Below are 144,179 nucleotides of genomic sequence, written 5' to 3'. Positions count from 1 at the left end.
TTCTTCCTGGCTACGCCGAGGCTCGGTCCCCCGCTTTCATCAGACATGTTGAAGCTCTCCTCCACCGACCTGTCCAGGACAAGGGGTTAATTTTAGAGCAGAGACCAATAGGATTCTGACAAGACAGATTCTAGAGGCTGCGACATGTTGGTAACTTCCATGCATTGACTTCACATAGAAACCTAAATCCTTGTAGTTTTTCTAGAACAAACCGATTTCATATCAAGTTATATCTATGCTCCCAGATTGCCTCACATCAAAAATTGTAAGAATACTGTTTAGGATCTCCTTTTCTAAGCCTGAAAGATTAAAGCACTCTAAAGCATTTATAGTGACAGGCCAACACAATATCCTGTGCAAAGTTGTGTGTGTGTGCGTGTGCGTGTGCGTGTGCGCGCGCGCTCACGCGCTCTTGTACAGCTATTTTTATGAGGGCCAGTTTGACCCTACAACCTACGGAGTGAGGACATTTTGGGAAAGTGAGGACCTTTTGGCCGGTCCTCACTTTGTGACCCCCCTTTAATGGACTGTTTGGGGGTTAAGACTTGGTTTTAGGGTTAGGGTTAGAATTAGGTTTAGGTTAGGTTAAGGGTAGGCATTTAGTTTGGATGGTTAGGGTTAGGGTAAGGTGCTAGGGAATGCATTATGCCAATGAATGTCCTCACTAAGATAGAAGTACAAACATGTGCGTGCGTGTGTGCGTGTGTCTGACCCGTTATTAGCACATAACAGCAGTGTATGTCACTTTCCGAGCTGCCTGCTAGATTCTGAGGACGTCCTAAGAGAACAAACTACAAATACCTGATGAAGCTGATTAATGTTTGTGTAGAGTCTCTGAGAGTGTTTGAGAAGGTGCTAAGAAGATCATATGTGAGTGTGCGTGTGGGTTAGAGTTGTATCTAATGATCGGTCAGTTGACTGAAATGAAATGTATCAGATAACTATTTCGTCACCTAACCCTTAAAGTAATAAATACAAAAAATAACTGTTCTAGTTGTTAGGATTTTTTGAAGAAAGAAAGAAAGAAAGAAAGAGCGATCCCTCTGTAATAAACCATGTTTCTTTTTTATTTGTGTTTAGGTTAATCTAGGTAAACACTGTTTTTGCATGGTTTTGTTGTGCACGTATGCTTGTATTTGTCTCACCATCGGGGAAAAACACCATTCTCCAGACTGGTGGTTTGGCTGCGGAGCCATCGGCGCTGGTAGCTGGACGCACAGCTGCTGGTCAGAGAGGAGCCAGGAGACGGGAAGGGGGTGATCAACAGGCTGCTCAGAGAAGCTAAAGAGACGGAGAAGAGAAAGAAGTAAATAAAAAAACAAGAGAGTGAATGCGAAAACAAGTTAAGTGTTTAGGGTTATTCATTCTGAATGACACACACCCACCCAGATGTAGCTCCTAATTACTGGAGCTTTAATATGAGATCTAATATCAGCTAGTGTGTCACACAGTCACATGCTTCAGTTATTTGACAAGCTGGCTTTACACCAACCTGGCATGGTAATGACAAAGCGCGCGCACGCGCACGCGCACGCACACGCACACACACACACACACACGAACCATTAAGACAGAATGTGTCCTTGTGTGTGTACGAGGAGTATGTGTGTATGTGTGAAGAGATAACGTCCTGAGGGCAAGTGTATGCGTACGTGTGTGTGAAAAAAACAAAAACTGTGCTAACAAGTTGAAGACGTAGCGAGAGGACTGTAGTAAGAGGAGAAGGAGGGAGGCGGGAAGAGAGGAGTGCTACAGGGGGACATGTGCGTACGTGTGTGTATCAGAGATAAATAAAGAGCTCTCCAGCCCAACCGCAGAGAGGGAGGAGATGAGAGGACGAGGCTTGAATTAGAAGCTTGTTTAAAACAGGTTTTCTGAAGCCACTATATTTAACTCTCTGCATGTGACCTGGGATAGATCAGAAAACATAATTCCGCTCGTGACGGTGGTGGTGTTTGTGGAGCGGGGAAAAGTGAGCAGAGCAGAGGTTAAGGGTTCAGTTTCCATTGCACAAGGTATTCTGGACCATACAGGCAGTGTAAACACACCCACTGTCTTTCACCCCTGCATCCTCTTCTTTCTCTCTGGTTTTTGGTTTAAATACTTTAGAATTGCAGGATTGACAGTCGAGAGGAAAACTTTTTCTCCGTCTTCTCTCATCCCTCACCTTTCTCCCTCTTTTTTCCATACACATCCCAATGAGTCATGACTGAGTGTCCACCTGTGGGTCCTTTATAATGAATGGAAAACTGAGTTCATGTGCATCTGCCTCTTGCATACCACATTAGGGAAGTCGCTACCGGTTAAAGTAACCAGTGTTGTGCAACTCTCCACACTCGTGACCTTAAGCAGTGGCGTTTAAGCACAAACTTTCTCAAGTGCAAGAGTTCAATAGTTTCCTGGCGCACACTTGATCTTCTCTACAAGAATAAATGTAAACCCCATTCAATGCTCGACAGGACAAGAGAGAGCTGTGTGTAGGTCAATCCAGGCTTTGGCTCCTAGTCTAATTAACCTACCTGACCGGGCGATGCCGCTGTCCCTCTCGTCGTACAGCCCTCGGCCAGGCATGTCCATGGGGTGACTGTGGCCTAGAGGAAGAGAGGGAGAGGGAGAGAGAGAGAGAGAGAGAAATAGGTTTGGTGATGGGAAGGTAGGAAATTGAACAAGGAGGAAATGAGAGGGATGAAAAGAAGAGACAAAAAAAAAAACTGTGAGAAACAGACCAATGTGATCAGCACAATGGAGCACGCGACATTCTGAGGATGCTCTTATCACCACAAGCACAAACAAATACAGAGGCTAAGTCTACAGCCATACTAACACGTTTTTTGTTTTAAAACAGCGTTTAAAACTAAAAACAATCTATTTCCACACAAGCTATCGTGTATCGTGCCGGTGTAAACAGGAATCAGACCGTCTACGCTGGAGTTGGTTGCTTACTTGCAGAAAATACACTGAACAAGAAACAGCATTGGGGAAAAGTAAGAGCAGGGATTTTATTTTTTTGGGAATGATGATGAAGTGGAGCAGTGTTTACCACACCTCACTGGTAGTCAAGTCATGACTGATGAGAACCAGGTCCAATCAGGAAGCGAGTGCCCGTCAATACTAAACGGCGGCCCAGGAGTTCTCAAACTAAAACACGGCCAGCAGCGATTGCAAAATTCAAATTTTTAGGCGATCGAAAAACTCCAGAGTAGCATTGACAGCAGAAATAAACAGAGATGTGGCCACTGACAACTTCATCATGTGTGACTGCTTATTAAGTACATATTGCAGCACGAAAAATGTAATTCCCACGGATGACAGCCTATTCTAAATAATTGTAACACTATTTGACTATGAATCACACAACTCCTATGTGAGGTCCACACATAAAGATGTTGGACGAGATTCTACATGGAAATGACTGTTGCTGACTAATTCTCATGCTGTTGGTGCACCCTTTGTTTAGTCAGACCAAAACACAGGAAGTGTCACAAATAGAAAGATAATGCAAAACCCACTACTGTTGTAATCTGCTGTTGCTCAGTTTCTACAGCAACTGCTGTAATGCAACTTTCTACAACAAGCACTACAATATAGATGTCACTGGGTCTGTTTCCTTATTCTCAAATGTCCTTCTCATCAACTCTTTGGGCTAAGCAGAGATGTGAAAACCACAAATGCAGCATTTGAATGTGCAGTCAACATGAGTTTTTTTTTGGCAAAGCTGTCAGAGTGTGTGTGTGTACACTCCTATTGCACACTTTGCTATACCAAAATTACATAACTAAGAGAACAACATGCCATGCCAAACTATGGTTGTGCTAAAATGAATAGTGCGTAGGCGGTGTGGGGAAGAGGATCTTTCTATAAAAGCACCAATTCACTAGAGTGAGGGCAGAGGGTGTACCCCAGTGACAGGGAGAGAGGAATAAACACTGAATACTTGTAATTTTTTTGAAGTTATTCTACTCTACTCAAAAATGCTATTTTAGAGTGTAATTGAAAGAACAGTATTTGTTTTCAAGACTTAATCTAGCTATGTGGTCTGTCTAGAAAATGCACACAGTGGAAAAAACTGAATCATTGCTACTTCATGTTGCTCGAAAACACCAAACCAATTTGTTTTTTTAATCACTGGGGGAAAATTCAGTTGATTTCTTTACAGCAATGATGCGTGGGCAAGGTTTGAAATAATATTGTTTGCAAAAGCAATGCAGTAAGTGTTCAATTATTAGTTTGAAAACAAATGCAAATCGTGTTCTGTAAAAAACAGGTACCTCTATTTTAAGCCTGTTTCACAGTCACTGGCAGAGACAGATGCAGGCTACCTTACCGTACACATTTTAGAAATATTACTGAATATAACTGGAATAGAATTGGTTTATAGAAAATAGAGTAGTAAGTATTAAGTAACTACTGCCGAGGCGCCCTTGGGCAGGACATTTCACCATCAGCTGGTGGAGCTCCTCAGTGTCCCACAACCTCTCTGTGGCAAACTGTATAACTGTGTTACGAAGATGTTTAACTTTAGTGGATGCGTTTATCCAGAAGTCTGCAATTGAGCCATTTAATTTAGTTTTGAAGTTTAAGTCCACTAAAGTTGAATATCTTTACTATTGTAAAGCCTAGACTAGTTGCCCAAGTATCACAGTCACTATCAGAGACAAAAGGATAGTTTAAGTATGAGAGTGAAGAACACGTGAAGAAAGGAACTACGAAAACTACAGCTACTGACACCAGTGAGCACCCATGCACATCATTTCTGCGTGTGTAACACCTACAGGCCTGGGTCAGAAAACAGTGGCAGATATATTAATGATATATTTGCGAACTCTTTATTGCTGATGGGCAAGGTTGTGTAATGACACAGCCACTAGCAAAACAAAGAAAAAGAGGCTGTTCAAAGCCATACATATTCCGAAAAGTGCATTTTTAAAAATTATTTGCCATCACCTGAATTTATTAACAAATGCCCAAATGAAAAACCAAACATAATGTCTGCAGCTATTATCTGACCCAAGTTATTTGCAAGTGTGCTGTTGCGCTGCATGCTTCGACTATTTCTACTAGTGCAAAAATCACCACACAGCCATGCAGCCATGCAGCCGCTGAGAATCTAGGCCTGCACAGCCACTACTACTGCAACTACAGCCTACACACATACACGTAACCAGCACACATCAGTCGTGGCCGGTTTTAAGCGCCAACCTGAAAAGAAAGACGCGCTCTTGATGAGGCGCAGAGGGCCCTGTTCAGAGAAGGCCCGGCGAGGGCTGCAGAGCTGCGAAAGTCCTGTGCAGCACAAACAAAAACATGGAAAAGAAGAGAAGGAAGAGGGGGGGAAGACAAAACAAAAAAAACATGAACCATGGTTAGTGAATAAGGGAGGAGGAAGACTAGCAACCTCCTGTCATCTTTACGGTACGTAGTTATGGGAGATCTTTAGTCTGGAATGAAATAATACCCATCGTGTAGCAGGTCAGTCAGCGAGGTTAACAGACAAACAGGAAGGCTGGTATCACTCACAGAAAACACAGGTAACCAAACAATAAATTATGGACTATACATTTTTGTCTTTTCTGTGAGGATGACAGAGAAAAGGCATAACAAAAGCATAGATTTTGCAGTTCAAGCTGTTATTTATACATTTCATACTGTAAACCAGTCAAGGGTCGTTTTGCTGAGAAACTTGTTCTTGCACGGCCAGTTTGAGGGTTTTTGGAGCCTCTCAAGAGCTTAATGAAGGGAAGCAGTACCAGAGAGTTGTTGGCAGTTTTTCCAGTCTGGTTTGTATTCAAATAAGAATGTTAAAGGGTAGGAAAGGAAAAACAAAATCTTCGGCCTCCTCACAGTTGTAGAAAGACACTCAAAACGAATGTGAAATTCAAGTTGCCCTTACAGTAAATTATTCCTGAAGTACTTTTTGTCATTCTCAAAGTGATGTGATGATGTTAGAAACTGAATCAGATTAACATTCAATTATTCAAAGTAAAATTATCTTTCCTTTAATCAGATGTGTATCAGACTTTAACTAAACTGAGTTGAGGCTGTGTTTTAAAGAAAAACATTTCACCTCCTCTCTACCTTCATTTCATACGTTAACTAAAAAGGAAAGAGGAGGACTTTGGGGCAGCACTGGGTTACTGTTACCTATGTTTCCTAATAGACTGTTGGGCCCCGTGTTTTGATCAGGCCTTAAGGTGTTGCCATCCTGTCCAATGAACTCCAGGCTGTCCTGTAACCTGCACAAGATGAAACAGAAAACAGGGAATAAAAGTTAGTATGTACCACCAACACTATACTGCACATATACAATTACAACATTCAGAAAAAAAAGGTGACTTCAATTATAACTTTTTAAAAAAAGCTATGCAATACATACAGAAGGACAGATTACAGACATTCAAAGACAGTAAGAAACACAGACAGTATTGATGTCTGATTTAAACACAGGGGACCTTGTGTGTCTGTGTGTGTGTCTGTGCTTACGTGTTGAGGCTGCCGTACACGCTGCCTCCAGTCCTGGCGGTGAAGACCTTACTCAGCATCAGCTGAGGTGGTGATCTGATATGATGATAGTACAGGGACAACGGTCATCGGCATATGTGAGCTAACTTCTTGTGCACTATTGTGTGCCTTTCATATCTAAATTTGTCTCCTTTTAATTTTTCTCTTGAATCTTTTTGTCCTTACTTCTTTTGTACAGTAATGTAAATTAAGAATTTGATACTCCACAATAGACCTTCATACTAAATGGCAAAATAAACCTGGTCAGAGGATGTGTTTACATTTTATTTCATGATCAGCTGCAAGATGAAAAGCCAGCTTCCCTGTTCTTCTTACCTGATCTGATGGATTTTTAGTGTGGAGCCTTTGTAACTCATGGCAACAGAGCCGAACATCATTTCCCCCAACATCACCACATCGGACGAACACCTCGAACCCTGGAGAAGAGAAAAGAAGTAGACATTTCTAGATATGTTGGGGTATCAAGCCTTCATTGATAGGACAGAGTTTAAGTGTGAGAGGTGGAGAGAGAGAGAATGGAAGACATATAGCAACCAGCCAAACAACCAGGTGAGCTAACGGGTGTCACCTTTCAATGTATATTGTTCATCTTAAAGATCAATGAACTCCAAAGTGAACAGACTGACAAAGTGAATCCTGCAGGACCTGGATATGCCTATGCACACATGGAATTTGCATGCATATACATTATGTGTGTATATCACCTTAAGCGTTTGTGAATGCTTAGGTATACATACTATATGAAAGCAGTAGAAGTTTACACCTTTTTGTCTTGGCTGATACTATTATAAGTGGGAATCTCTAAGCACACGTGTGAATGCACACAAGAAAAACTAAGGGCAACATTCGGAGGTGGAATGTGTCCCAAATTTAAGCACTTTCTTTTAGCAGTGTGTATAAAGATGTGTCCTTGGCCACAATGAAGTGCCGCCTACTCAACTGATGTTCCAGTTCGCAAACTAACACAAGAAGAACAAATTGTGTAAACTGGCTTTGTCCATGACATCTGAACTTTTCAGTTCACCCGAGACGCACGTTAAGGTGACAGGGCCTATGTGTTACCTGGAAGCGGAGACCCTGCTCTTTGGTGTCTTTGGTTTCAGAGGTGCACGAGGAGGAGCTGTCCAAGGAACTGCTGCTGCCACCTGTGGGTCGGAGCTGGCAGCATTTCCCGAACATCTTGACCTGGGCCTCAGTGGTCTGTGGAGTACAAAGGCCACACTATGTCAGTGAGTTTAAAAAATATATTTTGATCAAGTTCATTCTGCAGCAAGCTCTTAACCTTTCAAGTTGCTTTTTGGTTGGTATTAACTTCTACTGTTTTAAAAATTTACAAATAAGCTGCAGCTCTTTTACATGACATCATGAGGATAGATGCATGTTTCTGCATTTAGACAAATTATGTGGAAACCTATACACATGAGTAAACATCAATAAAATACAAAATTTCTGTATATTTCCCTTGATGCTCTGACATTTTAGGCAGTACCAAAATAAAAAATATCTCCCAATTATAAAGTTCACTTTTGGAAATCATAAAGTGAATTGAACTCATCATTTGATCAAGTTAAAAACCACAGAAGCATAATCCAGGGGCACTTGTGTAAACAGCAAACTAAATTGTGAGCTCAATCAGCCTGTGTCATGTGCCTTCTTAACTTGGCAGCCTATTGAAGAGGAATGCATTTGGGACTGTGGGAAGGGAAGGGGAGGGTGTGCGTCTCAGTTTGTGTGTGTGTGTGTGTGTGTGTGTGTGTGTGTGTGTGTGTGTGTGTGTGTGTGTGTGTGTGTGTGTGTGTGTGTGTGTGTGTGTGTGTGTGTGTGTTTTTTTAGCTGGACTCTGGTAATGGCTCACTTGAATTCACTGTTGCTGATAATGTTAAGAGAAATGAAAGGATAGAGAGAGAAGGACAAATGAGAGGACGAGAGGAAGGCAAAGAAAAACAAAGAATGAGATGGGGAGGGAAGGAAAACAGGAAAAGAGGGGGAAAGGCTATTGTTTTGCTTCATTGCTCTATATATATGTTTTTTTTTTTAAACTGCAGATATGTACATTTTCTGTTCACTCTCATCAATATGATGGCTGATTTCTTAATAAACACACAAAATAATAAAGCCACACTGATTCAGAGTGAGCTTGTGCTCAACTGTGTACATGGGTGTGTGTGTGTCCGCTGCAGTGCAGCATGAAGTGTGTACACAGGAGCCAGCAGCATGTGACTGCCAGTCATATGACTCTTTCTGGAACTCGTGAGCGAGCAGCACTGCAATCATTTCCTCCCTCCCTCTCTCTCTCCCCCTCTCTCTCTCCCTCCCTCCCTCTCTCCACCAGTAGAACTTCATCCCTCTAATTCCTGCAGCTGTTTTTCTTTCAGCAGATAATTTGTCTAGCTCTCTTTCTCTAGGTTTTATTCTTTTCCCTATGTTTCTTCACTCTAAGCTCTCACTACATGAACCTTGTTACGCTATTCGGCATTCTCTCTGACCCTCTGTGCTTCTCTCGCAATTCCTCTGACTTGACAAAAAATAAACAAACTAAACAAAAAAAAAAACAGCCATCATGTGATACAAGTCACACGGTAGCTGGCAAAGACCTAACGATGCAGAATGCACCAAAAATATTGGCATCGGACTAGGTAACACAGACACACACACAGCATTAACTGCTCTCATCCCTCTTACTGCATTTTGGGAGCTCACAAATTTCGCTGTGCAACACACACACACACACACACACACACACACACACACACACACACACACACACACACACACACACACACACACACACACACACACACACACACACACACACACACACACACACACACACACACACACACACACACACACATTGCAGTTCTATATCTGGCAACAGTCCTTTCTGAAAGTAGCACTTAAGTAAATCCATGTGTATGAGATGAGAAAGTTGTGCAAGCAGACCACCGGATTTCCAATGTCAGGGTCACATTCAGTTTGTCAGCATGAGCTGGGCATGTGTGTGTAGGTGGACTGAAAGTCAGGCAGGTTTAGAGACAGAAAGATCGAGAGTGATTTATAGAAGATAAGAGATAATGTTATAGAGAGCAAGATCGTCAAATAAATATATAGAGACAGAGGACAGTAATCAGGACATTAGCGATGGGCATATTTAGGAGACAGAAAGACAAAAGGGTTAGAGAAAAACAGACCGAAGAAGAGAGCAAATTTTGAAATGGTAGATAGAGAATGAGAGGAAATATTCAGACAATGCCAGAGTTAGATGAAGACAGATGAGAGAGAGGCAAAAAGGCAGACAGTCAGCGAGTGACGCTGCTGTCATGTGAGGATGAAAGAATGCTGCTTACACATGGGCTGTCAGCTGAGGCTATTATTATTGGAGATAAGAGAACCAGAACAAACCGCCCAGGGTTAGAGAGGAACACCCAGGAGTGGAATGAAATTATCAGGTGTATTATTCAAAAGTTTAAAAGAAGACAAGTGGTGACCATGTATCATCGTTTGGTGGAAATATCAGCCGGCAGGTGCTGTATGGAGGACACACACACACGCACGCACGCACGCACGCACGCACGCACGCACGCACGCACGCACGCACGCACACGATGGCTTGTTGTACACACCCTGATTAGACTGCAACACTGTGGTAAACAGTGTTTTTATCCTCACGTGTCACTGGGTGTGTTAGCAATTTATCAAGACCTGCACCCTTCTGCAATGCGCTACCTCCCATTTATAAATTAAGAAAGTAAACACCAAAATAAAAGTCTATTTCAGTAACAAAAATATCATACCAACAAGCAGGATTTGTGCATTGACATTCCCTGCCCTCCACTTTTGATCCCTAGGTCAAACACTTCAGTAAAATGTGCCATGTGGCGTCCTGCAGGATAAGGTGTTACTTGTGTCCTCTGAACAACATGACAGTCACATGACTGCAGTTGGACCTCATGCCTGTGTGACTATCTCTCTGTTTGTGCTCGCCTCGGGCTCCCTGCTCTTATCTTAGCTCATCTGTTCTGACTGACTGTCAGCCCTGTAAGTCAAAGGTTCGGCAGATGACATCAAATTAATGACTTCCACACCTTTCAAATGCTACCTGAGAAGGAATTGACAAAAAAAAATGGAATAATAGCATTGAAAATGTGAAAAAAATAGGAAAAGGAATTGTATCATCTAACCATGTTCTGCAATACATTTTACATTGTATCTACTATTAAGGACACTTGGTATACCTAAAGCAATAGGCTGACACTTGGAATAACAACAAAATCTGGAGCCATGTATTTAATTTTTTCAAATCTATTATAGAGAAACAACAAACAGACACACACACAAACACTCAGCAGACATGTGACTCACGGTGATGGGAGTTTCCTCCGTGCTCCTCTTTTTGGCGTTGGAGTCGAAGAGGACATTTCTGCCACGCCTCTCACAGTCCTGGTACACTATTAACCTGATCTGGCTGGGCTCCAGCTGGGGAAGTGGCCAGCTAGATGGACGGAAGAATAGATAGCAGACAGAGGGATACAAAGAGGGAGAGAGGGTGGAAGGTGGGAGAGAAAAACAATTTATTAGAGACAATATATTAAACTATAGTTATTCAATAAACCCTGCATAGGATTTTTATGGGGAAATTTCATTCAATAGTATATGTCCGAAAGCCGTACGAGAAGGAAACTGGCACTAAGCCAGGAAAAGGTCAAGTACTGATTTACAGTGTACCCACATAACATGTAGCCACTGCAGACAATCATCCTGCTATTTAGACCTTTTCTTTATCAATATAAGGAAAATGTTTTTCGGTGCTTAATATATATTATTTGTTGCTCCTCCGTGCTTTACATTCACACAGTTACACATGTGACAGTGACCTGGTAAAACCAGTCTGCAGCTCTACAAAAGAAAAAGAACTGCAGACTCGCCATTAATACTTTCCTTTCTTCCTTTAATACTGAAATTAGATTTGACTGGATTATGACTTGATGATGATATTCCTATTTATTCCCAGTAAGACGCAAGTCATTACACAATAAGAGATAAAATGTATTCCAATTCTTGGAGATTTAGGATATTAAAGCATCGTAGACTCTCATAGTGGTACATTGTCTGTAGCAGCAAATACTAGACAACAGTTAAGTAAGAGTTAAGCCATTTTCACTGCCAGCCTCCGCTCCATGCCTGTTGCTAGGTAACCTGTGGTTTCATACAGCTCATCTTATTCATCTCGAGTAATATTGTGAATGAACTGGTTGGAAAACTTCCCCTGCATCCAACTCACATCGGTACTTGCAGGTCCGCACAGGACTCTGGCAGTCCCCTGTGCTTTTGGAGAAACCCTGGTTGATTTAGGAGGAGACGACAGGGGACTGGACCCACAGATAAGATGGTCGAGGATTTCTGTCTGATCCAACCGATAGATGGGTCGGGCAGATAAACACATGCTAGGCCTAAATATAGCCTTTTATTGTGGAACAGGGAGGCTCCCTAAACACAAGAATTTATAGGAAGTGTGTTGGTTGAAATGAGTGGAAAAGGAACAGTTACATCCTTTTACATTCAAACAAAAGAGCTTTAAAGGAAGCGTTTCAGCTGTTGGTCAGTGGGCCTTGACAAGGCAAGGAATACAACTGAGAGAGAGAAGGTCTAGTCCTAAGTATCCAAGCTACTATTTACAAAAAACAGGTGTCAAAGTTTGACTAGCATTCTTGGAGACAAAACAATGCGGTCTTGAAGAGAGGAGGGAGTGGGGAGGGGAAGGGGAATCATGTGCATGAGCCCAAGTGTTAAATTGTCAAACTAAGGTCATTTTTCAAACAGGGCTGTAAGAGGAGGAAAAACAAGAAGAACTACGTGGGGCTCATATGAGTTGCCTCAACATTTCTGCACAGAAACATCTCCTGCTTTCACTCCTTTAGCGCAGTTTCTTTCTACTTGCCAGAAATTCTGCCGACCAATATGGACCAAAACCACCATCTGAATTTAAATTAGGTTTTGTGGGCAGTCAGCAGGAGGAGCCACATTTTACTGCATGCATGCTACTGCACAGTTTTTCCACACGGCTGTATGTGTGTGTGTGTGTGTGTGTGTGTGTGTGTGTGTGTGTGTGTGTGTGTGTGTACTGTAGCTCCTGTCTTATGTTCTCAATTTCCTCAAACATCTGTGCTGTTAATAAGATGAAACATCAGTCAGTGTAGTCAATGCAAAATCTTAATTATTGTCTTACTTAAATTAACTGTACCTACTGTAAGAGGAGGGCCATCGTACCCATATATTGTCTGAGATGGTTCTGGCTATGCAAAACATGTTGCTGCTGGAATGTGCAACTTTCATCCTGTGCAACCAGGCTACAGGCAATTATTTGATGACACGTCACTGACCTGACTGTGACTGCCATCTTCTACTGCTGTGGTGACTGATCTCATCACTCGACATGTATCGTCCCACCTGGGTTTGCAATCCTCCTCTGAACATTTATGGTATCGCACTCACACGTATTTACGGCTGTAATTCGTCTGTCAATGGTAACTGTTTATGCTGCTGGACCTTGTGAAATACAGATGAGCGGGGGAGTAAACAAAGCTTGGTATCACGTTACTAGCTTCGACTGAGTCATAAAATGTCATTATCTCTATGAGTCGCATGAAAAAGGTTGTGGATGTCTTTGAGATCAATTGTCAGATTGTCTACCCCTAGACTGAGCTGTAATGGAAGTTCATGTTCAATTGCTTTAGATAAAGGAAACAATATCTTGAGATTTTTCCCCTGGCTGCTTTCTGAAGGGAAGACCCACCCTCCTACCCAGTCCGTGTGCTATATGGTTGACGTAATGCCTGCCTGGCCTACATAATGAGCTGAAATTGCATTGTGCGGGGATGGGTCCATATTCACTTGTGCATGACTTGTGCATAAGATTACACATCCCTCCTTGCAATTGGACAAACTGCCTTTCAGTATTGTATCGAGTTAACCTTCGATAACTTCAAAGATTTAAAGTGTTTACAGTGTTTGCCCTTCTAATATATTTCTAATGGACAAAATCCTGTTCACTTTTTGGCAAAGTATGGGTGTTGTTGATCAGCCCAGAGGCAATCTGTATAATTTGACACCAAGCTCACTGCTCCCTTCATGTTCAACATAACAGAGATGCAAGGAATAACCACAGGAAAGGAAAAAGTGAAATAAAATACAAACACCATTTATAAGCAACAAAGATATTTCTAATGAGCAGAAACAGATGGGCCTCGCAAGAACAGCGGGAGTGAAATAACAGACAACCAAAGCTTTGTGCGATGCAGGAAAATAAGTATGATGAATGAGAAAATGCGGCTGTGGACGGCTTGGAGGATGGAGACAAAAGCAACGCTAAGCATAGATAATGAGAGTAAAGGTCGCAGAAAACAGAAACTCACGCAGAAAGCATCTGACAAAGACAGAAAAGCATCTGAGAGAATAGACGAGGCGGAGTGAGAGCGAAGGAGGAAGTGTCCCATCAGTGAGCTTGTGACAGTCACAGCGTTGACACAGGAGAGAGGGGAGTCATTCATAAAAGCAGCACATGACTTCATGACTGTTACATACTTGTACTGCTTTGACCTCAATTGTCCTAACCAAAAGTGACTCAAAAATTCTCACATGCACACACACACAAGGCAGGTATTCATTCCCTCGGACAACCTGTTGATCTCAAATCAGAAAGCATCAGCTAATGTTTTGTTTCGGTTGCATGTGTAAATTTAAAGACGACAACAAGCCCAGTCTAAAGTCTTTTGAAATTATTCACTTAACAAACGATATCTGATCGGAGATTAAAGATTTTTCAAATGGCAAATCTCTTTGACCTAAAACCCCACCCAAACATGTAATGCATTTGCCAAACGGTTTCTTTTTTTTGTCCAAAAACAAAAAAGGCATGCTTCACCACAAAATCTATTAATCCACATTACATAACATAACTCCCACAAATGACAAAAATCTATCTTGGTCATCAACGCACATACTTCAAACTGCCACATCGTCCAGCTGGAAACTGCCGCAGGTTGCCAACAATTAGCCTAAATTAAAAAGGAACCAACAACACTCACATTGTTCTCAAACCTCCTTTCAACTAGCAGCACCATGCCCACTTGGATGCATGTAAGCCTGGTACATGACCAGTTCCTACCTGGGCATCATTGCGAGTCTGCCAGTCTTTCCCCAGCCCTCTCTGTTCCTCTATCTATCTCTCTCTCCTCTCTCTCCTCTCTCTCCTCTCTCTTCCTATTCGTCTCTCTCCTCTCTTAGCCAAAGCAGGGTCTAAGAATAGCAGTGAACTAAATTCACACAACAACATGAGACTGTCAGGTGATCGCAGGAGCACTGCTGTGTGTGCCACACAGTACAGAGGCAGCGACAGCAGCGAGCCTGGACTGCCGACTGCCAGAGAGCGCTGTGATGAGAGAGAGTGACAGTGGGGATTTGTTTGTGGGTTTTTTTCTAAATCCTGCTCTCTTGTCCCGCTCTCCCTTGTGGTCCCTCTTGTCCTTCCTTCGGTCTTTCTTTCCTCAATACATTCAAAACACATACTGTAGGTGCAAATGTACAATTCATGGAACTTAACAAAGACATTTTTGGAAGAAGGAGCAGGAAAACAAATAGCTCAAAGAAGTCAGACTATTCTGAGTGAAAACTTCCCAGACTTTTATTGTTCTTTAAATCTTGCTTTACAGAAAAAGGGAGAGTGGATGGATTCGTTATTGAAGTCTGTAGAAAGGAGAGAAGTAACCTGTGGGTTAGTGGAGAGAACTGAAAGTATTGTCACCACAGTATCTGCCACAAAATGACACCTTAATAACATTCACTGATTTATCTTATAAAGTGGACATTCAAAAAAAGTTTAATTCTCTTTAGGGAAATTAAACCCCAAAAATTGGTTAATGGGAATACCAATTCCATACTAATGGGGGCTACATATCTTGGATAATAGTAAATAATTAGATAATAATATATAATTTTTTCTGACAGTTATACAAACATTGAATGAAGCAGAGAGTCATAGCCAAAGCCGTTCATGGCCAAAGTGAATACTTATAAAGGTCACAACAAAGCAATCAGATTTCCTTGACTACTGCGACTACACTGACATCAGCCTACTTACTGACCTCAAAGACATCTGGTACTCTCCCCACTGCTACTGAACTGCGTGTGTGTGTGTGTGTATGTTAGTGTTTGTTGGAGGCTGACAGACAGTTACATAAATATCCCCTCAGTCCATGCTGTGTGACGTTCTTCCGGCTGTGCGTGAAAGAGGTCTCCGTTAGCTCCGGCACCTTGGCCTTACAACTACGACACTATTTTTTTAACAAACGTTTCAGCGGCCTTTCTGCCACAGATAACACCTGATGTCCAATGCTGCCACAAAGCAAATTTTAGCTGATAACAAGTACATCAAAGTTTATCTAGGTTATATACATTCAGACATTTAACTTGTAAAGGCTTGAAGACGCTTAGGGTAGTAAGGACTTCACTAACGGCCTGTGAACACATCAATGTGTTGGAGACAGACAGATATGAAATGTGTTAACACTCAACAATCTAGATGTAGTGAGAGCAGTACATGTTTACTAAGCTCCGACACTAATGATCAGTAACAAAAACCATCAAGTAGTTCCAGCTGCAGCTTCTCAGTTCTACCTGTTACCGAGCTTTGCTCTGGTCGGTAAAACCAACAAACACGTTGCGTATCAGCTGTAACTAATTAACTTGATAGCAGGCCTAAATTAAACTTGGCTGTTGTCAGTTTGTGTGCACACGGCTGTCGATGCCGTGTGAGTGTCTCTGCAGCTCCAACAAATCCAACGGAGTGAGACATCTTTAGTGTTTCACTGGATCGGGGCCATAAAAGCTTTGATCATGTTGCCGGTGATGGAGCTTTAATATACCTGTATGGGGGATGATGTTATTGAAATCTGTTGCTCATTCTGTGCTGTGATGCTATTTTCCCATGAATCAGAGTAAGACAACTATGACTAAATATGTATCACTGGAGTGAAACGGACTCTCAGTACTCACATGTAATCTTTCAGATACCTTTGACATTACAAAGACTGTACGTGCAGATTGTTATCTTGAAATACACACCTTAATACTTCTACTACAGATTGGGGTATCTGTGTAATACCATGTGCTGAAAATTAACACCTAATAGATTGACCACACCTTTGATACTGGAGAGGCCACTTATGAGAAGGTGAGACTCAATGCGTCTTGTGACATTAACACAAGTGCTGCGCCTTGAACTAACAATTGTTCAGCTATGGCTACACTCTAGAAGGGAGAGACTCCCTCGAGGAGCGGGCCCTCATGGCCTGGAAGCACCTGACTACCTGCATAGCTGCTAGTTTCGATGCTGGTCGTGTTGCATTAAAGGACTTCTGCATTCCAGCAGTCACATGATGCTGACTGGGGTGAGGACGCGGCAATGGACATGACTGCACCCAGAGCTACAATCTGTTCGGCTGGTTGGCTCTGAGGACTCGGCTTGAATCAATCATCATTTTTAGAGTCAAAGGGAATCTTTGTGGTTGTAGATGACAGACAAAAACCCATTATTGCATCTTTATTTTTATTTTTACACTGTGTTCATGCCTGTGTGTGTTTGTGTGTGTGTGTCAACTTGTGACTATGTGCACACTAGGGCTGTTCCTGTGCTGTGTTACAACACAGGGAGGATCACAAAGGGAGTGATAAGAGTAATGAGTGCATGACTCTGTCGCACAGAATCACATGAACGAGTCATCAAGTTAAACAGGAGGGAGGGGTGGAAGCGAAGTGGAAGTCAGGGTCTATGGTCAATTTAGCTTTTGGGGTGAAAAGCAGATTACCCTTAATGTAATTAGAGCAACAAGTATTAAACAAGAACATTTTTCTTTGTTCCGTTTAGTAATTAGAGGGCTAAGAAGTGTCATGTGATATCCGTGATTAATTGCCCAGCTTTGACACAAAGTGATTAAACTGTCAGCAGCACGTGCTGCCTCCGTTTTAAAACACCCCCACTCCCCTCCCTGTCATTTCTCCCCGTCTCATTTAGAGACTGAACGTGGGCTAATAAGGTGATTTGACAGTCTTAACTTTTTGGTTTTACTTTCAGGATCACAGCAGATGTATTAATCACAATGTTATCTGTGAGCGTTCAATTCCATTGGGGCAAAAACTAAATCTGAAATCAGGCATTATCCTCACTAGTAAGATAACTGTAGGAAGATGCAATGTTCTACAATAAACCCATTTCTATTCAAAAATGTCAGGTAAAATAAAAAGGCCCATCTAGAAAAAGTTGCCTCTAAATGTTCCAAAAATCCCTGTGTGTATAAATGTCACTGCAGAAGCCAGGATAACCCATAAACACCACTTGATGAAGCAACAACTCATAATTAAAGAATTCAATAAATCAGCTTGAAAAAGAAAGACAATCTAGGCCTCAATCTAAAGTAAATAGTTGAAATGAAAAAAAATATTTAAAGTCAAGTACATCATGTATTGATCTATTTGTTTTTAAGAGCAGTCTACCAATGCAGTATGACCTAGAGTAAATAGTATTATCAAGACAAACACTGGACGCAGTAGGAAGGGGAACAAAATCTCCACTGGAAGTTGAATTTACAGTATATTGGATCTATTCCCCTGAAAACTATTTGAAAATGACTGAAATTAAATGTCCACATCACTTGTAGAGTAGTAACACAGTCTGCTGTCCGTGTTGCTCTGGATCTTTGAATTGTTTATGAGGCCCCTCCGCCCTTGTATCACGTATCAGCATATTAGCTGAGAGAGAGGAAACTCATCACAAACAAAACCAATAAAAACTGCTCCAAAAAGTCACTAAAATACAGAATTGACATTTAACTTGATTTCATTGCCAGTATTATCATTTGTCAGTAAGGTCATATATCAATTTACTATAAATCAGTTGACTATAAATCAACCAATAATCCATCATTTTATACACCTAAAAAAAAAAACTTATCCTACAGTGTGTGTAATGTGTGCAGCCTTTGTACAGATGTCCCCGCAATGTTATGAGGACACAGAGACCTAACTAGATGTTAAGCCGGAATACTAGCACTCACCAAAATGCTGGTGTTTGTGTGCGTGTGTGCATGTGTGTCAGATGTGTACATGGCTTTTACATAGTTAAGTTGCAGTTCTGAGAAGCCTGAGTGTGGCCACTTTAAATAGTCCTGATAGGAACCTGATGACAGCCGCTGTCTTTACGAAACCCTAGCAGGCCTGCAGCTCACAAAAACACGTGGAAAAAAGCAACTTTGCAATGCAAAGCTATAATATATATTAATTTGTGATGCCAAAATGCTTTTAATATGCACATTGATATGCAATAATCATGTATTTAAAAAGAGTGTGAGGCAAACACACACATACCCCTCTCCCTGCCATGTGATCAATCCACAAACATGACAGCGTGATTGATGAAAGCCTCACATGACACGCTGAGTTCTGAAAGTACACGGTACGCCGATCAGGAACCTGAGAAGCCACTTCTTCTGCAGACTACCAAGGAAAGAAGCCTCCCTGGGAATAAATACATCTGCTGGTGTAACATGTTGTTCTGCAACATACATGTACGTACAATGTTGTGCATTTTCAAAAGGTAGGAGGATTCTGGGAAAAGTCAATATTATATTTCAAATTCCACACAAGGTTGTAGTTTTATTCCGGCAGTCAAGGTGAATAAAGTAAATTCTAAGCGCTGGCTTATAAAAAGGCTTAATTATTACTGTTATTTCTGATTAAGACAGACATGATATTGTTCAAATGATTTGTATATTAAATGTTTATATTCAGATAATCAGCATCACCTCATTTGTATAGAACTTCAAAAAAATACTTTTCCACTTAAAAATTTAAAAATCTGATTTGTTTTTTGAGGACTGACAAAATAATGTGTATGATCCTCAGCACTCTGGGCTGAACGTGACCGAGGTCGAGAAGGAAGTTTCCTCAGTAGGCAGCAGTGAGAGGTCAACAGTCTGAGAGTGGGTGAGCAGGACAAAGCTATTGGCTGAGGATCAGTCCTCTGACTGGCCACAGGATGAGCCAGGGGCTCTCAGTGTAATGTACAGTATGCTGTTCCCCAGTCAGGTGCCACAGCCAGGGAAACAGGAGAGGCTTTTTGGGCTTTCCTCCTAGGGTCAGCCAACCTGCTGCCCTCTGTGGTATTCTCGAGGGCACTGTGACAGGGTGATCGGGTTGCAGAACAACAAATTGCTATTTTTTTTAATTTCAATTTGTTGTCTGCAAGGCTTTTGATTAGTACGATAGTCAGATAAATGAGAGTTTTATACAGTATGAGATCAAACTCTATATTTGGATGTTAAGAAACAACTATTTTTTATTTCTTACATTTTGTCATGTATAAAGAAAACTATAATAAAAGCTTCAGGGAGTTCTGATTCCAGTGCGCAGCTACTTTTTTCTATTTTTATCAACCTGCCAAAGGTGTTAAAGTGAGTGCCTTTAAAGTTTATGTTCGAAGGACTGCAACAACATACCAAGCCAAATCCATTCAAAATACCTGCTCTCTTACATAAGCATTCCAGAGCGAAAACAAATACAAAAACAGGAGGTCAAGCTGCAGTTTTAAAACATTAATTCTCACATGAAGATTTAGAGAATATTGTTAATGTGTTCTTCTCCACCTCTCTGTCAATTGTCTTCAGTCACAACTTATCCTCTTTTCTATCCATCCTCTAAGTTTATCTGCTCAGTTCTTGACATTCAAAATGCTGCGCTACGATTATTTAATTTACTTCCCCTCCCATCATCCATGGCCATAATGCCTTTCTTCCACTCTGCCTCTCTCATCCTTCACTTTCCAAAACATATTGAATGCTTTCCCCTTGTCTTTTAAACAAGGTACTCTTCTTTAGCTATTTTCCCTCATTCTCAATACCAAACTAACTCAATCTGTGTTTTAGCCTTCCCCTGCTACCAGAAAGTGTCCTCTCCATCAGTCTCTCCTTCCCCTTGCCTTCGTCCCCTCGCAGTTCTGCCCTCTCCAGAGCACTTCATGCCTGATGAATGCGGAGCTCATGCCAGAGGTATGAGGAGCGCAGCTGACCACTGAGTTAACAGAAACGCCTGCTGTCTGCCTGTTTGCTCTAGGCTTGAAGCCAGCTAGCCACACACACATTTATATCACTGGGCAGTGGGCACAGGGCACCTTTAAGGTCAGGGAACGCGCTCTGGCACAGACACGGGCCAAAGTGCAAGTGGCACCATAAGGAGGTGAGGTTTCAGTACAGTACTGGTGCGTATATTCACTGTGGGTGGCGACACCGGAGCAACATTTCCAATGCAAGGGTATTTAAAACTAATAGGATAACTTTCCCCCTGACCTGACCCTTACCCCTGACCTGAACCTTACCCACTATATATATGTAGGAACATCCACAGGGAAACTGCAAATCATCTCTGGGAGTATAGAGTATCCTGCAAGCCAGCTCAGCATTGCTCTGACTGAGCAATGCATTGCTCAGTCAGGTTGAATTTAACCCTGGGGTATTTCAATAACAAGCACTTAAACTGCTTCTGATGCCACTGTGTCATGCTTCAACTGCACGGATTTACTTTCTATCTCAAATCAAATGCAGTTCAAGACAAGTTTTGACATCACCTATTCATGATACACGTAGCACTCTCTGTTATGGATGCACAATATGGTGATAAGCATGTTTTAATTTGGCAAAAGCTGCTTTACATTACATCACTGCTACAGAGATGATAATCAAAAATTGACCTAATGCAACAATACAATGTATTTTGTAACATGATAGAGCACAGACATCTTCCTGTGTCTTTCATCCACTAAAAGAGGTTCAATTGGACATTAGTGCAGACATAATATCTTGCATCTTTTTCTAATTGTTTTCAATAATTTTTAGAGAATAACCTCTTAATAAAAGCAATATAACAAAGGCTCAATATATATCAATATAATCCAAAGAGAGGAGGTTTAACACATAATTGATCCACCTCAAATTTTTGTTATCTGCCCATAAACTTTAAACCCACAGCCTTCACTCTGGAGCAAAGATCTGCCTTTAAACTGACAAAAAAACATAATTATCATCGCTATAGGCAGATATGACTTTTATAATCTTGCTCAAATCCTCCAGCCACCGTGGCTCTGTGTGTCTGGTTTGCACCAATGCAGCAGTCTCCAATAGGACATGGTTCGGTTCGTGCGGTGTGTGCATCACTGGTGTAAACTAGACGTGCACACAAAAACACCCACATCCGTCGCTTAATGCGCAACAATCACCGTCGTCTCTACATTGTGCATCACCGGTCTGCAGCGTGTGTACTGAGCCTGGAGGAGGATTAGCCCCCGGGACCTTGTCTGTCATCAGTGACCGACCGAAGAGATCACATGTGCGCCTACACCCGAGCACACGGTGTCCTCCCGCTGGGGTCACACCGCCGTCGGGATGGAAGACACTTGTACCAAGTTATCAAGGGATGATGGTGGGGGAAAAAATATGGACCTGACTTGATCTCGTTAGCGCGCAGGTTTCAGCTGATACGACCCAGGAGACGCAAAGAGGGGAACGGGGAGAGGAGGGAGGGATGGGGGGGACAAAGGAGGAAGACAACAACACTTGCTTCTCCAACTTCTGAACCATAACACCCCCCCAGCTGTAGTTCCAATGGGAGAAAGACGCGTTTATTATCAACTTACTGCCGGTTTATTTTCAACACTACACGCTAAGCGGTGGATAAAAAACTGCGTCGGCCAGGCGAGTCCCACCAGGAGACGGCGGCGTGCTGCAGTTGCCCCGCTAACGTCTGGTGCTTAGCATTAGCCTGCTAGCTAACCCCCACCGACAGGACACAACACGTCCTCCCGCACGTTGCCTTCGTGAGAGCGGACCAGAGCCCCGCCGCGTTTCGCCTGCACACGCAGCCGGCGGGTTAAACGTGTCAACGAGGACACGCGGGACAAAAAACACACGCTGCACACACATGATGGCGAAAGTGTCAGAGAACGGTGAACACAAGCAGGACGTGGCTGACCTGAAAGCTGGGTCCTCCTTGCTGCATCTCGGAGGCGGCGACGAAAACGCGTTTCTCTTGTTGAAAAGTTTCTGGAAGAGAGTCGGGGGCATTTTGTATTTTTAAAAAAAACAACAACACCCGGCGCAGAAAGCCTCTCTCTCTTTTCAAACCCGAGAGCAAAGCTCGCTCCCTGAAACTGCCTCCATGGATGTCACAGTCATATGACAGGCATTAGTCACAGGGCTGCTTGGTAACCAGTTTCCCTTTTTTCCCATTGGCTGACGTTACATTACTACAAAATAGCCGATTGGTCGGTATTTTTGGCCGCTTTACCACGTGGTCAGTGGATTCGCTTGTGTTGATGTTTTGTCGGGGATCGTGACGGCGTGAAATTTATTCCCAGAAAAATCAGACAAGTGCTGCTGCAAAGATCCAGGAAAGACCCCACATCAGGAGAGAGTCCATTCATAAAGAACCAGCACACAAAGACAATACAGCAGGATCCGATGTTTACTTACGCTTTACACATCTTAAATACTTTTTTTTCTGACGCCCAAGAGTAAACTTCCATAAAAATATACAGGACTCACAAATCCAGAATACCACACGCACACAATAACCTTAAATAAACTCACATTTGAACTTTATTCACCTTAAATTAACCGTTCAATAGAAGCCTCGTTCGCACACAGTCGAAAGAATACATGAAGATACATTTAAATATTTGCAAACAACGTATATATTTTCACAACACATGTATAAAACAAAAACTGTCAGGACAATAAAGAAAGATGGTTATTTAACAGGATACAGGTCTGACATCTAGTGGTCACATGGCTCCACATAGTTAAAGTGGTTGTGTGAAAAAAAGTGCATTTTCATTAACAGATATAAATAAAATATCTGGTTATATATTCATTCTTGGCCCTAAACAGAGAGGCACATGGGAGCACAGTTTGTATGGTGCGCAGACACAAAGTTAAAGGCAGCTCTTTAAATAACACATTTGAATAATACATATTTTATAATTACATTTTATACATTAAGTCTCATATACGTTGTTTTGAAGCTCATTCTTCCAGAGGAAACTTCACTCACAGGCCTCCTTATGGGAGAAAGGTGATGTTTTTTCATAGAGTATCTTTGCTTCAAATGTCACAGGACACCAGTCTCTATGTTCTTAGCAGCCGTGAGAGGAGAACAAAGCAATACTCCTGAGTTTGACACACCTCTCTCTCGCCCTCTGAAAGAACAGATCCCTGTCACCGACACTGACAAAGTCAAAGAACCTGGCTTTCTCCGGGATCCTCTTCACAGGCCTTTTCAGCGTCACCCTCAGCTGTGGCGTGTCGTCTTCAGAGTTCATCTCACCCACTCCGGGCGCCTCTGCGTGGGGCTTCACCTGCTCGCCCTTGCTGGGCCTTCGAGCTGACTCACTGGTATTTGGAAAGGTTGTTCTGGCCACTGAGATGCGTTTCACTTCTCGCACGACGGGGGTTTTGAACGATACCTTCTTCTTGAACAGAATAGGTCTTCTGAGCTGAGGAAGCAAAACTATGTTTCACCTTCACCACAATCCATGTTACTTTTGATTTGAGCAAAATACATGAATGGTGATCATATTTCAAATTACTTCTGAAGGTGACTTTCTTACTTTCACTGGAGTTTTCCGCTTCAATGTTTCTGCCCGATCGAGGATTGAAAGACACAAGATTTAAATTACATTGATGTATGACTCACATTGAGATTATGTGGCTCATTATGAGTGTTGTGATTGGTGAACAAACAGTAAACCTTCTGCCTGAAATGAGACACTTTACCTGATTTGAATGAGTCTGTTTGTATTTGGGTCGCAGCTTCAGGGCCTCTGTGGTTACAAAAGACCAGTACTGATCATGTAAATCAACCTAGTCAGCACTCAGGGACTTTTCCAGAAAATAAAATGATCTGACAAACTTACCGGATCTCACGATTCGTCTGCACATGAGCTGTGGAGGCATCTGCAAACAGAGGTTTAATCCTCATCAGACAATAGAAGACTGTTTAAGAGACATACCCACACACAGACATCAAGTTAGGTCACATTCACATTTTCTGTTATGAGCTGTAAAACAAATTTTCCCTCGCAAAATTATAGTTTTTCATAAAGATTTTTATAGAGGTTATTAACCCTGTAGAAGGTCTAAGCCTCATGAAACTTTCCATTTTAAAAGATTATTTTACCATCTCAGAATAGCGCTCAGAAGATCACATACCTCTGCCAACAACCTCCTTAAATGAAATCAAGCTGCCCCAAAATGCACACAAATGTCAGAAAAGAAAAATCGCAATGTTATAGAAAGTGAAAATAAATATGATGGATCTGCCTCCTAATCTGCATCCGTGCCAAAATGTTATGAGTTTTTTTCCTGACTCATATACTGCATCATTCCACTAAATTCTGTGGTAATCTGTTCTGTAGTTTTAAACTAAATGATGTGAAATAACGTGTGGGGGGGTTTTCTCTCACTCACCACTGATGGTAGAAATGTTGGGGAGGTCGTGCATGTGGATGTTCTGGGCGTGGCTCACATCCAGCAAGGTGGAGTTCTTTATGTCAAGATGGAGATCCAGTGTCTCCTCCTTCATGGGGAAAGTCAACGTTTCCACTGGGAAGAGAAAAGAAGACAAGACGAGAAAGAAAGAAAGAAAAACATTACAACAGAATAAACTTGCAAATTTGGGAATGGTATCAATAAAAATGCACAAACACACACACATACCATAGTTTTCTCTCCTGAAGATCTCTGGTGAGGGAAGGCTGCTGGAGGATGAGGAGGCAGAGGAGTAACAGTCTTCCTCATCATCCTCATCAAAGCTGAACGTTGCATCTGTCCCCGAGCTGGAAGATGTGACGCCTTCGGGGGTCACTGCCAAGTTTTGCTCCTCTTCTTTAACTACACTTCCACCACATTTAACAGCCTCTGGGTCAGGGGTCATGTTTCCAGTATATGTAGGGCGGCTCGAGTAAAACACAGATTTGCACTGGACATGCTTGGTGCTAGTCTGTGTGTAGAGGATGAGCGTTGGGGAAGAAGGAGACACAAACGCAAACACACAAAAAAGTATGAGAAATATTGGTAAGTCCTTTGAAATAAAAATTCTAGTATTCTGCAAATCCTCCCATATAATATTTGTGAGTGTTTGGCTGCATTAACACTCAGTGACCTCAGGCTGCACTTATCAAAGCTGGATTACCAACCAGGCAAAAAGCAGCCAACTGACCAGCAGACCCCCAGGGGCCACAACATCCCAAGGTTGACTCTGTATGACTAGTGTCCACAGAATTTGACCAATTGCTAAATTTGTTGGAAATGTGAAACTATAACAGGACCACCATCAAGTAGCTTGTGGCGCTGTCTTGTAGCAAGACTCTATCTCAAAATGTAGATGTTAGACATTCATTTATTTAGGTCCTGCTCAGAACTGGTATAAACATCTGTCCTGAGATAACTAATCACAAGTGGACAGGTCTGAAATGAGGAGACATTTACACATGTACTGTCCACATGTGATCGGATCCAATTTGTTTTAAGTTGCATTTTGACAGTTGTTTTCTTTTTTTTCTGTTGCAAAACCCCCGGAAAAAATATTAGATTAATTCATATTAAAAATGCGTTCCAGTCAAAACACGTATAGGTTAAATTTACAATCAAGAGGAAAAAGTAGCTGATTTGCTGAACTGGTACCTATTGATTTTCTGTCAATGGACCAATCAACCAATAAATCAATCAACAAATGATTTAAACTCCTCAGTTGGTTTCTGGGGACCAGGGTGAAAACATAAAGCAACCACGTATAGTAGAAGTTTATAGGGGCTCGACAGCAATTTATTTGTAATCATAGATTATAAATATGGTTTACGTTGGACTTATTATTGTCTACTTTATAAATATTGAGTTTGTTATTCACATATGCAGTGAAATATCAACGTGTCCTCACCCTCACTGGATTGGATGGTTTGACCGGGTGGTCGATCACCTCCTGCTCTTCAGCCTCCTCTGGAAACGCCTCATGAAGCCTGTTGGTCAGAAGTCTCCTGGGCTCTGGACGTAGTGAGATTCAACAGGACATGAATATGTATGCCTTTAATTCATACGTTCAGCCTTAAGCACTGACTCCAGTTCAGTAGATTTAGTATAAATGTATTTTATAAAGTCAGTAGTTTATGTCAGGTATAATTATTTGTGGTTTTAAAGGCAAATGAGCACAGATGCTCAAAAACTGGTGTAGCGAGAGAGAGAGAGAGAGAGAGAGAGAGAGAGAGAGAGAGAGAGAGAGAGTGTGTGTGTGTGCTCTTACTGTATCGTCTGCTCATCGCTGGTGTGTCTGGTAATCCTCTGCCCATGTGACTAACTTCACGCTTCTTTCGCCCCATTTTCCCCAAAAACCAACCGTCAAACTGAGCTAAATGTGACGTGGTGCCAACACACTAACGGCCAGATAACGTTAGAAGTGATGTCTCGAACACTTTGACCAGGATATTATCGGTAAAAATAGAGTAAGCTTTTCGTTTCCGGTCTCTGAGACGGATCCTAGCAACCGAGCACACCTGTCAATCCCACCTGTCGATCAGCTGCTGTGTGATGAGGTGAAATTATTATTTTTAATATTATTACTTTGAAGGTCCTTACCGGAAGTGCTGGGTCTAATTGCAAAATAAGAGGTTTACAAATATTATTTAATCTCTAATTCCGGTATCCACTGTCATCTAGTGGTCACACCTACAATTACATTCATTAAACATAAAATGAAGAATTCATTTATTTGAAATCTGCTGATTATTAACTATTGTAGTCATCTGCATTGAAGATACAATTTAAAGAATACATGATACAACCTCAGCCATTCAATATTCATGTTATATTCACCATTCATTTTATTGATCTTTTTGATATATTGCTTTTTCTGTTTTTATCTCTGCCTTGTAATGTGACCTTGAGTGCTGTGAAGGCGCCTATAAATAAAATGTATTATTATTATTATTTTTATTATTATTATTATTATATTGGTGACATATTAACTTTCTGATTTTGGTCGAGAACAATTCTAGTCCACTACATTTAAGAAATAAATATTTAATATTTCATTTCATTAAATTCATTTGACAGCTCGAGTCTTGATTTCTATGGTAAGATTTTACAGCAAAAGTATATGATATCTTTATAAAATATAAGGCATTCTGACAGAATATGTGGTTCCAATGCTTTTGGGCTTTTGATCCTTAAAATGGGGTCTGAATACATGTTTCAGATACATGGCTAACTTGGGATGTAAGATGTACCAAGACCTTGTACCTGAGTAAAATACCATGGTATAGAAAAGCTTTGTCCTAACTCCTGAATTCAAAGTTGCATCAAGTATAAAAGCATTAATTTACTTTAAGTACCTAGTAAGTAAAATTACAGGAATAGAAGTCATTTAAAAAGTACTTACATTTTCATTTAGCTGATATTTCGCTGCAACTTTAAATCATTGTAAGAATAATTTAAATTGCATACATTTTAACAAAAAGGTAGATAAATATATACTAGTTGTTTGAAACTTTAAAAACAAAAGCTGTGTGTGAAAAGCTTTGAATAAACCAGGAAGAAAGAAATCAGACACCGGTTTAAAATCATTCCAGAATATCTTTTATTTCATTGCCCTTTTTCCTAGTCCCCGCCCTCCCTCATCCCTATTGCTGCACTCAATCATTACAAGGATATGGTGCTGATTCCATTTTACAGCAGAATAGATAAATAAATAATTACAATTCATCTCACTACACGCAAAAAGAGAGAAAAAAAAATCCATTCAAACCATTGATTTAATAAATATGCTTACATCTAGCTGTCCTCATTTATGTACATCCACATTGTTTATGCTTTGGGACGGTAATCAACTTAAAAAGCCTATACATTATCTCTATGTGTAAACCCCTTCAGAGAAAAATCATTTTCTTTACTTGTTTTAAAAGTTGATGTATGTTCTGTTCGCTTTCGGTGAGTGGAATTCATCGGCTTTGCCTACGTTACAAAGCCTTGCACTAGCAGCGGTGGCTGTGGGGCAGCTGTATACAAACCTGCTATTAATGGCCACAAAGAATAAGTTGCCCATTTTTCAAGTCAAATGCTAACGGTCCCAGCACTGCAGGGCAAACTGCATGCATTGCCCCGAGCCCTGCTTTTTGCATCGTGTTCTTTTTTTTTGTTTGTTTTCCTTTTACCTGTCATTCATACTCTCTGTGCAAAAGATGGACGGGACAAAAACTGAAAGATTCAAATGTGTCAAGTGTGCAGCGTGAACTTTGATGGTCGTTACAGTGGGGCAAGTCCTTCATATAAACGAGGAGCATGCATGCCAAACTGCTGATGACAGACGAGTGGAGACATGACACGAACTGTGATGCTCCACAGTGGAACAGTGTCGACAACAGTGATTCCTTACAATCGTAATCCTGCTCTCAAACAGGTGGATTTTGGTCTAATTGTGCAACATCGGGGGTTCAATATAACTTCAGATGTTGCTGAAGCTGATCAAGTGAAATGTGACCCACTGTTCCCCACTGGGGCTGCAGTTCACCCCGGTTGCACAGGGTGTCAGTATTCCCTCACATCTACACCTCTCCTCTGGCTACACTAGACACAGCTGTCAAAGCCCAGCAGTGGATTTTGGTTGAGTGTTCTGGCTGGTGGGTTGAAACTGATGGAGGAGCAGAGTTAGCTGGAAACAGGAGTTGGACTTCTCAACGTAAAAGTGCTGATGAGTGTGTGCTGCTGGGGACGGAGCATTTGATGGTTTGATTGGGTGGATCGCAGGTAGCGGTGTATGGAAGATTCATCGTGGCAAAATGAGAACAAGTCAAACAAAGAAAAACGATACACATTTATATGTGTGTTGAGCGTTTACACTGTGTCATAACGAAATTGAAAACTTCATATTTAATGGACAGTAACACAATTCATAATGTGACATCAATTTTCCAGGCCGCATTAAAAACAAATCATTACACAGGAAGCTAAGTTAAGAGGTGTATTACACAACAGTGCACACGAAGCACTGTCGTTACTCTGTTTGTGCCAACAATTTTAAACGAAATCCTCAATCACAGCTCAGCACAGGGACAATAAGCCAATTATTGCTGGCATGAGACTTAAGGATGGATGAATCTTGCAGTATATATATATATATCTTTACTACGGCTGATGACAGAAGAGAGAATATCTTCATGGTACAAAAGGTCCCTCACTATAAATTTCTTAAGTACAGTAATTTTCCTTTTTTCTGTTGGTAGAACAAAAGTAGTTACAAGATACACTGCAACATGTGTCCATCCTGTGCTCTCACATTCAGCCCATCAGGGGTTTTGTTGTGACGTTGAAAATTCATGTCATAATGAAAAGCAATTCATTCCATTATTAAGTCTAGAAGCTAAATAACTGTCTTTTTTAAAAACCTGTCATTCCATTTAATTATGACACAGTAAATGCATACATAACAAGGACATGCACATGACGTTGTGCACTACCTTTCACTTTATTTCTTTGTTTGATTTGTTTTTATTTAGCTGCTGTTAAATCTTACAAAGCAGAGCCACGTTTCACTTGCTTTCCCGAAGCACGTTAAACCCAAGGTGAAGCATCTCTGACCGCTGGCACGTCGACGGTCAAAGCAGATCTTAGTGTTAAGATGCTCGAGGGAAAAAACGTGGTCCCTCCAGCCTTCACATGGAGATGCTGTTGTAGAGCTGGTCGATCTTCCCCTTGAAGAACTCCTTCAGCTCGGATCTCTTGGCCTTGAGCGTCGGAGTCAGGAGGCCGTTCTCGATGGAGAACATCTGGTTGTGGATGTAGATGTTCTTCACCTGAATACAGGAAATACAAAAAGATGGTGAATGTTTGTGTAACTTCATGTGATATTGTGAGGCATTAGCTTAAGACATGGAATTAACCAAGGAAATAAACACCTAGTTAGTAACTGAATTTGTTATACTTGTTAAATTATTTGTTGTATATAATCTTTATTGGAAAATATCAATTTTCTAAAATATGGTCTGTAATATTTATAAAGATTTAACAAAATTAAGTATAACAACAGTATATATAAAATTTGCTTCAGAGTAAATATTTTTCTGTTATTTACAAAGCTGCGGTATCGAGGTCCTGTCGAGACATGTGCTCCACAGTGAGTCAGTCTCTAAAACCAAACTAACCAGGAATATCAACACTTGAACAAACACCAGTGTGACAAGAACTACCTGACAGAAACTATCTTTGAGAAAAAATGTATTTGTCGAGTACTTTGACTTTTTAGTTTGGTCCATGTCCCATTTGCTAACATGGAGGAAGCAGAGTTCATGACCTACACTGCAACCGTCTTTATACAGTCTTTGGTTAGACCACTGTATCTCCACTGGAGCAATTTGTGAAAACTCTAACCCGACAAAGATGTATTCATAAATCTTATGATAGCTTAAAGACTAAAGTTATTTAAAATATTTTTGCAAAGACACGAAGAAAATGATGCAGCAAACAAATATATCTTAACAGATTTTCCCCTGCTTACCTGCTCAAACGAGTGGAGGCCGCTGGCTTTGCCCAAACGCACTAAATCTTCAAGGATTGCCTTCTTTAGCTCCTGTTGCCAAAAAAAAGGAAGGTTTTCTTTCTTAAACTTCATCTTCTCAGCATCTGTCATTAACAACTTTATCTGAAGCTTGATCGTATCTCACAAAGGTCTGAGCCATGTGTCACCTACCGTGTTTTTACAGAGGTCCTTGTAGGTACCCAACATGCCTTTCTTCTTGGCCCATCCAGGCATTACTTCAGGGTCAGGAACCACAATCCCCACCAAACAGGACTGCAAAGGGCAAATGACCACAAGGAGAAAAAGTCAAAAGATTTTACACGTGAAGGTGAGCATGTATTTTATTTGTCCTGGTTTGATATGGTGTACAAACAACTAAGAGTCTGAGCAGGAGACAGACTCCATGTCAACAGAACATTAGAATACTGTGCATGTGTGTGTGTCTGACATTGTCCTTACCTGCAGACTGTCTCCATGAACATACAGCTGTGCCACAGGTTCACTCCTAATGTAGATGTTCTCGATCTTCTCCGGGGAGATGTACTCGCCCTGTGCCAACTTGAAGATATGCTTCTTCCTGTCGATGATCTTCAGCGTGCCGTTCTACACGAGACATGGGGTTGAGAACAGGGTGAAAATTCCTCGAACAAATACAAGGAGCAAAAATATTAGACTATAATAAGTAAATATTGGAGTCTTATGTAATCTGCAGGTTCTTACAGGTAACCATTTGCCGATGTCTCCGGTGTGGAGCCAGCCGTCTGTGTCCAGCGTCTCTGCCGACCTCTCTGGGTCTTTGAGGTAGCCCTTAAACACGTTTGGTCCCTTCACACAAACCTAGATGGAAGATTAGAAAAGGGTAGATATCATATCTTTTGTAATCCTTTCTGCTCTGGTAATAATAAACAACATTTTGTTTCACATCTTTATTGTGGCCCTGAAGTGCAAATCATAACGTCAAATCACAAACAACAAAGGACGAAGGACGAAACACATTAACGTGGCTAATTGGACGGACGCACTGTTGACATAGTGATTTGCTGTTGTGTTTTCTTATGTGTCATCATCTTTTCAGGTTAGGTTAGGTTTTCTAATTTGTGTTTATCGTGATTTTCCCTTCAGCGCCACATCTTGTGTCTTGGCCTTGTGTCTTCAAATCAAAGTGGCTTTGTCAAATTTCAAATGATCTTAAACTCTCACCGAACACACACATATACCCTCATTATACAGTTGATGTGCAATATGTACGTCTCTTTCTTTCACAAATCATGCTGCTCACCTCTCCCTCTCCCTTAGAGGCAAAGTAGTTCTTATCAGGAACGTCCACCAGTTTGATGAGGTTACATGGCAGCGGAGCTCCGACGTGACCTGTTGGTCAGGCAGAGAAAAAATAATTAGACAGGATAGGAAAAACTCAAAGAAAAGAGAGAAGAGAAGTAAGATGCATTTCCCCATAGATCCAGATATCTCATGCAATATGAGAACTGAGCAGTAGGGGGCAATGCTAGCCTGAATATAAATGCTAAGTGTTATCTAATTGTCCTAAATGACTGACCCTGCTGTAAGTGGCACAACAGGCAGGGGCACATACCAGCTGCCAGTCACTCGTGTTTGTGGTTCTTTTCTGATATGTGGTCAAACAACAAGTGTCGTGTCTGTGTCATTTTTGTTTCAGCCGTCTTTCCTTTAAAAAAATATGTGAACATGAAGAGCAAAGATTATATCAAAGGATCATAAAAAAAACGAATGGCACTTACTCCTGCCACTGTATCTGATGATCTTCTTAGTTTTCTTATACATTTTACATTTTACATTTAAATGTCAGTTTGTTTTGTTGTCAAGTGTTATAACATTGTTTGAAATCACATGTAGGCAACAGATTTTAAAGTCTCGTGTTTTGTGCAGTTGTTGAAACATTTACAGTAAATGAAGATGATGAAGAGAGAAATAATTTACTTTTTAAGTGGTTCTTTTTTTAGCAATGATGTTCCTTAAGAGGATAATTACACATCTACTAAAGTCCTGACTCATCACCATGTTCTCCAGGAGAATGGATGTGTTTAAAAAGCAATAGAGTTTTCAATGTGGTTTTCTTACTGAGTCACTTCAGTTCTGTCAATAGAGGGGAACTGAGCAGGTGTGGGCATGTTCATGAGGCCCTGAGGAAGAGCACTGGGCTGTGACGTAATGTTACAGTTGTTCTCTGCAGTTAGAAGACTTAAAAAAAAAAAATGTGTGGAGGCAAACAACTGTCACTGGAACGGACAGGACGCCATCTTAGAATTATCAAGTTCTCATGTATCCTTTGTTCACACTGACAAGTCGTTCTAAAACTGGTCCCTTCACCAATCCATAGTCTTACATGTCTTCTTACTGCAAAACTAATGTGGATCTCTCTTCACCAAACTGAGATCAAACTATTGTTGATTGACAAACATTTTGTATTTTGATATATACTGAAAAAAAGAAAGTTATTTACCAACAAATTTACTTAAGTTGGTAAATTAGGTTTTTTTTAATTAAAGTTATCAACTGTGATAATATAACTTGTTTTGTTGAATTTTTTTGTGTGTTTCAAACTGAAGTATCTTTTAAATGTTGGTAAACAATTTAGATTTTTCCGGGCAGACATTACATTTTTATTCAGAAACTATTTGAGGAAATAGTCTGTAGCAAATAAATAAACCCTGTAATTATTTTTTATTTTTATTTTCGAATACAAATATTTTGTAAACAAGTAAATCACATGACCTATTCCACATTTGTTATTACTTTTACATGATAATGATGATTATTTTCATTATTAAATATGATATAATCATATCATATACATTCAATAATAATTGCTATTTAGTTTTCGAGAAATACTACAGTTTTAAAATGCACTGCCTTATTGTGTTTTGACTTTGTCCATAAATGTATTTTTTAATGAGTGCCCTCATAAAGTGTAAACCTCATCGACATAGCATGGGAAATTCCAATCAATGCCAAAAGGCTGAACGCAACAATGCAGCAGCCAACAAGGTAAATAGAGGCAGTAATGACAGATAATGAGTGTCTTCTTTGCCCGCTTGTTGATGTTGGCATTGGCCTGAACTCTACTACTGCTACAGACTAATGTGGCCCAGCAGCTTCTCTCTCTCTCTCCATCTGTCTCACCCTCCCCTACTGTATACAACCCTCACGTCCTGCTTATTTTTCTCAGGGCAGTCTGTTAATCATTCATCAGGCTGATAAGACGTGCGGCCCCCCCACTGGCACAGTTTTGATGGCAGGCGGGTTCAGGCTGAGCAGCAGCAGTGATAACAGAATTCCTTTTTTTTCTTTTTACAGTTTATAGACAGTGACTTCATATATGTTTCAGTGTGGGAGTTAAATACCACTTTTAGACCTTTGAACCGAGCCTGTGGTTGAGTAAACAGGCCGAGTGAGTCGGGCAGAGATAAGGATATTTTCTCGGTCTGTTGCATAAACGCCGGCTCACCTGGGGTCCAGTCTCCGGGTGTGGTGAACGTGCAGCCAGCTGTGCACTCCGTCTGGCCGTACGCCTCGTACACCTACAGACAGACGACACTGTGTAAAGGACATGCATGAATCCACATACTGTATTCATATGTGAATGTGTGGTTTAGGAACACATGCATCAGTGTATGCTGGTGCTGCTTCTGTATCTATCTTTGTGATGTTTATCTGACACCTTCTTAAGAACAGGTCTGTTGTTGGTTCAGTCTTAGTTTGAGATTTGTTCATGGCCACATGGTGGCAGCAGAAATAGGTTATGTGCGCCTCATTCACTTATCAACTATTCAGTAGATATGAGGAACTTGTTTGCATAGAGCTGCATGTTTAGACGTCGTTCAGTTACAGAGCAAAATAAACATTCATTAAGAATCGTGTTTTGGTCTCTCTACCAACTCCTGAGGGAAACATTTGGCTCTTTATCTTGTAAATGTTAAACAATGTTCACCAGCTAGACGCTCACGGTGTCTGTCTGCCATGTGCAGCTGAGCAGGTGGTGTACAAAGTGGTTGGCTTGCTGCACACAGCTGTTTGCTGTCTTCTGTGCACTGTGTGTGTGTGTGTGTGTGTGTGTGTGTGTGTGTGTGTGTGTGTGTGTGTGTGTGTGTGTGTGTGTGTGTGTGTGTGTGTGTGTGTGTGTGTGTGTGTGTGTGTGTGTGTGTGTGTGTGTGTGTGTGTGTGTGTGTGTGTGTGTGTGTGTGTGTGTGTGTGTGTGTGTGTGTGTCTTTGACCTGGCATCCCAGAGCTGCTCTGAGGAATCCCAGGACACTGGGCGAGGTAGGAGCTGCCCCTGTTATAATCATCCTCAACCTTCCTCCCAGGCTGACCTATACAAAGAGAAAGGATATTATTATAAATATACACATACAACAATATACCCATTATTAATATTTACATATTGTTTTATTATAACAATAGTAGCAATCATGAAAAAAATGTCCAGGAATATATTAATGTTGACAATGGATTAGAACAAATGGAGTATTCAGCTTTAAAGGCCCTGAAAACTTTTCTGTTTCCTCAGTCAGTTTAATAAGAGTTGAGGTTAGAACTCTTTTGCTATTTTTGGACATATTTAAGTAACTTTTGTTCTCTGTGCTCTTCTCACAGTGGCTCAGCTGACAACATCTGAAGACCATTGTGTTCATTTGTCACTGGTATCTAAACAAACCACACCCCCACAGTCCTGATGAAGCCGATTAGCGGAGTTTAATTTAGCCGGAAATATTTATCACAGTGGGAAACTTGAGATTTGATTCTATGTTTTCACAGGTTTATCTAACTGCACAGGGGTCAGTTGAAAGATGTTTCAAACGACAGTGAAACAAACTAAAGAGTAAATACAGGTTATAAGTAAACTACTCGTCTTTTACAGCTGCTTTTTTTTATATATTGGATTTTAAGGAATGGGTGAAAATGAGATTATAGAACTCAAAAAGCCGTAAATTGAATTGTCTTTTGTTTTTGTAATTACTCAAAGGGACATTGTCTGAGCTGAGTTTTCATTGCAGCTGACCTGTCTGACTGTAAGTGACATTGAAAAGCGGCTCTTTGCAGGGTGTGAATATCTGTAGAAAAACAAATAAAACTGCCTTGATGCAGTCACTGAGTATCTAACAGGTGTGTCTCAACTCAACATAATTAGGATGGTTCAACATGCTACATCAATTATGAAAGACTGATGAAAGAATATGAAATCATTTGTTTTAGAAATGCACAGAAGTGAATGAGGAGCTTGGATCGACTCCAACTAGACTTTCCTGTGCAAACTATGTGTTAATGATGAGATTTTATCAGCAGCTAATGTAGCAAGTCTGATTATATGTCTTATTTTTATCTCTGGGGGAGAGGCAACGCCATTTACCTGAATCTTACTGAAGAAGATTTTGTCCCAGATGCTGTCGCTGCGAATGATCCCGCTGCTGACCTCAGCACCTTTTCTCTTTGCAGCGAAGTTGAGCAGCCAGCGCTTCAGTGGGCTGTTGGCCTGGCTGAAAATCTGCAAACGACAAAGCACTCAGATTCAGATTGGTTTGGGACAGTCCTGTCTATTATGTGAAACACACGTAAAATATATTAAACTACAGAAAGGTTGGTAAAACCTTGAGCGAGAGCAAAACTCTGATTTCTTTGTTTATTACACAACATTCGTTTCTGAACTCATTGTTCAAAACCACCACTTCATTATTCTATCCTGAAAATTTGCACGACTCCAAAAGTAACGGTAACCATATATAGAAATAGTTGTCGCCGTCATAGGTCAATAATTTCCATAGCCGGTGTTTTTAATGTATGGAGAAAACCAAATTGAACTGAATAATCCGAGATGCTCATCTCACCTTGTCGTACATGCGGTTGAGCAGTCGAGGCACCACAGGGAAAATGGTTGGCCGCAGGGCCTTCATGTCATCTGGCAGGAGACGGATGTCGCCCTGGTAGAAGCCGATCCGTCCTCCATGGCAGTAGACCACAGACTGCAGAGACAGACACATAACAAAGTCAGCTGTCTGGCATATAAGTACTGATAGACAGTACAATTAATTTACATTATACTTTTTTTTAAACAGTATGTCATAATTGCATTAGAGAGAACATTTTATAATTATGTTTATAACATTCTGTGCACAGTGCTGAGTGGCCGTAATAACACCTGACTCCACTAGATTGTGTCACACAGGATAAAACATACTAAATGGATTCAATAAACAGTTGTTGGGCCATCATGTGAAATACCAGTGTGTGTATCAGTCATCCTATTTGTCTACTCTCACACTTTCAAGTCCCATGTCACTTAGCCAAAAGAGGAACCTGACTTTTTATATTGAATACTTATTGTTTTTACTATGAATAAGACAAAAGTTTTAGTGTGTGGAAGACAGTCATTGTTACCATCAGTAACGATAATTACTCATCCTACTAAAGCAAACGAACCATGTAAAGTACAAGTAAAGCCAAGTATTCACAGATAAATGTAGTTTAAGTCTTAATGTAAATGTATTATTGCAGAGTCTAATTTATATATGACAGTATTTTACAGCTGTAACTGGTTCGAATGTGTCCTTTATTTAAAACTCCAAAGGGTCTGCCTGTCTGTTCTGAAACTGCATGAATATCACTAATATATTAAACACACAAAATTCTGTGGTAGAAGTATAAAAATAAATACTGTACAGTACAGTGAATATTCAGAGTGTGAGCGGAGATTCCCTAGAACAACAGTAAAACTTCCTTTTTTGTATCATTTAAAAAAACCAAACTAAGAAAAGCCCCAGCTGGTTTGGCTGATAGTGACCATGACCGATTTACAACAAACATCTGGAAGCACTCAGCCTCACACACAGATTATCTGACCCATGAAATACTCCCATGCTGGAAAGAGCTTAATACCACATACCACGAAATACTTTAACATACAGGCATATACTAACTATTAATAATATGAAACAAAACAAGGAACATTATAAAAGTTATAAACTCATAATAGACAACATTTTGTCATATTTTTTAGGATACATTCTTCAAATTTGCAACTTATATTCCAGAACATTACATAATTCTTAATTATAAAATACTTGCATAACACACCTTTGTTATCGACCAACTGCTTTTTTAGTCTTAAAAAAATGCATCTATTTGGTCAATTTTGAAATTTGAACTGTCGGATAAATGTAGCGATATTATATGGGGTGAAATATTAATTTCAAAAAGAGGAATAACACAAGTTATCAGCTAAACTAGTGACTCATTACTCAGCAAAGATCAACTAATCAGTAAGACCTCTAACTACTAATACTCAATATGAGCTGAAGTACTGATTACATGTTAACAACTCAGGGATTGCAAATGTTGCTGCAACTTGGACTTGGACACGAGAGGAGGTTTTAGTACAAACCGACAAGGAGGATACTTAAAGGTTCAGTGTGTAGAACTTAGAGACATCTAGAGGTGAAGTTGCATGTTACAGCTGAACACCCCTCACCTCACCCTCCCCTTCCAAACATGAAGGAGAACCTGTGGTAGCCTTCAGTTGTCATAAAAACCCAAAAGATGTTTAGTTTGTCCAGTTTGGGCTACTGTAAAAAAACATGGTGGTCTCCGTAGAGAGGACCCGCTCCCGATGTAAAAATAAAGTATTTAAATAAAAAGGGCCCATTCTAGGGTAAAGAAAACAACAATTTGTAGAATTGAGATAAAACACACTCGTGAAAACATCACTCAGATTATTTTATATTCAAATTGTGCCAATACATCCCTTTCACCTAAATCTTACACACTGAACCTTTGAATGAAAACGTCTGTATTTAAAATCGGAGCTATTGCAGATTGGGACACGTTTGTAGACTGAATAAGAATGATCCAAGCACACAGAAGCAGAAGGTCCACCCTCTTTTTCCACCATTTGATTGAGACATTTTCCATCTAGTGTGAGACAATAAGTGTGCTGTGTTTGTGTGTAAGCGTGAGACTCCTGTTGTGTAATCTGATGCGCTGCTTTATGGGGAACTAAGGTGGTTTCCTGGGACTGAGTCTTGCGTCGCTATCAACGCTGCAGTGTTTTGCAGGCACATGAACCACACTCGTTTGACCTGATGCAACCCGATTGGCGCCCACGCACACACAAACACACATGCACACATGCACACACACACACACACACATGCACACACAGACGCACTTCCCATGACTCCAGAGGATTTAAAGTGATACAGTGATGTCATTTTCTGGAGACTAAACTTAACTACAACTTGCGTAACCCAAAAAGTAACCCCTGACATTAACCTTGACTTACACCTAAACATAACCTAACTTTAAAACAAGTCTTCACCTTAAACTAATATTTTACAATATAGGGATTTGTTTTGTTGTCCCTGTACGGAAGACTATAGTCCTGATGTGTAAATAGATTGGGTCCCCACAAGTGAGTAATACCTGAACCACCCTCCCCCACCCCCCCACACACAAGTTTGTGCAGCTGTCCTGAATAGGACTTCCATTGACCTACATTCATTGAGGTCGGCCTATAACTAAAACCTTATCCCCAACCTTAAGCAGGCCCTTGGACATGATGTTTGGCCTCATTAGGCTACTGGTCCTGACAAGGTCAGTGTTTATGCTGAAAAAAGGTCCCAAAGGGGAAACAAAAATATGAACACACACATATAAAATGAAATATTGATATCCTAACATGTAAGGACTATGGAAAGGGTTCATTAAGGCTGAAGTTAATTTGGAGCAACAAAAGGTTCCACTACATTCTATTTGATCCTGAATCAGTAATCAAAAGTGGTAGAAGTTTGGCTTGACCAGTGGCTTCAGCTTCAGGGATTCTCGGTAAAAACAACATCCTCCTGCCATCAGTTAAGACGTCTGCCTCAGGTCTGGAAGCCAACTGTTCTATTTGTCGTCATCCACAAAGTTGGACGGACACAAAAAATACAAAATAAAATAAAATAAATGAATCACTTGAGATACATTTACATATGGTTGGATCTAAAGTGTGGTGGATTTACAGGAGAGGAGAAATGTGACTGTGACCAGCTGCAGATAAACCCATGGTTTTACAGTAAATAGCTCCCTGCCAGGATATTTAAATAGGTTCTCTGGTTTCCTGTGATAACATGACTTTTTTTTTCAATAACAGGGCATTTGGATGTGAATGTTATCAGACATCTGCTTGTGCGCGTGTGTGTGTGTGTGCGTGTGCGTATGAGGGTGGGTGCTTCTTTAGACTAGGAAATGATGCAACATGGCTCCACTGGGTGAAAAAGCCTGGCATGGCATTTATCCCCATGAGTTGGAAAACGAAACTTATAAAAGGAAAGGGAAAAGGAGTGTCTCTCTCTCTCTCTCTCTCTCTCTCTCCACCCACCTTCCATGTCATGCTGCTGATCCTTCCTCTGACCTGCTAGTATCCTAACAGCTTGACTATCATGAACACATTCTGATCTATAACTGCTGCATTCCTGTGGTGGCACATCTCTATTCAGCCCAATTACCTCAATGAGTCTCTCAAACATGTGAGCCAGTGGGAGGAAGGAAATGAGGCAATCGTCTTGGTTGGGGGAAATGACTTTCTGCAGGAGAAAAGAAAAGGAGACTCAATCAAATGGCCATAAAAAGGATTTCGCAACAAACTGTGAATTTAATGAAAACAGGACATGGAGCAGAACACACACACACACACACACACACACACACACACACACACACACACACACACACACACACACACACACACACACACACACACACACACACACACACACACACACATATATATATATATAAACTGGATGATATCAAATGACAAAAAAGAATCATGGGTCACTCACATCTGTGACTTTGAGGAAGCCTGAGAAATCAGCCACCACGTTCCCATGGGTTAGCATGACCCCCTTTGGGTTTCCTGTGTAAGCAGAGACAGAAGACACACATGACGGAAGTGAAACTCTGGTGAACAGGTGAACCGCTCTTTGGCTCTCTGGAGTCCTGCAGCAGGTCTTCAGTCGCCGCTCAATAACTGCAGGTCACTTTTACAGTTTCAGAGAGAAAAGCTGCAACCAGCATCGCCACAGGCCAAACACACAGGCCGGTCTAAACAGGCCGGTTTAGAAAAGGCAATGCAAGAGTTGCTTTAATGGACCAGAGCATTTGATATCTTTACCCACAAATACACATGATGTATAAATGCTGAGTTGATGCTACTATTTTCATTATTTCCAAAATCAAGCTGCAATAGTGTGAGATATTCAAATCTGCGAATATTGGTTTGTTTGCCTGTAAAACCTTTAAATACACATCTGAATAACGACTCAAATAAACTGAAGACTGAAGCCATGTGAAAGAAATCCCTGTAATACTGATTAGGCATTTCCTAATAAAGACCTTCTCATTTACTGTCATGTCATCGGATTCCTTGATGCCACAGACACAGACACAGACACACACACACACACAGTGATCTAAAAACTCTTACATAAACCAAGATCCTTTGTCTGAACCTGTTGTGTGACTCACACAGCTCTAAACAGTTTCTCGGGAAATGCATGTGTTGTGAGGAAACCTGGAGCTGATTAATGCAGCGGTGGCGGGCCGTTTCCCTCAGTGCCAGCAGGTGGCAGCGTTTGCAGCACACCAGTGGAACCCTGAGTCGTTTGTAAACTGACACCAGTGTGTCCTCACATGACCTGGCTTTGGTTCCCTTGTCTGCTGGTTGCAGGGGCTGGTTGCAGGGGAGGAGATAATGGCTCTACACGTCAGAACATGCCGGGGGGTCCAGATGTGTACGTTTATATGATAAATAGAGGGAGAGGGTCATTTATTCTGTTGATATCAATTTAATCTGCTAATGTGATGAAACTGGATTTGTTTTTTTGTACTTACTTTGTATGTAGGGAAATAGACATACAACCGAACATGTTGTTAACCGACACAAGAAATACAGGTCACTTTGTCTTTCCTGTCTTTCTCCCTGGACCAAACTGGATTGTATTAATAGTAATTGCTCATCTGCCAGTTCCTCCTCATCAAGTATTATTATTATTACTATTATCATTATAATTATTATAATTAGTATTATTGTTTCAAGGCATAATGGAGGAGCAAGAGCTGCCCTGTGGTTTGCTTTCATCTATAACCATATATTGGATTTAAAAACTGCAGCCTTAAGAAAACATATCTTAAAGCATTGATAATAGAATTGCTCTGCATAGTTTTCAGCTGTTATTAATCTTATTCAACTAAACAGTGGGGTTCCATAAACCCCTCTATGTGCCATTTTTGTGCATATTACCCGTCTTAAAATGCTTTTCAAATATACAATTTTGAACAGTGAACAACTTGATTTTATCGTTACCATTAATTACTGTAAATGTCTTTCATTCTCAGCAATCCCAGTCTGAACTGGCACGCTGCCTGGACCTGCCTGTGTTGACGGTGACACGCTTTATCCACTGAGCAAAGGGCAGGTGACGGATTCAGCAGCCACCTCCTTTCTGTTATTAGTGAGACATGTGTGCAACTCCCTGCGAGGCCAGCAGAGTGTTTACGCTTTGACTTTTTAACTCAGCAGACTGTGGTGAGAATACCGTCAGTCCACTGACCTGGAAAAGAATTTGACTAAAAACCTTTCATTTCTAGGACAGGTGTGTCCTTGACGGCAGGTTGTTTTGTCCAACCTGGCAACTAATAATGCGGGCGAGTGTTTAATCGATCAGATATCGTGTTGGAAGTGACCCGCCCACATGTTTTGATGTCTGCAGTGAACTCTTTTCATAAATTACATAGAAAATAGAGAGAACAAAAACAATCACAAGCACATTGCTGAATGTGAAGGAGCAGTCTCTGGTCAGGTAACGTGTAACTGCTGCAAGTAATATGCCCCCCCCAAAAAGTAATACATAGAAAACATATAACTATATTGTTTCTTGATATTGCACAGTGCACCATGGGGAAATATTTTTGCATTGGGATGCACAGAGGCAGTTATTTCATCTAAATTTAGCATTTCTAGACATTGAGCACACATCATGTATTTTCCTGTTTCTCATTAAAAGTGTGATTAACATAATGGAAAATTACAAAAATGAATAGATAGTAACAGTCTCAGGAAAAATACTAGTTGTGCTGTTAGCCACTAAACTGCACTGCACATGTTCCCATTTTTGAATTTACTCTGCACAAAACACAAATGAACCAGGTTATTCACAATTTAAACAATTGATACCTGTGGTTCCACTGGTGAAACAGACAATGGACAAGTCGTCTGGTGCTGGTGGCTGCAGAGAAAAGAAAAATATCAATGTTAATCTAAAGACATGTAACTCAATCAGGTACTTCTTCTAGTTTCTACAAACACAAGATGCATTCATATCCATCTAATCCATAATCTAAAAGTTGAGGAGATATTTCAGATCAGATTATAAATGTTGTTGCACAGTACAGAGTTGTGAATTAATACTTACTATAGGTTTTCTGTAGTGTTCTCTGCCCAGAGCCTGTGAGGAAAAGAAAAATTACTCAAATAAATAAAAGGCATTAGAATAACGTAATTCTCCAGTGTAATTTCCCTGAGATCTGATGCTGCCCTTCTTGAATCAAGAATGGCAACAATAGTTTCTACCGTGTCATACGTGTTTCCGTTTGTTCTCTGTTTTTGTATCTTTTGTGTGTGTGTGTGTAATATGTCCCTGCTTGTACTTATATTTAAAACTTTTACTTCATTGCTGCCCATCTTGCCCTAGAAGAAGAGATAATGTGTCCCAATGGGACCTTCCTGGTTAAGGATAAATAAAATTAAAAATAAATGTGAGTCAGTCTTGTCCTGATCATTTGTGATTCGTCATCGTCCGGTCACCAAAGGCCAAAGCTATGTGGATCCATGTCGACGCAGAGTAAACATGCTCAGAGGCCTGCTCATACAGAGGTCGGGTTCAGCAGCATTTATAATAAGTCGTTTGAATTCCATGAAGGTAGGGCGTCACGCTGAGGTTGGTCATCGCAGAAAAATTACAATTATGTACATGTGATTGTCAGCTACTCCCATTCTACCTATTATATTACAAGCAGTACATTTACTAAAAATACCCACATCGCACACAGAGGGCCATATTAATGTGCACTCTGTGAGTGAAAGGACACGGCCAGATTCCACGCAGTCGGGGATGAGTCGATAAAGATCTCATGTAACATGCCAAAGAATTCCAGAGCGTGCTGGGAGCATTTCCAACTTTGCTGTGACTGGCAGGTTGTGGTGTCGCTGCTAACAATCACTGTGGTGATTTAGGAATTTTAAAATCTCTTTCACCGACAGGTATGGATTAACCATTGGCAGCAATCACCTTACCAGACAGAGGCCTGTGTGAATGTGGATCTTATTAATGCGCCTATGGCTCAAAATTAGTGGAGGTATGTGAGGGTGAGGTTTCAGCAGGATCACGCATTTCCACGGAACTTGCTGGAAGGATATGACATGAAAGAATCCTTCAAATGTTGGTACAGATCTGAACAAAGGGGCAGGTCCAGGAATCTCTTTCTTTATGAGAGATGAGGCTTTTGTTTGACATTTTCACAGATTTCCTAGGAAATAATTCATGGATCTTGATTTAAAAAAAATCTGACATACTAAGAGGACTGTTATGAATCAGTGTGAGTAATTTAAAATACGGATACAGTGGATTTAAATGTGGTTTCACTCCCAAACTGAATTTGATTATGGGATTGCTTTGAGATTAAAAGCAATTAGTGGCATTTACATCCAACTAGTTTTTATTTTTTCTTCACATAGGCTATGGTGTTATTGTGCAGATTTACATGTGAGCAGTACTTCCTCTGAAAGCTTCCGGGTTGCATATGAGAAATCCTGATTGGATTCATTCACATATAAGAGATTTCAGATAATTTAAATAGTTCTATATATATGACTCATTTGATTTGTGTTGAGGTGAAACTCGTGCAAACCTTGTAAATTAACGAGCACCAGAATATGCTGAGATACGAGATGTAAATATCATTATTCTGGATTGGCGCCGTAGAAAATTTGAACCACTCTACTATTTTAGTATTTTTGAGCCTCTGTGAAAGACTGCAGCCCTTTCATATGCATACATACATGTATATGACCGTAAGACATACTTCTCAAGACTGTGACTCATCCATTTCCCCCACCAGACCCACAGGGATTGTTTTTTCACCTCCACTTCCTGTATGGCCTGCACGTGGACGCTGCAGTCCCTGCCGCGCTCCACGAGGGCGTTGTCGAAGGCGTCCATCAGGATGATTCTTCGCAGGCCCAGCGTCTCCTTCCGCTCCACGTTATCTATTAGCACCTGAGCTTTCTCTACTTTGTCGCAGATGACCGTGGAGATGTCCGCTGAAATGACACGAGCACACAAGAGCATACGCACCCTTGTGTGATTATCGGCAGAATAAGAAAAACAAAACAAGACAAAAAACAACCCAGACTTAATCTTCAGTTAAGTAAATTTCTGGCTCCAACACTTATATTTAGTTCAGTTCAGACATAAAAACACTGTTTGTACGATTGTCACTGTAGCATTTGTGGTCATTAAACAAGCTTTTAGGAAGCAGGGAACACACTGTGCATGGATATGGCAAGAAGTGGAGATCTGCTGCAAAAATCTAGTCAGTCAAAGTGATGAGCTGTTTAAAAGGCCAAACATGACGTGTACTGAAACACCTTTTAAATACCTCCAGTGAATAAAGAGTGACTCTATTCTTAAGAGTAGTCAGTATGGAAGCTCATTTCCATTTTTCTTCTGAATCATAATCGAGAAAATGTCTCAAAATAATGACTTCAAAACTCAAAATAATTATTTAATAACTTAATCATAATTTGGACTTCCTATCTTTTATAATTTTGACCAAGCATTCATCTTTTTTTTTTTTATTAACTGGCAGAAATGGGTTTCCATAAGTTTGAGTAGTGCTGTCATACAGAATTGACTGTGTGTGTGTGCGTGCGTCCGTGCGTGTGCTCTTACCAGTATTAATGATGAACCGTATGGCGTCTGGGCCCAGAGTGTCATAAAGGGGAACCACTACCATGGAGTAGGTGTAGCATGCTAACTCTGAGATGATCCACTACAATCACACACAAGCCAGGGGTCAAAGGTCAACGGTTAGAGTGTAAAGACTTAACATTAAGACACATGCTTTTATTTCATTGCTTGAAGTCCTGCTCCAGTAGTTTATTACACCCCCTGAACCTCCTCTGGTGTTCCTCAAAATTTAAATTCCTCTCATGGCCTTGAAATGACTTAAATGTAACTTTCAACCTTCCTCGTTTCATGATCCCCTGTTTCCTGTCTCTCCTCCCTCACAGCTTTGTTTCTGATGTGACATCACAAACTGTTTGATTCTATTCATATCTCCGACTGGCGTTTCTCTACTGCTGTGGAAAAACTCAGTCATGGTGTTGACTGCTTATTTTGTTCAAAACATGTCTTTTATCAGATTAAAGGCACAAGGGGGGACATGTCTAAAAACAGGATTTTCACAGAGGGAGGACTTAAATATACATGAAATATATCGCCCTGCATATATATCTAGTATTTTTTTTACAATTTAGGCAAAAAAAATGTTCATCTTTTACATACAGGTTTATGAGCAGAACAGTGTGTAGTACATGTGTTTATATCATGAACCCATATCGTGAGACACAGAGAAGCAGACCGTGAGACAAAGAGTGAGTCACCTCTGGCCTGTTCTGGGCAAACACCCCTATGAACTGGTTGGGGTTCGGCTGGCAGCCCTGGTGCAGCAGGCCGGAGCCCAGATGCTCGGCCCGGGCTGTGACCTGCGGAAGGGGAAGAAGGGACAGCAGCAGATTGGACCAAGTGGAACAAAAACGAAAAAACCAGAAGACACTGCAGCACAAGGCAGGAATTCTTCTCGTTTGGTGTGTGGCTTCATGAGTGTGTTGCAATTTAACACTAAATAAAGTGTCCTACGGTGACAATTTGATTCTGCGTCATAGTATGGGGCGCACTATTTTCCAACCTGCATTGAGAATAAATTACAGACACACACGTAATGTACTGAGACAGATTCCTTCTGTCTGAATGAGAGGGCAAACAAGTCCAGACTTATCAAGCTTTCTCGGGAAAAGGAGAAAAAAACTTCTGTGTTGGAGGTAATTCCACTGTAAGTCAACTTACAGCGAAATTACGTCACTTAAGAAAAAACCCTGCCTCCCACCCCCCACCGGTCTCATGGTCAAATAATGTCTATTGTTCAAAGATTTACTGGAACCTGAAACTGCTTCGAGGGCCGTGGAAAGTTTTGAGCTGCTCTGGGAGCTGCCAGAGCCTCCACTGCTAATAATGACGAGTGCTATTTATGTTTATGACAAGGTAATAATATGTTAAGATAATGGAAAAGATCTTCAAATAATGACACAACTTTGAAAGCAACCTAAACTCTTATTTGTTACAGGTCTTAGGAGCATTCATTAGGGTTTTTGCCTCTGGTAAATTTTTCCTGCGCTTGGAGAGCAGCTGTCGTCATTACAAGGAGCCAACATCCCACCAACCTCTTTGTAGGACAACCATTTGTAAGGCTGGTTCGGGAGCCGCGAGCCTAAGCAAGGTCCATCACCTGTTCAACACACAATGAGACATGAGACGAGTGTTAGTGTTAAAATATATGAAACAGATCTTATGTAACATTAGAACCTGCGTGGTGCCAAAACCAGCTGGGAAATACAGAGTCCTTGAATATTTCATGGTTTCAATGACATGTTTTTCACGTTTTTACATTTCTTCATACTATCCATTAAAAATGATTTAGTGAAATGTTTATTTTAATGCAGTGTTCTTCATTTCATTTTAATACTAAAACGAGATTGTTATAGTTCAAATGGAAATCACCAGTTCTGCTTATCAACACGATCTGGATTTCAGGGGCGATGCATTTTGTTAAACTGGAAATAAATAGGTTGCCTGTGTGGTAATTGTAACACAAAAAAGTGACACACAAAAGCTCTGCTTGTCACAGCACCCAGGTTACACAACCTTCTTTATTTTACACATTTAAAAAACAGGCTTGTTTGATATTACTTCTTTTATTGTAAAAAGTTTTTATATTTCTATTCCTTTTTTTTGTTCTTACTACATTTTACCCTTGTGCTGCTACTTCCTTGTGCTGCTTTGTTGATCTTAACTTATGATTAATATGATTATAAAAATACATTATATAAAAAAAAGTGATGTGAAACTAACTTATAAAGCTCAATGATGGAGTCTCTTTGGACGATGAAGCTCTCTCTCTCTCTCTCTCTCTCTCTCTCTCTCTCTCATGAGCAGGTGTGGTCGGAGCAGAAAAGTACCTCTGCATTGTGAGTCAGTCACTTCCTCACTTACAGTCTCCTCTTTAACTCCCAGGCTCTGAGCCCTGACACTGTTACCCCTAGCAACGATGGCCATCACCTTGGCAACCAGAGGACTCGTTTTACCTACAGCAGCAGCGACATGATTGGATGTTCTGTGGTCAGGCCACAAGACTGTCGGAGGGTGTGCTACCTCTCTCCACAGTGTGTGTGTGTGTGTGTGTGTGTGTGCGCGCGCGTGCGTGTGTGTGTGTTCCCACCAGATATGTGGAGGCCTCGCTGGAAGACCTCATACATGGTCCTGGCGTCGTCATGGTAATGAGTCAGAAGCTTGGATCCGTCGCCCATCATGGACCTGCGACCACCATCTTCATGCTGATGCACAGAGAGAGAAAGAAACAGAGAGAAACAGAGAGAAAGAGCGAGAGAGAGTGTGTGTGTTTAACACCATAAACAACGTTTTCACACCCTTGTCTCTAGACGTTGGGTTTGCTCGAGGTGAGATTTTTTTTATTTAGAAAAAATGAAAAACACAAGATCAGATTTTTCTCCATCACAAAGACGGTGTTGAATAGATCCCAAAACCTGAGGGAGCGTATGAAGAAAATTGCTCCTCGTTCTTCCAGTAATAATCTAACTCTTTTGTTAAGCTCATAAATGCTTATAATAAAATATCCCTGCTTCGTTTCGATCCCCCGTGTCTGCAACGCTGATGAATTCTGGGCGATTAGAGTCAATTTCCGAGGAAGACAAAGAAAAGTTAAAGCAAATTCCTTTTTGACAATAAGTCATTTAGGCTGAACAGATTATGGGGCCAGGCATGTTCTGAAGCTCACAACACAACCCCGACCAGGGGGAAAATGTGTTTGTGTGTCTCTTGTGTAAAAACAAAAACGCTCATAGCCATAAAAGGCTTTTGAAAGTAGTTTCACATTAACCATAAACCTGTTTGTGTGAACAACAGCACGTGTGTGTGGGTTTGGTTGTGATGGTGGCTGACGTGTAAGCCAGGGTAAATCTGGGTTAGGAATTCAAAACAAGCAACACAGAGTAAGTTTTAATAGTGACTGACACTAATTAGTTTCCATCTCCACAGAGCAGGTTTGGTTGTCATCTTTTGTTTGTTTGTTATTTGGCAGGATTCCACAAAAACTGCTGGACGGATTACTATTGGTGGAAGGGTGTGGTGAAGGAAGAGCTCTTTCAATTTTGGCATGGATCCGGATCAGGGGGCAGATCCAGGATGTTCTTTTTTATGATTTTCAAAAGTTCTGTTGATTTCTCAGAGAATAATTCATGTTTGTTGTTGAAGAAAATCGGGCACATTTAGGAGACTGATATCTATGAATGTGTGCAATTTGGTATTTTGGTAATAAATATCATGATCTTGGGAATTTAACTGTAGGTGTGTGCTCGGGTTGTACCATTAGTACTCCAGTACCATCCTAGTTGCTTTGTTTGGTAGCAGGATTACACCAAACCTACAAAACTGGTTTCCACAAACTTAGTGGAGGGAAGGGGCCTGAGAAGAACCCATTACATTTTACAGCAGAAGCGGATTGAGGGGCTGATCAACAATTTACTTTTCACTTTTTAACATTGCACATATTTTGATGAGTAAATTATACTTAAACATTAATTTTTTTTTTACTATGTTTTGTGACAAACAAATCATTTAAGTAATCAGACCACTTCCCCTTTCTTTCACATTCCCACTATAAGAACTAAGTAATTCCAATCCATTCTAGTCATGAATAAAAAAAATTATAATAATAATAATAAAATTTAAAAAACAAATGTATCATTGTTATTATTGTTAGGTAAAAATTATAAATTGATTCTTGCTCTGAGGGTAAACGTACAGTATATATAACAGCATCGCTGGATCAGCATTAATTCAGTTCACTAATTTAGAGGTCACGTACATAAGTGGGCTGGTATGTTGACGTGTTGCAGTTTTTCTTTGCTCTTACCACTAGAGGCTGCATATAAATAACTGTCACTTAATCACACACTTGCACTCGGTGTTATTATTAGGAAAATGAGCGTCATCTTTGATTGATGCTCAATTATAGCATCTCTTTAGGAGCGTACAGTAATTGGACACTGTGTCTGCTTAAAAGTAGAAAGAAGAACAGAGACATGTCATGGTGTCTGCAGGTCTTCCTCTTATCTCAGACCAATTACTGACCCAACAATCTCCACTAGAACCTGACAAGTAAACCCAGGACACTCATGAAAACCTAAAGCAGCCCTGCTCATGAGGCTTATTGTCGAGAGCGTACGTCGATAACAACTGAAGGGAAATGAGGTTTATCAGCAGTTTTATCATTATCATTATCAGAGCCTCCCTCATCTGGATTTGGCAGCTTCACAGAATGGAGTACAGTGCAGTGGGTAAAGTTTTTAAACGAAAACTTAGAAAGTGTTGGCGACATAGTTTTTTTCTGTGTGTGTGCGCATGCTTCATCCTTACAGGCACCTCCTCAGACTGGTGTAGCAGGCTGCAAGGTGGCTTGATGGGCCGGGGTCTGGTGGCCAGCCAGTACGCCAGCACGGCGGTCAGAGCACCAATGCCGACCAGTGTGGAGGTTGGCAGGGAGCGGAAGAACTGGCCGATGTCGTCCATCTCCGGTATCCTCAGGCCGCTCATCATCTCCTGGGCCTGCATCTTCTCCATGAGGGTGGAACTCAGCTCTGCAGGGAGGTGGACAGTCGTTGACTTAAGATTTGTAACAAGACATTGCTTTTATTGTGTGTGTGTGTGTGTGCAAGTACGATAAGATAAAGAAAAAGACAAACAGAATCTGAATAAAGTTAATATTTCAGTCACAAACTTTTCCTCATTCTGAACTTTCACTTTCTTACAGAGAGATTAAAAATCGACATGTGGGACGACATTTAATCACAGATTTTATGATCAATACCTAATCAATACCTCATTAGGCTAAATCAGGTGTGGTAGGGAAGTTATTTAAATAATTGCTTAGATGGTTGTGGTCCACAGCTGCTGAGGAATAGAAATGATGTAAAAATACACACCGATTATCAGGACTGGATTCTAAATATATCAAATTCTGCAAGCGGATGACAATCAAACCCACAAATTCCACTACGTCTGGTCAGTGGTCTGACCCTGAACTGCAGCAGTCAAATAAAACTAACCAAAGTCAAAGATGTGAGAGTGTGACGGTCTGAAACTCCTGGTTACACTTCTACAGAATCCAAATTGACTATAAAACTCTCCTCTTACTCTGTTCAATGTGTTTTTAATCTTCTAGCACCACTACTGCAAAGTATAGCATCAGAGAACTTATTTGTAATGAGCTATGTGCTAACAAGTGTGCATTCCTTCACAAAATAAAAGGGCATGTTAGACCTTTACACTTCACTGAATCTGTTTTGGACAGATCAAAACAGGCAGAGGAGGGACTTTCAAATCGCAATTCACAGATACACTTAACCACATGACATGTAATGTTGGTTAATGAAACTGTTGTGCAGGAAGGGCAGAGCGGGCTCGCAACCGCTTCCCCAACACAGCGTATAATGTGGGTTTAACAGATGTTGACAAATCTATGAGGTGTGTTTCAAACACTTTGACAGTTGTTAGTGATAAGTAAGACAGTCATAAGTGTTAAATGAGTAAATATGATCTCGCTGCTCCTCCACCCAGATCCGGTGACTTTAACACATCGTTTCAAACAGAGGGTGCAGGAGGGGTCTTCCTGTTCATAATGTAAAAGCAGCTCAAAATAGATGATCTCTACGGCGGCACAGAGAAGAGGAGGCACGACAAAGCACATAAACACACATGTAACACATAGAGCTCATTAAGGATCAGCCTCCATCACACGCACACATGCACACATGAACACTGAAGGTGTTTCCTCCCTCTCCTCTGGAAATCAGTGAGAGATAGCAACACCTGACCAAACGAATCAGGCACTGCTGCAGCTCACAGCCAATCAGAATCACTTCCTGTCTGCTCTCCCTCTCTCTCTCTCTCTGTCTCACTCACAACCACAAACACACACACACAAAATGATCTAAGTCCGTGGGAACAAACTCGTTCTCTTTTTGACTAGATACCAGAAACTCTTAACTGCCAATTCCCTCCCTTGGTCATTGCTGTCTCATAATCTTCTTATGTGTCTAGATTAGTCACATTTTTTTTCATATTTTGTCTCCTCCTTTTGTCAATTGAATCAAATCGTTTTGTTTTGTAATTGCCTTTTTTTTTTACTTTTTTTTTTTGAATTGTCACAAAATTCATCCACAATGCTGGTAAATGTTATGAAGATTAAAAAACATATTCATGTTCACCTGCTTTATGGGTCTTAAGGTTCCTGACACTCCTGAACATCAGCACACACACGTCATGCTTCTTCCTCCAATGCTCACACGATCTCAGGTTTTTAGTCGACACAAACACACACGAGCCGTCAGCAGACATTCAACATCTACAACTGACGCATCCGCACATACAGTCGCTTCACCTGCTCTACAGTGAATTCCAAAACTCTATGTGCTTAAAACCATTAAGTCAACTCTAGTTTCTATTCAAATGGAAACCCTCGTCTGCAACTGATAAACCACAACACATGACAGATCCTCTCATGAGAGTAAAAACAGCATTGTGCCTTTTTAACTCCGCAGGACTCCTTACTTCTTTATTTCTCTGCAGTTCTGGTAATTAGAACCATTCAAGTGCTGGGAAATACTGGTGAGTAAGCACTTGCCCATGTTGAACTAAACCACACTGTTTGTTGGACACTGTATGGAAGTGATAGCAGTTACAACATCAAAATCTAATAGTGGGATCAATTGTCCTGCCCCCGTTTGTGAAGAGTCGCCCACTGTTCACAGTGCTGGGCTCCGTCACACGGACTTTATAATGTAACACAGCTTCAGGTGGAAACGGGCACATTTTAGTGTGGATTGCCAGATGTTTTCAAAATCCCCACAAAACACAAATGTCCGTTCACTGTTTAATTTCTGTTAATGCACACGTTAAATAAAGAATAAGCTCTGCTCGGACTGCTCGTGCTACAGAGGCCACATCCGCATCATTTTCCACATTACAGTACATAACTTACATCCAACAACATTGTGTTGTTCCATATTCCAGTACAGCTGTTGTATCTGATCAGCTCTGATGGGAAGATCAATGATAAAAGCACCAACCAGTGCAACACACGCACACACACACACACACACACACACACACACACACACACACACACACACACACACACACACACACACACACACACACACACACACACACACACACACACACACACACACACACACACACACACACACACACACACACAGCTGTCTGACCTGTTCTACATCCGAGGACTTCATTTCACGAGGGATCAGAATGTAAACGTTGGATGTACAACCTAATAATACATGTTTAATGCCTTTGAACAGCTCCACAGAGAATATTAATTATAATAATAAAATATTTTAGATATAACTGGTGTGATTTTGATGAAACCTGCAGGAACACAATATTTATTATGTCCTCTAATATTATAAAGAGTGGTTAAAGTTTCCAACTTTTTAAGGCCACAACTGCCACAGCATTGAGATTAAACTTGAGATCTATGCTTGAGATTAAATTCTTCTGTTGTTAAAGTCTGACCCCGACACGACTGTCTCCTTGTTGGCCACTGTGCCTGGTTGACTTTGCAATCAAAGTACAAACATTTCCCATAAGCCTTTGTGCATCACTGCAGGACGACTTATACCAGAAGTGGGCGGTTTTGACGACGTTAATGTATTTTCACTGCATGTGCTGTGTGTCATGCTCGCTGGCTAATGGGTCTCGGCCACAGTGACGACTGAGCCACGGTGGATTAGTCTGCATTCGAAAGGCAGAGACAGAACAGGGGGAACATCGCTGGACCAGCTCTAAATATAGACTGACTCCATAACCCACTGACACCGCTGTGCCGATAGCTGGAGCCGAGGAGGCTGTGGATACAGAGAGCGCTCAGCTAGTCACATACAGATTTTGCATGATTATGCAAATCGCACTCTTTGGACAAACCGGGTCATTTGCTCTGTTGTTTCCCACGCCTGCGGCAATGTTTGATGCCCAACTCTCTGTTCTGTAGTAACCCAGGTAGTAATAATACTTACAATACTACCTCTATAAAGCTCAAACTAAAACATTTGTCCTTATTATTTTCTTTTTATTATATTTTTGTTTCATATTGCACAAATGCACATACCATTAAATCTGAAAACTAACAGAAAGAGTGGCTGAGGATTTTGGGGAATCACTGTGGATCACTTTATTGTGACGAGCCCATTTAAAACTTAAATGTAGTCTGTGAAGTTTAAAAAATCCAATTAAATAATCTAATGCTGTTTCTTTGCTTCATGGCAAAGTATGAAGTTATAGTTGGAGATTTTTTTAAATATATTTTTGGGGCATTTTTCTTTTATGACCAGAGCTAAAGTGGGATGAAACAGGGGCCCAGGCCTGGACCCAAATCCAGACTCGTGGATTCAGGACTCAATGATATGTGTTGTAGCAGGTGAGTCACCAAGGCATCACGGAAACTGCAAGAAAAACTCGACAGGGGAATAATTATTCTTTTATGACGGTTGTGCACATATACACATGAGCAAACTTCTTGAACTTTACTTTTGTTGCTTGTTAGCGTGTCTTCCGCGACTCTACATGAGGGAATCCAACTGATCTCCAAGTGTATATGTGTAAGATGAGGTGTTAAGATCTAATTCTGTTACACACTTCTTTGTTGCTGAACCCTGCTAAGTCATGCAAACATTCAAACTGCTTTTACTGCCGTGAGCCTGCAAATCACCCCCATCTGCTGACTCCTATCTGGACACCTGATACTGGCAGCCGTTTGTGAAAGGAACTGGCACACGCGGAGCCTGCAGGGTTAAAACAAACCAGCGAATGCCACAGTGCAGACGTGCTTAAACAGCACATCCTCCTGCCCCGAAATAGCGCAACAGCAGCAGGAGACCCGCAGCCTGCGAGACACCTAATTGGCCTCCAGGAGAGATACAAACATCTGACAGGCCGCCATTGTTTCTCACTCTTTCTGCTCTGCTCATCGTCCGGTTTTAACTCAGTCGGTTTTGCCTCTAATATTAAAGATTAAAACACACAAGGTGAAGTTCAGAACAGCAGAATCAGAACCTGAACGCCGACATCTGATGACTCACTTAAGCCATGTACGTTTCACTGAAGGAATAAGTGATGGCAGCCTGTGGAGACACAGGGCAGACTTGAGTGCTGGGTGGGAAGCGGGGAAAGGTCTTAAGAATCAATTATCCCAGTTTTATATACAGTGGCAGCTAAGTCTGGTTATATTATTATATTATCAATATCAATATTATATATTGGTTTAAGTTATTGAGGCTGTGCGTTTTTCATGATTTTTTGCATGATGACTTTGGAGGAATTAAATTCAACTTTAATTGTATAGCACCACATCATAACATACATTATCTCAAGGCACTTTAAGGTCGAGAATATTGAGGTTGAATTATAAGGAAACCCATCAGTTCCCACAATGAGCAACCTATTTGGTTATTTGCTCAGTTGCTTCCACCTCCTTTGTATCAAAGCCAGTGGCACAGTAATGAGTCAAACTCTCTGTCCTGTAGTAACCTTAATAAGTCACCCCAGATACACACATGCACACACACACACACACACACACACACACACACACACACACATACACACACACACACACACACACATACACACACATACAGGTCTTTCAGTCCAACCCCGTTGCCTCCTAGAAAGACTGTTGCTTCAGCTGCTGTGACAGAGGAACAGCAGGAAATCTTCATCCCTGCCAGCAAAAAACGCTGACCTTTATCAACATGTGAACTCAAAGACCTCGGAGTTTAATTTGTGGAATGAAAAGCACATCACGCCACGAACACCGAGTTATCGCCGTCGTCCCTGCAGCAGAAACTCATTTGCAGTCGGGCATTTAGCTGATTGGTCTCATGAATGAATGTGCAGTTCACTGATGTCTTTGCTCAAAAATGAGGGATTGTTGGTGTGGTAAGATGGAAACTTGCTGTTCACAGGAAAAAACCTCTAACTACAGATACACTTAGAGAAATAGCAGTGGTGGAGGAAGTACTCAAACATTTTACAAAAATTAAATTACAAAATTGACCCAAGTAAAAGTACGACATTAACTCCTGTACTTTTCTACTGCGGTTTTGATAACTGCTACTTTTTTGTTATGTAGTGATTGCTATATGAAAAATGTACTTAAGTACAGCAACAAAGTAAATGTACTCTGTTACATCACACCACTATAAATAAGGGCATTTAAGTTTTGCTATTGAAAGTTTTAGACCAACAGCAAATACACCTGAGTCTTACATTGTAACTGAGATTAGCAAATAAAGCAGAAGTAAAGGTTTGTTATAAGTTGAGATCAAGCTCCATATTTAGGCCAAACGACAACTGAGCAAGCTCCGTCCAATGACGAAGATCATGAAAGTGGTCAAATGTTCTGGAAGAAACGAGTAAGTGGGCGTTGAGTTAAGTTTTTTTTCTCAGAAGTCAACTTACTCAACATTTTGAAAATGATGGTGAGCACATTTTTAATCCCTTCTCTTTCAAATTATATTTTCAAACATCTTGTCTCTGTTAAGAAGACTCCTCTTCTCCATTTATTTTAGAAAATCTTTTTGTTGTTGTTGTTGATATAATTTCCTTGGATGTCCCTTAAAATATTCTATAACCCTACCTTTCATCTGTCTGTGATGTTTTTGAAACGGAGACGGTATAATTTAGCAACGAAAGTTCAGTATAAAGAAGTATGAATAATACTAATTTAAAGAATATACTCAGCCTTATGAGGTCTATTCACTCACATGGCTTTTCCTACCCCAACTACGCAGATGACACCCAACTAATGCTCTCTTTTCCCCAATCTGAAACACAGGTAGCAGCACGAATCTCTGCTTGTCTGACTGACATCTCTCTGGATGTCTGCACACCATCTGAAAATAAACCTTGACAAAAACGAACTACTTTTCCTTCCAGGGAAAGGCTCTCCCACCCACGACCTGACAATCACCATCGAAAACTGGGTGTGACACTCGACAGTCAACTCTCCTTTACTAACATTGCCTCAACAACCCGTTCCTGTAGATACATGGTGCACAACATCAGGAGAATACGTCCCCTTCTCCCTCAGAAGGCGGCACAGGTTCTGGTCCAGGCTCTGGTCATCTCACGCCTGGCTGGTCTGCCTGCTAGTGCCATCCGACCTCTGCAGCTCATCCAGAATGCAGCAGCTCGACTGGTCTTTAACCACCCTAAATTCACTCAAACTACTCCGCTCCTCCGCTTCCTTCACTGGTTACCGGTGGCTGCCCGCATTCGTTTCAAAACACTAGTACTTGCGTACCGTGCTGCGAATGGATCGGGTCACGTCTACATCCAGGACATGGTCAAACCTTACACCCCAGCCCGTCAGCAGAAAGTCTACACATCTTCCGCCGCAGACTAAAGACACATCTCTTCTGACTACACCTTGGATAAATATATAATATATATATTTAGTAGCACTTATATGGCACTTACATATAGCACTTTGGAGTTTGGCTTTCTTGAAGCAAATTGTAGTTACTTGATTCTTGTTGTTCTGGGTTTGTACCCTCATGGTTGAATGCACTTATTGTACCTAATCTAAAGGAGACAGCAAGCAGCCTAATTCATCTGAAACACAACAGAATCAGGACGGCGTTAAATGTAGGAAATGCCTAAGAATGAAAATGCTGTTGTGGAAAACTTGACGCAGCATCAATATACGTCTAGTTTACAGGAGATGTGAGTTGACACACACACACACACACACACACACACACACACACACACACACACACACACGAGAGAGAGAGAGACTCAGCTGGAGAGCCTGACAGATGTGAAGAGAAAGGGGAACAAAACACAAACTGTATGATATCTCTTACAAAACCTTTAGTGTGCACAATGTGCATGAACAGCTGCATTACAAAAATAAACTTTGTGTACTTGAAGATATCTAAATGTACCTCAGCTGTGAAATGAGCTGCGGTTAGATTTGTGTGTTACATATATGAGCAATAAAATGGACCAAGACATGCAAATGAGATTTTTACATCTTTAAATGTCCATCCACAAGATCTACATTTGCTTTAATTAGATTAAGATGATTCATGTTGATCAGTGTGAGGATCTTAGATCGGTTCACAAAAAAAGGCTGAATTTGCATTGGAATATACTGATTTGTTAAAGTTCTCCCAAAGGTGTAGCGGAGGTGGGAGTTTCAGTGAAATGAGGAAGTGAGTTGTTAAACGCCACATTAACATTGCCACAAATGGCTCAATTGAAGTGAGTGGTGGTGTCCCTGATGAGTGGTGAAAGGCTGGAGGAGCACGCTACCGCAAACATAAAGGAGTAAAATGAGCAAAACCTGAAGAAACATTGGAATTCTGAAACCCTGCTCCTCCTCTACGCGTTTATATCACCTGTACACGAGGCGATGTGCCACTTAGCGGAGGTTGTTCCGTGTGAGCACTGCAGGCCGTGCAGGCAGGAGGGCTTGTGGATGGGACAGCAAGACTTCCTGTGACCTCTGAGGCTTAATAAAGTGGAGGAAACGCGAGCCTCAAGTCCCGCCCCATCAGCCCATCTGAGGGCTGTCACTCGTGATTAGAGTCCAGCGTGGTGAGATTACAGCCTATTAGCACAGAGACAGATGAACAGTAGTAACCTCACTCTACCACAGGCTATTTGAAGACATCCTGCTCGGCTTTTTTTATTCATTTACAGACAGCCGTGTGTGTGTGTGTGTGTGTGTGTGTGTGTGTGTGTGTGTGTGTGTGTGTGTGTGTGTGTGTGTGTGTGTGTGTGTGTGTGTGTGTGTGTGTGTGTGTGTGTGTGTGTGTGTGTGTGTGTGTGTGTGTGTGTGTGTGTGTGTGTGTGTGTGTGTGTGTTGGGTCAGGGGGGCGGATATCACATCACCCTGTGCAAACCAGAGATTACCTTCTCCATTGCCAGATTAAGCTGAGCCAAGCAAGAGGAGAGCACTGAGATGCGTTCCGGCCTAGTTTGGTCCTCGATGGCCTCCGTATCACACCACCCTGAGCTCGACAGACGCTACGCTCGCTCGTCACCACACCCACCGCCCCTCCCTCTCTCCCTCCACCACTCTCTCTTTCACTCTCCTCTCTCTCTGACTCCCTCCCCCACCTATGCCACGCTCATCTTCACCTTCCCTAAATAATACACACCCTCGATGCACGAGGCATGACCAGCCGGCACATGTATGTACAGTAAACAAACGCTGCTTATACACACCAACACAACATGAGGCTGCTCCCTGTCTGATTTGACTATCAAAGTGAGAAGTAGGTAAAGCAGGTTCAACAACACACATTATTTTTCCACTTATTTGAGATTACTTTTTGGATAAAGATAGAAAAGATAATAGATTTTATATAATAAATATTCAACTTTGTTTTTCTTTTGAATGTCCTGTACTGAGTAAATTACATAAATAAAAAGGGAAACCACTTTTGTTAAACTGGTCCACAATGTGCATCCTGTCATAGATCTTCATCATTTTTAAAGGTATGACTCCAAAACAGGCCGACAACGATGAAAGCTGCTCTCTCCACATTATTAGTTTTTCGAGGAATTAAGATAAAGTTTGTCTTTTCTGCAGTCAAACTATGACAATTTATGATTAGATTATGCTTTTTGAGGGGTTCTCTCATTTCCCTGAGGGTCATTTATTGTAATGAAGAAGCAAACAAAACTGAGGATTTTTATCCAAAAGGAGCTGGATGATAAAACCAAACAACAACGTACATCACTTGGAGGACGGACCGATCTATAAGAGAACTATTTAAGTACAGGTTAGAGGCAGACGGACCTGGTTCAGCACTTTAGGTCGAGCCATTACTGCCCAGCATCCCACAATATGGAACAGGATGTGTTGAATGCTGAAACAGCAATAAGCCACTCAGAGGAATTTGGATCTGGCTGCTAACATTGATTACACTGGGAGCTGAGACCTTTGTGTTGTGTGTATGTAAAGTCACATCTCTGACTCGGAGTTCTAACTAAACACACTCGCCTCCTAACACTCAGATAGATATCGATTAGAGAGCAGGAACGACTTAACGCTCAACATGTATCCTGTTGTATTAAAACAAAATGATCTCAAGAGGTTATCTCATGACAACAATTTTCTATATTTTGGATTTTCTTTTGCCATTACTTTTAAATGATGTTGTATAATTTTATCTGCTCTCTGATTTGGTGCCTCTGATTTTAAATGACATTGCATTTATTAGCTTTTTGCCTTTGATATTTTGTATAAATTGTTTTTCTTTGTGAAACACTTTGTAACATCTGTTTTGAAAAGTGCTACATGAATAAAGTTATCATTTTTATATATTCATTATTAGTATAATAATGAATATATAGGTTTGCCCATTACTTTAACACATATAATCATTTTCTTGTTTTTGCCAAAGGGCTGATCAAAGCCACCACAATTCTTTAAATAAACATTAGTCAAAAGTGTCATAAATCTCCACAAAGGGTCCCGTGTGGCTTTAACGTAGTCGGCAATTTATTCAGCCCAACAATTCCATCTGTTTTAACAACGTCAGGCCTCAATTTGGATTAGCTAGGCTAGCAGTTATTAAATATGCAACACCTGCAACCCTGTAACAGGAACTTTTAATATTAATGAACCAACCAAAACCCCAACTGTTACCGGTTGTTCGTCCCTTAGCAACCAGGCATGCGGTGCAGCTGCTGCTGAAAACCTATCCTCTTTTGGAAGAAAGGAACGAAACAAAGCCCTGTTTGCCATTCGAATTTAGCCGGACATGGAAGCAACCACCACGCTCCACTGAAAGACAACGAGGATTTTACACATCGCGTATAAACCCAAGGTCTACATTGTGCCTTATAGAGCTTTGACAGCCTGGAGGGGAGTGGTACACAGGGGGTCTGGGTGGTGTCGGCTCATACAGCAGGAGCATGGCGCCTCATCCCTCCGGTTTGCCGGTAGGCCGCAGGATTTTCAGCACCCCCTCTCTCGTGGACAGCTCCGTCCAATCAGCCGCGGCCGTCTGAAAACACGTCATCCTCCCTCATCCTCCCTCCCCCTCCATCACTGAGACATGGCGGAGGACATCACAGTCGAAACGCTGAGTTTTCACAACCGGCAAACACGACGAGCCACACTTTGATTAGAAGTACAGAGGGATCATGGTCCCATTAAACATGATCCATAATGAAGAGACGGGTTGGTTGTGAGATGTGCGCTAACGGAGAGGGGGGTGTTGAAATGACGTGTGTCCGGTTTTCACGCACAATGTCACACGACCTTAGCATCAGGCCGGCATCACATGCACACGGCATTTCTTTGAATTAAACCTCGTTTGGCTCTGAACGAGAACAAGCTTTACTTTCTCCGGTGGTTGGAGTCAACGTTAAAACACAAACTCAGAAATAAAACCTGTGATCTGCAGAATGACCCACATGCACGCGTTCAGCTGCATGGCCACATTCTGATTAAGAGGTAACCCCCGACCTGAAAGCAGCCCTCCGTGTCGCCCCCAATAAGGGGTTCACAGAGCAGGGATTCAAACACTGTAGATGCTGAGGCCCCTTCACACTGGGGTGTTGCATCGGTGTCGGCTGCACGTGTAGTCTGATAAATTAAAAAAAATGTCACCGGCGTCATTAGGGCGCAAGGCAGCAGAGCGCCCACTCTAGCCTTTGCGCACAGATTAAGAGCCCAATATGTATGGACAGAGAGGAAAAGGCACATATACCCAGGGCCTTTAGTGAAAGGCAAATACAAGAAATAAAGGCCGGCAATGAATGAGACACAAAGCGGCTCCATCCATCCATCCATCCCCTGCGAGACAGCAGGTGCATCGCCCTCAGACCGGGGCCCGGCGATGAATCATGGAAAGCGCAATGCAAAAAAAAAAACCTGCACGACTCACCTAAAATAATCCAGAGCGACCCAGAGACCAACACGAAAGCGAGCATGTCTTTCTCATTGAGTCAGCTGTCCCGGTGCAGGAGCGGCTCAGAACTGCAGCATCGACTCTGCAGCAAGTCGCCGACAATCTGGGAGATTAAGGAGGAGGGAGGGGATGAGAGGGGAGGAGGAGGAGGAGGAGGAGGAGGAGGAGAGAGGAGAGAGGGGGGGAGACACAGCACATCAGTGGGAGAGCGGAGCAGTGGGGACGGCGGCGTCCAGCAGGGGTGGTTTATTCCTATTCTTTTCTTTTTTTTTGTAACTGTGCAGCTTTCGCCCGAGAGAAAAAAAACCCAAAACGTGTTGTCTGAAGAAACAGACCCCCGGCGGATTACTGAAGCATCCCGTCCTCTCCCGGTGGATGTTTCCACCTTCACCCAGTTGGCTGCTGCGCAATCGCACGACACCCCATGCTGAAACCGAAGGGCTCATAGGGGAGATGCGACGCCAAGGTTACCTGGGGATGGAATTAAAACTATTCTGGCGGCTGACCTGAAAACCTACAGTCTTATTTTAATTCTCATCATTTTACTGGGATATAATAATTCCCGGAACCTGTCCCTGAAATCTATGTGCATTCAATTTGATTGTTATGTGCAGCCAAAGATAAAGTTAGTGCAAGCAAAGCATGTCTCTGCACATTTGCATATAGATACATGTATTTTAAATGTTGACTTGTTTCAGGCGGGCCTTCCTACATCACACCACTCAGCCTCCACATCCCAGCTTTGACACGGGGTAACTTTGCGTCACGGTCACGTGGTACAACAAGACACTCCCAGTGAACTAAAGTAACCTTGAGAAAGGCTGAGGAAGTGACGGAGGGAGTGACTACATGCATGAGGCACACACACACACACACAAAATTCATGTGTGTATGTTGGTGTTTTGTGCAGCAGGGAAATCACTGTGTGGCTCACAGGAACTTCTGTGGTGACATTTCAAATTGGCCAATGTTATCTCAAGCACCTTCAGGCCGACATGTGAATGCTACGCAAATGATGATTTCTGGACTGGCTGTGCTGAATTTTATTCTAATAATAATAATTATATTCGACTCTTCTGTCTGTAGAATGAATTGAAATTTCATCCAACAACTATATAATTGTAAAAAAAAAGCATTTGAGTGCAACAACAGGCAAATTTGTCAGACTATTTATTGTATAAAGTCGGTCAAAAGTTATATAGTTGCCCCAGCTATTAATTAAAACTCCTTGAGTGTCTACAGAAGTGGCTAACGTGTGGACTGACTTATGTGCTGCTGTCACGTGACTCACTTTAAAACGGGTCATTTGCCAGGATGTTTAATCTGTCACTTGCAGCTGTGCCACCCTCGACCTTCCTGCTCTTCTTTTTCATCTCGGATTCCCCCGCCGAGAAAACAGACAAGTGGCAAAGAGTTGCCCTGTGTGTAGAGACAAATAGTCCCGATGTTCGTTGATGGCGGAGGGAGTACGAGTGGTCAAACTGAAGGAGGGGGGAATTACATATTACAAACTGGGGGAGGCCTTTTAATCTCAAATTGTGGGTCAATCTTGAACCTGCAGTTTACCTGTGATCTGCCAGGAGGAGACAAGGAGAGTGAATGTTCCCCACCACCACCCCTCCACACCAAACCTGACACTAAGCAGACATGTTGCTGAGCTAGCAGCATGTTAGCTACCACAGGCTAACCACAACAAACAACACTGAAGAAACACTGCAGCGTGGAGGGATGCAAGGAAGAGAATGTGTCCGTGCACATTCCTCCTAAGAACGTTACTGTTTCGAGACCAGCGGTTACGCTTTATTTCTTCTGACGTCCCGTGTCGCTGTGCTCACTACGGAGTCTACGTTACTCTGTATTGAAACTCCGTACTGTAACTCTGAACGTTACTCCTACTTTGGCCGACTGTCCTGCTAAAACTTGAACAAACATGAGGATGGTGTAACCTACCATTCAGAAACATCCTGCTGTAACCGACTGTAATAGCTGCAAACATAACGTGACTTTCAGCTGTGTTTACCAGAGAGAGTCAATGCACCAGAATGAGAACTGTGATGGGCCTGGTCGCGTGTCACTCAAAGTGCAGTTACACAATCAGAGGAGGGGCTCAAGAGGCAGGTGAAAACAGCCTGTTCTGTCTGCAGCTCCAGAGAGAGGCAGAAGAGAGGACATGGAAATACACATTGCAGCAGTTTTTTCAACTTTAAACCACTGATATATCATCTTAGGGGACCAATACCTCAAATTAAATCCCAGAAAGGTGTAAAATATGGGCCCTTTAAGGTCAGTGGCCATAAAGGGAGAAATAACAGATGACTTTTCCATGACAGGATGGTAAAGAATTAAGGATTTCTTATATTTTAAGTTCAATAGGTCAAATTCTTTCCTGCAAACATTTGCAAGTTAGCATTAAAAACAAAATACAGCAGATGAAAATATCATTATTCTTGCAGGTATGAGTTTGTAAACCAAAAGACTGGATCAAAACTACAATTAACAGTTCATCCTGAGGTGGGTGGGGGGGTGCAGGGGCATGAATGTCTGCACCAAATTTGATGTCTCTTATGTCTTTTAAAACCATTAATGATGACGTCATGGTGGCACCAACATCTCCAAGGTCTCTGATTACATACGTTTTTACGCTTTATCCTCTGGACGCCACGAATGTCAGTATAAAAATGTCATGCCCGTCCATCAAACAGATGTCCATATTTCCCAAAGTGGAACAAATTGTACGATTTTAGATTTCAGACACACCAAGGCAGGTGGGTGCAGTGAAGATCTCTGCCTGCAGATGGACAGGCAGAACTCAAAACACATGAGAAACAGAAGGGAGCAGAAGCACGAGGAACAATAACACGCAACATGAGGTGTAACACAACAGAGCTGAGCAGACAATCTGACAAAGAGGGAGCGCAGAGACTAGTTGTGCGTTCGTGTGGTGTCCGAATTATCGCAAGAATTAGTTCATGACAAGGAAAATTCCCTTTAACAAGTCAGAAAAACTACGGCGAAAAAATTGGTAGATGAGATGCTGACGTCCCCACATATAAATTAATTAACATAGTTTTACTATAACCTCTAATAAGTAGCTTCTAATTGCTTTTTTTCAATTCCAAACTGCATGTCCATCCCTCTCAAAGGCCCAACAACAGACTTTTTTATGCTAAAAATGCATATGATTAAAATTATGAACATATCGGTAACTCCTGACCCTGTTTCTTTGCTCTATGTTATTATGTAAATATTGCTGCCAAGTATTGTTTTTAACGCTTAATATAGTTCAAATACTTCAGTTTCCGAGATGCACGTTCACAGCGGGTTCACAAGACGGCAGGTGAAACACGTGAAGTGAAGACAAAGACAGGAAGTAAAATAAAACAACTGACACTCAAGGTTAGTGATATAAAAATAAAACAGGAAATCATAAGAGTCCAATGAATCATCTCAGAGGGGCGGATCGTGACACCGTGAATTTATCTGGGCATTCGATGAAAAACATCAAAAAATTAGAGCTAAGAAATGATAATGTTGTAATATGATGATTGTATTTAGAAATTCACAGTCTATGAGCAATCAAACAGAAAGATCCTGTAGGGGAGTGATTTGTGTAAAGAGCAGCCGGAGACAGGGAATTAAGACAAAAAAGGATGACATTGACAACAACCTGTCCGTCTGCTTCTGGTTTCTTTATCTTTCTGTGTTTAAGACATATTTACAGCACTGAAAATAAGATACAGACGCCACAAGCATGACCCAGTGACCCTCTCTCTCCTCTCCCAGGGAGGGTGACATCTTTATGGCTGATCTGTTAATCATTCACCATGAATGAAACACACACAGAACTAACTAACCTAAAACCTAGATCAACAGTTCCGGAATATGTAGTTACAAAAGAAACTTCTACTTTTCACACCTCCCTTTCCACCAGGTTGCAGTGTTATTGCAGGCTATCTAACAAGGGCTTGGACCTGATCCAGTGTCAGTGAGCTGTCAAAGCAGATGGTCCGGGGAGGTGGGGGGTTGGATGCTCAAGCGGCTTGCCTCATGCCAAAGCCTCAAACTACTGCCTTATCCTTGCAGGTGGCCTAAATAATCGCCATTACCCTCGCCGTGTGCACGGAGAGTGAAAAAAGTGTGAGGGAACTTGTCACTGCAGGTCTGAAAACACCCGGGAAGCCGTTTAACCCGGGATGGCGTAAAGTCAATGACCCCTGGCGTTAGACTGAAAGGTATATCCCAGGATTAGGTGAGGTAGTAAATAAAGTCAATTTAGGTTGAAACGTGAAAGTGGAGAGGAGGCTGCTTATCTCTCGCTGTCAGTTACAGAGGATATAGTCGTATGGTTGACGGATTCCTGAACGGTCCTCAGGCAAAGCTTCAGGGGCCCAAGAGGTTATTGTCAGAGAGTCATTATTTGCATGTGCCCTATTGTCTCATATCTGTCCAAAGTTAAATGTACAGGTTTAAAACGAGAATGGACAACATTAAATATATGAAAATGTGATTGCTGGATATGGTTGAAGACATAAATATATTAAAGAAAATGACAGATACATTTCAATCAGTTAAATGCAACACCTGTATGAGTCTAGACCTCCAATAATAGATTTATGAACTTTTTAGCTTCTATTACCTTAAAATGAAGCAACGTCTATGTGTCAAAGGGCTAAAACATAGAGTGTATATAAAGATGGACGACATGACAGCTCCTCAAATGTGAAGCCAAAGCTCCTCAATAGTGGCTGGCTGCAGTTTTGGTCATAAGCCCTGCCTCCTCCATGTTAGCAGATAGAACATGGGTCATTTTAGGAAGTTCTTATCACATTGATGGAGGTCAAAGTTTTTTTCCAGAAAGTTTGGTTTTAAGAAGTAATTCTGCGCTGTATAAGAATCGGGTGAAACGCCATGATTGACAGCTGAGACTGAACTCGCCATTGGTCGAGTGCATGTACCACTGATGTCATCATGGCAGTGTTCTTATCCGGGATATATTGGCTTCATTTCTGAATACTGGGAGGAAGTGGACATGCAGTGTCAATCTATAACCTGTAGGGACAAAACAATGTAGTATTTTGTTAGAGCAAATGTGATTATAATAAAAAAAAAGTACTCAAATTGAATAATTGTTCAGAAGAAATGTTGCTTATGTGATATCAAATATCCATCCATCCATCTCAGTTACACCTGCTCTGCATCAGCCACTGAGCACGTCTGGTGTTTCTCTCACGCTGTCATCCCTCCATCATGTGTCAGTTCAAACACTAACAGGGTGGAGGACCGGGATGATTTCCCCCTGAAAATCCAAGTGTCTGTCTTCGCTGGGGAAACTCCACCAAATATTCGCCAGTAAAAACTCCGCTGGAAAAATCCCTCCCATTCCCTCTCCCTTTCCCTTCCCCTCTCCCTCTCCCACTCAGTCACACGCTCGGGCATAACACCCAAGGAGCGCGCCAACGACACTCCGCACCACGCGGGATGTCCCTACATGGACCGGGACTAGCTGCGACAGCACCTATGTGGGGTTTCCCTCATTCCCATTGGGAATATGAGCCATGTGCGCTTGTTAGATATTATAACACGAAGCTGCTGCAGCACGGAGGGAAAGCCACGAGAATTCTAATGAAATAAGATGAAAACATCAGGGTATCTGCATGTGCATCATTCCCTGTCATTTACGCATCGTTCATTGTTTTCAATTTACGAGCAGATAAGAACGATCGCGTGCGTAAAAACCTTTGCGTCCTGTCATGGTCTGTTTCCGGGTCCCTCGCTGCTGCTGCTGCTGCTGCTGCTGCTCCAAACACTGTGACAGGCAGCATGGCCCACTTTAATCACTGTAAAACGCTGCCTCCTACCTGCGACTGAAATTATTGCACCATTTCTTGTAAACGCCTGGTTTCTCCGCTGGGTTGCAGTTTATACTAAAGGGCCGGTCCCCTGCACAATGAGCACATGTTTATCCTGCGAGGCTAACTTTGGCACCTGGAGCAATGAAGGCGCGTGGGTGTGTGTGTGTGTGTGTGTGGAGGACTTGCGTTCCTGGGAGTTCATTGGAAAGTTCATGTGCACATTCTTGTTGTCATGATAATGGACTTATCACTGCTACTAAAGTGAAAAAGTTGTTATCAAGACTTTTTTTTTCATTGCAACGTGTAAAACACCTTGTGTAACTTTGTTCTAAAAGGTGCTGCACAAATAAAGTTTATGACTATATACAATGATGTATGGTACAACATTTAACAACAAACCTGTAATGCTTCGATATTTCATTTCATTTCAGTAAATGACAGCATTAACAAAACGTGCAAAGCTGTGACCCTTTGCTGCAAATATTGCAATAATCAGAGGTGCCACATGTTAAATATGTGCAGAGGGACAGTCATTAAAGTATGAGGGTCTACGTGCAGAAAGCACCCAGAGCTCATGTTTTGCCGAGCACTTCCTCTTTGCTCACAACGGCATGATTTCTTGTAAATGGTTGAGGCTCTGAATTGAAGTACCAGCAGCGCATGCGCTATTCCACTGTAAAAAGTGATTTCCAGTTAAACCTTTTCTGCCTCACAACATGCACACACACTTTATTTACGAAAGGAATAAGCCTGTCATGAATAAACTTGTAGCAGCAATAACTTGAGCTGCTGTCGTATGAAGAATTTATGAATTTTCCTCCACGCTCCGTGAAAGAAATTTGATTTTTAGGTGACGTGTGCGCGCCGGGTGTGGACACCTTTTGCAGTGCGCACATGGGGAAAACCCGCCGCAGCTTCGTGTATAAATAGTGGCTGCGCCGTTATCAATAGCTTGTGTTCACTTCTGACCAGGAAGAGTCTGCAAGAGGAAAACACAAAGACAAGATCAAGAGAAGAAGGGAAGATTATCTGGAGAAAACTTACTCCAACCGGACAATAGCTTTTGCGCATTCCCTCTTACGGATAATACAACAACAAATACTGTAAGTGATCTTACACTAATTCAAGACTTTATTTTACACCGAATGCCTCATACTGCAATATCTTTTACTGTTCTACTGAGAACAGATATCACAGATCATGTCTTGGATAACGTCTTCAGCCTTAATACATCATGCAGAAACCCTAATGTTTTACTATTGTGAATGTGCCATTCACAATAATCAAGAGTTTGGGTAGTTTAACTCTCGCGTATTCACAGAAGTTGATTAAGTGATTTTTTTTTTAAAGAAAATATTTGTGTTGTATGAATGCAGATGTGCACGAAGGCGATGTGCGCTCTCCCCAGCGCGGGGGATCAGTTTGGCGCACGTCTCCAAACGCCTCCTGCCTTGATACAAGTTCTACAACGTTTCATGTCAACCGGTAACACAGCTTAAATAGAGCGCGCAAATTTGAAACTTCGTTTCGAGACAAAACCCATAAAAATACAATCAGGAAGTTACTTTTTTTTTTAATCCTGTTCGACCCTTCATTACGTCGACTCCCACGCGTAAACGCCCGCTCATGCGCCCCTGCGTGCCCCGGCCATGAACTCTACTCAACCTCCTGCATGCGCGTAAAACAGCAGGCTCCTTACTGTAAAACATACTCACGCACGCACCGCAGACACACACACACACACACACACACACACACACACACACACACACACACACACACACACACACACAGCATTCCTCGTTTATCTAAAGACTTCTCCTCTCTGCTGCGTATTTTAGGCGAACATGCCTGTCTCCAGAATGAGGATGAGGCCGTGGCTGGAGAAGATGATCGAGTCCAACACCGTCTCGGGGCTGAATTGGGTTGACAAGGTAAGAGGTCGATTTCCTCAAGCAGTACATGAGTCGTTCAAACGGTCCTCACAAAAAAAAACTCTTCATGTGGGAAGTGATATCTGCAGGGCTCAACGTGTCTTAATTATGTAAAGTTCCTCGCTCCATATTTGCATGTTACTCTCAGCAGCTTTGTTTTTGGTGGCAGTAAGTGTGACTTTCAACACTGACAGTTTGACACCCACTGGTACATCAAACTGATGAAAATAGGTCAGGAGTGAGACAGAGATCAAATTAAACTAAGTTTGGTGTCTTTCTCACAGATGTCCGCATAGTCTTATGTGTGCCAAGGAAATGAGAGAAAAAAGAATCACTTAAAATCTCTTCCAAACACAACAAACAAAATTTTTTTGCGTCAGAGTATTTTGTTTCCTAAAGTGGCTACGACAGATAGAAAACAGTATTCTATGAGTTACAGTAGATGCTCAGTCTAAGTGGCAACCTCTTGTTTTAATATTTTCTTTGTTGAACGTGTGTCCACTCTGTTACCAAAACAGTGTGTCCTTTTGTATTTTCCAGGACCAGAAAATGTTCTGCATTCCCTGGAAACATGCGGCTCGGCACGGCTGGGAGATGGACAAGGACGCCTCTCTGTTCAAAATGTGGGCCATCCACACCGGTGAGCAACATACACACTGTCTACAAATAAAGAAACAGAACATTTGACTTTGTTTTTAAAAGAATGTATGAAAGTGACTGAACAAAGTTCATCCTGCAGGGAAGTACACTAATGGCCAGAACACCGACCCAAAGACGTGGAAAGCCAACTTCCGCTGCGCGATGAACTCGCTGCCTGACATTGAGGAGGTGAAAGACAAGAGCATCCACAAGGGCCAACAAGCCGTGCGCGTCTTCAAGATGCTGCCTGTCACCCCAAAGTCTGGAGGTGAGTCAACCGACAGGAAGTGAGCGAGCGATTTGTGCTCAGCATCTGCTGCATGCTGATCAGTTTGTACTACAGTTTAAGAGGTCAACCAACCAAACTGTTTTTTTCCTTCATCCACACAGATAAACATAGAAAATCAAAGGACAAAAAGCCGAGGAGGAAGGTAAATACATATTTGACTTCAAATGATGATATTATTGTAATGTGTTGGTGCAGCAGCTAAATATACAACTTGTGCAACTGTAGGAATGTCCTAAATCTGTCTTGCTTTTATGTCTCTGTCGAACCAGATGGTCAAGATAGAGGAAGACACAGACTACAGCGATACTCAGTCGCCCGTGGATGTGTCAATGATGGAAGAGTCCACCCAGGAGAACACGGTCGACAGTACGGTGCAGACAGAGCATCAAGGTGAGGAATAAAACTGGCGGGATAATGTCCTCCGGTCGAAACACTACAGTGAGCAGGGAAAGCTGGAGAACTGGAGCAGGTCGTGTATTTAACGCTGCTGTTTGTTTGCAGTTTGTGGATTGGAATTTTCGGCCCCCGACTGGGCTTTATCACTCGAGGTCGAGACAGAGACCTTTTCAAGCAACTTTTGCCAGAGATTTCAAGTTTCACCCGACCACAGCCCCGGTAAGACATCGACCCAATAAATGGTTAAAGATTAACCCAAGTAGCCTGAAATCAGGTAAATTCAATCATCACCATACTCATGTCCTCTCCCTTCTCTCTCCCTCTCTCTCTTCGATGTGAACTTCTAGATTACAGCTATTCCGACGACATTATTGAGGTAAGCATGGCCTTCAGCTCCAACTCTTAATAGTAATGCAGTTTTCATTGACAGGAATACCCATGTTTGTTTTACTCTGCCCATTAGGCCTGTACAATAATAATAATAATGATAATATCATTAAACCATGAGATTGATTGTTAAAAGAAGTGGTACAAAACGTAGCTGTACTCAGTCCAGTGTTGCTCTTTCAGATTTGCAAGCAACTGGAGAGAGACTCAAACTTGTATCCGAGCAGTTTAGACGCCATGGGGTTCCTGAGCAATGAAGCGTGCACCAGTCCAGGGAGCCATTGGAGTGACGCTTCCTCAGGTAAATGTTGCAACGGTCTCTAAGATAATCCACACTTCACTAAAAGCTAAATTTGATACATATTGTTAGCTAAGGTAAATAAAAGCCATCTCTCCTTGAAATGTTTAAGCAATTGTTTATTGTTTTAGTGGTTCTGACTTTTAGTCCCCATTAAGGGTCATAAACACTGGATCCTATATTTCCCATCATCCCAACTAACAGCACCCATTGTTAGACCCTCTCTCCGTCATTCTCCTTCAACACACTGACCTTGTGTTTCCTGTTTGTTTCACAGCCGACGATTTAGACGAGATGCCACATTACACAAATTTGTCGTCAGACATTCCCACGGACGACCCCTGGAACGTGCTTTGCCATCAGATGACCTCCATGCTCTGATTGTCCCAGGACAGGACAGGACAGGGCAATGCTTTGACACTGAACTTTAAAGGCTCCTCCTGACCACCACCCTCCCTCATCCTCTCTGTCGAATCTCCCGTCATCCCCCCTCCAGTCTGTGACAGGCGGCGTCCACACTTTAAGCTAAAGCACGGACCCCTCCCTCCCTTCCTCCTCCAACCCAACCGTGCGCGCCGCGTGTCTGACGATCAACGCCAGCTCCGAGAGCCTCCCTGATCTCCCTCAACCTTTATGTGAAGTTATGAAGAGAGGATGTGACGTGCACTGCTGTTAAAGGACTTGCTGCCCATTATCGATGTTTTTGGCTGGTTCAACACATCTGTGATGCTCAGTAATAATAGTAATAGCCTGGACATCTTACTCAGCTATTAATACATGCTCACCAATACTTTACCTTGGAAAATAAAAAGGCTTTAACATGCAGTTCACTTAACATGAAACAGGATATAAATGTATGGTGTAAAATAAATTTTTAAAGTTTCTTTCCGTTAGTGAGTGAATATTAGTGAAAAGGATGATAAGGTGTCTTGTCAATCTGTCTTCTCAATCAATCCTCTCAACTTCTGGTAAAATCCCTTCTTCATAATCTTGCAGCTGTTTTACTTAAAGCAGTAGTAAATGGTTTCTGTAAATACCTGTTTTTGTGTGTGTGAGAGTTTTTATACAATAAATAAAAAATATTGTAAATATTGGAATGAATATGACTTCTCGTTTTTAATTTGTCATGTATGCTTTATTGATTTAAAATTAATTTACTTTTGTCCACTCGAAAACTCTTCAAACAAATCCAATACAAACACAAAAGAGCAGGTTATTACCCAACTGTAGAGAACACAAGTTATTCTGTAAATGGGCAGTAAATGCTGTTAAAGATTCACCGCTTGTGTTTGATTATTATTCAAAAGATATTCCTTTTTCCTTCCTTATTTGGATTTCCCCCAAGAATCCCCACACCTTCTGAGGAAATAGAGTCGTTGCACAACATGCACACTTTAATAGCAACACAATACTTACACTATCTGTGCTGTCAAAACAGACTCAGTTCTAAACGTGCCTGCTCTTAGTCCTGCATGTGTTAATGCTCCCGGGCTACTTCACAATTATTCCTCGTCATTAGTGAGTCCTCCTCAAACAGTTCTGCAGTATATTATAACCAGTCTGATGCACACACCTCAATTAATGTTTTTTTGAATTGTTAAATGTAGACTGGACCTCAAATAAAAAATAATACAAAAATAAACATAAAACATTTTTAAAAAATCATTAGTTTAAAACGAATACTTCATAATGGATTGTACAGTTTTATTATAACAAATAGAAAAAACAGCACACAGACACACTACACTTTCTTATTCATCATCATTTATTATGTATAGGTTATCATTACAGAGCTTTTGTAGTATATATTTACATGTTGTTGAACTCAAAGGAATGTTTTATTGTTATGAAAGAAAACTGGGTTCTAGTCAGTGAATGTTAGACATATGATATGACAGCTGCAGATAAACAACCACCTTTGATACGTTTATGGTTTCAAACCACAGACCAAATGTTTTACTGTACGTCCCCCTTTTTTGCTGTCAGACAACTTTCGTCCATCACGATGTCTGCCTCCTCTTCCTGTTGTCGATGTGGAGGTGGGGGACGCCCAGATTACTTCCTCTGCAGCAACACAAAGAAATGATATGATCAAACATTGATTGATTGTTTAATATTTCAGAGCACATCTCCTACAATTTTTGTCTAGTTCAATTATACCTAGTTTTTTTTGCTGTTACTTTACCAGTCAGGTTAAACCAGAAGTCAGAGGTGACAAGTGACTCTATTGGTGAAATAAGGACAGACAGACAGACAGACGGACAGACAGACAGACAGACAGACAGACAGACAGACAGACAGACGGACAGACGGACAGACGGACAGACGGACAGACGGACAGACAGACGGACAGAAAGACAGAAAGACAGAAAGACAGAAAGACAGAAAGACAGAAAGACAGAAAGACATATCCACAAATTTGACGGATTTGAATTGTTGCACTCAGGAGCTGTGAAGACCAACGTTACTACACCTCATAACCACAAAAGGAAAATAAAGGCGCCCACTTACTGACAACATAAACTCATATCATCATAACAAACAGTCTGAGGTGAAAGACAGGGTCATAGCACTATAAAGAAAGGTCCAAACGTCCAACCAGCCAAACGTCCAACCAGCCAAACGTCCAACCAACCAAACGTCCAACCAGCCAAATGTCCAACCAGCCAAACGTCCAACCAACCAAACGTCCAACCAGCCAAACGTCCAACCTACCAAACGTCCAACCAGCCAAACGTCCAACCAGCCAAACGTCCAACCAACCAAACGTCCAACCAATCAACCAACAAGCTCGAACCAACCAGCCAAACGTCCAACCAGCCAAACGTCCAACCAACCAAACATCGAACCAACCAGCCAAACGTCCAACCAGCCAATTGTCCAACCAACCAAACGTCCAACCAACCAAACATCCAACCAACCAGCCAAACGTCCAACCTACCAAACAACCAACCAACCAGCCAAACGTCCAACCAGCCAAACGTCCAACCTGCCAAACGTCCAACCAGCCAAACGTCCAACCAAACAAACGTCCAACCAACCAAACATCCAACCAACCAGCCAAACGTTCAAACGTTTGGCTGCGCGCACCGGGGAAACAGCATGATTTCTTGTAAACGGTTGAGGCGCTGAATTGAAGTACCAGCAGTGCATGCGCCATTCCACGGTAAAAAATGATTTCCAGTTAAACCTGTTCTGTCTCCCAACATGCACACACACTTTATTTACGAAAGGAATAAGCCTGTCATGAATAAACTTGTAGCAGCAATAACTGGAGCTGCTGTCGTATGAAGAATTTATGAATTTTCCTCCACGCTCCGTGAAAGAAATTAGATTTTTAGGCGGCGTGTGCGCGCCGGGTGTGGACACCTTTTGCAGTGCGGACCCGGGAAAAACCGGGTGCGCAGCTTTGTGTATAAATAGTGGCTGCGCCGTTATCAACAGCTTCTGTTCACTTCTGACCAGGAAGAGTCTGCAAGAGGAAAACCCAAAGACAAGATCAAGAGAAGAAGGGAAGATTATCTGGAGAAAACGTACTCCAACCGGACAATAGCTTTTGCGCATTCCCTCTTACGGATAATACAACAACAAATACTGTAAGTGATCTTACACTAATTCAAGACTTTATTTTACACCGAATGCCTCATACTGCAATATCTTTTACTGTTCTACTGAGAACAGATATCACAGATCATGTCTTGGATAACATCATTATGTTGACTCGGGCACGTAAACGCACCCCTGCGTGCCCCGGCCATGAACCCTCCTGCATGCGCGTAAAACAGCAGGCTGCACTAAATCAAAGCAGAGGCTCTCCTTACTGTAAATCATAGTCACACACACAGGCAGACACACACACACACACACACACACACACACACACACACACACACACACACACACACACACACACACACACACACACACACACACACACACACACACACACAAACAAACACACAGCATTCCTCGTTTATCTAAAGACTTCTCCTCTCTGCTGCGTATTTTAGGCGAACATGCCTGTCTCCAGGATGAGGATGAGGCCGTGGCTGGAGAAGATGATCGAGTCCAACACCGTCTCGGGGCTGAATTGGGTTGACAAGGTAAGAGATCGATTTCCTCAAGCAGTACATGAGTCGTTCAAACGGTCCTCACTGAAAAAAAGTCTTCATGTAGTGAATATCCTCATGAGGGAAGTGATATCTGCAGGGCTCAACGTGTCTTAATTAGGGAAAGTTCTTTGCTCCATATTTGCATGTTACTCTCAGCAGCTTTGTTTTTGGTGGCAGTAAGTGTGACTTTCAACACTGACAGTTTGACACCCACTGGTACATCAAACTGATGAAAATAGGTCAGGAGTGAGACAGAGATCAAATTAAACTAAGTTTGGTGTCTTTCTCACAGATGTCCGCATAGTCTTATGTGTGCCAAGGAAATTAGAGAAAAAAGAATCACTTAAAATCTCTTCCAAACACAACAAACAATTTTTTTTTGTGTCAGACTGTTTTGTTTCCTAAAGTGGCTACGACAGATAGAAAACAGTATTCTATGAGTTACAGTAGATGCTCAGTCTAAGTGCAACCTCTTGTTTAATATTTTCTTTGTTGAACGTGTGTCCACTCTGTTACCAAAACAGTGTGTCCTTTTGTATTTTCCAGGACCAGAAAATGTTCTGCATTCCCTGGAAACATGCGGCTCTGCACGGCTGGGAGATGGACAAGGACGCCTCTCTGTTCAAAATGTGGGCCATCCACACCGGTGAGCAACATACACACTGTCTACAAATAAAGAAACAGAACATTTGACTTTGTTTTTAAAAGAATGTATGAAAGTGACTGAACAAAGTTCATCCTGCAGGGAAGTACACTAATGGCCAGAACACCGACCCAAAGACGTGGAAAGCCAACTTCCGCAACGCGATGAACTCGCTGCCTGACATTGAGGAGGTGAAAGACAAGAGCATCCACAAGGGCCAACAAGCCGTGCGCGTCTTCAAGATGCTGCCTGTCACCCCAAAGTCTGGAGGTGAGTCAACCGACAGGAAGTGAGCGAGCGATTTGTGCTCAGCATCTGCTGCACGCTGATCAGTTTGTACTACAGTTTAAGAGGTCAACCAACCAAACTGTTTTTTTCCTTCATCCACACAGATAAACATAGAAAATCAAAGGACAAAAAGCCGAGGAGGAAGGTAAATACATATTTGACTTCAAATGATGATATTATTGTAATGTGTTGGTGCAGCAGCTAAACATACAACTTGTGCAACCGTGGGAATGTCCTAAATCTGTCTGGCTTTTATGTCTCTGTCGAACCAGATGGTCAAGATAGAGGAAGACACAAACTACAGCGATACTCAGTCGCCCGTGGATGTGTCAATGATGGAAGAGTCCACCCAGGAGAACACGGTCGACAGTACGGTGCAGACAGAGCATCAAGGTGAGGAATAAAACTGGCGGGATAATGTCCTCCGGTCGAAACACTACAGTGAGCAGGGAAAGCTGGAGAACTGGAGCAGGTCGTGTATTTAACGCTGCTGTTTGTTTGCAGTTTGTGGATTGGAACTTTCGGCCCCCGACTGGGCTTTATCACTCGAGGTCGAGACAGAGACCTTTTCAAGCAACTTTTGCCAGAGTTTTCAAGTTTCACCCGACCACAGCCCCGGTAAGACATCGACCCAATAAATGGTTAAAGATTAACCCAAGTAGCCTGAAATCAGGTAAATTCAATCATCACCATACTCATGTCCTCTCCCTTCTCTCTCCCTCTCTCTCTTCGATGTGAACTTCTAGATTACAGCTATTCCCAGGACATTATTGAGGTAAGCATGGCCTTCAGCTCCAACTCTTAATAGTAATGCAGTTTTCATTGACAGGAATATCCATGTTTGTTTTACTCTGCCCATTAGGCCTGTACAATAATAATAATAATAATAATAATAATATCATTGAACCATGAGATTGATTGTTAAAAGAAGTGGTACAAAACGTAGCTGTACTCAGTTCAGTGTTGCTCTTTCAGATTTGCAAGCAACTGGGGAGAGACTCACACTTTTTGCCGAGCAGTTTAGACATCATGGGGTTCCTGAACAATGAAGTATGCAATTAGCTTGCATCCAGCCAAACATCCAACAGACGAACCAACCATCTAACCAACCAAACGTCCAACCAGCCAAACATCCAACCAACGAACCAACCATCTAACCAACCAAACGTCCAACCAGCCAAACATCCAACCAACGAACCAACCATCTAACCAACCAAACGTCCAACCAGCCAAACATCCAACCAACGAACCAACCATCTAACCAACCAAACGTCCAACCAGCCAAACATCCAACCAGCCAAACGGCCAACCAGCCAAACATCCAACCAGCACAACCCAAACGTCCAACCAGACAAACATCCAACCAACGAGCAAATAGTCCAACCAAACATCCAACCAACCAAACGTCCAACCAACCAAACATCCAACCAACCAGCCAAACGTCCAACCAGCCAAATGTCCAACCAGCCAAATGTTCAACCAGCCAAAAGTCCAACCAACCAAACATCCAACCAACCAGCCAAACGTCCAACCAGCAAACGTCCAACCAGACAAACGTCCAACCAGCCAAACGTCCAGCCAACCAAACGTCCAAACAGCCAAACGTCCAACCAACCAACCAAACATCCAACCAACCAAACGTCCAAACGTCCAACCAAACATCCAACCAACCAGCCAAACGTCCTACCAACCAAACATCCAACCAACCAGCCAAACGTTGCACCAAAGTTACACACTCATAAATATTAGGCATTAACATGCCTAATATTTTCCATCAAGATCCATCAATTATTCTCTGAGAAATCAGTGAAAATGTTGTAAAACATCTCACAATGTTAAATAAAGCTCAAACCAAAAAACCAGGATCTGATTATTGGAAGTAATAATGGGCTTCATTATAAATGGGTATCCTGAATTCTTCCACTACTTGAAAAATGTATTTCATGACTTTCAGAGTCTTTGCTTATAGTTCAGTGTGTGTTATCAGTTATCAGTTAGGGCCACAGTGTGATCACTATTTGATCAAAGTACGGGTGAAAAGTTATGATACGACAGTTGCGATGTGATGATTCGTACAATTATGCATCAGTTAGTGAATTTCAAAAAACCAGAACAACCATCTACAGGAACATCAATTGTAGGATGATGCAGAAAGTTGAAAATAGGTGTTGCCTAAAACAAAGCAACCTGTGTAAAAATGTGCAGAAGTTTTTTCAGAAATATGAAATCAGAAGATCTTTATTGCCATTATACTCAGGTACAATGAAATTGTAAGGGGCTTCTCTCTATAGTCAAAGATTAAATATCTTTATATATATATTAAATACATACACATAGTGAAGACAGTTATAGCAGCATCAAAACAGTCGTAGCACCGATTGAAAATTGTATTACCTAAATAACAATATACAGAGAATAAACACACACACACACACAAACACATGTCCAAATAATCTCCCATTTGTAGTTTTGTAAGTATGTTACTATGTAAGTCAAAGGGAATCATTGGTGCATTTGATAGGGGTTATTATATTATATATTTTGCACTATAACCCGAGCTTAACATTGTGTATGTGTCTGTGTTTATGCTAATGCAGGAATATGTCTTCGCCCAGTGTGTTTTTACTGATGTGTTTTTATTAGTTTCCTGACAGTGATGGAGTCTCACGGCACAGTGGAAAAAGATTTCCGGCTTTGGCTTCACAGATTGTCGCTTACAGTAATTTTCGTGGTGGATTTGTTGATAAGAAATCATTATCCTTTAAATCTGTCTCTGAGAAGTTGAAAATAAATGGTGGCAAACCCACAACTCACAACCGTTCTGCCCTGCCCCCTCCTCGCATGAGGTGGCTGCAAAAACACACCTGACATGTCTCTATGTGTTTGGAGGAAAAAAGGAAACAGAGAAAGGTATTTCTGGTGCTTTCCACTGGCGAGTACAAACATTTTACTAGATTAATTTAAACAACACAACACCCTGAGCTGATGTTGTTTTTTAATAGTTGTGAAATGACAGAATTGTACGTTGGTTACTTCCCCTAATACACACACACACACACACCCACACAATAACCAGCAGGGTGAGATCTCCCCGACTTGGTATTTCCCTAGGTTTTTTCTGTCCATGACACTGGCTGATATCACCCAGAATGCCACACTGCTGTTAATACTTGGATTGCACAGGGATGTCCTGAATATAAATATTCAAAATTCCAGGTTCATTTCCCAAAATGACATCACATGCTATTTTACTAAGTTATTGTGATAAACTTACAATGAGTAAGAGTAAGAGTGATATATGATTTCACACAAGCGCTGAATGCAGGTATTGTTAATGAAAGACTGCCATGCATACTGTGTGTGTGTGTGTGTGTGTGTGTGTGTGTGTGTGTGTGTGTGTGTGTGTGAGAGAGTAGTGTATTATTATCACTGCTATATTATTATTATTCATAGTAGTATTTTTAAATCCTATTTTATTGTGTGAAAGTCTGAGTCACATCCTACTTATTTATATGTTGATGGGTCACTGTCCCCTAGATATTAATTTGTATATTCATCTTATTTGAAAACATAATAATTATTGACACCAATTAAAAGTTTCTCTATAACATTTGATTATTGGTTGTGTTGTGTTGTTTTATGCTGCACTTGGTTAAGGTTATAGAACAACTGTGTTCTGGTTTAATGCAGATAATCATCATACTGACTATTTGAGAATCATTGTTTTTATTAATAATTAACCACACTTAATTCTAACCACAGACAGGACTCAGGATGCAAAACACAGTACCCAGGTGGGACGGTCCCTGCATTTGGTGGATAGTGGGTATTGAATAAAATTGAATAAAACATTTTTAATAATAATTAATTAAACATTATCTCAAGAGACTTGGTCGAGACCTTACAGTATTACAGAGAAACCCAAGAGTGGAGAAAATGAGGAAGAAAGGAGAAGTGGGAGAAAAACAATATGGTTACACAGAAAGAAAAGAGAAGTCACACTGTGTAAAATCATTTGAGTTATTTCTCCTGCTGCTCTGCTGGAGGATTGTCTGAAAAGATTACTTGGGTGTCACCATTTGAAAACGTCGATCGGATATAGTTTGGAGATACTTTTTAACAGAATCCCAGAGTCACAAACTTAGAAGAGAGAAATTAAACCTTAAAAAAGGCTTTTACGTGCATTATGGGAAGTGTAAAATCCATTGATACTGACCCTTATAGAATAAAACAAAAGGTCAAGCCGTTCCTTCTCTGTTTCATTATTGTATAGTACTTTATTTAGTAACTTGCCGACTAAAAATGCCCCCAAATCAAATGGCTAATGCAACTTTACGACTTTTACGTCTATAATAAGTTTGGTGAAGAGTGAGTATTTAACATATGACCATAAGATTTTTCCAGCTCTGGAGAAATGTCTTGTTTTTATATGGGCAGAGAAACGCACTGACACTGACACTGACTGATGATCCTGTGCAGCGGTCCTGTCCTTGACTGTGAGCTCACAGACATGAAAGAAAAACATAACTTTTAAGCATAAATGTGTCAAGTTCATTGGAGTGAAACAAAGTTGTTACATAAAAAAGCTGCACCGAGGTTTTCTTCACGATCTACGATCTGTAGCCTGAGAGGTTTTAATCAGAGTTGGGGGAATGCACTGCAGGTATCATACATCATTGCCTCTTATTGTGAAATACTGGCTGAAGAGTTTTCTGAACCGTCACTGTGAAAACGACGACTTCCAAAAGCTCGACATAGTCTACGAATAAAGCGGACAAAGAATATTTAAGGCCTTTGTAAACTTGGCAAAGTATTTCTTTAAACTAACTTCATTAAGTTTCAATTGTAAAGTTGCCCTCAATAATTAAACTGTGGTGGTAAAACACAACATTGGAAGTTTTGACCAGACTGAGGCCAAACAAGTTCAAAACAGGGTCTAAAGAGCAATTCTCCAGGGGTTTTCATGAAGACTGAGAAAAATGTGACTTCCTAAAGGTGAGTGTTTGGGTTGAATATAGTATTGAAATTCTCGTTCCCTGAACAAATCCCTGGTGAGCAGTGGCCCTTTAATTTGTAGTATTTAGAACTTAAAATGTTACGGTTCTATAATTATCACAGAGAAATGATCAGGACAAAAGATGATTAGTCGGCACAATTGATGGTCTTTTATTTATGAGCTCGAGTTGGCGTCAAAATTAAAAAAATCTAGGGTGCAGCTTGAAATTTCTAACTTTTGACAACTTCTGTTTGGGAGTACTACTGTGCGTGTGTGTGTGTGTCTGTGTGTGTGTCTGTGTGTGTGTGTGTGTGCACATGTCTCCGACTGTTAGTGTCTGTCTTTGCAAACACATCCAAGCATAGTTGTCTTAACGTAATGAAAACTGATGCCAGTTAAGTACTTTTGCAGATATTTTCACTTAATGGGAGACATTGCAGCATTCGAAATTTCTTTTACTTTTACTTCTTTTACCCACTGCTCATTAATGTGCACTGAGTTACACTGAATTTAAACACCTCAAAGCCAGAGTCCATCATTTAAACAATTCCCCTGGATGTGCTGGTCCCACGTACTTGTGTCATGAGACTTTATTCTTGGAATATTATGACTTTATTCTAAAATTCTATATTTTTTTTCCAATATGGCCTTAATATAAATTTATGAACTTGACAATCTATACAACTTTAACAATGTTACTTGGAATTGAGACTTTTTTAATTGCATTACAGAAACTCTCTCTCTACCACTGCTGTGCTGCTCTTGATCGATAACAGGCATCAACGTGAGCATCCCTCATTAGAGCAGCTCGTCTCACACGGGCTGACGACTACTCTCTCTGTGCCACATGTCTGTGCCACACACACGCACTCCTGCTCTAATTCATATTTGAAAGGAATGAGCTAAATATAAAACTAGACATTGAACCACAGGAGTTGGATTTCAGGTTTGGATGTGTATTTACTACCGGTTTTCAGTTGTAACTGCTGCCGCTGTACAAATACAGTTCATACTAACACACACAAAGTACATCGTGGCAGAAGGTCATTAGCACAACGCCACAGGATCACAAACTCTTGTCATTAGTGAGTCCTAAAATATACTGTCATATTTTTTAACCTTTTATTGTTTGTGTGCTGAGCCTTGTCTCTTGAGCTTTTTATAAACAGTCTATGGTGCAGAGTGAACTTTGTGTTCAGTCTACCTGGATTATCTGCAAAGAAGATTTTATAGTCAATGTTATTCATAAAATAAAATTTGTTTTATAACTATTCATGTGGCTTATATACACTACCGTTCAAAAGTTTGGGGTCACTTAGAAATTTCCTTATTTTTCAAAGAAAAGCACTGTTTTTTTCAATGAAAATAACATTAAATTAATCAGAAATACACTCTATACATTGTTAATGTGGTAAATGACTATTCTAGGTGGAAACGTCTGGTTTTTAATGAAATATCTACATAGGTGTATAGAGGCCCATTTCCAGCAACTATCACTCCAGTGTTCTAATGGTACATTGTGTTTGCTAATCGCCTTAGAAGACTAATGGATGATTAGAAAACCCTTGAAAACCCTTGTGCAATTATGTTAGCACAGCTGAAAACTGTTTTGCTGGTGAGAGAAGCTATAAAACTGGCCTTCCTTTGAGCTAGTTGAGTATCTGGAGCATCACATTTGTGGGTTCGATTATACTCTCAAAATGGCCAGAAAAAGAGAACTTTCATGTGAAACTCGCCAGTCTATTCTTGTTCTTAGAAATGAAGGCTATTCCATGCGAGAAATTGCGAAGAAACTGAAAATTTCCTACAACGGTGTTTGGATCACACAGAAGAACATTTGTGAGACGCAGAACAGGTGAAAAGATGCTGGAAGAGTGCCTGACGCCATCTGTCAAGCATGGTGGAGGTAATGTGATGGTCTGGGGCTGCTTTGGTGCTGGTAAAGTGGGAGATTTGTACAAGGTAAAAGGGATTTTAAATAAGGAAGGCTATCACTCCATTTTGCAACGCCATGCCATACCCTGTGGACAGCGCTTGATTGGAGCCAATTTCCTCCTACAACAGGACAATGACCCAAAGCACACCTCCAAATTATGCAAGAACTATTTAGGGAAGAAGCAGGCAGCTGGTATGCTGTCTGTAATGGAGTGGCCAGCGCAGTCACCAGATCTCAACCCCATTGAGCTGTTGTGGGAGCAGCTTGACCGTATGGTACGCAAGAAGTGCCCATCAAGCCAATCCAACTTGTGGGAGGTGCTTCAGGAAGCGTGGGGTGAAATTTCTACAGATTACCTCAACAAATTAACAGCTAGAATGCCAAAGGTCTGCAATGCTGTAATTGCTGCAAATGGAGCATTCTTTGACGAAAGCAAAGTTTGAAGAACAAAATTAATATTTCAAATAAAAATCATTATTTCTAACCTTGTCAATGTCTTGACTATATTTTCCATTCATTTTGCAACTCATTTGATAAATAAAAGTGTGAGTTTTCATGGAAAACACAAAATTGTCTGGGTGACCCCAAACTTTTGAATGGTAGTGTATAAGTTTGAATGATTTACTGAACTGGTGTTATTTTCCATATCCATTCTTTGGATGTTGGCTATTTCAGAGATTGGCACAATCCTCAAGCCCAAATTCACAACTTTTCAAAATAACATCTCTGCAAAGTAAAAGCACAATGCTTGTTTTGTTGCTGCAATGACTTATATTGAGCTGAATAACAGATAAATTGCCGAACGGAGGGTGAATCTTTCTTTTTGCCATGATAGAGAAGCTCTCTGTTTCCTCCAACATGGTGAAATTTAAAAAATAAACCTTCAAAATGATCTGGAGGCAATTTAGATCCACGGTCTGATCCAGTTGAGATGTAATTGAGGCTTAATATTGCACAGTTATACTATAATCTTTATTTCACATATATTTTGAATAAGTAGTTGTCTACGCAATATACAAATACATATATTTTAAAGGGTTAAATTAAAATTTGTACATGTGTAAAGTGTAAAATAAAAGTTTTCATATTTGCACTTATGGGGAAACTGACACAAACTGAAGGAGATATTTTTATATATTCATTTATAAATAAATAATTACACTCTGGTATTTAGTTTAATGTGAGGAATCAAGCTGAGAAGGAGATACAACATTTCCACTAATGCAGATTTAATTCAGAAATGTTAATGATTGATAGAATCTCTTGTGTTTGTGGGTGTGTCTCAGTAGCTAGTAGACATGTGATTTACTGGAAACACCAGAGCAGTCTTTAGCTGTCACATGTACAAAGGGATGGTGATTAGCAACCCTTCATTAACTTATAATTGTTCGCATTTACTTTTACCTCTGGTACTTTGGGTCCTCACTTTTACATTTTTACTGTAGGAGCATGAACTTTATAGGGATAGTTCACCCCAAAATGAAAACTCACTTATTATCTACTCACCACTGACAAATAACATCTGTGATCCACATGCAAACGAAGCTCTGAGGAGGATATCAGAGGACTTTAAGGCTAAAAACATGGTGTAAATGATGAATGTTTTTTTTTGTTTGAAGAAGTGGTCCCCCAGTTACTTCAATTGTATTGGATTTGGCTGCAACGCTTTGGCTGCAACGCTGTACCTCCAAAATGTTTTGTGGACTCAAACACCTCACCCACCCTCCATCGGCATAGTGAAGAGAAGATAATGGGTGAAATTTCATTTTCATATCTCTTTAATGTGAGTATTTTTACAGTGTGGGACAGTTATTTTTACATGGGGTAAGCGTGTGAACACTGAACACTACACCACCGCTGGCGTAAAAAACACAGAGGGAGCTGCACAGGTGCCTAATTCATGTAAACTCTCATGTATTACTGTAATCCAATACTGTTTGGCTGTGATAAACAACTCTGACACACAAAAAAAAAGCGCATTTCTATGTGTGTGGGGTTGTGGGAGGGTAAAGTAATCGGTGGGGGTGAGAGAGAGCGAGAGAGAGAGAGAGAGGAGTGGCAATAAGTCAGCTGACTTTCTGGAAACACTAAAGCCATGTTTCTGTCGGCCTTGTGAGACGAGGTTTCATGTTGGTTGCACAGCTTTGCTTGGGGGGTGGTTGGCACTGGGTTAGAATGTGGTCACTTGTGAAAAGAGGAAAGGAAGACAGGACCAAGAGGACAGTTTACTAGAGTGAGACGATTTACTGGAAAGACCTGAAACCCTGTCTGTTGCTGTGTCTCACACACACACACACACACACACACACACACACACACACACACACACACAAACACACACACACAAACACACACACACACACACACACACACACACACACACACACACACACACACACACACACACACACACACACACACAAATAGGGTGTATGCCATACAACAGAATGGCACGGTGCCTGTAAAACCGCATCAAGGTGCAAAACAAAACTCGGCGTTTGGCTTTCAACCAGGAACGAAACACATGAGATTTTACATCATGGAAATTTAATGAAAAACTGCTTCTCCAGTGACCAGCTGACACATCACTTCATTATTGATACACTTTACACACAGTGATGTATTGGAAACAACCCTTGAGGGTTTGGGTAATCTTGTAACACCCTCAAATAAAAATACACACTATTAGCACTCAGAAGAACACATCCCATCCCATAACTGCTGTCAGGTAGCAACAAAGTGTAAACTCACAGTGTTCAGTTCCCTAAATATGACAGATTTTGTTTTTAATCAAGATCCATGAATTTCTCCCTGGGAAATTGACCAACCACTTTGCTCTCACACGTGAGATGTTCAAGAGGCCAAAAACATGGTTGTTGAGGCCACTGTGCCCTTGACCTATGACCACCCAAATCCAGATGTTCTTACAGTAATGCATTCAGGAGGCAAAAAAGGGGTTTGTGAGGTCACGTGACCTTTGAACATCAAATTTTAATAAATTTTAATCAGTTCATCCGTGAGTCTGTGAGTCCAAGTAGACATTTGTACGAAATTCAAAGAAATTGCCACCAGGCTTTCCACGTTCACAAGGCAAAAAAAGCGTTTCACAGTGACTTTGACCTTTGCCCAAGTAATTCTAATCGGTTCATCCATGAGTCCAACTAAACGTTTGTACCAAATTTAGAATGGGATGGAGGGAGTTGAGGCATAACAACATCACTGGAGAACTGTGGGTAAGCTCATTGATCAGCAGAAAGTTCACTCTGCCACAGTGACGAATGAAATCCAGAGAGAGCATACAGTATTTAATTTCACTCAAACATACCATGCATGTATATACCAGTATAGGTTTAACATACGTATCTATGGCCCTGGAAATATTCAACTTCTGTAAATACTCAGGTAAAGAGCAGCAATAACAAAAAACTAAATCAGCGACATGATTTTTCTTTTCATTTTTCAAAAAATGATCTGCCCTCAGGGTTGAAAAGGTCCTCCTCTGTGCTCGCACTAGATCTATAAGGGTTTCAACATAACACCTATATATGTATGTATATATTAAATGTGTATGTCAGTGAGTGTATTTAGAGACACGTGTCACTGTATATCAAAGGGCGAACATTTAAGCAGATCGGTGGCAGAGCTAACAGCAGTGTAAAGAGCTCTCACTCTCTCAATGAGTAACAGCCAGTCTCAACAATGTGTCTTGTTACTTAACAGAGGCTTTTGGTGTCGAGAGACAGGAAACGCTTGTACGATCTCTGAAACCTCCCAGCGAGGGGTTAGAGAGAGTTTTACTGCATGCCGCCTCTCTCTCTGGATTCACTGCATTAACTCTGATCGTAAAACACAGGGCCAGGGTTGAACAATGTGTGGGAGTGCGAAGATATCAGGTGTTTATTATTGTGTCTTTAAATAAATGTATTTTTCAAAGAATATCCAACAGTGTAGCCACAACCCCTTCAAGTGACCACAAGGCAATGACTGACACATCTGTTATGTGCAAAGCTGAAACACTTTGCCAACCCACAGTGCCATGCAGCCGAGAATTAACAACAACACTGTGACAAGAAGAAGTTCATGTTGACTGAATGACAGGTACCAGGCCCACACACACGTCACAGAATACCTGGCTCATTAACTAAATATGTCTTTCTTGAGGGGGCTTAATTGGGCCTCAGCAGATGTGTGAGGTGGCTATAGCCGTGCCCGTTCCACAGTCGGTCACCTCCCTGTTTGTCCTGAAATAACCTTTCTGTGGAGACGTCTCTTTTCGACTGTGCCATCTGCTGTGGGTGTGGCCATGAGCTAAGTGGAAAGTCAACGCACACACAGGAAGAAAACAAAAGGGCTGCGAGTCCAAATATGCAGGCAGCGAAACCTGTTTCAAAAACAATTAAATTCATTCATGATAGGGAAGTGTGCATTCAGACGCTCCCATGCTTTCTTTTAGCTCATGGCAACCTCTCACACCAAAAGTGAGCATTTCTGAGGCATGGCGGCCTGTGTGTGCGTTCTCAAGCCGTTTCACGATGGGGTCCTGAGTTTCTGCGGAGTTTGCCTCAATGCAGCAGATTGAGGCAGATTCTCCCCCTCAGGAAACCCTGGAACAAAGGAATCTCTGGTGAGTTCAGGGTTGGTGCAACACACCGAGGCAGGATGTAACTTCTTCATTCCTCTGCTGAGATCATTCTTTTTTGTTTACAGCACATCAACACCAACCTTCATCAACAAAAGCTTTCCAATTGTTTGTTGGTCTCTATGGGCGTGGCACCGCTTTTTCATCCTGAGATGACTCACTGGGTACTTTCGATGTTCATTTTCATCGATACCACTCCAGACGATCTCCTGCCATGTTCTCACATCGGCTCATTCAGAAAATCCTGCTCTTACTTAGGGGGCTGGCCGGAGAAACTCCAGAGAAGGTCCGGAGCCTCTTTTGCGTTCTCACATACAGCCCTTCTAGAGAATGTCGGGAGTTCAGAGCATGTCTGGAAGCAGCTTTCTGGCCTTTCTGCAAAATTATGACATGAGAAACTCCAACATTCCTTTTCATGGCACAACAAAACCCCCCAATAAAGGCACCTTGCTTAAAAAATATCCACCACAAGAGCCTGAATCTAAAATGTCCACATGTGATTAACAGGGCTGCATTAAGAACAGAGAAAATCCGCAAACCTAAAGTTCCTGTTAAAGGATTTATTTGCCAGGGACGTTTCGAGTAAAAGGCTCTACCTCCGATGTCGCCATCTTAAATACCCACAATCCATTTTGAACAAATCACATGATGTGTCGTCAATGCAGAAAATATACATATTATAGTAGGTATCATGATAAACACACTTAGATAGTGTAGAAAATGTAAACTATAAAATTCCTGTCACATCAATAGTTGGTATTCCAGACATAGATCAACATGCAGGTGGATGGATAGAGAAAACTAGAGAGAACATATAGGACATGATGGAGGACGCAGAATCACAGGAATGTTCTAATGTTAAAGTCTTCATTTAAACTTTCTGAGGGCTGGAGTGCCCTTTGTGTCTAACCTAAAAGAGTTCATGTTGTTAAGAGCATAATTTTAATATCTCAAGTCCCACCGAGAGCCAATTATTAACTGAGTAATCTTCAGATAAGAGAAATAAAACTTAACAACCACAAATTTCGAAACAACTGCTGAGTCAAGGGCCCTCGCAGCCTCTCTGCTCTGCCAGATGCAGCCTGACCCAGAGGCCTGATTTCTGCTAAATCACATGACTAGAAAGAATAGGCTCTGCCAGTGCAGTTCCTACATGCGGCTGGTGGGGGGCGCTTCACACAGAGTGCAGGAGGAATTTCTGAGAAACTGTCAGAGAGTTGGGAAATGCAACTGAGGCTTTTATAGTCTCCACATTCCCCCTGCCTTGCTCATCTTGGCTGAGCTGCAGCTGAACTATTTTGGCTCAGCTCTGGACAGTAGTAGCTTTTTAAGGAACCCAGAGTAACTATGGAATGAACCAAACTTATAATCAGAAAAAGTCATTGTGTTTTTCTTGAGTGGACTTTTTTTTCTTTCTTCGTGGCAGTGAATGAGTTTGATTCTGACAGGTGACGAGTAGGTTTCCAGATCTAGGTTGTGTTTGTTTTACACTCCTGGTAGAACCAGATGGGTGGAGTTGGCAGAATTAGGACACCTGACACAGCGTTAGATAAGTGACCCATAACAGAAATAATAAAACAAACAAGTCTCATGAACAATATGCACTGAAATGGAAGGGAAGTTAAACTCCTTTGTCAAGTTAGAGCACATACTTCTGCCAGCTGTGCCCTTATTAAAACACATTTACTAGAAGTGGAGTTTTATTTGTAAATGGTCTGTAGTGCTTTTTTAGTCTAGATGACCACTAGAAGCATTTTACAGAATAGTTTCTGCCATTCACACACATATTAATACAGTTAATCTATGTGCAGCACTTGCTCTGTTACACACCACACTGCCCACACAGCCTTCAGGGGCAAATTCAGGTTCAGTTCCTAGGACACTTCTGCATCCGGAAACGCTGGAGATTGGGATCGAACTGCCGACTTCTCTTCTTAGAGGACGACCCGCTCTACCTGCTAGGCCACAGCCACCCAAAATTAGTTTCGGCACCACACTCATAAATATCTAAACATGCCTGATCAAGATCCATGAATCATTCTCCGAGTGATCAACGGAAACTTTGAAGAAAAAATATCAATATCAAAACTTCCCTGACACGAAATGCATCAGATGAGTCTATCTTGTAGTTTCTGCATAATCCTGCTGACTAACAGACAAACAAAATGAAAACATGGCCTCCTCAGTGGACTATACTGACATTGTCTGATAGACATTTTTCTGTCGAGGCAGGTTTGCTTTTAAAAAGTTCCCCAGTTTACTGTATTCAGGTTGTCAGTCGTCTTAAAGTTCGTCTTATCTTTGAGGGCAAACCATCATATCACCACAGTACAGAGACGTAGTCCCACAAACCCGAGAACAACCACTCTACAGGAAAATGTGCCCCTTTTTTGTGGTTTTTGATCATCAGAGTTGATAGTTATTGTTATTCATGCACACATTTTTTTTTAAAAAGTTGATAATATGGCTGACACACTAAACAGAGACAAGTTAGTGTTGTTTGTGTCGCCTCAACTCGTGACTGAGCCGAGATGCAAAGTTGTGGCTCTTTTAGGATGATTCACAGCAAACGTCAACAGGAACTTGAACTTGGCACAGATGAGCCTCTAAGTAAGTTGAGGTCTCAAACTCCACACACAGAACACACAGAACAGTGCAGACCGAGACCAACCACATTCTCATCCTGTCTTTGGGTGGCTGTGGCTCACGAGGTAGAGCGGGTTGTCCCCTAACCAGAGAGTCGGTGGGTCGATCCCCTGTTGTGTCCTTTCGCCTGAGCGGCAACTATGTGATTGATGTATGATTGAGAAAGAGCAGCACATAGATGATGTATGAATAGCGACAACTGTACTGTCAGTGGTCATGAAGACTCAAAAAATGGCTAAATATTATATTCAAAGAACAAAAAATCACATCTGTGAAATTTGTATATTGGGTTCAGTCAAAGGTAATGACTGAACTGTGCAGATGCATCGAGATAATATGAATTACTGAGTCTTCCTCTAAATTCCCCTGGTACCTATGAAGTATTTAGCAGTGTAACTCTTTGTTGTAAACGTAATCTCACTCCTAACTTGCTTCTGACAACTGAAAATGTTCTGTGCCAACTCCTCTGCTTGTCAGCTCCTCGCCATTGTTCGCGCTCTTCCTGATCATAACTGACACGTGACACATCATCGGTTCTGTTTGTGCACAACTTCACCCCGGTGATGGTGTGCGGGAGAGAATCTTGTGAGAGCTTGCTCCATCTTTTGTGCCATTCAAATATTTGTTGGCTCTACTCCTTCCTGAAATGCTGCCGTTATGTAAAGGCCGCTCCAGGACCATCAGGTTCAGCGTGGACTAAATATCACTCGCCCCAGATTAGAAGATTAATTTCCTGTTTGTCCTGTATGGCTCTTATTCAACAGCTCTGCTGGGGAGATTGCGATAACAAAAAAAAAGGGATGTGAACATCTCTCGTGTGAATTTTCACAGTTTCTTCTTCACATCCACTTACACGTGCAAATCCCTTGAAAAACACACGAATGATCATGTGAGGGTGCACGCCGAGTTTCAAGGTGAGAAAACGGAGAAGGAAAGTACCCAGTGAGTCATTTAAGTGAGGCTGCTCTACTTCCTTTTTCTCATGAGCACCAGAGACCAGAGTCAAGGTTCCTGTAGGTTACATTCTGCAGAACCTTAGCGCCACCTACTGGTTATTCACAACACAGCGTTCATTTAAATGCTAACCAATGGTGACCTCTTGAGTCCACTTGAGAGAACTGATTTTAATTCATAAAGAATTAGTGACAGGAAAAAAATAATTACATTTTACTTGAATAAAAATAAACAAAGGGACGTTTGGTGGCTACTAGATTTTTAAATGATTTAAGTGCTGCTTTGTAAACGACAGCTTTTTTATCACTGAATAATTGTAAATTACTCAATTTAAACTGAGGTCTTTCTATTTAATGCCATTTAATTATTTTACTGAACTACAAGTAGCAGCAAATATACGTTTACTGCACAATACTGATCTGACAGATTTAGCTACTTTACAGATTAGACGTTTAGACACACAACCAACAAGAGTAATTAGATACATGTAATGTAATGTCAAAGATTAAAGAGAAAAATTCAACTTGCACATTATCGCATAAAACTTGGTGATGAATTATATCATAATGTTATATTCACGCATCGTAAGTACTTTATTAATAGTAATATTTACAAACTTTTAAATTCAATAAAGGAATTAAATGCAGAATTTCAAGTTGGAATTTGGCCCTTTTAAATTACAGCATTGCTACTTTTTGCTTGAGTAAAGTTTCTGGATTCTCCAGCACACTTTACTAGTTGGGTAGTTTAAGGTTATGCAACCGAGTGTATTTTATTGGATCATTCTATTTTTTGAGCAGGAATAAATACTAGACGTAGAATCCCTGGTTTTACCCTTCATCGATGTGCTTTAAGTTTCACTTTCACTTCGTAGTAGTATGACATCTAACAGGTAACTCTGGCCACCACATACATGTGGAGCAATGACATACACAGCATTTCCCTCGGAGATGAAATGAAGTAGAAGGAACAAAACATGAAAATACATAAATAAGTTAAGTGCAAGACCCTTAAATGTAGTTAGTTACCCTCCTTAAAAAGTGTTTACTCAGTGAGGCCTCACTACTAAAAATATCGAACATATCTTTTTTCATTGACACAGCAGAGAGTGCGCTGTACTCTGCCTACGATGATTATTTATAGATTGTATAGTATAGCATAGTATAGTTTATGTATACAGGCCCATATTTACATATACAGAGAGAGCATGATTATAGTTTTTCTTTATGAGACATCATACCCCCAATCTCTATGTGAGGCTTTCGACTACAGCTACAATGTCCAGTCTACAATAACAACAAGACTCACCTCAGATGATGTTTCCATCAGAATAATCCACGTGAAAATGACAGTGTAGAGGTCGATTCTTCCATAAATGTGGTAAATACTGGAGAAACCTAACTAAGAAGCAGACGGTTTGGCCTCTATGAACCGTTCACATTGGTTTCACTTTTACTTCAGCCAGGACTTCAGGCGAAATGCAAAACTGCAGCAGTGACTCATCTGCAGTTATTCATGTTGTATATTAAATAATGTCTATGTAGGGTCAGTGCATGAAGAACAATACATCTACAGTTATTCATGTTGTATATTAAATAATGTCTATGTAGGGTCAGTGCATGAGGAATAATACATCTGCAGTTATTCATGTTGTATATTAAATAATGTCTATGTAGGGTCAGTGCATGAAGAACAATACATCTACAGTTATTCATGTTGTATATTAAATAATGTCTATGTAGGGTCAGTGCATGAAGAACAATACATCTGCAGTTATTCATGTTGTATATTAAGGGTGAGTTAAAACTTTTATTTAAATAACTGAAATTTGTCAAACACAAAAAAGTTCTTAGGCTGCTTTCATTACCAGATAAGTTAATACGAGATACAACCATTTCTGTTTTTGTTTATTTGGTTTTGTCTGTGTTTAAATGTTTTTTTTCCTCGTGTGCTCTCATGTAATTTGTAGGCCGACACGTTTGTTTCTCACTTAACCTGAGACTGAATTGTTTGAACAACAAATCAGGAATGAGCCTTGTTTGTTGGCATTTAATTTAAACATTTTTAAAAAAGCTATAGCCCTCAGGGGGAGGCTGAGAGGCCGAGGAGGCCGTGCACTGAGGGGGAGGCCTGCTAGCACAGCCTCATCCAGCCATGGAAGCAAGTACAAGAAGAGCACATTTTGCTGTTTACTACACGATAAAGGAGTTTAAACAAGTTACATTAACGTAGCATCAAGCAGGAGTTCTATGATTTGGAGGTGGACTGATCAGTAATGGAGACGCTGTACAATAAGAGGCAGGCTGATGCTTGTTAGCTTCTGAGAATATATCGTTTAAAGAAACATTACATGGTCCATTAACCTTGGTTACAAAAATACTTTCCACTTACCTCTTGTGGAAAAGTTCTGAGACTCATATTTGAGATATGTGAGTTTTCTGTCTCCTTTTCAAGAAAACATGGCTTGAAATCTGGAAACACTCCAGCTTTTGGAATAATGTAAAACGTACGATATTTCTCTCTGAGGTGGTGGAGTAGAGATTAAAGAAATTTAAGATACTCAGGTTAAGTAACAATTTTTTTTACTTAAAGTACAGTATTTTTGTAAATGTACTTAGTTACCTTACATCACTATATCTGGATTAATTTATTATTAATTGAAACTTGTCTCGTTATTTTAAAGGTTCTGCATAATAATGTAATGTAATGCAGTGATACATTTATCCATGGGGTGGCGCCTTTTCCCACCTTTCTCGCTGATTCGATGGAGCTTTCAAGTGATCCTCGAAATCCTTCTCTCCCATTTCAGATATGTTGCATCACCTTTTTCCATCACCATAAATACATCAAAATGTTAAGTGTATTTCAGCCACAGTTATTTTGTTTTACATAATATACAGCTGCAGAGGAAAATGGAAAATAATTGTATGGAGTGTATGTGTATGGTATGGCCTCAAACATTAAATAGAAGATAACATTATCTGGACCAAGATAACATTCACACTAATTCTACATACATGGTTTTCTTAAAAGTAACTGTTTCAAGATAGAGAATTATGTAGTTTTAATAGTCAAGTGGATAAAAAAAAAACTAATAATTTAGTGTCAAAGCATCATCCCACATTAATGCAAAACACAAACTGGTGCTAGATGTTGGGAGTGCTTTGTGTGGGACGTAAGAATGTAACTTTTCCTCAATAGAGGAAGTGTTCATAGGTAGCTAGGTGTGACAGTGTGGTCACAAAAACAGTTAAACCATGTCGACCTTCAGTGTTCAAATCTATCAACACACATCCTGAACTAATTCCTGCGATGCTGCACAGGCAGCTGACATCCTCGCTGGCTGGTGACCTGGCTGACTTCCATTTGGTTTCATTCTAAATGAATTACAGGTCATAGCCCTGAATGACTCCAGTCATTCAGGGCAGCATTTCAGCAACGAAAAAAAAAGAAAAAACAGCTCATTCACATCAAGGAACCACCTTCGTCTTTATTATTCAAATGGTTTGGTTAATACAGACTCTGTAGTTCAGAGGGAGTTGAGATGATGTGGATGGACACTCCATCATCTGTCAATCATATACACCAAGCTAGGTAACTGCATAAGAAGGGTTTTGCTTCAAAGTTTCACAGGACAAAAGGAAACCTTGTGTAAAACTTGCCTGATGGGGGCTTTATTTGTAATAAAAATCAAAAAAACAAAAAAACATCCGTAGTGTGAAATCTTTTCTTTTGACATATGATACATTAAATTTACAAAAGTGCAAACAGATCACGTTCAGATCTCCTGAATATAAGAAGCCATGGCATGTGGGATTCAAACAGCCGCATTTGAAAGAGCATATTTTTTTTTGTCTTGGACCTCTGTGCCTTCAGGCAGCTACACGGGTAAAGGATCAGGAAATCAAACATCACTGTTTTTACATAGAGGGAGTTTTTTTTTTTTTTTTTCCCCAATACAAGTCCTCAGCAATGAATATTGTAATGATTATGGCACACACCTTTTGGTCCATCCATAGACACAGACATTATTTTTCGCTAAATATTTAAATAGGTCTTTGTGTGGATATACAATGTGCACTGCTGTGTAGCCCGCCCACAGTTTCCCCCCCTCCCCTTCCTCGTTCATGTTGTTATCAGTTGAAGGTCATAAGTCATGGCAATACTGGACTTGACTGTACAAGGGTCGGAGTTTACAGGAAGTAATCTGGCGTGCGGCGAGTGACATGAGGCTCCCCTCTGCGAGGCGCAGGATCGAACTGCAAGCTGGTAAGAAGAGGGAATAAAAGCAGAAAAAAAACATAAGATTGGCTGACCAATTATTTTCAGGTTACGCAATCTAAGCATAAAACATATAAGCTCTGACATCAATATTCACATAATGATTCATCTTTTACACCAAAATCAGTGATAATGTGCAGTTTTTGTAAAACATGGTTAACCTGCTAAAGGGAGATTGACTCCTTTCCCATTGGCAGTAGAGGAGTTTGACACCGCCCCCAGTGCTTCATGTTTGACGTCACTAACACATCGAAACTTGAGAAGCTGTCACCTCCCCGTCTTGCCAAATTAGCGTGTTCAGCCGGGTGTCACATTCTACGGTAGTCATGATCCGGGAGGTAATGCCAATTGAATCAATTCCCATTGTACACAAAAGCCAGATGTTAGTGGATGTTCTTGGGTTTTTTTACCAGTGGAAAAAGGGGATTGAATTTAGCAAAGCCTTTCGCGAGAGTCCTGCTTCATCAAGTGCACAGACTTACATGCACCAACTCCAGTTTTTAAAAAATATATACTTACAATGAGTATTTGAGAGTGTCGTCTAGTTCCATGATAGCTGCCTGGTTGCCACAGCGGTAGCAGTAGTTGGGAGCACTAAATATTGTCACCACGTTCCTCTCATGGCACCAGTTGTAACCCTGGGGGAAGCAGATGCATTATTCACTCGAGATGTATGAAGCACTGCAACAATGCAAATCCAAACTGTACACCATGTTATTAAAATCAGCATGAGATGGTGGTGTAACTGTACATGCTTTTGTTTTGAGGTGGTAGTTTGAGAAATCCATAAACTGTAGCAGCCACTTGATTGAGTGATTATTCAGACACACACCTCCATAACCAGCTGGTGGGCACGGGACACCAGCGTGAGGCGGTTGGCGTGGTTGAAGGTCTCAGAAATGTCCTGACCAAAAGTGTAGCCAGCTCCTCGAGGAGAGATGCCCCAGCCACCGCGGTCGTCAGGGTCCGACCATAGCAGGTCACACATGGGACCCTGTGGAGGACAAAGAAGAGGAGGATGTTAGCAAGGACACACGGTCCTGTTATTAATTACCTGAACAGCCACCATCATGTTTTACCTACTCTGCTAATATATTGAATTATAAAGAAATTAGAACTGGTCATGATCAAGTTGCTTTTACTGGCAAACATTTGCTGACGACAGAATCCTGTTTAATACTTTGTTCTATTGTACATCATTCTGATGATCCTAACCCTGAAGCTTATAAAACCTTGTGTTTGAAGAGTTTAGACACATTGAAGTATTGATTTTACCTCATGTGGCACTTCCTGTAAACGATCCAGTGCTCTAATGTGATCCAATGTATCTATGGACGGTGACAGGCCTCCATGAAGGCAGAAAATCTGGAAGGACAAGACGAAACTTTGAGTACTTCACACAGACCGCCAGCCTCTGAATCCATCACACATTCTTTCCATCAAACCAAAATTTCCACAACCGACAGTTTTAAATATTTAATTCGTCAGAGCAACATAACTCCTGTCCAGTCGCTGCACTGTCCATATTTATAGCTGTGAAACCAACCCACGAGTATTCTCACCTGAGAGTCTACCAAGGCAGTGAGGGGGAGGTAATCGAACAGGTCTGTGAAGTACTTCCAAACGTTGGCGTTACCATATTTCCTTAGGCACTCGTCATAGAAGCCGTATACTTGTGTGATCTGTCTGCTCTCGTGGTTCCCTCGGAGGATTGTGATGCGCTCCCGGAAGCGTACCTGAAACATGAGCAGAGATGTATATTAATTTATATATATTTTTTCTACTTAAAATCCATATCAAGTTTCAGTTTTTGGACAAGTAAAAGTGGTAGGACTTTTTTTACTCACCTTAAGTGATACTAGTAAAGTGACGGTTTCTACAGAGTAGTAACCTCTGTCCACATAGTCTCCCATAAACAAATAGTTTGTGTCTGGAGATTTCCCTCCAATCTTGAACAGCTCCATAAGGTCATGGAACTGGCCGTGCACGTCACCGCACACAGTCACCGGACATCTCACCTCCTGGACATTTGACTCCTTGGTCAGGATCTCTTTTGCCTGAAGGAAAAAAAACATACAAATATAAATATGTGTTTGGTGGATTGAAAAAGGTAAAGGAGAACTGAAGAGCATACAAACAAAACAAGGGGAGCTTAAAACATCCCCAAATCAATATGGTGCATTATATAAAACATGCCTTACATAATAGCACACATAACGCATTAAGTAATCATGTTATCAATAACCTGACATTTCACTTTCCACAATTTATGTAACGTGTGCTGCCTTACAGTGCTCTGCTCATTCGAATGCAGGAGGATCCATGTGATCGTGCTGCCTAATCACATGTTCTCCACAGTTATTTTCTATCTCATTCTTTGTTCTCATCTTTATTTCAGGAACGGACAATTTCCTGCCTGTCTTCTCAACACAGTTTCCACATCAGCTTCCAGGGGAGGGGGGGGGTCTGCATTAAGATGCTACACATTGATTGCAACACAACCCCCAACATCACCACCATAATCTCTCCAAGGAAATAAGCCCCTACCTTCTGTGTGTATGTGTGTGTGTGTGTCTGTCTAGTTTCCTGTGGGCCTGCCTTGCAGCACTTGGAAAGGCAGCTCTGGTTGCAGTGCAACATTTCCTAAAATCAATTAAAGCGACGCTCCAAAAAGCAGAGGACAGAGTGGAGGGCATTTGCTGGTGTTTTTGGATGAAACACTCAGTTCAGTCTGATTATTGCTTTAAGAGGACTCAGCTACAGCTCGGAGGGCGGTGGCAGCCCCTACACCAAACAGTACATCTAAATTAAGAAGTGTATGACTCAGTATGTGGCCTAGAGCTGAGCGGTGCTTTTACAGAAAACACTGTTACTGTTGTAAGCAGTCGCACACTGATGAAACACTGAATATGTAGAGGGTTTTGTAAGTAGATGGCGATAAAGTTTATATCAACAATCCGTCAAATGCCAGAGAAGGACATTGCTCAATGGCCCAAACGCTGAGGACAATGTTCACTTTGCTAAGTATCGTACTAATGTGGACAGTGTGTCTGTGATCTATTTTCTCTGCTAATGCTCCATTGTTTTATTCTCATTCTATCTGTCTGGTGTCATTTCTACTTTAAGTACTTTGTAACTTTGTTAAATAAAGAGCTATATAATTATTTATACATACATTTTTATTATTAATGTTTTACACTTGGATTTTTTACTGCATGGTAGAATTTCATTAAGTGTGAAAAGTGAACTTCTGGCCTCTTTAAAAAAGGGAGAGCTAAAGTTTTTAAAGTAATTTTCAAATGGGTGTTTCTCAAGACTTCCCCGTAATGAACTAAAAATATCCAAAAGCTTTCCTAATACTAAATCTGGCGACCCACAACAAGACCTATTCCTGGAATCAGTCGAGTTTGGCAGCCTGGTCTGACTCAGGGGGTCGGTCAGCTGAATGAGCTCTTTTAAGAAGCTTGGGAGCAAACGGAGCTCAGACAGACAGAGAGTGAGAGAGTGAGAGACGTGCTCTGAGCAGGCATGACGAGGGAGGGAGGTGGTCAAGAGACACGCCAGCTTTTTATCCTGAAGCAATTTTCAAGTGTTACTGGTGGGTGGTTCTAGAGACCAATCACAAGTAGCCAAGGTTGTTGTGTCATGCGTGTTTCATAAAACTGCAGATTTTGTTTTGGGGCAAGTACGTGCCTACTTCCAGTAATATTGTTGGAAAATGTTGAGCTCCTGCCATCGTTCAACATCGACTCCTTTAAAAAGCAAATGTGATCAGGATGAACTGTCACAAACCAAGTGCAGAAGTCGACCTGTCACCACAGCCGATGGGACAGCGAGACAGACCCAGCGTGACCAGGACAGGACTGCAGCACTGCTGACCTATATTACACAGAGATACATACACACACCCTCCATGTGCCCTTACGAACATGTGACAGGAGGCCTTTCAGTGACTGGCCCTGGGTAACAGATTGACCAGGGATTCAAACTTTAAAGCATCTGAGTTGCTAAGCCACAGAGAATACTCTACACACTTTTAAAGTGGGTAAGCAATGCGATTCATCCGCCCATTTCCCCCCTCTCCTTATTACTCAAGTGATATGGGAGGGAAAATAAACATGTTTTAAGTGGGTTGGGTCAGTATGTCTGTGATCCTCCTCACTATTCATTATTTTAAACACCCTCAACTTCCTTAAAGTATGACATGGATTAAACCGAATTGAGCATTACACGTGGAAAATGTAAGGAAGGCTAAGAAACAGAGGTAGATTTGGATTTGAGCTCAACTGAAATGGATTTTTGGGGGCTGATGCCGATATCAGGGAATAAAAACTCTCCGATACCAATTAAGCCGGTATACTGTTCCCCCACATAAAGACTTAGTAAAATTAAAACAAATGCATCAGTTCCTGGTGCTTCACTCTTTCCCCACTTTCTCTTTTCAACCCAATCGGTCAAGGCAGACAGCCGACTGAGTCCAGTTCTGTCAGAGGTTTTTTCCTGCTAAGAGTTATTTTGTCTCCCTCGGTGTTTGCTCACTATGGGAACGGTTTGGTTTCTCTCTATAGTATTGTTAGGTCTCAAGCTTACTTACAAATCCCTATTTCTTCGGGTGGAAATATTAAGAATCCTCTGATCTAAGTCAATTTAAATTTAGATAAGTGAACTCACAAGAGAAACATACCACACTTAAAAAGTAGTTACCCAATCAAATTCAATATCCTTAGGTGCAATCTCTTCCTCCCCTAATTTAAAAGGCATCCTCTAAAAGTTGCTCTGCCAGTGCATGACAGTTTATGGCTGACAGCTGTGCAACCTCAAACTAACAGTATGAGTAATATGTTCAATGACGCATAAGGTGTCACCTGTGTCTTAAATTGGCTCAACTGACAAACTATCTTTAATGAAAACCTCAATGTTGTTGTTGCCTGGACCAGAACCTGTGCCCCCTTCTGAGTGAGAGGGGGAGGTATTCTCCTGATGTTGTGCAGCATGTATCTACAGGAACAGGTTGTTGCTGTAATGTTGGTGATAAGGGAGAGTTAACTGTCAAGTGACACACCCAGGTTCAGAGTTCGCTCTGAAAATATTACATAACACTAGAGGAAGTAGACTAATGAAATCTGCTTCTGACACCAGACCTCCTTCATAACTCATAAACTGGGATTTAATAATAACAACCTCAAAACTGTGTGAAAGAGCCTTTATTCACAGGGCGGCAGGTCACACCTCATTCCGTGGATGCCAGAGCAGCAATGAATAAGAAAAGATGACGTGAATGTTACATAAGCACCTCACCCAAACTACTGTGTGGCAATAATTCCAGAGAGGCTGCTGGGAGGGAACCTCAATCCAGATTCTAACTATTATGCCTAAGACATGAGACGACAAACTGCTTAGTCGAGTGCTGAGAACTCAAGTCAGCATTTTCTTGGCTGCCACAATATAATCCCATTAAAGTGAGTTAATTGCAGCCAAAGGTTCTCCTAGAGGCGACTTATGCTCGACAACCAGGCAAAACTACAACCACAAAGGATGACCTCATTCGTGATGTTTATGGAAGTTAAATATTATGCATCTTCCTGACAACAGCATAGCAATCCGAGTGGAAATGAGCACCACGAGCAGCTAAATGATCAGTGTTCGTCATCAGCTTTTCTACTACCAGTTTGTGAATTTTGCAGGGACGACAACCTTATGAGCATCACTAATTTTTGGGGTTATCTTTTTCTGTGTTTTTCATTTAATGAACAGAGACTGTGTTAAGAAAAAAACATGATTTCCACAATGGATTTTATAAATCATGTTTTGCCTCCTGCATGCTCCACCCAAGTTCCACTTCTTGCCTAAAAGTTCCAGACAATTTACGGTGTCCTGTGTTCTGACCTGGACAATCTCCAGCTGTGTTCTTTATATGTGAAAGGCAAACTCTCATCATATTGACAAACATCACTTATGCAACAAACCATAATTTAAATCTAAGTCTTTATGACTAACTTTGTTTGAGTAAAATTGTGTCATCAGTTAAACAAATTTTCATTTGCTGTCCTGACGAGCTGCATCAGACAAAGGTCATCACAGGACTTCAGCTTCATGAAGTGGGCCAACTGACGCCACATAACCAAATTGTTAAATCATTCGGACACATTTCAGTTGATGTCAAATGACATTTGTTTGAGAATGAACTGAGATGAAAATCACAATTTCATGAGCTGTTGTAGCTTGACATTTTCCTGTTTATGTTGTTGTCCCATTTCTGTAAATTATAAGCTCTTTGTGTCAAACATTTTGTGATCTCCACTTGATGATTTACAAAACACAAGAGAAATGAATTAGACCTCGTCTAAATGGTTAGTGCATGGTGCATGAAATGAGCAAAGATAAAACAATGTCTGAATGGTTATGTAACTATAAAAAGGTTTATTTTTAAAAGGATGAAGGACATGTGATGCATTTAATTTGCTTGCAGACTCTTAATTTCAAGATAATACTGATCAAGCAGATGACATCACCACTCTGTAATACCATCGTGAGAGAGCAAAGCTAAAAACCTGAAAAATCTGCACTGATTCCAACAAAACGCTTGATAAAGCTTGTAAGTCTTGTCCCCTCGTGCTCGACAACAGATACTCTGCCATGTTCCGCCTTTTCTGAAATAGCTATAAAGCAACAATGAAAAGACTGAGGACAGATTGCACAGCAGATTTCATTCCTCCACACCCCCGTGCATCTCAAAACAGAGACAGCTGCTCACAGTCACAGCGAGCAGTGTTATCCTGAGTCACACACACTCGGATCCCCTCAGCAGCAAAGGCTCTGATAGTGTTGGTGATGCAACACACAATCAATCATTTCCTCTGCTATTTTTACATCCATGTGGGGGGTTGTGTTGTGTAGGTGCATCTTTGCTGAATATATAAAAAAAAATGCACAGGGGGATGGATGAATGCAAGGAGACAGTGGTTTGGAAGCAGCAGAGCTCATGAGCTGTGACAGTGATACAGCCCCGGGGAGGGAGGAAACCATGTAGCTTTCCCTTTTTCTCTCGACTACTTTTATGGCACTTTGCTGCATTAGGGAGGAAATGGTGACGAGCGGGAGGAAAGAGGAACATCATTTGTGTGGCTTGTTGATTGTGCTCATTTATCATCTGATTTATAACGAATAACTGTTCACAGGGCCCACGAGTCAAACTGTGTTCCTAATGATCCATCACAGATGAGAACTACGCCCACAGTTTTACTGGTTTTACTTTTTGAGCAGATGCCGCAGCACTACACTACCACCCTTCCCCATGGAGAGGATCCACATGGGAAAAACAGGGCTGAATGATGCATTTTGAACTTCTGTAAGCGACCATCTCAGAGCCGAGCGCAAAAAAGGGAAATAATCGCTGGGATTAATGAGCCACTTGATAATAGCGCGCCCTTAACCTTCACTGAATGGCACTCCAAACATGGTAGTGGGTTCTACTTTGTGTGTCCTTTTTATAGCTGCACTATAGAATGCAAAAGCTATCTGGCAAATGTCAGGGTTTAACTTAACTGTTGATTGAATTTAAGAAAAACTAGAAAAATTTAGCAGCAGCTTTAGACCACGACACATGGGAGCAACAATATGTAGTTCACTTTGATTTAGAGGTTTAGGAATTTGCAGAAAACAGAAACCTTCAGATAAATGGATTTGGTTTTAATAAAGTGTTGCAAAAGATACAGAAATAAAAATCTAGAAAGCAACGCAGCATTTTTGTGACGATAAAGTTCTGTTTTAGAGCTAAATGTCGGTCAAGTCCAGAAATCTTGAGCTGGAAATCAGCAGGTAGTCTGCATAGAAGGGATATTAAAGAAAGACTGTGGTTAAGCTCCGGCTCAGACCAGAGAGGCCTTAAGAATCAGCTGTTCAGCCAAATTAGGAAACAGAGCAAGAATATTATGGTTACAGAGAAGACTGTGCATGTTTTATAATAAGTGAAACAGTTGCATAACAAAGTTCCACCATCAAAACAACAATAATCTGAACACAACTCTGATCACACAAACAATGCATTACAGGGAAAGTATTGGCATCAAATAAATTAAATGACCGTTAGTTGGTCAACTTTGTTTCTTGTCTTAAAGTACTTTGCATGCATTTGTCTCCCTTGTTTCCCTGATCGAGTGACCTGTCAAACATCCCAAAACATGGAGGTAAACCAGAAATGAGGGCAAAGGTTTAACAAGGGGTTAGAGGTGAGGGTTGACACTCGTATGAAGACCAATTAAGTCATGTTGAGGTTTAAAAATTCACCACTTTACTGCCTCATGAATGAGTCAGCATCACTTCTTCTTGGCTCCACAGGTAAATCAGAACCTAGATGAGGGGGCAGGGGTCAGAGGACAATTTGAACTTTCCTGACTACCTGTGAGAAGCTCAATACAAATCATGGACTGTACATAAAAGTGGAAGATGCCTCTCCACTTCCTGTCACACAGAAATGAAGCGCACAGCCAGCCACTGGAGACACTTTGGCTTCACTTTTGAGGAGCTCATGTCATCCATCTTCCCATAGAGACGATACAGCCAAATGTACATAACATCTTTGTTTAAATGTATAGTTAATGTCTACAGGCCTTTATACGACCTTAATTGGCTTCACACTACATAGGGGCATAGCCCTTTAGGTTTAGAAACCCCAAACTTTGCTTTTAGACAACCCACTAACAATTCTCCAACCAAAACCAAAATCACGATCCAGACGTCCACGGTTTTGGTTCGCAATATGTGAAGATGGACCCGTTACACGTCTCACTGCCCAACCCCACACGCTATCACAGTAGAAAGGGGCAGCAGTGTGTGTGGGTCCAATCACACACCAATCCAAACACAACCCTGCGTGATCTGAACCAACACACAGTAGTGAACAGAAGCTTCAGAGCAATGAGCGTGGTCGTCAGACAAGATCGTCCATTTTACCTTTAACAAAAGTGCATTGTAACGTCTGCGTGTTGTCGGCTCTCGGGAGCAGACGCCTCGTCTCTAAAGTCGGAGTCAGGAGGAAATCATCTGATGGATTGTTTATCCCCTTTGGAGTTGTCCCTGGAGCTGTCGGCCAGCTTATGACCGACTTGATTATTGACGGTACCGCCAGTGCCCTGATCCTCTTGTATATAGCTGGTGTTATTGAAGCAACATGGACGCTTCTCTGTCTGTTTACCTTCCCGAGTTGTTGGGTTTATGAAGCTCTGCAGTAAAACCCAGAAGAGATTACTTTTGTTCACTCTGTTTTTTCAGTGTTTGAACTGTATTGAACTGTGTTGGGTTTGAGGGCAGGGACTGGGCCAGACTTTGTAAATATACAGATTGAACCTTGGACTTTGAGACTGTGACACACACACACACACACACACACACACACACACACACACACACACACACACACACACACACACACACACACACACACACACACACACACACACACACACACACACACACACACCTTTGGTGAAGTCAAAACAAACACATAATAACCTAGGAATGAACAGAACCGTCCCTCAAAAACCGGGGCCCCGAACCGAACCTTGGATTTGGAGTATCCTTAACCCCCTCAGCCTTTTATCTTTAAATACCACATAGCTACCAACCCTCAGAAAACATGAAGCATAATAAACAGTACGAACTAAAGCGGCCACACTCGAAGTTTTACCGCCCAACGCAGCCACAGGTCACAGTGACAGGGCTGGAAATGCGGGTTGAATTCGCAAGTATGGCCGAACCCCTTCACCGCCGGTCCCACCTCCACTAACCCCACGAACTGAGCCGGTGGTTCGGCTTCCAGACTGTTCTACCGGGCTACAGCTCAGATTAGCTTTAAAAGGCGGAGGCTAACGGCTCGTCAAAAGATAGCGCGCAGTGAAACGAACACTCCGGACGCCATTTTAAGAAAGTCTGCGAGGCGGCGGCGAGGAGGCGCCAGGTCGAGCAGGAGGAATGTGTGTTTTCAAATGTGTTTTATTTGAATTGTGTCTCACCTTTTCACAGAGGGACTTCACTTGTCCCTCCGACAGCTGCTTGCATTCGTTGAGCTGCTCGATCCACTGGTCCAGCTCCTTCGTGAACGCCTTTTCGTCCATGTCCGCCGGTGTGTGCGAGAGTGCGTTTCTCTGCCGCTGCACTTGGGTCAGGAGTCGGACTCCGCTCGGAGGTTCTCGCCCGTCTTCCGGAGCTCGCAGGGCGGCCTCAGACGCACGGTGCTGGTCGCTGTCCGGTCAGAAGACGCATGGAGCTCGGGCTGCCAGGACGCGGGGATTTGACTGAGCTGGAGCCGGACAGAGGGGGGGAGACGTGCGGCTGAGATCCGCCCTGAAGTGAGTCAGCGTCGAGGCACCGAGCGATACCGCACTGCTCCTCCGGGTGGGACCTTCAGTATAAAAGCACGTCAGCTGCACAACTACCATGTGTTGAGCGATACAAGGCCCCAAAGCTGATCATCAACCCTCCATGCAGGAAATATAACATTATCACTTCATTATTTATTTCAGGATATAACATTTGTTTTTATCAATAGCTTAAATTAGGGCTGGGCAATAAAACAATATCACTTTTCATCTGTAGTAACAGCAAAAGTCCAATATCTATGATGTGATGATTACTATTTTACAGAATGTTTGAATGCGTTCATGCTGTCTCTTAAAGCTGATTATTCATTAAATAAACTTTGAACCAAGAAAATAACATCTGGATAATCACCCTGCGTCTGGATAATCTTCAGATAAAGCTCATATAAAACAGCCCTACATACCAACAGGTGTTCTCTCAGCTTTTGTATTATTTTTAACTAGTTTATTTTAGGATATAATTTTTTTTTTTTATCAAAAAATTATATTATGGCTGGGCAATAAAACAATATCCCTTTTCACCTGTAGTAACAACAAAAGTCCAATATCTATGATGTGATGATTACTATTTTCAGGCTGGATGGTGAAGTGTGAAACAGACAGAAATGTTCCGATGTGTTCATGTTGTCTCTTAAGGCTGATTATAGGCTGACAAAACTTTGAACCCAGAAAATAAAATACAGATACAACACCCTGCATCTGGATAATCATCAGATCAAGCTCCTATAAAACTGCCATACATACCAACAGGTGTTCTCTCAGCTTTTCTATCAGTTTTAACTAGTTTACTTCAGAATTATTTCAAACCTGAAGCTTACACAGTGGCCAAAACTCCCACATCCTCTTGAATCCCATAGACAAGACATTGTTTATCTATTCGAGGCCCCTGCAATTCTGATTTATCACAGAGTTACATTGGGGGAGAAAATTGTTTGTTTCTGAGTGATCGTAAAATTTCTTTGACCCGGAGGAACCGTGAGCTGGATGACCCTTTAAACAATTGTAAAATACATGTATCAGTTTAATAAACGAGGAAATAAACTGCAAATCCCTTATAGAATGATTGTGTCCTTGGATGTTATAATTTAACAGTTTTAATTTTCCTGAAGCAGACTTGAATGTCAGCCGGTCAAGAGTGCATTTTGTGATCTCACATCCGGTTTAACTGCGGTGAATTGTGTTCAGCTTGACGAATCAGCATTAGACACAAATAGCAACGACGGAGCGATGACTGCAGCTCTGTGATTGGTGCAGAGGGCTGCTTCCTCTGCACTTTTACTGGCTCAACGTTTTATTGGATAAGCTACTGACACACACACAGACACACACACACACACACACACACACACACACACACCACGTCCTTCACCGCTCCCTGGAACATGTGGAGTTTATGGCGTAGCTATGATGTCACTCTGTTATGTAGCCTACAGAAGGTAAACAAAATAAAAGACCGCACCTGTAAATCCTGCAGGTTCAGTTTATTCATTGACGCAAATATAAGTTATTCAGTCACCACTCAACACAGTTCATCATTTCCTTTATGTTATTTAAGATGTTGGATCTAAAATCAGTAATTTGATTTAGTTTTATTATAAAATTAGTAACTGATCCCATTCCCTCAGCTAAAGGATGAGTTAAAACCAGTCATGGTTAATAATAAATCATAATAAAAAAAGATAGTATAGTTTTTCCGGAATCAGTGCAAAAAATAGTTAGAGTTTATACAGAGTTTAGTACAGGGTGTTCCTCTGTGTTATAGACAGGGGTGTTTCAGAGGAGTTTAGGGGCCTCGGGCAACAAGGACCCCCACCAACACGACCCACCCTGGAACACAAGATAGGCAATCAAAAATAATTCCAGTATTCAAGCAAATTTTTACCATCAAAATTATAATACTGTGCATGATTAATAGTAAAGTAGTAAAGTTTGAGTACCAACCCCCACCACCTTCCAAGGTACATCTGTGACGACCGTGGCTGTGGTGGCGTTGCAGTCGTCTGTTCAGGGGCAATCTTGGAATTTTAGGTGGATCTCACAAATTTGTTGCTGCTGTGGACCATTAAAATCAGCTGTACTCAGCTTGAGGCCCTGCTTTCCCTATGCTGTTGCAATGCCCCCTGGATGTAGACTTCTGTTATTCTCCAGTAACTTAAAAACACTTCAGTGAGCCACACCATTGCATTGGGTTCCTCAATGATAAAGTTCAAATCTTTCCCTACACATTCCCCGTTACCACTGGTTGTGCAGCATTTGCTAAAAACTACACATCCCTGGTGTTTTAGGAAATTATTGAGCCTTAAAAAGAATGTGAAAATCCTCTTTTTACATGGACTGACAGCGACAAATAAACTGGAGTAGTAGTCACGGACTAACACTGTTGGTTTTGTTCTTTTCATAAGATTTTTGGAGACAAAAATAAAGATCAATGCCAGTTCCGGCCTCCAAAGCAACTGTCCACTACATCCAACCTCTCTTCTTTGAAACGTTTCAGTGTAGCAGGAAAGTTTCCAGGCTATTTTTACACCTCAGTGACTCTCTCATTTGATTTCCTTTTATGACAATGGTCTCTCTGCAGCCAGATGCAAACTCATTTTGACCGTTTGCTCTTATGGTGAAAAGCTGTTGCGCTGTTATCACTTCTTGTAAAGAAAGGCCTTTCCTTGAATATAAAAAGACATTTTAACAAAAGTAAGTAAAAGAAAATAGTTTTTGCAGGGCGCTCAGTGTGGGGCGGTGTTATCAGATAAAAATAACTTTTAAATAACATGTAGAACCCCCTTTGTCAACAGTTTGTCTTTATTTTGAGATTCGCTGCAGCCTCACATTGGGCTTAAATTATTTCTTTTTCATCCTTGTTCTCCAGGAGAAATAAAAAGACTTGACACATAATTTCCTTTTGTCTCGACTCGATCATGCTGACAAGATATTACATGTATTCTGTGCAGATGATGTTCTGTTCCTCACCTCAGCACACTGTGGTACAAATACGACCACACCCTGCCCCTGCAAGTTTCCTCTGGGGATGATACTCAAGTGGATTATTCACTTTGAGTATTAGCTCATCTTCCTAACCTACAAAATCACATAATAGAGACAGTAACATGATCCAGAACTGGAGCTGACCTATTATTAATATGCAGGAGACTGACGTAAGGTGTACAATGTAAAACTCAATTTAAACATTAATATGGCTGCGATTTACTGATTCATAGATTAAATCTTATTTCTATTGATTTAAGCTATGTGCAATACTGTTAAATTGTATATACTCTGTTTACATTGTACATATCACTTTCTATTTTTTATATTTCCTTGTGTTTATATTGTATCTTTACTTACTTACTTGTGTGTACTTGCACTATCTTGCATTATCCATTGAGTGACTAATAAAGGATTAGTTTATTTTATCTAATCTTAGTTTGTTGCTATTAACACGACTTTGCAAACACAGATTATATTGTTTATGTTATGGAGCTTGTTTCCCTTTTAAAGGAGTAGTTCAACATTTGGGGAACATCTTAAAGTTTAATTAGAAGAATGATCCAACTTTTATATCAGGCGGTTAAATATGAAACTAAGGCTGGTTAGCTTATTTTTGAATTACAGCTGGAAACATGGCTAACCAGCTCGTCTGCATGGCCATGAACTTTGTCTGTAAATAACCCCTATAATAAAACCATAACTTCACTTTTTAATTTCCTAAAAATCCATCAGCACTTGTAATTATTTGAACACATTGCACATTCACATTTAGACTTCCCCAGCACTGTGGAGGCAAAAGTAAATAAAGGAAAACAATGATGCCGGACGTACTGATACTTTCAATATACCAGCCTGAACTTTCTTTTGTCTCTGTTACAGTATCAAGCCAAACAAATGACACGTTATTGATTTATTGTTCCATTATTTTTTCATGTTGAGTCCTGTGTTTTACTTTGATGGGTTTGTAGGATTTCTGCTCCTACGGGTCTTTCTGTAATGAGTGAACTCTGAAAAAAGCCATAATCGTCAGTTTGAACTGAACAACAACACACCACACAGAATACTTTCATCTGGTTTCACATATGTATATGATTATAACCTGGCCAAAATATATATTTACATCAAGCCAACTGTTCAAAATGCAGGCCTCGGTCTCCACACATCAAACAACAGCGACGATCAAAGGCTGAATGTGCTCGTCTCTTCCTCTCAGAGCTGCTCGCTGATGCACCGGGACAAGTACCATGTTAATTAATAATCTCCCTCTCTCAAATTAAACCTGTTAGCTTCCTTTGTAAACAGAGAAACACAAGGTAAGATGAAAGAGGGTGACAAGCAGAGGAGGCAGCCGGCAATGTGCTCAAATTAAACGGTGGGAAGGCCCTTTGGTTTTTAATGCTCCACTGCTGGCAAACAACCTGAGACTCACAGGGAGTGGAGATGATACAGGTTATAGACAGAGAAAAGTGCTATTATCTTCATACAGCTTGGAGCCGTTAGGTCAAAAGCCTGATTACTTTCATAACCTTACTTTTATAACAGCAGTTTTCTTGCAGATTACAGTCATCATGTCTGTAATAGATCAGCGAGGGGGGATGTTTTCCCTTTGAAACCAAAATGAAAACAGAATCCAATATTGTTTCAGTTCTGTTTTAAAAGAAATCAAGTCTAATTTCTTACCACAGCTGCGTGTGTGTGTGTGTGTATGTGTGTGTGTGTGTGTGTCTGCATGTGTGTATCACTAATTTCTTTATCAAAACAGACTTAAATGTAGCTGCAGAACCAGATTTTCTGCTTTGCACGAATGTGAAATCTTCTCTCTGGATCATTGTTATCGTTTTCTGACTTAAATATCAGACCACTCTTTTGGTGAGTGACATGGTGGTGCAGTGGTTGGCCATGTCTTATCACAGCAAGAAGGTTCTTGGTTCAATTTCAAGTTTGTATGTTCTTAAAAAGTTTTTGTGGGTTTTCTCCAGGTACTCCGGCCTCCTCCCATATTCTAAAGACATGCAGACTGGGGTTAGGTGAATAGGAGATTTGAAATGATCCATAGGTGTGCATATGTTGGTCCTGTAGTATGCTGGCAGATCATTATTTGTGCCAATGCATGGATCATTCTATTGATTATCTGCTTCAGTTGTCATGTGTGTTCCTTATTGTTGTTTTTTATTGGGTCATGCTGTTTTCCACATAACACTTCACCTGCCTCCCGGCTCACAAGGAGGAGTTACTTCATCAAGTTTCAAGGCTCTTCAGCGTGTGACCCTGCGGCTTATTTTAGATCATGATAAGCCTTCTCTGGATCGTTGTTTTCCACATCAACGTTTCATCGATCACTTCGGGAACAAGCTGTCTGATTGTTGTGGCCCTGCATGGTGGCCAGCGCGCACTGGGCTGCTTTCCAACCTGGCACACGCCAGCACTTTATTCACCCTGATCATGTGGCTGACTGGCCTTTATGGAGGTTGTCTCTTTGTCAGGTTTTAGAAAGAAGCCCAGTTGTATTTCAGCTCATTTATCTCACTGTTTATTTTATTTTACTTTTATTTTGCTTTAATTTGACTTACATCATATCTTATGAAGTAATGTATTATCTTATTATCTTATTATTATATATGATATGATATATTATTATATCATATTTAAGATATATTACATTAAAAAGTAAAGTGACGCAAACTTTCTAATATGAGAAAATGTATTTTGTCTTTCTGGGATCTGAATTTAATTTGAAGATGCATCAGGAATTCCTTTGAGATTACTTTCTATAAATGTAATAAAAGTAGGAATAGACAATTTTCTCTATTCCTTTACTTTTTCCCTTTTTTTTGCCACATGCGTGTCTGTCAGCGCTGTCTCAATTGGCTTCCCTAGCTGTGCAAGTGATGACACGTTAAACCATCATTGCATGAAGAGACAGGAGACAAAGGCTGGCAGGACAATGGAAGAGCTTAATCCAGAGTCACACAACTCTCAGCTGCACTGTGGCACCCCACACGCACCGTGAGCTCCAACACACCTCATCCAAGATACCAGGATACATGATGCTGTTATCACCACCTATCAAACAGCTGCGTTTTTTTTAGAAGGCCTCAGTCTGTTGTGGCCGTTTGGTTGTAAAAGCTATTTGGGACCTGCTGCTGCTGCTGCTGCTGATGATGATCAACATCTAAATATATAATTATCTGCGTGTGCCAGGAAGTTTTGGGGATAAAAGCCCTTTTTAATTCCAGGCAAGCAGATGCAGTTTGATGTCAATGCCAAGCAATCAGGGGTAAAATGGCTGAACCCGCTCGTAAACAACACCGTCGGAGACATGTGTTTGTGATGCGGCAGCAGACGAGATGAAGATAAATCGGTTGTTTAGGAAAGTTGGACGATGATGGTACTGTTCATGAGAGCGTGAGGGGAGAGGAGGAGGCAGCAGGTGGGAGGGACAGGGACACCTTGTGCATCGCTCCCCAAAAATCACTCCCTGGCTGTGTAACAATAGCTTATCATGGATACAGGGATACAGAACATTACATCACCGGTGCATTGTGCAGTCATGTGATCATTACCCTCCGTGTAACCTTGTGAAGCTCCAAATACAGACGAGGAGACAGATCGACTGACTGCAGGAGACGGATGAATTAACAGAGGAGAAGGTGACACTTTATTCAGCAGCTTTTAAGTGCTGATCTGCTACAGATAGAGACATAGTAAGATAAGACAAGATAAGACATTTTTGAGTGATTGTTCTTAGGGAATTCATTTGTTGTACACGAAATTAGACAAATCAATTAATTAAAGGTAAGAAATTGTTCAAGAAAAAGAAATGTGGTGCACAATTCTGCCATGTATTGGCTCATTATAGGCTTTATTATTTTTTTACTCATGTTATTACTCTTTTTAGTTTCATTGTTTCGACAGGTTTTTTCAGTTTTCCTTCATCTGCATTGTTTTATATGCGTTTTGGAGTAAATGGTAGATTAAAAAACAGAGGGAGCAACAATCTGTACCTCACTCTCCTTTTCTTCCCACCAATTAGCATCCAGTATTGTGTCTCCAGGATACCTGAAACCATGACAACAGCAGTCTACTCTTCCCATCTTGAGCTCCACCTGCTGTCGAAAAGAGGAAGTCCAGGCTGCTTATTCTCAGTCACTTGAGAGAACTGAAGGAGCCAAAATCCCTTTGGTTTATATGTAAATGCAGTTATACTCAGTTCTGATCCAAAAATCATTAAGCGTGCATTTGTTAAATGACAGCTCACCCTCGCCAATACTATCTCCAGGACTTTTTGTTTAATTGAGTTTTACAGGTACATCCCAGAATGCTAATTTTAACGTCTCCATGAGCTTGATAAAACAATCGTGACTAAATTTCCCCTTAATTGCTTTTTGGGGGATTTCAACAGCATTGTCTACATCAGCAAATACTTTGGCACGGGTGGGGTTTTGTTTTCATGGACCTTCAAGTGATATTCGATCATTTTACATTGAAACAAGACCATGACTTGCTGTTGAATAAAATTATATATATTATATTATTGTACTTATTATTTATTTTTATATAAAGTATCTACAACTTATAGTGCCTATAAGTTGAAGATACTTTATATATTCTTTAAATTCATAAAATATCATGTTAAATTAAAATAGAAATAATGTCTTATTCAGAGTAGGTTCAATTGTCAGAATATGGCTGTCCATGTTATCATAGTCATTGCTTCTTGTCTCTTATTTGTTTTGCCTGTTTTTTTTATTTTTTAGAATAAACTCAACTGAAATGATACCAACATGCAACCATGTGCTGAGTCTGACAAACAAACCTGAAACCATTGAGCCAAATGTTGTTAGATGTGGAGAAACCTCAGTCTTCACAGAGATTAAATTAAGAAGCGAAGAGCTGAACAAAGGTGCAGCCTTGTGTGCAGTCTGTTGCTACAACAAAAGATAACTATGTATTTGTTTGTGTGTTTGTGATAACATCTAGAAATGGATCTGTCACCACCCATGGGTTGCATGTAACCTCATTCCTTCCCTCACGCCACAATCACTGTGAAAATATGTTGCTGCAAAAAGCCCCGTTGTTGCATCAGTGATGAATAATGAATCACAACTAGTAATCCACATTTCTGAGGCAATAGAAACTTCCATCAAAGCAGTAATATAAACACAGGAGCACTCTGCTGCCACCTTAGATACATTTCAATTACCACACTGTCTGATTTCCACTCATTTAATGCAGCACACTTGTAGTTGTTCTTCTTTCTAATAATTAGGTTAGAAGAGGATTAGTACTTGGTAGTATCTTGTCATAAAGATATCCATTTCTGAGGTTTTATCCAGTAGCCGAAACAATGTAATAGAGGTGAATTGCATTTTTCGTGGTGAGGACACAATTGAATAATGAACAAGAACGTTCCATTCCAGAAATAATGTTCCGGCTATTTTATTTGGCACCAGCTTTTCCCCTCAGGCACAAACCTCAGAGTCCCCAAGTGCAGGCTGTCACGAGCTTTCTGCTAAACGCTTCAGAAATGTAGAGGTTTGGTTGAAGACGAGAACGTGTAAATGTGTGTGTATGTTGTACCTGGGAGGGGGGGTTGAAGTTTGCGTTTAAACTGCTTTGATTTGGGCTTTATTTGATGAACAGGAGTCTATACTCCTTCCTGTGATCTCACAGAAACACAGTGTTTGATACTGGAACGCTGAGATGAAGACATCTTGTGCTACATCACGACAGATGAGCTACATGATAGGAAGACGAGTCTGAAGTGAGTCTGCAGCCACATTATTTACACCACAGCCTATGATCTGGCTGGCGTTTGTCAGCACGTTAAAATGGTAACAATGACAATTCTAACATGATGATGAAGTATAATGGAACCTGTGAGGAATTGGCTCCAGTCCCCTCACGACCCTCAAAGGATACACAGTATAGATAATGGATGGAGGGATGGGTGGATTTTCACTATGTTAATTAGCATGTTATTGTGCTTTTATTTGCCAGGTAGCTCCAAACACAAAGTAATCAGCGTGGTGCAGGAGGAAGACTCAGTGATGACTAAAAGACGGGCGTCCTTCACTGAAACATGACCCCCCCCAACAGGCCGCAGGCTTGACCGACTGCCCGCACACTCACCCAGTCAGCTGTGTAATTGAATTCCCGCCATCGCCCATGCAGATGTAACAAGACATCGCAGCTCTAACGAGACAATTAGCTTGTACCATCTTAAAGCTTTGCTGCTCATTAGTCCTGATGGCCGCTGTACACGTTGATGGCTGCGGGCCCCGCCCCGACACTCAGACTGGAGACTCCCAGCCGCCGCTGGCAGGGTTCTACAGAAGCTATGGGACATTAGAGTGAGACTGATGAGGGCTGTAAAAAGGCCTGAGGGACGTTTCCGTCCACAGAGCACGAGGGAAACGTACATTATAGCAAGTTAAGCTTTGACCGCTTTAAATGCTCAAAGAAATGTTCCTGGACTGAAGACTGCACCTATTTAGTTGCAGGGGATTTAAATGAAGCATTAAAAGTATGTCCATGTTCATAAATATTTAATTTATAATCTACCCGACATGAGCAGCTGTGAAAGGAGAAGAGCAGTAACAGAAATGGACATGAAAACCAGCATCAGCCCAGCTCGGTGCACAGATACACCGAAACAAACACACAGCAATGGATTAGAAAGGCAATAAAGGATCTGATCTATTTGGAAATATATGTGGAAAGAATTTCAGAAGGTGCTGTTTGGTGAAGGGTTGATACTTTATGATTCGAAAAAGGAAATAAACCAAGTTACTCTTGCTGTAAAAAATGTTTAACCTGATGAAGGCCAGTGTGCATTAGCCTCACTTATAAAGGCATTTTAAATTGTCCACAGCCACAGTGCCTTGGTCTATTTATTTTTCTTGCATCAACACAGCAATAGATGCATTTACAGATCTGTGATGTTAAGGACTACAATGCTTTTAGATGGATCTGTAATTGCTTCCATGTGGTTGGCAAATATTTCAGTTTCAAACTCAATTTGATCCACATCACAACTCAAGGATGGTTTAAAGCAACTGTTGTATATAATAATAATAATAATACAACTTTAAAAGACGAGTTTAAAAAGTGCTTCACAAACTATTCCATACACAAAGACATGATAAATCTAAGTAAAAGTCAAAATGTGTCTATATATAACTGTTGTTCAGGTGAACTAAGTTTCTGACTATACTAATTCTAACCTTACCATTTTACAGTGTATTCACAGTTTCAAACTCTATGTAAACCAGCTATTTGGCGAAAAGGGGCATTTATAACGTCCTTAAAATACATGTGTTTCATATTCAGCATGTTGATTTGAGAGGGAGAGACAAAGAGAAGCACCACACTCTCTCTCAGTATCGCTGCTCTCTCTATTAAAAGTACCTGAGCTCAGCAGTGATAATCTCGTCCTGCCTTTATTAGCTGGATCCAGGCCTTTGTCCAGCCTCTGACGGACTGACAGACACGGGGTCACATTTTTTTTTGCATGAAGTTTCCAGGCACAGAACTGCAAAACAGACTATAACCACCACAACCACATATTAACTTTAAAATACTGCATAATTGATTTAAAAAAAAGAAGAAGCCTTGATGCATTAAAGCTTCTTAGTTATCATCATTCTCCACATCATTCCTCTACTCCCCTTCTGGTAAACTCGATTTCTTTACTTTACTACTCTATCAACACTCCTTTTCTCGCCCAAGAACCCTGATAGCCCCACATGATGTTTACAGTATGTGTTTTACATTTCATAAAGAAGCATGCTTCTCGATCCTGACTCTTGGGGGGAGCCAGAAAAGACCAACGCTGTACAGCCAGGCCCCTTTTGTCTCTGAGTGACCTACATTCACACAACAGTGAAACGCTAACAGGGCCGTGTGTCTGTGGAGAGCTGCAGTCTGGACTCTTTAGGGGAAATGGTCAAGAGAATGTTTGAGACGCATTAGATTCCACTTGAGCAACTGCAGGGATAGGATAAGAACAACTCCATGTGTTTTATTGAGCTGAGTCATGTGATCTCGGTCTAAGAGACAATAAAGTTTTGTAAGAATCTACAGTCGTATTACATGCATACCATTGATTCCATCAAACAGTGTGTGATCAAGTATCAGCCAATCATTACATAATATTCATTCTAATGTAAATGTTAGAATCATGTCAGAAAAAATCAAGACAGCAATTGACAACAATTTCTATCAATATCAACAACTTGTATTTTATCCATTAATTGTTGGACTATAAAATGTCAGACAGTAGTAAAAAATATTATAGCATAAAGCACAAAGTGATGAGATTAAATGTTCATTCATGTTTGTTCAACCAACTATCTGAAACCCAAATATATTCACTTTATTATCATGTAAGGTAAAGAAAATCTGCTAATTTAAATTTTTGCCTAAAATTTTTTTGATTAATTTATCAATTTTCCAAATAGTGACGTTTACTTAAGAAAATACATAACTATACATGCATAGCTTCATATAACATGCACATGTATTTAAAGTCACCTCGAATAATGCCACATATCTGAGTATTTAACATTTGATCGCTGATTTATGAGGGTGAATTTAACCTGTAAGGTAAATCCATTAAAAATATCCAGACGTCCACAAATAACAAGAGATGAGTCTAGAGTCTAAATCTAGACAGTAAAATAAAATGATAAAACAGGAGAGAAAATCATTACAGATAGAAACTCAACATCCTCCTGATGCAATAAAAACAAAAGCAAGAACAACACAAGAACCAGCTCATCGTGAGTGCAACTAAAGAAGAGTCGGGCAGAGAGACGCTCGAAGTGAAGCTGCAGCAGACTCGATCTGAGAGACTGAGCTGCAGAAAGGTGGAGGCAGAGACGAGCTGGAGTAGAGAGGAGGAGGTGGACAAGGAGAACCAAGCTCTGAAGGAGCAGGTCAACCTGCTGAAGGTCGGACAGAGGAGGCTGAGGTGAAGCTGCAGCAGACTCGATCTGAGAGACTGAGCTGCAGAAAGGTGGAGGCAGAGACGAGCTGGAGTAGAGAGGAGGAGGTGGACAAGGAGAACCAAGCTCTGAAGGAGCAGGTCAACCTGCTGAAGGTCGGACAGAGGAGGCTGGAGGTGAAGCTGCAGCAGACTCGATCTTTAAAAAGTTCAGTGAGCGAGAGAACGAGTTGAAGTTTGTTGAGAGGATGTGGAGGAGAGAGGAGCAGCAGCTGGGGACAGTGAAGGTCTAGAACAAAGACAAACTCCTGAACCAGCAGACAATCATTGTACAAAGAAGAGAGGGATGTGTAGATAAAAGTTTGTCCAAAATATTGTGATGGTGTAAATATTGTAAATATGTTTAATTTTGTAAATAAATATAACAAGTAAGGTAACATCTACCTGTGTATGTCTTTCTGAATATAGATACAGGATTCATGGCTCTGATCAATTAACAGTGTGAATGGTTTAGTGTGCTACTGTTCACAACAACACAACACAGCAACACAAGACAACATGTTGTTGTCTTGTGTTGTTTAGATGACACTCATCTCAATTTGAAGTTGATCTGATGAAAGCCCTGGGACAAGTACGTCAAAGTAAAAATGTGAAAAATGGCCAAAATGGCCACTAAATGCAAAATGGCGGGCTTCCTGTTGCGTTTTTCAAATTGCACCTCTAAACTTTTTTGTTTGTCTGGTCATGATACACCTGTGTATCGATTTTTGTGAAGATCGGTCAATGTGAACGCGTTCCAGGGGGCGCTGTTGAGACATTTTGCCACGCCCATTTAAAATTACTCCAGAATACGTACATTTTCACCACTTTCTAATTTTCTGCAAACTTTGGTAATGATTTGAGCATGTTAAAGCCCTCAAAAAGCCAATTCATTTGCCTGAAAAAATTTTTTTAAAAATAATCCTTACAATTTCAATAGGGCCTCCCACTGTCTCCTACTGTTCGGTGCTCGGGCCCTAAATATGCAATAAAAACCCATGAAACAAATATAAGACAGCAGGAACAATCACACTATGAAGTGTGGAGTTTGGGGCCCTGTTGTTTGAATTGCAGTATTAAAACTGTGTTGCATGAAAGTAAGGATGATTCGTGTTATGTCAGTTTTCGTGGACCACTGCTGTCCACTCCAACACGAAAGACGTATTCTCATATAACTTCTACATAATGCAGTGTACAGTTCTATTAAATTGTATTTTTTATTTTCCTCTATTCAAATGACAGGACTTCTGGGTCCCTGTTCTGATATTGAGCTCAACAGAGGAATTGATGATGTCATTCACATATACTTTGTTTTCAGTAATTTCCAAAGGCTTTGTAGAGGATGCCTCCCGAGGCAATTTCTATTTCCCTTCATTAAAATGAACATGTACAAGAAATAGTTGTGTGCAAATACACAAACACTGTGCAAGACAAGAAAAAGAAAAAGACTTCGGGAATATTATGAAAATGCTATGAAAACACACAGACACATATAGAGAGAGAGAGCACAGAGATGCACAAAAAGAGCACACATATAAAAAGAAAATTGAAAACCAATTTTTGGTTGTTGTACTTTGGTTTTTCCAGACCCTATAAACTTCCCTGTCCATGATTTCCTACTTTATACATGTATACAAAGGCAGTATATGACATTTACCATCTAGCATTATCTAATTCCATCGCAGCATCACATATATTCATACAATTATTTAGAAAAATAAATCAAGAAAGGAAATGGGGCCAAGACTTTATGGTATTTTAGGAGATTTCTTTGGTTTATGTCGACTGCTTTTTATTCCCTCAACTTTCAAACATTTTTACTGGTATCAGACACTGACAGTCTTTGAGACTTCTGCTGTGTTCTTTGCCTTTTCTACTTTTTTAGTTTCACCTAAAAACTCCTGTTCTATCTCTTATGAAACAGAGTTCAATCCCATTTTTACCAGTTTCAGCAGAACATTGTTCAACCAGTGAAGCCACAGCACTTGATTTAGGTGAGTCCATATTTCCTCTGACTTGATGTCTTGGTGTTAATCACTTTGCACAGGCAGAGTGCATTAGCCGCAGATGGATTGTGTAGATTGAGACTAAGCCACTTACTGCTGAGTAGATTATTACACTGCTGCACATTCATTTTTGTTTACCCTGTCATCTGCCAAGAAGTCAAAGTTGTGTGATTGTATCAGGTGGATGACAAGGCTGCATCCTAAGAGACAGACTGTTCTCTACCCACATCAACAAACTGATGACACCGCTCACTCTACACCAGGATTCTTTTTTCACCTCTGCAAATGTCTGCAGCGATCTTGATTTCATTCGGGAAAGACAGCAATAAAATATACAGAGTAAGGTACAAGGGCAGGATTTGATAAGATAAATAAAGCTGTGTGTGCTGAAGAGGTGTTTTCATTTCGATGAACTTGCACTGACGCTTACACTGGCTGCATGTGCATTCCTAAAATAAGACAATTAATGATGTTGTTGCCATGACAACAGACATAGTTGATAATTATATCCCTATACATATAAACACACGCTATAGATCTCTGTATATGAGTGGCTATGGCTGTCGACTGTTAGTCATGAGGTCTACTTCCTCATAATACCTTCAAGAATGTTATGGGATTATGGAGATAATGGTAATAATGGTAGATAGATAGATAGATAGATAGATAGATAGATAGATAGATAGATAGATGGATAGATGGATGGATGGATGGATGGATGGATGGATGGATGGATGGATAGATAGATAGATAGATAGATCAAATGCAATGAGCGTCATGAGCTTATATAGACACACTATATGGAAAAATATTAGCCTATATGAGAAAGATGTTATGATACTTGCTGCATGTTTGAAAATACTGCCTTAAAGATTCAGTGTGTAGAATTTAGTGACATCTAGTGGTGAAGTTGAATGTTGCAGCTGAATACCCATCACCTCACTCTCTCCTTCCAAACAGGAAGGAGAACCTGTGGTAGAACAAAACAAAACAAGTTGAATCTATTCCACATCTCAAACCAAGATTTAAACATTGTGGACTTTCATTCGTTCAGCGTTTAAAGAGGAACAGAACAAGAAACAAGTATTTTATATCGTAGTTAAATTTCCTGTAGAATTTAAAGATATTTAAAGTTTTAATAGCCTTTTTTGGGATCATTTGGAAATAAGATAAGTAAATCCTTTATTTGTCCCACTATGGGGAAATTTGCATTATTACAGCAGCAAGCAGTCAAAATAGGCATCAGCAAGTAATAAGTAATATGTAACAACAACAAAATTTAGAAATATACGAAAATATAAAAATGTTATTAAACTAATATATACAGTGTAAAGACAGTGACTATGTGCAGTGTGAGGACATTTACAGTGAATGGTTTGCACATGAACTTTTGATATTGCACAGAGAGATGAACATTTAACACGTTTTTTATATTCTTTACACTTAAGTATTGCATGTTACTTAATACTTGCTGATGTCTTTTTGACTCTTGCTGCTGTAATACTGCAAATGTCCCCATTGTGGGACTAGCAAAGATAAGATTATCTTATTCTTCTTATTCTTATAATAGAAAAGTGAATATTGCACAGTTAAGAGTTAAAGTTAGTTTTACATCTTGTTCAACATCTTTCAGAAAAAGAAACACCACATTTCCCCCAAATAATGAAAATTCTTTAAAACATGATCAATAATAAACTCACAGAGATACTTCTAAATGTTAGAAAGAGCAGTTTGTGTCAATTTAAACTTCATTTTGCAGTTTCAGTTTTATATAGATGTGTGTTTTACCTGCACGTCCTCAGAGACACAGACGCAGGTTTTTTTTTTCTTACCTCCTGTCTGTTGTTGCGCCTCCAGCACCGACAGCAACGACGTCACCATAAATAGCTCGGCAGCCAGTTGTTTGGAGAGAAGAAGAAAAGCGGCTACAAGCGGAAGAGGCACCCTATTTGGTTTCGGATAGTATCCCCTCTGTGGCGCTGGGTTTTTCATTTTAACACGCTTTGAATTATGTCCACCCCGGCGAGGAGACGGCTCATGAGGGATTTTAAAAGGTACCGCGACCTTTCTTTTGTTTTGAAATAACAGATTTCGCTTTGTTTTGGCAGCCTGTGTGTTGTGTGTTGCTAGCAGCGTTAGCCGATGGAGCTGTCGGGTAGCTTAAGCTTAGCTTAGCTTAGTTTAGCTTAGTTTAGCTTAGTTTAGCTTAGCTTAGCTTAGCTTAGCGGCTTCTGTGCTGAGAATATTGCTTTTAAAGCTGGGACCGCTGTTGTTGTGACGTTAGCTTGTTTGTTTTTACCCGGTTCCTCTCGGTGTTTGGCGGGTTGATAAAGTCCTTATCGGGTGTTTTTAGTGATATCCAACAGTACCTGGAAGGGCAGTTTGGCGTTGTGCAGTGTTTCTAACCCAGGGGGATAACGTTAGTCCCTTTTGTCTTTTTTTTAATTCTCCTGGTTACTTTGTTTTTGTGCTGGGGGTAGCTGCAGTTTCAGGCTAGCTGGTGAGGGGGGGGCAAAAACAAGTCATCACACGCTTTGTGCTGGATTAACTGGCCCCGATCAGAGGCTAAATGTGACAGCGTTCGTCTGACTCGCTCTCCAAGCTGTGGGGCTTGTGTGTCTGCTGGTTTTGAAAAGCATCCAGCCACCCAGCGGCTTGGTTTCCAGTCCCCTGCGGCAGCAACGTGGCTCGCAGGTGTTGCACAACTCGGGTGCTGAGGTGCTTCAACTCGTGATGTGCCCACCACCCAATCCTGTTTACCTCTTTTATTAATACAGCATGATCATCGATGGAGGGTCCCTTTGCCAGTTTCATTTGAATGATGTCAAACCGCTGTGAAGATGATGAATATGTTTGTGTTTTCATGAGTGACACCTGGCAAGGGGCTCCTTTTTAATACCTGCCACCCCCAATCCGATGCCTTGCTCCATATGCCCTGCACCACACAGTAGGTGTGTGTCATTCACATGCACACACCTATCAGTGGACACAAAATATGCTAAGCTAAGCTCTACCAAGAACAGCCGTTGAACGGGGGGAGAGAGATGAGGTGTCACTGTAACTCTACGCTGCTGAGCCAGTCCCCAGGTGGGGAACTGTAACACTCTGAGGCCAGGAAAACACAATGGCACATTCCTGGATCACCATGTGTGTCTGACCTCAGACCTGTGTTATACTGCTTGTTTTGATGTGTAAGTCAGTTTAATGCTCAATATACTAATTGAAACTGAGCTCTGTCATTGTTTGAACAACAGCAACAACTCTGTGTGATCATTTGGATCAGCACTTGGGACATTGTCGTCTTAAGGTTCTGCGTGTAGAATTTAGTGACATCTAGTGGTGAAGTTGCATGTGGCAGCTGAACACCCCTCACCTTACAAACATGAAGGAGAACCTGTGGTAGCTTTCAGTTGTCATTAAAAACTCAAAAGGTGTTTAGTTTGGACTACTGTAAAAAACATGGCAGCCTCCGTAGATGCAAATGTAAGTATTTAAATATAAAGGGCCCATACACGAGTAAAGTAAACAACAATTTGTACAATGTAGATGAAACACACTAATGAAAACATCACTAGGATTATTTTATATTTAATCTCTGCCAATAGATCCCTTTCACCTAAATTGTACACACTGAACCTTTTAACAGTTCACAGGATCTGGATCCACAAGCAAACTACTAAACCTGTACTGCTTAAAAAGTTTCCTCTGTATGAACAGCCAGAAAACATTGTTTCTCATTTTACATCCAGTACAGCAAGCTGTTAATTCCTTCTCTGGGTTTATTTTAAGAAGTGATAAACCTTGTGAAACCAGGATTCACAACCTCACACTTATGTACCTCCACTTTCTTTTTATTCAGCCTTATTTGTGAGCATTCATTTTAATAATAACCCTAACAATGTTTTAATCTTAAAGCTACTTTAGCACAATTAAAGGCAAAGTGTTCTCATTCTCGTACCCAGGTTTTTTGATCTTAATAAACTAATTTATTATAGACCTTAGGCTATGTCCATATCAATGGATTTTCTTTTTAGGCCTGCAGGATAAATCAAAACAGTTGCCACACTTTTTATTTTCTTATGATCTATATAAAACCACCACACAGTCTCCAATGATGCCCAATACTTTCCTAATCTTCCCTCTGCAGACACCTCAGGTATCACTAGTTTCTGAGTCAAATAAAGTGACTATGGGTCAATGTAGAATGGGGAAATTTAGTGGAGCATCAGTCCACCAGCAGAGAGCTCAGGCAGATTACAGTAAATTAGGTTAATTGCGGTGGGTCTATCTGCAGCCAGGGACTTGGACATGGATCTACACTCACACACAAATCAGCCTACCTTGTTTTATAGCTGTAAGCTCTTATTAAACCAGCTTTTATACCAGGCCCTGAACAGTCTGTGGTGATTCCGGGCTTGGCCTACATGCGCTTGTGATCTGAAGTGACCCTTCCATGGCTATAATGTTGCCTGAGTTCTGGCACGGGAGCCAACAATGTACATCTTAGTTTTCTCTACTAAACACTGCCTTTATTTGTGTTTTGAGCTCAGAAACCTGTTGTTAGATAGTCTACACTGACCAGTGGTTTGACAAAGTGGTTGTTGTCTGAAGCTTAATTCAAAATGTTGACCTGCGACATCTGTTTTGAATTGTTGATGTCTCTGTTGCTAGGTAGTTGTTGCTATGGTGTTTTTGCACGGCACTTTACAGATATCACTTGTCAGTCAAACAGCCCGGAGCAGTTTTCCTTGCGGAGCTGGAAGCGAATTATTATTTTCATTAATGAAATATCCAGCTGTGGTTATTTTGTGATGAATCTCAAGGTTATAAAATGTCAAAGTAAAGACTCATGCATGGTAGGTTTCTAAACTGACTATTTTTAGACAATAGAAACTCCGAAGGTATTCACTTATTGATTCAAAGGTGTAGCAGATATTTAACTCAAAAGCAGATCGAAGATGTTCACCAACCAGTTGTGATAATAAGTGTCGTATTTATTCCAAACACACCAGTGTCGATGCGACTGTAAAACACATCAGTTCCTCTGTCTGCACCGTATTTAATTTCTCCTAAAGAAGAGACACTGTATGTTCCTGAACTTTGATGAGCTGGTCTTCGTTCAGCAAATGGATAACAAAAAAAAAACATCAGGGTGTTTCCTCTTAATCTTAATCTGTGGTTTATTCAGATTTCTGCTCATGGCCGCGTTGGAAGTCATTTAAGGTGAAGGTCGGCTTAGTGAACCAGGGCTTTTGGTGCTCGTGGTGTAGCAGTGGTGCAGTGTTAAGTGGAGTAGCTTATGCTAACTGACATCTGTGACTGACAGGATGGACACTGCGCTGTTGATCCTGTAAGCCTGGCTGCTCACTGAAGCCATGTTGATTCAGCAGTTTATGTTTTGCCTGATAATTATCCTGCAGTCGAGGTGGTACTGTAATTAAAAACGTCACTCTCTCTCTCCCTCCGTCCTCTTTCTCTCCCCCATCTGTTGTTTCTTTTTTTGTCACTTTGCTTTTATTGCTCCATCTTTTTTTTTTTTTTCTCATCTTGTCGCCTGCTCCCTCTTTTTCTTTTTCGGTCCCCTTCCCTGCGTCTTTTCGTGCTATTTGTCTTTCCATGTCTCCCTCGGTCTTTCTCTTACCATTGTTTCTTTCTCTCTCATCTTACCCAGACTTCAAGAAGATCCTCCCACCGGTGTGAGCGGAGCACCGTCAGAGAACAACATTATGCTTTGGAACGCTGTTATCTTTGGGTGAGTCATGCTCTAAATCAGACTCCACCCTATTGTCTTTACTGTGCCACTGGGATTGGAATGCGCAGAGTCCCCCCTCTGACCCGGTGCGTCACATTCTTGTTCTGCATTTTAAACAGCTGTCTGATTACAGCCACCGTTGTGGCAGAGAGCATTGTGGAAAAATCAGCATGTAGCCTCGGCGGGTGTCTGATGAAAGAAAAGGCTGGGCAACACTGTCGAGGTTAGGCTTCAGAGGAAAAGGAAGGAAGCTCAGATCAAAACAAAAGAGTGACTTTTCTCAGGCCTGTGTATAATTTTAAAGTCCATTTAAAAGTAGAATCCTAAAAATACATGCTTTTATTAAACTGAGAATAGGTGGAGAGTTTCATACTGAGGTGATGAAATTCAAATGTCGGTGTGAGAAGTAATAAAAGCATGAACAACACAAGCAAATTGGACGGTGAAGGTAATTTTAAAAAGCAACAAGAAGGAAACTGGAAATATGCACATTAATCTTAAATAAAAGCACTTGCTAATAGTTCCCCACCGCCATTCAAAGTCAAAGTGAAAGCTGTTGGAAATGTAAAACGTGAAGGCAGCTGTTTTAATTGGCTCCTTCACACAGACTGCGTGAATGTGTGGAGCTGAGTAAACAAACTCTCAGGTGTCTGTGTGGACCGTGCCCTTCACATTTAAATGATAATGGTGATGTTTTCTACAAGCCAGTGCCTTATTGGTAGCAGTGGGGATTTTTAGGATGTGTAAATAATTTTATTTCTCTCTTCACCTTCGGCAGGCCTGTGGGAACACCATTCGAAGATGGTAAGTTCTCTGTTTTGAAATATCTTGTCCGTAAAGTGCGCACCCAGTAGGGGCAGGTTAATTCAAGCTCTGGGTTTGCTTTAATTGATTTTAATCTCTCCTGCAATGTTGCAGTGCTGCATTCAATCCATATATAACAGCCTACTAGGGAGTGTCTTGTAAGAATGCACTGAAGCATTTAATATGACTAAGCACTGTGTGGGTCACAACTTGTCGTTTGCCTTGACATGTATCAATCTGTAATCATCAATTCTTTGAAGAAATTGCTAAAACGTGTACATGAATAGCTGAACATTCATTAGAAGTGTTCATATAGTGACAAACTTGCAGGTTTGCTGTGTAACACATTAAATACATGAGACACTAATGTCTGTGCACAAACACCCACTTCTTCAGCTTGTAATTATGACTGAGGCTGTGCATGAGAAGTGCTGACTCGGTGGTTCATAGTTTTCTCTCGTTAGACCTCTCCCCCCTTGTTATTCTCCCTCTTGCCAGCAGTGGACGTCTGCACATCAGTGAGGGATTAGCTTCTCTTTCTGGTCGAGCCGCTGCTATTTTTAGTAACGTAATTATTTCTCTCGCTTTGTGTGACCTCCTCGATCTTTCACGCCTGTGTTCTCCTCGCAAAATTATTTCTGTTCACGCCTCGGCGCATTCTTAATGTCCCTCTCACCTTCTCTCTCTCCACCCCTCTGTGTCACCGCAGGAACGTTTAAGCTTCTGATAGAGTTTTCGGAGGAGTACCCGAACAAACCTCCCACAGTTCGGTTTGTGTCCAGAATGTTTCACCCAAATGGTAAGAGATGCAGCCGCTCACTGATTTTTAAAAACATGCATTTGCAAATGGAACAGAACATCTTCCCTCACTTAATTCAAACCCATCATCGACAGTTGACATTTATTTGTGTATGACGTGCAAGATGCCTGGACTTGGAACGCTGCACAGTTTGTGCCTCTATTATCTTGAGGCTGAAAGTTCCTCCTTTCCTACTCATTCAAACCGTTTCCTCTTATTCATTATAATAGTTTTAAGTAGGTCACACCAGGCTGACCGTGAAGTCCACGTGAATAACAGTTTGTGTATAAAAGTAAAATGATTTATAGGCATTTAAAAGGGTTGCAGCTGTGATTGCACTTTTTTCAAGTTCAGCTTGTTGTATAGTTTGATTGGTTTCGATCACCGGCTCATTTTATTAAGTGCTGACTTGCATCGTCTTTTCCACAGCAATGTGGTCATCTGCAATGTGAGGGAATTTGTAAATGTTTAGCTGGAAAATTTTAAACAAACTTTGGCAAATGTGAACATTTTTATCTCAGATGCGTCACATGACTTTGTGATGATAACCTGATTAAGACAATAGTCTGAATGAGACACTGCCATGTAAACTGCATTTTTAGATAACCTTACCCTAAATAAGGTCATACTCGGGAATAAGCAAAAATCAAATTTAAGACGTGTAATACTCACATATAAGTTGTTCCCAACTGCTTGGAGTTGCATTTCCATGGTTCAAGTGTAAACAAAAAGGAAATCAAACAAGGAGCTGAAGCATTTGCAAAATTAGAAAGAAAACACTCAACTGTATATACAGGAGCATCGAGCATTAAACTATTTCAGGTTGGGGGTTTTGGAACGTATGATGTAGTAGACATAATGTTGACCTGAGTCACACTATGCTCTGTAACATGAAATCGTGAAAATTAATAATGTCTTATTCAGAGTAAGTTCAATAGTCAGATTATTGTTGCCCATGAAAATGAAGTTGGTGATATGAGACAGAAAAGTTGTGCTCTGCTGTTGATCTGTCGTCTGAAGCTTGATTGTGTCGTCTCTCTGTTTTCCAGTTTACGCAGATGGCAGTATATGTTTAGACATCCTTCAGAATCGCTGGAGCCCCACATATGATGTGTCGTCCATACTCACCTCCATCCAGGTTGGTTGATTAGACTGCTCTCACACAAACCGCACTAACATGCTCCATCTCTCCATCTCTATAACGGCTGTTTGAGGATTTATTTCATGTTTTACTCGCACTGCTTTTGCCTTGGCTACTCTTCTCTGAACACACTGGCCTGATTTAAAATTTATTTTCCACAGTCGTTGCTGGACGAGCCAAACCCAAACAGTCCGGCTAACAGTCAGGCCGCGCAGCTCTATCAGGAAAACAAGAGGGAATACGAGAAGAGAGTGACAGCCATCGTGGAGCAGAGCTGGGTGGACGTCTGAGCTTCTCTTGCACTCTGCTTCTTCCCCTCCATCACCGTCTTGTCATCATCCCATTACTTCAATCTCTCAGATTATTATTTTTTTTTTTACTGCATCAAAAAAAACCAACTATATCAGAAGAACTCAAGTGCCACCCTGAAAAAAAAAAGAAACTCGAGAGGACAACCAAACCAGAATGGACATTAACTTGCTTGCCAATACATTAGAGGAAAACGAGGGAGGGAAATCAACCTTTTTGTTTGTGTTTCTTGTTCTTAATTTTACTTTTTTTTTATTTTTTATTGCATGATGTGAAATAAGTTATTGCTAACAGAATTTGTAATATATCTTTGTTGTTTGTTTGGATTTAGTTGGACTGTTTTGAGTTTTACAGATATATTTTTTTCCCTTTTTCTTTTGTAACGTCTGATGGTGGGTACAACATGGCTGTTTTGGGAAAAGGGCCAAATCAGCATATTTTTGAAAGTAATGGAAGAGCCTAGAAAATGCCTTTTTTTTTTTTAAATTTTTTTTTTTTATCTTTCAAGTTAGCCACAGATGCAGCTGATAAAAAAAGAACAATAGCTTATCTGTTCTGAGCATATCTCTTTATTATTTTTAGACTCTGTAGATTTGGGCTCACAGACGTCACAGGATACAACTGTGCCAAGTGTCCCTCTGCGCTGATGAATCATGGCTCCTTGGCAAACCAGCTCCGAGCTTTCTATTTTTTATCAATTATATTACAAGAGAGGGAGTGTATTGAGAATGTGAATATTAACACCAGAACTTGACAGGATGAGGTTTGAATGCAGAGGAGATCAGGGTCAATGGAAAAGGCTGGAAATGTTAGAATCAGTATAGGAGCCTACGAAATAAGGAAATCCACATCATGATGGTTCACTCATCGCTGATTGGGCCATAACTTCCAAGATGGCAGATAGACACGTTGGTTGTTCTTCTACATGTTCTATTCTGCTTTTTCTATAATGAACATTAAACCAGTTCTAGTAGTTCATGATTTAAGAAAATGAAGGTAAAAACATTGAAACGCTTCTCAGTTCCTCTCCTGCCTGTGCCCAACTGCTTTTCTAGTTTTCACTCACCACACATGCAAACAACTTGTTTCAGCGGTGATGTCTGTCTGCCTGAGTTCAAGCGTCTTTCGATCCTATTTATAAATGACACAGCTGACATGTAAATGAACAAACATAAGGACACAAGCAGTGCCACCTGTTGCATTGTACGTTCGACTGCTGCAGAGAAGAGCTCACTCGCATGCAGTTGGACCCCGCCCCTGCTTCAACAGCACGACATCAACTGCTTCCCCAAAGTTGTCGTCTCAAGCCTGCATTTGTTTTACTCGTTCGTGACGCCCAGTTAAAAGACCACTTGAGTATAAATTCATGATTTTACCCCACCCAGCTCCGGCTAAATAATCCATGGAAAACCGTCACCATGAAACAACTCCACTTTTCTGAGACAGTACAAGTCATAATGTGGTTAGTGACTTATATCACCTATTAAGCAGATGGGATATGTTATAAAAATTTTGTGAATTAAGCAAAAAAATGTATACTTATAACAATATGCTGTATAAACGTAATAAAACACATTTTTCAGACTTTGAGGCTAGTTTTGCTCTTGATTTACTTGGGCTGTTTGATTTCTATTAAAGTTGCAGTGTGTAGAATTTAGTGGTGAAGTTTCATGTTGCAGCTGAACACCCCTCACCTTCCGAACATTAAAAAGAACCTGTGGTAACCTTCAGTTTTCATAAAATATCAGTCTTAAGTTTATCCAGTCTGGGCTATTACAAGAAACATGGCAGCCTCCATAGAAAGGACCCCCCCCCCGATGTAAAAGTATTTCAATAAAAGGCCCATTCTAGGGTAAATAAAACAATTTGTATAATTTAGATGAAACACTAGTGAAAACATCACTAGGATTATTTTATATTAAATTTCTGTCAATAGATCCCTTTCACCTAAATATTACACACTGGACCTTTTGAGTTCATAGTTTTACATGAAATGTAGGTGATGAGAAGGGTTTTGCCATAAATCATTTATAAACTTGCAGCGTATGTGAAACCATCGAATTATGATGCTCGTTCATAGTTTTTAGGACAAGAAAAGAGAAATACAATCCCATAGGAAGAAAACAAGTTATTTATTCTGTTCCAGAAGAGAGACACGAGGACAAAATCCAGTGCCGTTCTGCATCTGAATAGATATAAAAACAGCACTAAAAAAAAAGTATGATATATAAAAAAGTAAAACTAGCAGTTGATGAGAATACCAAACATCAATATCTGTATCTAAACCATTATTGACATGTGGTCCGATGTGTTACAGTCTGTATGACATCAGATTTCTGCTGGCATAATGAGAAGAGATGATGATGATGAGCTGGTCATCGACCCTGCGACAGAAGAGAGAAATACACGATGAATATTTTACTGTTATCCACACGTGTGTGTGTGTGTGTGTGTGTGTGTGTGTGTGTGTGTGTGTGTCCACAGACTCACCTGTTGCTTCTTCATAATTTCATCTCTTGTCTTGAACACTGGTGCGTCCTCCACCACGATGCCTTCAGCCATTTCCTTCACTTTCTCCAGGAGCTCTGTGCTATACCTGCCATTAGAGAGTAAAGACCCACAATAATTCAGCATCCTTCATATTATTATAACAATATATTATTTTCATTTATTTCATGGACAAAATGTCAAAACAATTCAGTTTTCTCAGCCCTGAACATGTGTTATTGGGCCTCTTAATTCTACATGATTATGAATTCAAGATTTAGATTTTATGGGTGTTTATTGGACAGAATAAGCAAATTCGTGACAGCATGTTCATGCTAATGCGTAAAATAAGGGATCCTTAATGTTTTTTTCTTTTAGTTATGATTAGTTTAAATATTTAACTGACTTTCTGGAACTGAAAAATATTGATGTTAGCCTAAAACTTTAGGAGTCTATAAAATGTTTCTTAAATCTGAATTTAAGACAAATAAACTTCTGGTTCAGCTTTTGTGTTTACACCAGTCCACTGTCGTGTTACAGACACAGGGGGCAGCAAAGAGCCCGTCGTGTGTTACAAGCATGAGAGGAAGAAGACTTTAAATATCTTTGAACCGCACTCAGGCCTCAAGTTTAGAGACTTATCAAAAGTAACGTCAGAGAAAATGTCTAACTGTTGGAGAAAAAGGGCTTCGGTTTTAAGTTTGGTTGATACCTAAATAGGTAAACATGAACAACGTGGTTACAGCTAAGCTAGGCTAAGTGTTTGTCCTGATCTCTGCAGCGGTCTGGACTGAGGAGCTTTAGCTGTGGAGGGTCTTGTGTCCTCCAGGTTAGAAAAGAACAACACAACAGGACAGTGGTGGAAACAGGTTTTGTTCTCCGCGTACCTGCAGCCGAGGAAGACGTTGTTGGCCCACACCATGGACAGAGCGAGCAGTTGGTCCAGCTGCTCGAGGTCGTACTCGTTCATGTTCCGGAGGATGAACTCCCTCCGGACCAGCCAGTGCTTCTCGCTCTCCCAGTAGCCTCGAAACGTCTCCACCTGGTCCGCCACAGCCCGGTTCTGCTGAATAAAATCCTCTACGTCCAGGGTAGACATCTTGCTTTCTCTTCCAACAACAAAGAAAAGCTTCCTGTCTTAAACAAGCACGGCCCGGAAGTTGTTTATCAGCGTTGCGTGTTGCCAACAGCGCCGCGCAGTGTTGGAGGTGAGAGCTGCGACTGACCTGACAGAGCCTCACAGAGGCTGGAAGTAAAACTAGTAATACCACAGTGTCACAATACTGCATTAAACTATTGTAGCAATTCATAATATATTTAAATTTCATCTATATACAAAATAAAATAATAATAAAATTAAATTATATATCATTATTGTTAAATTTTGCATTAATGAAATTTATATTTTTGTATTTGTATAGCCCATATTCACAGATCACCATTTGTCTCATAGGGCTTAACAAGGTGCGACATCCTCTGTCCTTAACCCTCAGGAATCCTCTGTTCTTAACCCTAAACATAGGTTCAGTTATTTATCTTGCCTCTGCCTCGGTTACTTGCGTCTTTCAATCACCTTATACTTCAAATATTTGTATTGTCAATAGCTCCAATAGCACATACTTCTTTACAGTGACAGCTTTGTCGTAGTTCTGGTGGCGAGACCTTCATCTCACTGCAGTGAACTTGTTCTTGACTCATTTTGACCTTTTATTATTCTTATGCTCCTTTGTTTGACTGTTTTGTGTGCTACTGGATGCCTACATTTCCCTTGGGATCAATAGAGTATCTATCTATCTATCTATCTATCTATCTATCTATCTATCTATCTATCTAAGAGTAAGTAAAAACTACCAAAAGACCCTGTTAACAGGGCAGTAGATGCTGAGCACATCAACAAAATTCCAATATTTACAACACTGATTAGAAGAAACAGTTTTCCCTCCAAAACTGAGTCATACTTAAACTGCTACACAAGAACAAGCACGGTTACATTACATATTTGTATGTTAGAATGGATTCTAACATGTGTTTTGGAATTAAGTTATGATTCATGCGTTCATCGGTTGAAGAAATGAGATTGTTATGTGACCGCAGTCGTGTGAGGGATGCACTCATTTGTATTTACACATTTTGATCACCTGCCCCACACCAGCTCTGTGTCCTGGATTCACTGCCTTGTGGTGTGGAGATATGCATGAGGAAATGTGATTCTCACTCTCTCTCTCTCTCTCTCTCTTTATCTCTCCCTCTTTCTCTCTCTGCCGGCCAGGAATATGATCACAGAGAAACACTCTGACTTTTAACTCCCAGTCTATGTAAAGAGGCTTACGGACACTCAGGCTCACAGATATGCACAAACACACACACACATGCACGCACACACACACACATGCACGCGCACACACACACACACGCACACATGCACACACAGCAGAGTGGTGGATCTGGGGCTTGTTTTGACTTGAAGTCATTGATATGCAAAGGGGATCCAGAGGGAGGAAGAGCCAACTGAGAGGAGTAAAAATATTTTCGGTTCATTGTGAAACTGCAGAGCGGCCAGAGGACGTCAGCTGACTTGGTGGAGGATGCAAATGTGGCGTTCACTCTGCTGAAAGAATGTGGCCATGTTCACTGTCCTGAATGTGGTCTCAAACATGTCCTCATTGTGGGATTTCAAATCTGTACTTTCAGCTTCTGATCAGATCACCTGAGACGAATGTTAATGCCAAATCTGAACAGGGACCAGAGGGACTAACAGAGCAGCTCACAAAGCTTTAAAATATGTGTGTGCTCTGAATTGTAATAAAGCATTTAGTCTGTCCGAGACAACAAACTGCAAACTAAAATGACTACGAAGAAAAGTTGAGAAGAACAAAATGTGATCATATTTAAAAAGTAAAAATTAGAATTTTTTTATGATAATAATAACAGTAATTACAATAGGATACACATAAGCACATACATGAGACAGACACAGACACACACACACAGAAAACAAAGGCTATATATCTTTTATAAAAGATCAACTTTCTTTGGAACGTTTCCAAAAATGGAGCCAATAAAAGAGAGGGCATGTTGGAACAACAATCAGACATGATGCAAGGATGAAATAATGTCTGTGCAGATCCAGACAGGAGCTTTATTTATTATTTATGTTAATGTGCAACCTGACGGGTTCAGTGAACGTTGAGATCTGATTGAAGAGCTGATAACAGGGACGTCTTACTCATAGAAATACTGAGCTGCATTCATCCTCCGAATATAAAGTTGAGGAACTCCATATACAACTTTTGCAAGTTACATTTTACAAAATATACCATTTAAATGTAGTTCTATTTCTTTACTTAAACACATTGTGATTTCAAAACTTGAGCAATCCTCAAAATAAAAAGAGAAAGAGGTGGTTGGATGGACTCTACTCATTTACAGATGTTTCAGCCTCATCTTGCTTTCCATGCAGCTCTGAACATTGTAATTCTATTTCCACACAGTGTTTTTTACAGGTGGTTAGAAGACATCTCTTCAACATCTCTTCATGATTCTCTCGATCTTCTTACTGCAAACTACTGTAAGCATGTACACACAAACACGCAACCCCTGTGCACCTAACCGCACAACATGTCTCTTACATAGACACGTGTTAGCTGCCCGTATGTATTTACTGTATGTTAATAAATGAACATGTATGTTAAATACTTAACTCGTGACCTCTTAACAAGTGTCTGTTCCTGTAAAGATGTGTGGGCCCTGAAATATTCTCTGCCTCAGACATTTTTTCTCTGTTTTCTTTTCTCATGAGTCAGCCCCCAGAAAGACAAGAAAGCACACACACACACACACACACACACACACACACACACACACACACACACACACACACACACACACACACACACACACACACACACAGTAAGAGCTCATGAAAACACACTTTCACCTCTTCTCAAATTCCCCCAGAAAAAACACCAGCGACTCTCCCGAGTATGTTATATTTTGGTCGGCTTCCAAGTCATACAAGTCGCCGTTTTATTGAGTGAACTAACCCATTAAGTTTATGGCCTCGCTCTCTCCCCGCTCTCACTCAGCCTGAATTATACACTGATGCTGAAATAATACACTGCGTTCCAGCCGGCTCTGGCAGACAGCCGTTCTTGATGAGTCACCTAATGTATGCTTACTCAGGAGAAAACTATAATTGGAAAACACACAGACAACAGGTAGCCCTTTCAAGCAGAGTCCTGACGGACTGTTAATGAGGAAGGATTTAGGGCGCCACCCTGTTAAGTGTCTCTGAATATCAGTGGTTGTTGAGTGAATAGTTGAGGGGATTTGTATTTGCTGTATTTTCTCCTCTTCAAATTTTGGAGATATTTTAAAGCAGCTAAGTTTAACCTGAATGTCCAAATGTGACGTTTACGTTCACATGACAAACCCATAGACTCTATTTAAAGATGGATGACATCACAGTTCCCCATAAGTGAAGCCAGAGTGCCTTGTCTGGCTGCAGTGTAGTTCTCCTCCATGTTTGTGGATGGGACATGGACCAAATTAAAATGCAAAAAACAAGTCAAAGAAATATTTCTCAAAGATGGTTTCTGTCAATATAGCATAGTAGGAGGAAATTCAGGGAGTGAGCATAACTTAATAAAAAATCAATATATGTTAAAATAAGATAAGATAAGATAAAAGAAAAGAAGAATAAGATAAAATAAAATAAGCTGGAGGAGCATATCTGAAAGTTTTGACTATCAGAAATAGGCTCCACTTGACATTGCTTTGACTTTTATTACCCACCAAGGGAGGGGTGCTTACACACTTTAGGCTTGGGACCCAAGCTTGGGACCCAAATGATAAATGTAGTGCGTCATCCTGGGACCCAAACTAATTAAAAATCAGTGCTCTTCACATGCAGAGGATGCTGGAGCAAAGGGGGGTCTGCCAGCTATTTCAGGTCCTGAATCCTGGCCCATTGTTTAAAAGTTTAACACTCATCTATTGACCTATTTGCAGTTGACATGAATGTTGTGGCCGTGATGCATGTGTCTCCTTTGTCACTCGTCACGGACACCACCTCATAGCTGCTTCCATAAATCCTGTCATGTCTGCATTGTTGTTAGTGGTACCTGTGCTTGTTGGAAATGAAGATAATTAAACATGAGACAAATGCCTGTTTGTGAGGACAAACAATAGACGTTATTTACTAAGCACTTTTCAAAACACAGGTTTAAAAAGTGCTTCACAGATATAAAACCTGAAAATACATAGTGTAATTACAAATTCAAACAAGTTAATGCAACGCAAGGAGCTACCAAGCGTTGAAACGTCACGGTCCTGCCGCCATAAGTATACTGGCAATTTAATAAAATACAGCACCATACCGTGTTTCAGTGCATGCTTTCAAAACAGCAGTAAACTGTAAATCATGTTTCCAGTAAGTAAACTGTACAATAACCTGTAGTCTACTGCGAAATCAAGAAAATACAACGATGTACTGCTAAATCACTACATTGTGTTAAAAGTTAATACGGTAACATAGTGTAAAGTTGATTACAGGAACATACAGGCAACCCAGCTACCGGTATACTCATTCATTCAGTCATCTACCTTGTATGCAAAAAGGTTTAGTCCATTCAAATCCTAATACTTACTCGCACTTATGTCTTTATTTGGTCTAAGATAAATTGCATCTCACAGTAATAGTTGCTAATATTTATCAGGTTCCTAGTCTTGTACTCCTGACTAACAACCATCTGCACATCTTTTTCCTGCCTGTTTGCACTTTATTTGTAAATTGTGAACTGATACACACATCTGCAATAACTATTGCCCTGCTGAGCTGACCGGTTTCTTCTTGTCCAACACCTCTCATTGCACTGTTGACTTAGTGTTAACTGCATATGACAAATACAACTTGAAACTTGAGCAAAGCAAATTTGCTGAGCAGTGAATATTTGTGTGATTATAAATCTAAGCTACAGGGCAGTTCATGAGTGTGAGCAGCCAAGGGTTGAACAACTTTACCCTTTTTCCCAGCATATAATGTGAGTTATGTTAGCAGGAAACGCCTGACCAGTGAGTCAGCATGTACAATATAAGAAAAACAACCTGGAGCTGGCTCACTTGAATGGAGTATACAGCCATGGTAAATGCCATTATAGCATTGTTATTCATATCACAACACCACAACTATTACATCAATCTATCCATCCATCCATCCATCCATCCATCCATCCATCCATCCATCCATCCATCCATCCATCCATCCATCCATCCATCCATCCATCCATCCCTCCCTCCCTCCAGCCATCCATCTATCATCTATCATCTATCATCTATCATCTGTCATCTATCATCTATCATCTATCATCTATCATCTGTCATCTATCTATCTATCTATCTATCTATCTATCTATCTATCTATCTATCTATCTATCTATCTATCTATCTATACATACATACATACATACATACATACATACATACATACATACACACATATCTTATACATATCTTATACTATTGTGCAATACCCTTTTTTGTGCAGGTAAAGTTTATATATATATATGAGTTTTATAAATACATATATGAGAGTTTATATGTGTATACGTTTATTTCAATATTCCCAAATACATAATGCACAAATACAGTAAACGTCCTCGTGCAATCATCCAATTACACTGACGACAATTGCATATAATGCCTACACTTCATATAAATATTGATGTGTTTCATTTTGCTACTACACAACAGAACAGAAACTACAATAATCAGCCAGAAAAAAATAGGTGACAGGAGATTATTGATTCTGTCATTAAACACAAGATTAGATTTTGCTTAAAGTTTTGCAGAGCATATATCATGTTGGCCCAAAATAGGTGTTAAATTTTACACATAGACAACACGGCCTCTCTGTTAAGTGTAATTTAATTGACCTTACAATAAATCCTTCAACTTACCTTCACCATAATCTGCAGCCTGTGATGCAGTGCATGTCTCATGCAGCTCATTTACTTCTGGCAATTGACTCATTAGTTACTAACACTGACCTCTTTAAATTGATGTCTCTAATGATTTAATGATGTGCTGTACAAGTATCACCCCACCCATCTGCTGCAGCCAGCATGATTAAACAAACTACACCACCACTGTTTGACCCAGATCCCGGGTTGGATCTACTCCCTGAACAAACAACGTGTGCATCTCATCAGTCAGGAAACTGCATTAGTGCACGTTAGAGCGACCACGTAGAGAGGGTCACATGCAGGCTGTTTCCTCAGGGGACGCCGCCTGTACCTGCATTATGTGGAGGGCAGGACAAACTGCGGGGACGCTGCTGTTACACTTGAATGTGTGCCATGAAATCCCTCCTCAGTGTCCTTCACCGCCTCATTTCACTTTGTGCAATAACACCCCACCCTCCTCTCTCCCCACTTCACCCATCCCCAGTGTGATACAGCTGATATGTGCAATTGTGCACCTGACAATCCTTGCCTGTGTGTGTGTGTGTGAGTTTGTAAAAAGTGTGTGTACATGCGGGCCTGTGCGTTTCATTCAGGTGGAATCTGCACATGGCTTCATCCTGGCCAGAAATCTGACCTGTGGTAGGATGTAACAGAGTACATTTACTTAACTACTGCACATTTTTCATGTATCTGTACTTAGAGTAGATTTATTTTCAGGTACTTTCCATTTTTACTCTACTACATATATCAGCAAATATCTGTACTTTCTGCTTTACGTGTTCAGTTTTTTTAGGTATTTTTAATCAATGACAAGAGGGGAATTGGTCCACTCGTCCAATCAGAGCAGGCAGGTAACATTACAGCTGATATGGATTTTGGAAGAGACCAACTCCGAAACTCAGCCATTATGATGTAGTGGACTGTTGCATCATTCGGGAATGGGTTACAGTACTTTTGTTTTTAATACTTGCTTACCATAAAAGCAAGTACTTCATTTTACTCAAGTAGAAGTTTATGTGGTACTTCACTTGAGTACATTTTTATCTAATTGTTTGAACTTTTACTTGAGTAAAATGAGAACTTTCTCCACCACTGCATTTGACCTGATATATAAAGGTAGTGTGGTGAAGATCATCTGTTATCTGTCAGATACTTAATGAGACAGACTGATTTGTGAAAACTGACCTGTGCCATGCAGACTTCAGACATCACTAGAGAATGACTAAAAGGCAGCGGACAGTGATTTAGAACCAGCGGATGGCAGTAGATTATGCATTGATCAAACACCCTCCTCCCTCTTAAATATAGATTTTAGAGGAAAATGTGAAGGAAGGTAATTTACTCGCCAGCCGTGTCCTTTGGATCGCTGTGAGCCAAATCAATCACCGCTGGAGAGATATTATCACTTACAGTAAAGTGCCACCACCTGCCTTTCAGTTTGAACTGAATCTTCGGCTGCCAATTATAGTGACACCAGTTAATGGTGATGGAGATAATTTAATATCAGGATTTGAAAATATGTGGAAGTGCTGAGATTGAACTTGAAAAAAGTTAGGGATGAGTCAGTCAGATCTCAGAGTTTTTTTAAAGGGGGTTTACCTTTGATTTGCCTTTGAAGATTTGGTCATTGTTTGTTTGTTAGAATATTTACACAAAAAACTACACAGCTGATTTGTATAAAGTTGTGTGGAGGGATGGGGCATGACCCAAGGAAGAACCCAGATGGGCAGATGCGGAGATCCAGGAATGTTCCTTCACTACGTTTAACATTGCAAAATCAATTTCTCAGAGGATGATTCATGCGTGTTGATGAAATTCATCAGTCATGTTTAGGGGACTGAAACCTACGAGTGATTCAAATAATCAGGATCTAGTGAATTTAAATGAGATTTTATAAGGGGATCATTGGGCCTCTGAGTGCCATTCTATTACAAAAGTTTGTAAGTAGTCACGTTTTTTTTCTTAAATTGGGATTAAATTAAAGTTTAGAAACCTTTTTGTAAAATGATTTATTCTGCCTTGTGCGTAAGTCCTCCATATATAAAAAAAAAAAAGTCTTGATATTATTTTTTTAAATGTGCCTATAAAGAAAAACTTTACATTTTACAACTTTGTCCGTAATTCTAGGTTTGTTATTCTAAGATTTATATTTTGATGATATATATAAGCATATATATATGTAGGCCTATATCTGTAAAACATGAGAGTAATAATGAGTGTTAAAAAGTGTAAAGAACAATGTGCTTGAGCAATGTTTAAAACATTTTCAATGATGACTTAAGGAATGATTTAAATGTGTACCCTACTGAATTGTGCATGGTGATGAACATATAATTGACCCCTTCTTGGCCCCTGATCCCAGATCCGCCACTTGCAGGCTCTACCTTTCCCTCTAAGATTTTAAATGCAGGACTTTACTTGTACTGTAGTACTTTTTTAAAGTGTGAAATCAGTACATTTACTTCAATAGAGCATCAGAATACTCCAGTGCCACAGACTGCTCCAGAGTCAGTGAGCAGCGGCAGGTGGAGGGTCAGTCCCCCCGCTCTCCTCTCCGAGGCGCAGTCCTCTCAGTTGTCAGAGGAGGAAGTGCAGCCTGCGGTGAGGACAGAATTGAAAGTACGCCATAAATATGGCGCCAAAAGAGTTTTCAAGCTGATGATAAAAAGCGGATTTTCCTCGACTCCCTCCGCGGTGACTGTTTCTTTTTTCTCCCTCTTCTTCCTCGGGGAGGGAGGAGAGGTTCGGCAGCCGGCTGCGCGTGGAGCATTGGTGCGGAGCGGAGTGCACGTCCACCGGGCACAGTGAGTGAGGAGGAGCGGGAGCGGGGCTCGGTGCCGGAGAGGAGGAGGAGAGAGAGAGCGCTGTTTTATTTTAGAAGGAGGGGACGCTGAGAAAACTGCGCTCCTCTTTCCTGACTCATCGCTTGGAAATAAAACATCCCTTTCTTTTTTGGAATCTTATTTGCCTCTTCTTCTTCTTCCTCCTCCTCCTCCTCCTCGTCTCTCCTCTTCGTCCCCTCCTCCTCCTCCTCCTCCAGTACCTCTGGCACTGGGGAGGAAAACACAGGCGGATTTTGACACCACGTTTGGGGCTGATCTTTTTTTTTTTTTTTTTTTTGCAAAATGCGACATGCTTCCCTGTGAGCTCCGTGTTGTGCGCACATCGCCGTGAACAGCAGCGGCAGCAGCGGCAGCGGCAGCACCGGCTCCGGGTTTGTTGTGGACTCGCAGGAAAAAGGCTGTAAGTTAGTCCGGCTGACACTTGAGTTTTTTGGGGGGGATTTTATTTCGGATTTCCGCGCTGGGCTGACGCGCTGTCAACACGCACCGTGCAGGGACCGAGGGGGAAGGCGACGGGAGGGGGACGGTCCTGTCACCCCCACCAGCGTGGATCTAGAGTGCGGGGCTAAAAACCCGCTAGCAGCCTGCCAGGGGGCACCGAGTGGGCAAAGTGAACTAGTGCTACAAACCCCCCTCCGCCGTGCAACTACATGTGCCTGGCTCCGGCTCCCAATGAGCTCCTAATCCGTGGGAATCGGCTGAGGACTGAGGACCGTCTCCGCACCCGAAGCTGACTGCGATCAAGGTAAAAAAAAAAACACCACGATACCAGCACGGCAGGGTCTGAAAGTGGGAGTGTTGCAGGGGCACACAAGTCCCAGTGTGCTGCCTCTGCTAGCGCTACATCAGGGCTACATCGGTGCTAGGCTAGCAGCAGCCTGGCACGCACTTTTTTTGCAGCGGGCTTGTCAGTCACTGTGAGCGGCCGCGGGGCTCCGGCGGGGTCGGTACCCCGGCCCCGGCGGCCTGGGGAGACGCTAGGACGCACGGTGCATGTTTTGCGTTTTCATGTGTTGCAACGAAGAAAATGACAACACGCGCACGCACACGCACTCTCCATGACTTCAGTAGATATTTCATTGACTTACATAAAGACTTACTCTAACCTTAACCATTACCATTTACATAAACCTACATTAAACCTAACTTAAACATGTCTCCACCTTACAATGTAATGATTCACATGATGGGGACCGGATTTTTGTCCCCATCATGTGACTGTGTAAACATATGTAGGTTCTCACATCATGAGTAATACCTGGACCACACACACACACAGGTTTTCACACCTATCCTGTGCATTGACTCATGGCTTCCATTCATTGTGGACAGTCTAACCAATAGCTTATCTCTAACCTTAACTATGACCAGTCCCTGCCTAACCCTGACCTTAACCAAGGCCAAGTGTTGCCCCATTGAGACCAGGCTTTGGACCTCATGAGGTCACCTGGTCCTGACAAGGTCAGTGTTAATGCTGGAGAAGACCCTAAAGTTGTAGCAAAAACAAAAAAGTACAAGTATACACACATGCACACGCGCACATGCACATGAAGTTGCCTATAGAGCAGCAGGTCTGGGTGCAGGGTGGTAGCGGTGGCACCAACCGTTCGCTGTCCCTGGATGATTTGCTGCTTCCTTCACTTCCCTTCAGTAAAATAGTGAGAGAGGGTGGCTGAGGGGGTGAGAGAACTGGGGGGGTGGGGAGCAGCAGTGCTTTTAGGAAGGCTGAGCACGCAACCACACACATACACACATCAAGGAATTAGAGCAACTCCTCACTGCCTCCTTCACCACCCTCCTCCTCCTCCTCCCCCTCCTC

At 41.1% G+C, this 144,179-nt stretch overlaps 8 protein-coding genes and 2 long non-coding RNA genes across 17 annotated transcripts in view; 4 read left to right on the top strand and 6 right to left on the bottom strand.

Moving 5' to 3' along the window:
* fnip1 (folliculin interacting protein 1) overlaps nucleotides 1-22,788 on the bottom strand; it is a 37,045-nt gene extending 14,257 nt beyond the window's left edge. The window contains exons 1-10 of one of the 5 annotated variants that reach the window (XM_035177917.2): nucleotides 22,591-22,788; nucleotides 10,882-11,011; nucleotides 7,582-7,719; nucleotides 6,835-6,935; nucleotides 6,481-6,555; nucleotides 6,142-6,233; nucleotides 5,200-5,283; nucleotides 2,520-2,591; nucleotides 1,146-1,281; nucleotides 1-69 (exon numbers count right to left, since the gene is read on the bottom strand). The exon at nucleotides 1-69 is cut by the window's left edge and continues 133 nt beyond it. In XM_035177917.2, coding sequence (XP_035033808.1) covers nucleotides 1-69; nucleotides 1,146-1,281; nucleotides 2,520-2,591; nucleotides 5,200-5,283; nucleotides 6,142-6,233; nucleotides 6,481-6,555; nucleotides 6,835-6,935; nucleotides 7,582-7,719; nucleotides 10,882-11,011; nucleotides 22,591-22,682 — 989 coding nt within the window. In that variant the 5' untranslated portion in view covers nucleotides 22,683-22,788. The other 4 variants (XM_035177919.2, XM_035177922.2, XM_035177918.2 and 1 more) reach the window with 4 other exon arrangements.
* A 400-nt stretch (nucleotides 22,789-23,188) lies between these two features.
* On the bottom strand, nucleotides 23,189-24,359 carry LOC118121791. The gene is made up of 2 exons (XR_004698396.1): nucleotides 24,227-24,359; nucleotides 23,189-24,112 (listed from the first exon to the last, which is right to left on the bottom strand). It is a non-coding gene; the product is annotated as an uncharacterized LOC118121791 (long non-coding RNA).
* Nucleotides 24,360-28,221: 3,862 nt separating this feature from the next.
* acsl6 (acyl-CoA synthetase long chain family member 6) lies at nucleotides 28,222-68,439 on the bottom strand. Of its 3 annotated transcripts, none has more exons than XM_035177923.2 (22): nucleotides 68,357-68,439; nucleotides 62,597-62,723; nucleotides 51,021-51,241; nucleotides 48,805-48,919; nucleotides 47,750-47,814; nucleotides 46,913-47,014; nucleotides 46,200-46,299; nucleotides 45,390-45,568; nucleotides 43,662-43,694; nucleotides 43,424-43,475; nucleotides 41,031-41,104; nucleotides 40,695-40,772; nucleotides 37,038-37,172; nucleotides 36,563-36,697; nucleotides 35,430-35,525; nucleotides 34,664-34,736; nucleotides 32,459-32,547; nucleotides 31,900-32,016; nucleotides 31,639-31,782; nucleotides 31,351-31,452; nucleotides 31,159-31,230; nucleotides 28,222-30,457 (listed from the first exon to the last, which is right to left on the bottom strand). In XM_035177923.2, the coding sequence occupies exons 2-22, from the start codon at nucleotides 62,640-62,642 to the stop codon at nucleotides 30,317-30,319; spliced, it is 2,169 nt and encodes a 722-aa protein (XP_035033814.1). In that variant the 5' UTR covers nucleotides 62,643-62,723; nucleotides 68,357-68,439; the 3' UTR covers nucleotides 28,222-30,316. The 3 variants fall into 3 exon arrangements, with proteins under 3 accessions (XP_035033814.1, XP_035033815.1, XP_035033816.1); XM_035177924.2 differs by lacking the exon at nucleotides 68,357-68,439 and adding an exon at nucleotides 67,808-67,995; XM_035177925.2 differs by lacking the exon at nucleotides 68,357-68,439 and adding an exon at nucleotides 59,090-59,301 and having other exon boundaries at nucleotides 62,597-62,705.
* Nucleotides 68,440-69,404: 965 nt separating this feature from the next.
* Nucleotides 69,405-73,516, top strand: irf1b (interferon regulatory factor 1b). Of its 2 annotated transcripts, XM_035177926.1 has the most exons (10): nucleotides 69,407-69,575; nucleotides 70,314-70,406; nucleotides 70,947-71,046; nucleotides 71,146-71,313; nucleotides 71,436-71,476; nucleotides 71,604-71,724; nucleotides 71,836-71,949; nucleotides 72,078-72,106; nucleotides 72,301-72,418; nucleotides 72,693-73,516. In XM_035177926.1, exons 2-10 carry the CDS (start codon nucleotides 70,320-70,322, stop codon nucleotides 72,794-72,796), a joined length of 882 nt encoding a protein of 293 aa, XP_035033817.1. In that variant the 5' UTR covers nucleotides 69,407-69,575; nucleotides 70,314-70,319; the 3' UTR covers nucleotides 72,797-73,516. The 2 variants fall into 2 exon arrangements, with proteins under 2 accessions (XP_035033818.1, XP_035033817.1); XM_035177927.1 differs by lacking the exon at nucleotides 72,301-72,418 and having other exon boundaries at nucleotides 69,405-69,575.
* Nucleotides 73,517-74,162: 646 nt separating this feature from the next.
* LOC118121790 lies at nucleotides 74,163-94,091 on the bottom strand. The gene is made up of 2 exons (XR_004698395.1): nucleotides 93,938-94,091; nucleotides 74,163-74,479 (listed from the first exon to the last, which is right to left on the bottom strand). It is a non-coding gene; the product is annotated as an uncharacterized LOC118121790 (long non-coding RNA).
* Nucleotides 75,754-78,651, top strand: LOC118121789 (interferon regulatory factor 1). Its single transcript, XM_035177928.2, has 9 exons — nucleotides 75,754-76,011; nucleotides 76,426-76,518; nucleotides 77,074-77,173; nucleotides 77,273-77,440; nucleotides 77,563-77,603; nucleotides 77,731-77,851; nucleotides 77,963-78,076; nucleotides 78,205-78,233; nucleotides 78,434-78,651. Exons 2-9 carry the CDS (start codon nucleotides 76,432-76,434, stop codon nucleotides 78,518-78,520), a joined length of 747 nt encoding a protein of 248 aa, XP_035033819.2. The 5' UTR covers nucleotides 75,754-76,011; nucleotides 76,426-76,431; the 3' UTR covers nucleotides 78,521-78,651.
* Nucleotides 94,092-96,093: 2,002 nt separating the features above from the next.
* On the bottom strand, nucleotides 96,094-107,268 carry ppp2cab (protein phosphatase 2 catalytic subunit alpha b). Its single transcript, XM_035178603.2, has 7 exons — nucleotides 106,921-107,268; nucleotides 98,758-98,967; nucleotides 98,473-98,646; nucleotides 98,186-98,275; nucleotides 97,743-97,904; nucleotides 97,430-97,548; nucleotides 96,094-96,895 (listed from the first exon to the last, which is right to left on the bottom strand). The coding sequence occupies exons 1-7, from the start codon at nucleotides 107,020-107,022 to the stop codon at nucleotides 96,823-96,825; spliced, it is 930 nt and encodes a 309-aa protein (XP_035034494.1). The 5' UTR covers nucleotides 107,023-107,268; the 3' UTR covers nucleotides 96,094-96,822.
* Nucleotides 107,269-123,148: 15,880 nt separating this feature from the next.
* On the top strand, nucleotides 123,149-131,658 carry ube2b (ubiquitin-conjugating enzyme E2B (RAD6 homolog)). The gene is made up of 6 exons (XM_035178935.2): nucleotides 123,149-123,317; nucleotides 126,935-127,015; nucleotides 127,794-127,819; nucleotides 128,529-128,618; nucleotides 129,668-129,756; nucleotides 129,921-131,658. Exons 1-6 carry the CDS (start codon nucleotides 123,274-123,276, stop codon nucleotides 130,047-130,049), a joined length of 459 nt encoding a protein of 152 aa, XP_035034826.1. The 5' UTR covers nucleotides 123,149-123,273; the 3' UTR covers nucleotides 130,050-131,658.
* A 523-nt stretch (nucleotides 131,659-132,181) lies between these two features.
* On the bottom strand, nucleotides 132,182-133,692 carry cdkn2aipnl (CDKN2A interacting protein N-terminal like). The gene is made up of 3 exons (XM_035178690.2): nucleotides 133,443-133,692; nucleotides 132,559-132,664; nucleotides 132,182-132,452 (listed from the first exon to the last, which is right to left on the bottom strand). The coding sequence occupies exons 1-3, from the start codon at nucleotides 133,652-133,654 to the stop codon at nucleotides 132,444-132,446; spliced, it is 327 nt and encodes a 108-aa protein (XP_035034581.1). The 5' UTR covers nucleotides 133,655-133,692; the 3' UTR covers nucleotides 132,182-132,443.
* Nucleotides 133,693-142,111: 8,419 nt separating this feature from the next.
* The window catches only part of jade2 (jade family PHD finger 2), a 160,382-nt gene continuing 158,314 nt past the window's right edge, over nucleotides 142,112-144,179 (top strand). Inside the window, exon 1 of the mRNA XM_035178002.2 lies at nucleotides 142,112-143,105. The gene's annotated coding sequence lies outside the window, so the exon portion shown is untranslated. The remainder of the gene's footprint in view (nucleotides 143,106-144,179) is intronic.

This window comes from Hippoglossus stenolepis, chromosome 15 (assembly GCF_022539355.2).
Source record: "Hippoglossus stenolepis isolate QCI-W04-F060 chromosome 15, HSTE1.2, whole genome shotgun sequence".
Lineage (NCBI taxonomy): Eukaryota > Metazoa > Chordata > Actinopteri > Pleuronectiformes > Pleuronectidae > Hippoglossus > Hippoglossus stenolepis.
This window is presented reverse-complemented; position numbering and strand designations above follow the sequence as displayed.

Coding starts and splice junctions, on each gene's coding strand:
- ube2b (XM_035178935.2), top strand. CDS start 123,274: ATGTCCACCCCGGCGAGGAGACGGCTCATGAGGGATTTTAAAAG. Junction 123,318..126,934: donor CTCATGAGGGATTTTAAAAG/GTACCGCGACCT, acceptor CATCTTACCCAG/ACTTCAAGAAGATCCTCCCA. Junction 127,820..128,528: donor GGGAACACCATTCGAAGATG/GTAAGTTCTCTG, acceptor GTGTCACCGCAG/GAACGTTTAAGCTTCTGATA.
- cdkn2aipnl (XM_035178690.2), bottom strand. CDS start 133,654: ATGTCTACCCTGGACGTAGAGGATTTTATTCAGCAGAACCGGGCTGTG. Junction 132,665..133,442: donor AACGTCTTCCTCGGCTGCAG/GTACGCGGAGAA, acceptor CTCTAATGGCAG/GTATAGCACAGAGCTCCTGG.
- LOC118121789 (XM_035177928.2), top strand. CDS start 76,432: ATGCCTGTCTCCAGGATGAGGATGAGGCCGTGGCTGGAGAAGATGATC. Junction 77,604..77,730: donor ACAAAAAGCCGAGGAGGAAG/GTAAATACATAT, acceptor CTGTCGAACCAG/ATGGTCAAGATAGAGGAAGA. Junction 78,234..78,433: donor ATTCCCAGGACATTATTGAG/GTAAGCATGGCC, acceptor TTGCTCTTTCAG/ATTTGCAAGCAACTGGGGAG.
- acsl6 (XM_035177923.2), bottom strand. CDS start 62,642: ATGCTCGCTTTCGTGTTGGTCTCTGGGTCGCTCTGGATTATTTTAG. Junction 36,698..37,037: donor TCAACCGCATGTACGACAAG/GTGAGATGAGCA, acceptor TGTCGTTTGCAG/ATTTTCAGCCAGGCCAACAG. Junction 31,231..31,350: donor AGGACCTCTGTAAAAACACG/GTAGGTGACACA, acceptor TTTTGGCAACAG/GAGCTAAAGAAGGCAATCCT.
- irf1b (XM_035177926.1), top strand. CDS start 70,320: ATGCCTGTCTCCAGAATGAGGATGAGGCCGTGGCTGGAGAAGATGATC. Junction 70,407..70,946: donor GGCTGAATTGGGTTGACAAG/GTAAGAGGTCGA, acceptor TGTATTTTCCAG/GACCAGAAAATGTTCTGCAT. Junction 71,950..72,077: donor TTCACCCGACCACAGCCCCG/GTAAGACATCGA, acceptor GTGAACTTCTAG/ATTACAGCTATTCCGACGAC.
- ppp2cab (XM_035178603.2), bottom strand. CDS start 107,022: ATGGACGAAAAGGCGTTCACGAAGGAGCTGGACCAGTGGATCGAGCAG. Junction 98,968..106,920: donor TGAAGTCCCTCTGTGAAAAG/GTGAGACACAAT, acceptor TTTTTCCTTCAG/GCAAAAGAGATCCTGACCAA. Junction 98,647..98,757: donor CTTTACTAGTATCACTTAAG/GTGAGTAAAAAA, acceptor CTCATGTTTCAG/GTACGCTTCCGGGAGCGCAT.